Source organism: Notamacropus eugenii, chromosome 1 (genome assembly GCF_028372415.1).
Source record: "Notamacropus eugenii isolate mMacEug1 chromosome 1, mMacEug1.pri_v2, whole genome shotgun sequence".
Lineage (NCBI taxonomy): Eukaryota > Metazoa > Chordata > Mammalia > Diprotodontia > Macropodidae > Notamacropus > Notamacropus eugenii.
The window spans coordinates 757273959-757418137 of NC_092872.1; the positions used below are offsets into that span (position 1 = coordinate 757273959).

At 44.5% G+C, this 144179-nt stretch overlaps 2 protein-coding genes, 2 long non-coding RNA genes and 1 pseudogene across 6 annotated transcripts; 2 read left to right on the forward strand and 3 right to left on the reverse strand.

Annotated features, from left to right (window-relative positions):
• Positions 1-14362: 14362 nt before the first annotated feature.
• Positions 14363-22967, reverse strand: RDH14 (retinol dehydrogenase 14). The gene is made up of 2 exons (XM_072645030.1): positions 22545-22967; positions 14363-15332 (listed from the first exon to the last, which is right to left on the reverse strand). The coding sequence occupies exons 1-2, from the start codon at positions 22929-22931 to the stop codon at positions 14715-14717; spliced, it is 1005 nt and encodes a 334-aa protein (XP_072501131.1). The 5' UTR covers positions 22932-22967; the 3' UTR covers positions 14363-14714.
• Positions 22968-32914: 9947 nt separating this feature from the next.
• Positions 32915-77102, reverse strand: NT5C1B (5'-nucleotidase, cytosolic IB). 3 transcript variants are annotated; one of them, XM_072644847.1, is made up of 10 exons: positions 76898-77061; positions 62485-62580; positions 61995-62183; positions 61250-61360; positions 58893-59309; positions 58269-58436; positions 55237-55366; positions 47211-47243; positions 39206-39396; positions 32915-33285 (listed from the first exon to the last, which is right to left on the reverse strand). In XM_072644847.1, the coding sequence occupies exons 1-10, from the start codon at positions 76928-76930 to the stop codon at positions 32932-32934; spliced, it is 1722 nt and encodes a 573-aa protein (XP_072500948.1). In that variant the 5' UTR covers positions 76931-77061; the 3' UTR covers positions 32915-32931. The 3 variants fall into 3 exon arrangements, with proteins under 3 accessions (XP_072500948.1, XP_072500869.1, XP_072501021.1); XM_072644768.1 differs by having other exon boundaries at positions 47211-47333; positions 76898-77056; XM_072644920.1 differs by lacking the exon at positions 61995-62183 and having other exon boundaries at positions 47211-47333; positions 76898-77102.
• Positions 44071-47253, forward strand: LOC140527863 (protein YIPF5 pseudogene; annotated as a pseudogene).
• Positions 76230-86339, forward strand: LOC140527918 (uncharacterized). The gene is made up of 4 exons (XR_011974974.1): positions 76230-76335; positions 77328-77430; positions 84475-84572; positions 86027-86339. It is a non-coding gene; the product is annotated as an uncharacterized lncRNA (long non-coding RNA).
• Positions 78127-84480, reverse strand: LOC140527955 (uncharacterized). Its single transcript, XR_011975001.1, has 3 exons — positions 81157-84480; positions 79462-79571; positions 78127-78929 (listed from the first exon to the last, which is right to left on the reverse strand). It is a non-coding gene; the product is annotated as an uncharacterized lncRNA (long non-coding RNA).
• Positions 86340-144179: the final 57840 nt, after the last annotated feature.

Consider the following 144179-nt stretch of genomic DNA (forward strand, 5'->3'; position numbering starts at 1 on the left):
GGAGAGACCTGTCCAAGGTCCCAAAGCAAGGAAGGGACTGAAGGGACTAAAGGGACTGAACTGGGCCAAGGACCCAGGTCTCTGAATGTCCAATCCAGATTCTTTCCAGTTGGCCACGCTGCATAAAATCACAAATCCCATATATGTCAGACTTCAAAACAATTAGTTAAGTGGGGTGGGTGGTCCAGGACAGACTTATAATTTAATTGCCAATTGTTTTACTCCAGTAAAGATGCCCCTTCATTACAGATCTGCTACTTGTCTCTAACTCTGAGCCTAAGACCTCACAACCAGACTATTGCAATTCTCTGCCCCCACTCTTCTCTCTTCCTTCTCTGTTGGTCTCTGTCTCTCTCAGTCTGTCTCTTTCTCCTTCCACTCCATACACTCATACATATATATGTGTGTATATATATATATATATATATATATATATGCCTGGAACACTCTCTCCTCTAAGGCCTTCACTGACTAAAGTCACACCTTTCATTTTTTTCACCAGAAGCCCCTGACTCTCTCTCTCTCTCTCTCTCTCTCTCTCTCTCTCTGTCTCTCTGTCTCTCTCTCTCTCTCTCTCTCTCTGTGTTTCTGTCTCTCTCTTTCTGTCTCTCTGTCTCTGTCTCTCTGTCTCTCTCTGTCTCTCTGTCCCTTCATCCTCTCCAATGTGCCGTGTGGAGTTTGCTTCGTGCGTATCTGTTCACATTCTATCTCCCCCAGTAAGATGATAAGCTCCTTGAGGGCAGGCATAGTCTTTTGTCTCTGTTTGTATCCATTAGACTTAGCACAGTGCTTGGCACAGTAAGTGTTTAATAAGTGCTTGTTGATTATTGCGTCATACAAGCTTCATTATCCTTATTTTACAAATTAGGAAACTGAGACCAAAAGATGTTAAATGACTTCCCCAAGGTCATACAGTAATTTTGGGATCAGGATTTGAACTTGTCTTTTGACTCAGGATCATGTGCTTCCTTTCTGCTCCTATTACCCACCTTTTGTCTTCCTTCATTCACTTACTTGGCCAAATAAACAAAAGCATTTATGAAGTTCCTGCCCCATGCACAATCTGGGTCAAAGGAGCTGGGAAGATACAATATTTTCCTCTACTCCTACTGATCTACATCCTGACATAGAACACTAAGATAGATTCTACATGGCCAGTGCACTACAGAGGGCCCAGTCCTATCTCTATGAGGTCCTAGGGAGAAGGTTTGGGGGTTTCCAAGAAGCACTGGCCATGCCTCGTCTCTCAACCACAGACTCCAGCTCCACCACAAACACTTACCAGTTGGTGATGCTGGGTACTCTTTTCTTAGCCTCAGTTTCCCTCCCTGTCAAATGTGGACAATCACAGCCTATGTCACAGGGTTGCTGTGAAGAGTGGAGAAAGCAGGGAGAAAGTGCTCTGTGAACCCCTAAACACCAACAAGTGGCAGCTCACCTCATCGTGGGTAGTCCAGCACACTTCCTCATCTGTCAAATGGGGATAATGCTGTGCTAATGGCTGCACAGGATTTCTGTGGGGCTCAAACAACCTCCCATTGTTTGGGTTGTGATTGACTCCTGGAAGTCTCTCGGGCCATTTCCCCAGGAAGAGGAGAAAAGAGCTGCTGGTGTAGCAGCAACGGCCACCACACTCATGACTGCATTGGAAAAAAGACTGAAAATATATACAGTGCACCACCCTTGTGGACCTCTGCCTTCTGCCAAGTGTGTGGGAGGTTCTACCTGTATTTCCTCTTTGGAGAGAAGCTTCTTCTTGGCAATGGTGTAACATTCAATTTCTTAATTTCTGACCACCGCCTCCCTCCGTCTTCTGTCCCTTCTGTCAGTCCCCTTTTCCTTTATTTTCCCTTTTCCCTTACTACTTATTCCCTTCCTTTTCTTTGTGCTTCCCCCTCCTACTGCCAATAGAGCTAGTTAGACTTCTATACTTAGCTGAGTTTGTGTTCCCTCCTTGAACCAAATCAGATGAGAGTAAATCTCAAACAGTGCTCATTCCTCCCCGTCTTTCCCTCTCCTGTAATGTTTTTTGTGCCTCTTTCTGTGATATAATTTACCTTTTTCTGCCACCTCCTTTTCATATCTCCTGTTACAATCCCTTTGCACCCTTAAATCCCATTTTTATCATCACATCATTTAATTTATACCCACTCCCTCTATGTATATTCCTTTCAAATATCATAATAAATGCACAACTCTCAAGATTAATATGTATCATCTTCCCTTATAGGTATGTAAACAGTTTACCCATATTGAATAACAAGTTTTTTTTTCCTGTTTTCCTTTTTATGCCTCTCTTGAGACTTGGGTCTAAAGATCAAATTTTTTATTGAACTCTGGCCTTTTCATTAGGAAGGTCTGGAAATCCCTTATCGCATTGAATGTCCATCTCCTTGCCTGAAATATTATGCTCAGTTTTGCTGGGTAATTTAATCTGTGGGCTGATAGTCTCAGGACACGCTACCTGGGGTTCTGCACTTTTCTCTCACTCAGTTCCACTGTACTCCCGTCCTAGGCTGATACATATGAGAATCCACACTGCTGCTTCTGCTTCAGACTGCTCAGGGCTTCCTGCTCGACTATGTTATGGAGGGTCCACGCTGGTGCAGCCTGTGCTATAGCACTGATGCTTTACTGCTTTATGGTTGTTCTTTCCATTCACATTGTTGTAGTCATGGTGCACTTGTTTTCTTGACTCTGTTGACTTCACTCTGCATCCGCTCATATATTTCTTCTTTGGGCTTCTCTGCATTCATCACATTCTCCATTTCTTAGAGCATATTCATGGGTTACAGATTATTCAGTCATTCCCCAATCAACAGTCATCTATTTTGTTTCCAATTCTTTTCTACGACAAAAATTGCTGTTTTAAGTATTTTTGGCATATATGGTGACTTTCTTTTTATCAATGACCTCAACATGGTATAAACCTGGTATCAGAATCTCTGCCTTAAGGATATAGGCATTTTAGTCAATTTATTCACAGAGTTCCAAATTACTTTCCAAAATGGTCATGCTGAGTCACAGCTTCGATAATGTACCCATGTACCTCTTGCCAGAATCCTTCCAACATTGATTCACTTGTATTGTCATCTTTGCCAACTTACAGGGTGTGAGGTAAAACTCTAAGACTGTTGGTTTTAAAAATTCTCTTGTTATTAGACATTGGGGGAATTCTTTATTATATGGTTATTAATAGTCTGCAATTCTTTTAGGAACGATTTTTTCATACCTTTTAACTATAAATAGGTTTCTTTCAATCCTGTTTACAATATAGACAATATTACATTGCTTGATTAATCCTTCTGTGAAAGAGCACCCACAGTAAAATTTGGTCCAAATTAATACAAATCCCCAGTAAGCTAAGTCCAAACCAATATGGTTCTATTGAAGTTCCATTTAGAGAAAACTTGGGGGTTATAAAGACAATATACCTAATAAGGAAACATTTCTTTGTTATAGAAACAGAGTGCCAAAGGAAGACCTGGGTTCAAATTCTACTTCTGGTAATTATTGTATTAGGCTGGGAAAGTAACTGCCATCTCTGAGTGCTGGCAGCCTCTTCCATACAGTGGGGAAAACAGTCTCTATTGTCCTTTCCTCCTGGGCAGCCATGGGGCTCCAATGAGATCATGTAAGCGAAGTGTTTACACATTGTAAAGTCCTATCACACCACATCTTGATCTTCTTATATACACACCAACCCCTGAAGTACAGTACAGAAGGGTGGAGGGAGGGAAGAAAGACAATATCTATAGCACGGAAACATGATTCCATTAGCTATTTGTGTTAATAAAACCAATATGATAAGACTATGCATTTGAAAGCTGACTTCAGGTTTGATTTTTACTTTCTTAAAAAGAAAGAAACCCAGAAACTTTCTGTATTATCTCTCCCCCAACTGAAATTTTTTGAAAAGTGGAATAATATGAGCGATGTCAAGCTGTGTTATCAGTTGGGCACGTTACATAGCGGGAAAACTATTCTCGGTATTTGAAGTCTTTAATTAGTCTGTTTTCATAACAGGGCATTTCTAATCTCTTTGGACTCCCTGCAGATGTTGGAGAGTTAAAGTCTCTGGGTTTTGGGCGGAGGCGCGGGTTTGCCCGGGGTATCTGAGCCCTCAAACATATTTCTTTTGATCACTGCATTATGATATAACTCAGACATCTCCATTGTTTGGGCAATTTCTCCGATCTCAATGAAATATGATCTCTCTCACTCTGGCACGAAATCAGTGTGCTGCATTGGGAACGGGTTCCTTTAACCAGACTGGTAATTTACAGTTAGAGATATTAAGCAGAAGTCTTTTCTATTCAATTGTGTTGACAGAAAAAGTATATAGGGTGGCCTGGGGAAGCAATCATTTTCTTCCTTGCTTCCTTCCTTTTCTCCTTCCCTCTTTCTTCTTTCCTCCTTCCCTTTTCCTTCCTTCCTTCCTTCCTTCCTTCCTTCCTTCCTTCCTTCCTTCCTTCCTTCCTTCCTTCCTTCCTTCCTTCCTTCCTTCCTTCCTTCCTTCCTTCTCTCTCTCTCTCTCTCTCTCTCTCTCTCTCTCTCTCTCTCTCTCTCTCTCTCTCTCTCTCTTCTCTCTCTTTCCCTCTCTCTTTCCTTACCTATTTGAATGGTGCAATTTATTACAAAGAAAACCTGTTCCACAAAGGACACTTGTTAGAGAAGAGACATGATACATTGTTACATGGCAATCAAAACTGAAAGATTGATATGGAAGAAAGAATTTTGGATTTAGCTTTGAAATTAGAGGTCCTGGGTTCAAATCCAGACCACCTCTTATTAGTTATGTGACTTCCTCGAAATCACAGTGTCTAAATGTAGAGCTAGAAGAGTAGAAGACATGCAGAACAAACCTCAAAATGAGGATCAGACAACCAGGATTTGAATCCAAGTTCCCAACTCCAAGCCCACCAAGTTTTTTCCTTTGTTCTAGAGGGTGTCTCCTTTCCCTTCAGCTTCAATTTGATGGTCCTATGCAAACTCAAGGGTGCTGGTTCTAAGGTTCTCTACACTGTCCTGGGGTCACAGAACCTCCTTGTGAGAGGGTGTACCCCAGGGCCCACATTGTAGACCTGGAATAGGGCCTCTAGTCCAACCCGTTCACGGCCAAGATAATATTCCTGACAAGCTTGCTTGAAGACCTCCAAGAACTCAGAGCTCACTCCCTTTCAAAGGGGAGTCCATTTCCATTTAGGGCAGTCAGGTGGCACAGTGGACAGAGCTCCAGGCCTAGAGTCAGGAAGCTCTGGGTTCAACTCTGGCCATATACACTCACTGTGTGACCTTGGACAAGTCACTTCACCCTCACTGTCTCAGGTTCCTCATCTGTAAAATGAGCTGGAAAAGGAAATGGAATACCCTCCAGTGTCTTTGCCAAGAAAAGCCCAAATGGGATCACAAAGGACTGAACACGACTGAAATGACTCACAACAACAAAATCGCCCTCTTCAGGCACTTTGTCACAGTGGCCTGGCCTTTTCTCAAACCTCTTCCTTGAGCCATCTTCAGCTTTTTGATCTTCCCTCTATGTCTCTGTCCTAGTTTTCCTCCCACCAATCACAGAGAAATATGTTTCTCGGACAAGAGCCATGATGATTGATCTGTTCCTGGCCAGCATTGGGCCTTGAAGATGGTGCAAGAAGGATGGCCAATGAAACATTATTTAGCATATACCCAACTATCTGAGTATTCAACATATTGCTCAACAAATGTTAAATAATGACTATTAGTCATGGAGATTGGAATGTTGGTGTGGGCATCAGTAATCAGGGATCCGTGAGCACAGAAGAGGAGCAGGGAGGAATGATGGGGAGGTTCTGAGCCTGATCTCAGAAGGACTTGCCTTCCAATGGTGCTGCAGGCTCTTCCTCAGCTGTGTGAGCACAAATCACTTCTCTCTCTGACCCTCTGTTACCTTCTCTGCATGATGGGGCAATAATACATTACTTAGCATATTGGGATGTTGGGAAGAAAGAACTTAGCAAACTGTGCCAAAAGCTAAGAGAACAATGTGGTGATCTATGGGGCAGTCACTGAAATCATCTGCAGGGGACTCAGACTATCAGAATGTCAGAGATGAGAGCAAACTAGGAATCATCTGGCCCAACCAACACTCACTTAATAGACAAGGAAACACACTCAAAGAGGGAAGGTGACTTGTACAAAGGCACACAGGTGAAGTCAGTCAACCGGCACTGATGAAATACCTACTATGTGCCAGGCCCAGGGCTAAGTGCTGGGGATACAAAGAAAGTGCCTGTCCTTAGGTCGCCTCCCAGGGAGGGCAGATGACATGCAAACAACCATGTACAAACAAGGTATGAATCAGGTGGTTTGGAGATGAACACCAGGGCAAGGTTTCTGGCTTCCTATAGTCGACACTTGAAGGAAGCCAGCTGCAGAGACAAGGAGGGCGAGCGCCAGCCCTGGAAGAGGACCAGAGAGAATGCCCAGAGCTGAGAGATGGAGGGAGGCTGGTGGAGCTGGATCCAAGAGTCTCTGGGGAGGTAGGAGGGTTTAAGGCAGACCTGCACAACATGCCAGCATGGAGGAGCCAAAATTAAAATAGGCTAAAGGTCGCAGATAGGTTTTAGTGGCTCACTTTCCAAGTAAAGGCATAATTAGTGATTAAACTATTTTGCAAATAAATCATATTAAAAAAGAAAATTTCAATTAATATCAGTTAATTACATTTATTACTTAAGATTTTTAATTACCATGAAATCTCTCCTCTCAGACTAGAGACAGACTGATGACGTTATGCTGTGGGTCATGTGACAAACAGGAGGGAGTACCTAGTGGCAGCCCACCTGCCAAGTACCTGAAAGGCACAAGAGTGACAAGTGGGAGGTGGGAAAGTTTTCCTTACATCTTTCCCTTCTTTTATATCCTCTCCATTTTCCTCTGGCTGCCTGAAATCCCTTACATGGGCTGTATGTTGTGCAGGCCTCCTGTAAGCTGTGAAGAGACTTGACATGCACTGAGGAGCCTGGTCACTGAGGACTTTGAATGCCAGATCTCAACTAAGATACCACATTCAGTAAACTGGGTCCTCATTAACTTCCTGTGTGACTTGGCTACATGCTCTGGACATCTGCAGAATTTAGAGAGTTTATATTGTGGGGGAGGAGGAGAGGGGAGGAGACCATCCGTGCACACAGACATAAATACAAAATGCACGCAACTTCACTTCTGAGGGGACAGCCCGCCCCCCTTCCCCCCAGTCCTTAGCAATGGCAAGAGAACAGGGGCTTTCCAAGAGCCCAATGGAATGGTGAGGAAAAGGAGAGGAAGGAGCTGGGCAAGGTGGTCCAGGGAGGAGACCTTGGCTTTGGAGAGTCTCTGATCAGAGCCAAAGGGAAATGGATGGTTTCACCCTTCACTGCAGCAGTGGGAAAGGGTGCAAAGAAAGGTGGCTCATTGCCAGTGGCTCATTAAATGTTCGTTGGATGAATTCATGAGCATCAACTCTGATGGAAAGGGTTGCAAGCGAGAACTCAAATCAGATTCAGGAAGCAAACTGTGCCTCTCCTAGCCCTCTCTGTTGTCCTTCAATCAGTGTTCAGGTGTGTCCGATTCTTCGTTGCATTGGAGGTTTTCTTGGCAGAGATACTAGTGTGGCTTATCATTTCCTTCACCAGCTCTTTTGACATTTGGGGAAACTGAGGTAAACAGGGTGAAGCAACTTGTCCAGGGTCACACAGCTAGTGAGCATCAGAGGCCAAATCCAGACCAGCAGGTCTATGCACTATGCCTCCACCTAGCTGCCCTGACCCTCACTGACAAGGACAACACAGAAATGACTTAGAAACTTGTCTCCCACTTAGGAAACACGACCAACAGCCAGCCTTCAGGAAGCCTGTGAGCTTGCCCCTCCCAGAGTCTGACATCTGAGTCCTCAGCACAATGTCTGCACGCAGGAAGTGCTTAATAAATGCTTGCTTCCTGCCTTAGGGTCCAGGAGCTAGGGTAGAGTGGTCAGAATCCTGGGTCCAGAATCAAGAGGCTTGGGTTGGATTCCTGGCTCTGTTAGAAGCTGTGTGACCTGGGACAGCTCCCTTCACTGCTGCACCCTCTGCTTTCTACTCAGTAACAAGGGAACAGCAAAATCTCACAAGGGCAGAATTCTTGTCCTGCACACCAAGCTTCCCCTGGCACACATCTGCTTTCGGAAAGTCCACTCTTTTCACACTGGCAATCTTATCCTTCAGGTGTAGGAGTCAGGGATCAGGTAAGGCTTTCCGACCCCCTCCAACTCCTGTGCAAACCCCAGGTGGGGAGGCATCCCAGCGCAGTGGAGAGAGCCATGCCCCATTAGACATGAACTAGCCGTGTAACTACAGGCAGCCCTTATCCAGACCTCATGACATATGTGGCATGAGCTGGGTGGCCCACTGAACCCCCCATCTGTCTCAGTTTCTTCATCTGTAAAGTGAGGATAACAATAGCGCCCACCTCCAGCGTGGTTTTAAGGACCGGATGAGACAGTAATTATAAAGCGCTGGCCATCCTTCATGTTCTATAGGAAATGCCAGCTATTATTAGAATCCCGGGCAGGAGTCTCATTCCCTTCATCTGCAGAGTGGAGGTGATGACCCTTGAAGTGCCTGCTTCCCAGGGGCTCTTGGGAGAGGAGCTCTGGAAAGTCCTATGTAAGCCTGAGTGTGCTGGAGACTGAGGATTCTTTTGCATCCTTCTTCATCGAAGTTTGTGTGTGTCTTTAAGAAGTTCAGGTCACTCTCCTCAAGGATGTTCCCAGTGCATCTCTGTTCCTGCTCGCTGCCCCGTCTGGATGGACCCCAGGTGGCCCGGCACAGGCTGGTGAGGAAGGCATTGGAACATTCCGCCCTCCCTGCCCTTATCTCCTGCTGCTCTTTCCAAAGGCCCCCACGGCCCTTGTCAGCCAACCTTCTCCTCTTCTCCCTTCCCCCAGCCCATCATCTCCCTATCCTGTGGCTCTGATAGCCTTGTGGGAGCTCTTTCAAGTGCAGCCAAGACAGCTGCATGACCCACACCCAGGCGAGAGCTCCCCCACCCGGGGTTACACGGATTCAAGCCCACGCTCCATCACCAAGGCAGCCAGATGGCCCTGGAAGAAAGCTGGCGACCCTCTCACTTTCATTTCAACAGCAGCAAACAATGTTCAATGTTTAAAATAAACTCTTCCAGATGAGCTAAAGATAAACTCTGAGGTGGGCGGACTGGGGCTCTCCAGGGCTGCCTCCGACTCTGAAGTGTTTGATTACATTAACACAAAACCCCTGGGCAGAATCGGCTTCTGTCAACAGAATGCTGCAGCCCAACACCTCCGACATGAAGCCGCTTCCTGTACTTTCATGGATGGACCACAGAAAGGGGCTCTGCTTTTTCACAAAACACCGAGGCTGCCCATTTCCCAGGGCTTGCCGCTTTCCCAGTCCACCAACAACGTGTCAAGGCACACATTCCATCTAAAGTGACCATCATGTGTTTCCCTGTACAAATCACATATAAACACATACAGAGACACAAAGATAATTGTGCACCACTAACAGGGAATTCTGCTCCTCCGTTGACCCAATCCCTTTATTTGGGGGTGCATTGAAAAGAGCCATCATTTTCCATCATGTCTGTAGTAGCAAGCTGCTGAGCATACACAGAACTCCCTGGAGTCATGAAGGCTTGGGTACAAGCCTGGCCTAGAACCCTTAGGATTAGAGAAGTAAGCATTTAAATCTAGGAGGGACCTTGGGAGCCATTGAATTCAATCATCTCATTTTTACAAATGAGGAAACTGAGGCACAGAGAGTTGGCGTGACTTGTCCTAGGTGGAACTGCTAGGGCTTCCTGTCTTCCTGGCTCCCTGGAATGTCACTAGCTCTGCATGGCTGTAGGCAAGTCACAACTTCTAGCTTCTCATAAAATACCCCAGAGGGATGTCGTGGAAATCAAAGAAGAGGCACATCTTTTGTAAGACCCCATGAGAGACCCCGAAATGCAGCCCCTTCTGCAGTCAGGAAGGCCTGGGTACAAATCCCACCTAGGACTCACACTCCCTGGCTGCCACCTGGGGCAAGACGCTTTCCCTATTCGGGCCATAAGAAGGCAGAGTTCCTGACACGAGTGAAACCCCAAGTCTGGTCCAAACAATGCTACGTAAATACAAGCTGTTTTCACTGACAGTGCTCTAGGCATTACTGTTGGTGATGCCTTGGTCTCCAGATTAGTTGGGGAGCTCTGCTACCACCCAATGCAACAATCCAATGATCTGGGTTCGGGCTTCTGCTCTGCTCTTTGGCACTTCAGTGACCCTGGGTGATCATTAAATCCTGCTAGGCCCTCCCTGTAACAGTAATAGCAGCACCACTACCATTATATCCTACGCACTATGTGCCAGGCTCAGTGCCAGGCACTCTATAACTATCAGTTCTTTTACTCCTCACAACAATACTGTGAAGTAGCTACTGCTACAATTCCCATTTTATAGATGGGGAAACAGAGACAGGCAGAAATGAAGTCACCGGCCCTGGGCCACCACAGCTGGGGGTGTCTGAGGCTGAATCCGAACTCAAGTTTCCCTGACTCCAGGGTCAGACCAGCTGGCTGCGTATCTTAATTTCAAACTTAAGAGTTGGATGTAGCAGAGCTGGAGGCCTACAATGGAACAGAGTTTCATTCCATTCCATTTCATTCACATTCACGTTCAAGTCCAAGATGATAATTCAACCGCTATTTCAGAAGGCCTGCTTCTGGCAGAGGTGGGAGTGGGGGCAGTCCAGGGATAGTTTGGGTATGAGAAGAGAATAGCTCTGGTAAAGGAGGTGATATTAGGTATCATATCGGGGAGAAGGGGGCAAAGGACTTGGAGTCAGTGATGACTTTAAGGGGGACAGACATCGTTAGGGAAGGAAGCTTTGTTTTCTGGGTAACAGGAGATAGATGACTTTTTCCCAGCCCAGAAATGTTAAGTCTCTGTGCAGCAGAACGGTCCATAGGTCCCAAGCAAGCTCACTTTGCCCTGCCAGTAAGCTTCCACTAGGTCTACTGGGACCTCTATCCTCGAGCCTGAGCACACTACAAGGCAGCAGAGCATCCCTGAATGAGATGGGGCTGCAGGGTCCTCCCTAGTTTCTCAGAAGAGGAATTTAGGGGCAAGGGGAGGTGAAGGACCATGCCTCAGCCACATGGGAAGGGTGGGACAGAGACAAGATGCAAACTCGCTAGGTCTCTTGGTTATATGGAGATTTGGGTCATGGGCATCGTATCTGCCCCAACAGTGGCAGAGCAGCCTTGGGAGAGTGAGTTAAACTTGGTTAAAAAGGCTCGAGTTCAAAGCCTGTCTCTGGATGCTGACTAGGGAACGAACATGGGCCTCTCAAGAGCTCAGGCTTCCTGGGCTCCACATCGTCCAGGGCTATGATGGGTGCTGCTGAAGGACCTCTGAGGAGGCAAACACAGGTCCTCAGCGTCCTGACCTTTCTGTTAAGTGAAGGCTATTACTACTGAGAACACATGTGACTGAAAGCCCTTTCAGTCACATGGAAATCGGTTCAGTCTTTCTTCCTGCTAAGATTAAACTCCCTTTCATGTTACCTACAACTAACAGGACCCCCCCTCCCTGTTGTAACTTCTGAGGCTGTCTGGGGGGCAGCATCCTAATGGGTGGTTACGAACACACTCCAAATTGAGTGTTCCTGAGGACATTTGGAATCAATTAAATATTCAAATGCAGGTTTTCAGATCTCTAGCCAGGCACAGCAGGTTGGTGGGACAAGGGGCTTGGGGAAGATAGCTGCTGTTTCTCACACCAAAACTCTAGTTGGAGGCAGATTAAAAACAAAAACCAAACAAACCAAACCAAACCATGCTGTCCAGGCTTCCTGGATCATCCCGCAAAAAGCTTCCTCGATATTAGAAATGGTACAGAAAGAAGAAACAGGAGCTGAGATGCCTGGCTTACAGGAGAACCACTCTAGCATGAACCCACTGGTGCCTTTTTAAAAAGACGTCGCTGTCCCCAGGACTGAGGCTGTTAATCACATATTCCTTTGCCTTTACACAGGCTATGCCTACAGATGAATCCACTTAGGGCTTGGAGCACTGAGAAAGCGTGGCACTCCCCGAGCACTCAGAAATGAAGATGATTCCACTCCTGATTCCCAGGCCCCCACAACTGCATGGTCTGTACTATTGTGCAACATACAGTGAGTGAGCAGCACTTTAATTACTGACATCATAGAGGAATGAAGATTCTCCCATCAGTGAATTTTCCAGATACCTGAGGATTTGTATCAAAACCTCAGATCCACCATTTTTGTTGGATGTTCTAAACTCCCCTACCTCCAATGTAAGAGCCACTAAACTTACCAAGCCTCACCCTGACACCTTGGGTGGGGTCATCATTATGATTACAAAGCAGCTAAGATGGTAAAGTGGTGAGAGCTCTAGACAGAGTCAGAAAGACCTGAGTTCAAGTCCAAGTTCAGACACTTACTAGTTGTGTTACCCCGGGCAAGTCATTTGATCTGTTTACCTCAGTTTCAACTGTAAATCAGGGATAATAACAGTGCCTATATCCCAGGGATGTATTGAATAAGAAAAATATTTGCAAACATGAAGGCACTACATAAATGCCAGTTATTATTATAATGATTTTTATTATATTACACTGTCCTGTAATATTCTCAGGGTAGATTGTATCCTTTATGGCTGCTTGGCCCTCCTGGCAGTTAGCTACTATTTCTCATTACGGTCAGTAGCCCCAGTGGCCAGTCTAAGGGCATTAGAAATTTAGTCTAACCTCATTTCAGAAAGAAGTAAAGAGGTTTGTACAAGATCCCCCAGCTGGCTTGTGGTACTCTAAGTTTTCTACCAGGTCCTGTGCTCTTTGTTCTACTGGTTTTGGATTCGAAGCAAGCAAACTGGCTGGTGGGTCATGATTCTAAACCAAGGTCTGATGGTGGCCTCATCCTAAAGGTGCATGGGGTTTGTGAGCTCTTTGCCTAACAAAGTGTTTTCACTTACTTCTGCATTTCGAACTGTTCTGCGTGGCTTCATAGTACCATATGCCACCTGAACCAATGCTAGACACAACCTGATTGTCACACAAATGACATCCAGTTCTTTTATTACATTAGTCTGTCTCAGACATTGTCAATTAATTCGATCACCCGGTAAAAGCTCGCTTTAAAGAAAAGTGAGACCCAGAAGAAAGTGTAACTGCCCACCTTGGATGGTTAAGAAAACAGCTCTCTTTACCACTCCAACCACCTTTAAGTACGGCTGATTGCAAAAAGTAAGAACCATCACATTAATAATTTTCATCCCTTCCGTAAATAGTCTAGAGCCAAGCAATGGCAAGGAGAAAGAAGGGAGAGAATTCACAACTCTGACTGGCCAGGCAAGCTGCTCATCCCACACATTGCAGGCCACTGCAATGCCTCGTTTCCTCCAACACCAGGGTGGGAAGGATGTCTTCCAAATGGCAGCTCAGCTGACCTTAGTGTTTCCCAGATGAGTGCTTCATTTTTCATCATTACTAAATTAATAGCCCCCATTTTGTAACACTGCCACAAAGCGGTTTTCCCCACTCTGGGGGGAAAAGATCTGAATCCACTGAAAGGCATCGTGTATCCAAATGCAGAAAAGATGGCATTCCTTGAAATAAAGAGCCCCTTTTAATGAAGTCGAGGTGTAGGACAGATTTATTAGCTCCGATTTTCCCATGTTCCATTCGAACTGATTTCCTGTCCATATTGCTAAGCTCTGCAGACCCCTTTGTAGGATTAACATTTTTTCTGAAGAAGTCGGGGAGCACAGGATGCAGCCATACTGACCACACCTGGGATGCTACAAATGTTACCAGTCCTGGATTACAAAGCCCCATGTCCAGCCTGGACAGAAAGCAGCTGTGATTTATGATCTGTTAGGATCCCCCCATGCTCAGAGAGTCGATGCTGAGAAAGACCTAAAAATGGACTTCAAAGCAGCAGCTGCTCTCACCCTCGACCAGCATAACAACGAGAGTGGGTGCATTGCAAGCTGTACATCGAGTTCTTTGCATTTTTATGAGATGGCAGAACACTTAAAAAAAAAAAAAAAAACCAAAACTAGTCACTTAAAAAATGAAGAAGGGGGCTTTGATGCTGCTGGTCCTGTGAAATTACCTGGGATCTAAAGTGAGAGTGAAGCAGCAGTGTGAGGAAGTAGGTAAAGCCCCAAGGATGGGGCCAAAGATGCTCCAAGTCTCAGTTTCTTTCTCCAGGAGCATGGGGATCAATGCTACTTGTCACCTACCAGGGTGGCCATTTAGAAGCTGGAAACCCAACATTGGGGAGGGACGTTTATCATCCAGAAAGCACACAATGCCAAGTTTGGTCAACAGTGTTTATTCTAACAATTCTGGGTCCCACCCCAGGTGTGCTCTTTAGCACCAGTGACCCCTGGCAGTGCCATGACTACCCAATTCTTAGTTCAAGTATATGCTCGGCTAAAAGTTAAACAGCTGCTAGTCTAAGAGCACTCAGACCACTGGTTTTTGGTAGCCCCAAGGATCTGGCTGGGACCACCTGCAGTGGAGCCTTTTAAGGTTCCAATTTTTTTTCACATCAAGAGGACCATGCAACATATTTAGTGTCTAAGCGTCTCAGTCCCAACAGGGATGTCCCTGAGAGAAGGCCTGGCCTGCACTACCTCACTGACTCTCCTCCTCGGAATCCCCAGAGCTACTTCAAAAGGCCCACCATCACTTCACTGATATCCCAGAGTTTTTTTGCTACAGAGTCATCCATGGCTTTGGGCAGGAGGCTCTCCTCTTTGCAATCTCCAAAGTACTTTCCTGATACACCCTCTACTTCTGCTGATGAGGCCAGGTAGATTGAGGTCTGGGCTCCTTCTACAGGGGTTTTGAAAAAAGCCCATGACACTAGATTGAAAAGTGGCTTGATCAGCACGGGAATGTTTATATGCCTCCCCAGGTTGGTTCGGACAATCCCGGGATGAAGCACATTTACAGTAACATTTGTGCCTGCTAGGCGGTGGGCTAGTTCTCTGGCAAAGAGAATATTTGCCAACTTGCTCTGACTATAACAGAAACTTTTATTATAGTTTAGCTCACTATTCAAATCTTCAAAATTGATTTCTCCATATTTGTAAAGTTTGGAAGAAACCACCACAATTCTGCTGGGGGCCGAGTCTTTGAGGCGGTCAAGAAGCAGGTTAGTAAGCAAGAAGTGGCCCAGGTGATTCACTCCAAACTGCATTTCGAAGCCATCTTCTGTCTTCATGTACGGGCACTGGAAGACCCCTGCATTATTGATCAACACATCTAGCCGGGGCTCCTCCTGGAAATGCAAAGAAAAGAGGTCAGATGAGGACTTTATCCCAACTGATCGCTGACCCAAAAGATGTCAAAGTAGTGCCTATTAGAGTTTCAAACCCAAGGTCTCCCTTTTCACTCAGAAAGACTGGCTACAATCTTCAGAACTTTCTGCCCAATGGAGTCATTCTGCCAACAGGAAGTCCAGAGAAACATGGCAGACACCCAGGTGATCAGCTAGCACAGACATGTGACTTTGGGACTTGTCTCCATCCATCTCACACCAACAGGCCCAGCTTCTACAACATCTTGGAACAAACCCTCTCATTACTGAAGTGTTCCTATGGTGACCCAGCAATGCTCAAGAACCTGGGTCCTCCCTCCACCTAGGTGGCTCAGGACGCCTGCCTTGTAAATGGCTGGGGCTCCTCCTAACTGAGGTGACCTCTCTTGTCACCCTGGATTTTTGCCTCCTACCAAGTGTCTGCTCCTCTTCAGATACTGAGCTTGGGTCCCCATCCATTCTTCCCCTCAGGGTGGCTGGGGACAGGGGCAGGGCTCTGTCCCTCCCCCAATCTCTTCTACTTCCACAGGTTTGATGAAAATCTCTGGCTCGGGCAGCTCTCTGCTTGTCACAGGACAGCCCAAGGAGTTTCAAATGCAGCATCCCAATGTAACTTGTGATATTTCTTGCCAAGCCTTATAGCCTTACAGCCGAACCTGCTCTGTCTTCTCAGAGGGTTCTCCTCACCTTGTCCCACTCCCTCTAAGCTCACAGGTTTGTTGATTCTACCCCGTAACATTTCTCACTTATTACAGTTCAGCCCTCACTGCCTCTGACCTCACTTCTAATTAAGCTCCCCAACTTAGGTCTGTTCTGCACCCCGATGTTACTCTGCTCCCCAAAAGTCTTCAGTAGCTCCCTATTGTCCAGAATCATACAAAATCCACCCATTGGTCAGGGAGCATTTATAAAGCCCTGCAATTAGAGCTGGGAATACAAAAAACACCAGCAAAGCAGCTTTGGCCTGCCCTCAAGGAGTTGATGTTCCAGATGGTGTTTCCCACATGGACATGTGCCCATAGAAGCATATGTAAAAAGCAGGAAGAAATACAAGTTAATTTTGGGAGGTGGGGCAGGAGCAGCTACTAGTATGTAGGGGTTGGGGGTCAAGGATGGGGAGAGGAACAGTAAAAACCTCTTATAAGAGGCAATGACTGAACTCAAGTTGAAGAAAGTTGGGACTTCTAAGGAGTCAGCCATTCTCCATTCCAGTTAGACTATTAGTTGTTCCCTCTCCTACCTCCAGGTCTTTGCACAGGTGGTCTCAAGGCCCTAACTGCACTTCTGTCTGAAATCTCCAGCCTCTGAAGCAGGGTCTGTCCCTGCAAGTGCCTAATAAATCTGGCTGATTGATAGAAGAAAGCCTGATGAACTCCTACAATCGACTATAGCTCACTAACACTCCTTTCAGGACTTGTTGTAACCCCAACAAATTAAGATGCTTAGATTCTGGGCACGGAAAAGGGGAGTCTTTAAAAATGGTCAGTTTGTTGTTGGGTGAGGCTAGGAAGCCAATCCTGCAATTTTATTGGTCTAGGGAGCTCCCAGTAAGGAAACTCCTTCTCCCAATATCCCTTAAGCTGCCTGGGGCACTGAGAGGTCAGGAAATCTGCCCAGAGTCACACAGCCTACATGACAGAGGCAGGACAAATTCTGGTCTTGCTGCTTTGAAGGACATTCCTTTATCCACTACACAGGGTGGTCCTAGGGACCTTTGCAGGGGGTCTGTAAGGTCAAAATTATTTTAATAATTACACTAGGATATTTTAATTTATAATATGGCAATTATCAATAGACACAACCAATATAAGGGGGCAGCTAGGTACAATGGATAGAGCACCAGGCATCAGGAAAATTCATTTGCCTGAGTTCAAATCTGGCCTCAGACACTTACTGTGTGACCCTGTCACTTAGCCCTGTTTACCTCAATTTTTCCATCTGTAAAATGAGCTGGAGAAGGAAATGGCAAACCACTCCATGATCTTTGCCAAGAAAAGCCCAAATGCAGTCACAAAAAAATTAGACACAAGTGAAAAAAAATGACTGGAAAACCAGACCAATATAAACCAAAGCTCTTGAGGGGAGGGCTCCTCAATGATTCTGAGGACTGCTACACTGTTACACTGCAGGCTGCTGCCTCTCAGTGAGGGACAGGGAAAAGTGCCCAGGGCTACAAGTGTCACCCTGGAGAGAAAGTGCAAAGGAGATCTCTACACTGGCTAATTTGCACATTCAGGAGGTGCCAGTCAGAATCATTTGGCTCCTCCTGGATATTCCCTCCAAAGGGCATGAGCTTCAGTTGTGGGTAGAGGGCTGTGATCAGGGAGATCTTGATGCTTCCAGGAGTTCCCTTACTCAGAATTCTCTATACGATGACCTCTCAGGTCACGTGGTCATTCCCTTCCCATGTGCTAGAGTACCTGGCTTGACATCAGGTCACCTTTGGTGGTGAAGGGGGAGGGGGAAGAGAAGATCTGGGTGTCTTAGTGAACTGCAAGCTTGGTATCAATATGGTGTGGTCCAGCAAGGTTCATTCTGAACCTAAACTGTGCTGAAAGGCCCAAACCCCAGGGCAGAAGACAGCCAGGTCTCCCTGCACTGCTCTGAACACATCTGGAGGGCAGGTTCAATTTTGGGAACTTCATAATAAGCAGGTTATTAAGATGCTAGTGAAAGTCCGTGACTGGTCAATCAGTATGATGAAAGGACCAGGGGTACTGTGAAGAAAGACCCCCTAGGAGACCTTCCAGGATGGGGAGGCTTCCAGTGAAGGCATCAGAGAGTGAGGTCAGACTTGTTCTGAGATGGTTCCAAACAAGCAATAGGTTGCACATAAGGAAGGCCTCAGGAATGAGCTCTCTCAAAGTAGGCAGCAGCCTCTGGTCAGACTCCAGCTCCCCCTCACTGGGGATCAGTGGTCTTCTTCCACCACTGGGCCATGCTGCCTCTCTCTTCTCTGAGAATAGAAGGAAAGTGTGACACATGCCACGCCTACTTGTCACTGTTAATAGGGGGCAATGTCAGCCATTCCCTGGAATCCCTGAGTTTTGTTTTTCTTGCAATATTCACAAAGACATTGGAATTTGGAGTAGGAAAGGAGTGCTTTTTTTTCTCACCCTTTGGAAGGTTTCCCAAAAGCATCATTTTTTAATTGAAAATTCTTCAGTTGACAAAAATCTAGTTTTTCTTTGCTTTCCTCTCCATGGTGGGGCAGGGAGAGGAGGAAGAAACATGTTCCTTGTAACAAATGTGCAGCCTGTGGGTGCTCCGCACTGTGTATCACTGCACTGATCCTCGGTCTTTCCAGGGTCACTGTTCTGCTTCCGTTCACCAAGTCTTCCCAGGTTTCTCTGGAGCTGTCCCTGTATCACCACTTAAGGCCTGTAGTGCTGCATTGTTATCCAAATGCCTTCCAATAGGTGAGCACTCCCTTTGTCCACTGCACAAAGGCTGCTCTAAACACGGGGTTTCCCTTTCCCTGTCTCTTTGGATATAGGCCTTGCAGCAGCAGTGCAGTGGGTGGTGAACAGCTTAAGGCTCTTAACTTGGAGTCAGGAAAACCAGAGTACAAATCTCACCTCAAACACTCATTAGCTCTGTGACCATGAGTGAGTCACCTCTCTCCTTCCTCGCCTCAGTTTCCTCAAGTGTAAAATGGGAATAATAACCAGACCTGTCCCCAGTTTGTCTGTTATGGGGATCAAACGTGTACAAAGTGCATAGGAAACTCCAACAAGACACAGAAGTTAATGATTACTATTACTATTAGACACCACTGTGTCAAAGGGGATGAATAGCTCTGGAAATTTATGGGCTCTTTTCCAAAATATTATCCAGGAGAGCTTGGCCCCTCCCACAGTCCCACCATCAGTATAAGGCAATGTTCCTGTTTTCCCACAACACCTTCATCATTGGTCATTTTCTATTTTGTCAAGTTATTGTCTGAGGGTTAGAGTTGCTTTAATTTGCATTTCCCTAGCTATTATTGATTTGGAGCATTTTTTTTTCTCCAAATGGCTATCAGTAGTTTAGACATGTTCCTTATAAACAAAACTTCCTGTGCTTACCCTTTGACTATTTATCAGTTGTGGAATGGCTCTTATTTTATCTGTCTTGGAAAAGAGAACTTTATCACAGAAAATTGTTGCAAGTACTTTTCCCTGGTTACCTAATCTCCTCCTCAGTTAGGTGCATTGGCTTTGTTTATGTACAAACTTTTATATTTTGTGTCATCAAAACTGTATGTTTTATCTTCTGTGATCCTGTCACATAATAGGCACTTCATAAATGCTTGTTTACTTGAATCTCCATCCCTTGGTTGGTCATGAACTCTTCTCCTATAGAAAGATCTAAAAGGAAATGTCTTCCTTGTTCCTCTGACATGTTCATGAAGCCCCTCTTGCCCCTCTAGGCCACACAATCACAAAGATCTTGTCTTGGTCTCTACCTGAATTCTACCAGGCAGCTCTCCCAGGTGTCCCTCTGGGTTTGCCCAGCAGTAGTTCTTGACTCAGCAGTCGGGATCTCTGGTCTTAGCCAACACTGGGCTTCTGTTACGTTTGTTGGCTCCTGCAGGTTGTATGCCTTCCTTATTTCTTACCCAGGAGCAAATTGTTCTGAGGATCACGGCCTGGGTGTCTATTATCATAGACTTAGAAATGGCACTGCTAAGCCTTCTTCCTCATGATTTCCCTTGAGATTCTTGACCTTTTCTTTTTCCAGACAAACCTATTTCTTATTTTGTTGAGATCCAGAAAGTAACCCCTCCATAGTCTGACTAGTGTGGCACAGAATATGTGTATCCATTTAGGTATACAGTTAGGGCAATTTGACACTTTACTAGTTTAAAGACTTAAAGACTGGGCCCAGGCACGAGCCATGGCTAGTTTTCCAGTTGTTTGGGACTCTATCTGTGTAGCCGGATTCTAGCACTCTGGTGGGCAGAGTGCCGTCAATGATGCCTTCTGTAGTCATTTTCGACAATGCTCCTCTTTCTACCTCTTTCTGCTGGGTGCTGTCGGTCACAGAGAGAAGTGCCCATCATTTGTGTGGGTGTATTTCTGTCTTGCAAGTCAGCTCATTATTCATCACTTCACCCTCACTGGAGATCAGCCCCCTAGTGTCCTCCAAGCCAACCATCTCATCATACACAAAGAAGGGGTGACTTGTTTCCTTTCTGGCTGTAATTACTCCCTTCCTCTCCTCGTCTCACTGCCTCCCCAAATATTTCCAGTACAATACGAAGCGGTGATGGTGATGACAGACATTTGTGCTGAGTCCTGTAGGAAGCACTATGCACTATGGGCCTAAGTCACAGGCACAGCCTATGATCTGTGCACTTTTAAATTTATTTTTTGTAATTTTTTAAAACACTTTAAATTTAAATACAAAACAAGAAAAGAAAAGAAGACCACTACAGCCGTGTACACGGCAGAACGAAAGGAAGGATCAGATATGCAGCAACAGAATCCCATTTCAAGAAAGTCTATAGAATAACGACTCCAGCTTTTCTGTGCTTCCTTGTGTGTTTTCTTTTGACTTACTTTTCTCCTCCCTCCCTCTCCCTTATCCTAAAAAGAAAGCTAAAATTAAACATATGCATATGGAGTGTTTGTTGTGTATACACACACATACATATCTATAAATGCACACACATATATACACATACATGCGTTTACACACATAGGACCATACTATTCAAATTTCCACTTGTGATCTCTCTTCCTTCATAGGTTCAAGTTTTCCATGTTTTTCCTTTTCTTGAGGAATTTTTTTTAATTTTAAATTTAAATACAAAATGAGAGAAAAAAACAAAACAACCACCGCCATGTATACAGCGGACCATGAGAGAGGATCCAATATAAAACAGTAAATTTCCATTTCAAGAAAACCTCAATAATAAATGTTACACAGGGTTTTCAAAGCTGCCGCCTTTTCTTTGTTTCCCTGTTGGTTTTCTTTTCTCTGAAGTGCATTTCTTACTTTAATTTTTCCCTCCCTTTCCCTCACCCTAAAGAAACCTACAATTCGGTGTGGGTGTGTGTGGGTGTGTGTGTGTGTGTGTGTGTGTGTACACATAGAGATCCACAAACATACACACACACACACATATGTGTAAGACCTTCCTATGCCCATTTCCCCTTCTCCTCGGCTCCTCTGACGGTGGACAGCTCCAAATGTTTTTCTAAATCAGCGGGCTCATCCTTTCCCACACCACAGCAACATTCCAACCCGATCGCATTCTGGCTCAGAGATCGTCTATGACGGCTTTTCACGTCCCCTCCACTTTCTGCATTCCTCCTGTTCTCGGCCATACAGCTTAATTTACACAAGAACATTTTAACTAAAAAAACCCCAAAGCATTCTTTTCACACTTCAGCCACGCTCTCCCCTCACAGTCAGTTTAAGGTCCAATACCGCAGCGTCTGCTTCCTTCACATCTTTGTTCCCCTCGTTTCTGTTATGAAAAATGAACTGCTTTCACTTTCTTCTCCCTCAGTAACGTAACCGGGTGGCCAGCGTGCAAGCATATCAGGCAGGTCAGACTGTCCTCTGTGTTACATTGTCCCACCCCCAAACAGTAACAATGTATCATCCCGCTCTGCCCTGGTTCGTGCACAGAGGCTGGCCGATCCCCCTCCGGCCTCGGGGTCTCAGGCGCCTCTCGCACCGTCTGCTTGCGTGAACCTGACCAACACACACGCGGGACAGTCTCACGGAGAATGCCCCTGCTTTCTATCTGCTCCTGCCCTTCCTTTGATCTCCGCGTCTCCCTGCCTCAGTCTCCCCCCTCTCGGCAGCCCGAGCTCACGCGAAGCTCCAGGGGCTCCGTCCGACTGCGAAGGAGAGACAGGCACCTCCTTCCGGCCCTTCATCTCCTGCCTCCGCGCCTTTGCACTCCCCGGCTCCCAACCCCGGGTGGACTCCCAGGCTCTGGTTCAGACTCCACCTTCCCCGCTCCCGCCCCGGCTTGGGCACTTCCCCCAAAGCAGAAGGACCGCCCCCAGGTGTCGGCAATCCCGGCCCCGGCCATAGGGAGGGGACGAAGATCTCACCTGCAGGTTCCACCCACCCCTCCGTGGGAGGCTGCCGCCCCGCTCACCTGCACGCCTCGGCCCCCTTGGCGCATGCTCCTCCCACCAGCAGCCTCCCCCCTCCCCCGGCCCCACTCACCTGCAGCACCTCTTGACAGAAGGCGCGCACGGAGCGCAGCGACGCCAGGTCCAGCTCCTTGACGATCAGCTCCCCGGCGGGTGCGCCCTCGGCGGCGGGCGGCAGCTGGGCCCGGGCCCGCTCCAGCGCCTGCTCCCGGCGGAGCTCCGCCGCGGCCTCCTCGGCGCGCCCGCGGTCGCGGCAGGCGAGAATGACGCGGGCGCCGCGGCGCAGCAGCTCGGCCGCGGTGGCCCGGCCCAGGCCGCTGTTGGCGCCCGTCACGATGACCGTCTTGCCGCGCATGAGGCCGGCCGCGGCCCGACCCGCGGGCCTCAGGTAGCGGCGCGCCACCAACCACAGCCCCCCGCCCAGGGCCGCAGCCAGCAGAGCCGAGCTCAGCGCCACCATGGCTCGGGCGCCGCTGGCGCATGCGCGGCCCTCCGGCGCGGTGGCCTCTGGGACTCGTAGTTTGCGGAGCACGTGGGGGGCGGAGCCTGCTTGGGGTTGTCAATATCAGCCCCATCACAGGTGTCCCGAGGCTGGTGCGCTCCGCCGTCACCGAGCTGCAGCCGAAGTCCCCCAAGACACCCGGATTCCGCCCGGCCTCCTTCCCCCATCAGTGTGTTGTTTGTCTTTGACTTTCCTTGTTTTTGTTTGGGAGTTTGATTCCAGCGCAGACCTTTGCATGTGTCTCCGCTGACCCGTTGGTCCTCCCCGTTGAGCTTTGCTTCCTTTGGGATGGGATCCTGCCTTCCCATGACCTAGCCAGTCCTCCAAACCTGATCCAGCCTCCTGCTGTAATCCTGAAATGAGGAACAACACAGCCCTGGGATACCCATGACCCGTCAGCCTTCCGAGAGCCGTTCTCCCTGTGCCCTTCCTTCCCTCCTCCTCTCAGTCCTTCTGGGGCTGTCACCCCTGCGCTGGCCTCACTTTCTTCTTTTCTCTAGCTTTATAGTTGTCTGGGTGGCAGCTTAAGGTGCCTAGACAAGGAGTCTGGAGGACTTGAGTTCAAATCTAGCGAAGATACTAGCTGTGTGACTCAGGGCAAGTCACTGCATCTGTGTCTGCCTCAGTTTCCTCAGCTGTGAAATGTGAATAAGAATACCTTAGGTGGTTGTGAGGATCAATCAAATCTGCAAAGTGCTTAGCACAATACCGGGGACCTAGTAGGTGCTTGATAAATGTCCTTCCTTCCTTCCTTCCTTCCTTCCTTCCTTCCTTCCTTCCTTCCTTCCTCCTTCCTCCTTCCTTCCTCCTTCCTTCCTTCCTTCCTTCTTCCTTCCTTCCTTCCTTCCTTCCTTCCTTCCTTCCTTCCTTCCTTCCTTCCTTCCTTCCTTCTTTCCTTCCTCCCCATTCCTTCCCGTCTCCCTCCCCACATCTCTGCAGTAGCCTCTTTTTGTATGATCCTTGAACTAAAAATGGTTTTTACATTTTTAAAAGAATAAAAATTCATTTAAAGATGCAGAAAAGATTTTCTTAACTCATAGGTACCTGATAATCTGCCATAATTTGCAGATCCTTATTCCAGTACCATCAGGCAACTAGGTGGCCCAGTGCATAGAGTGCTGGGCGTAGAGTCAGGAAGACCTAAGTTCAGATATGGCCTCAGACACTCAGCCGTATGACTTTAGGCAAGTCACCTAACCTTGTTTGCCTCAGTTTCCTCATCTGGCAAATGAATTGGAGAAGGAAACAGCAAATCACATTAGTATTTTTGCCAAGAAAAGTCTAGAGGGGATTGTGAAGAGTCAGACATGACTGAAAACTGAACAACCACAACTGTATACTGCTTCATTTAGTATTCTCATTAGCTCTCATACGTTCAGTGATCATGTCTACACAGATGATTCCCAGATCTATCTGTCTAACCCTAGGCCTTACCTGAGGCACTGCCACTCATTGCCAGATTGCTCACATGTCCAGAGCCTGAGGAAGTCTTGTCAGGCCTCACCTGTTTCCTTTATGTTCCCCTCTCTCTGTTTTGTAAACCTAGGTCAGGTTTGCCACGTTGCCTGGAATACTACAGAAGCCTTCCAGCTCTCTTCCTTGCCAAAAGTCTCTCCTCACTCCATCCTTCACTCCAATGCCAAAGTGATTCTATTGAAGTCTAGGCCTGACCCTGAGCCCTACCTGCTCAGTGAGCCCCACCTGCTCAGTGAACCCCAGTGACCCAGCCTTTATTCTCGGCATTTTCCCAACCTCACCCCTTCCCTAGTCTTCATAAACTTCAGCCCCTTCCATGTACTTGGGCACTGTGGCCTCCTGCTAGGTCTTTGAACACAACACTCAATCTCCCCACTCTGGGCTTTTGCATTGGCTGTCCCATGTCAAAAACAATCTGCCCTTGCCTTCCCCCTCTTGTCTTCTTTGGCCGCCTGCCTAACAGTGCACACCCCACCTTTTCCAGGAGGCCTTTTCCCATCTCTCCCAGATTACCTTCCACTTACTCTGTGGATACCTCACATGTATCATTTACATGTTGTTCCCTCCACTTAGTGAGCTTCTTAAAGGCAAGGACTTGACAGATGTTTGTATTAGTACATCTACCTGAAAGGTACTGGAGATAGCTTATTAAATGAACAAATGTTTATCAAGCCTCTCCCATATCCATAGCACACTGTGCTAGGTACTGTGGAGAAGAGAATGCTAAATATACTTCATAAAACGATATCCTTTTGTATGTATGTGTATTATGCATATCCTTTCCAGGCTGAATTAGAGATTTCTGAAGTTGCAACATTTGAGTCTTTTGTGGAAATCCTTGAAGTTTTAAGTCCTCTGTTTATACTAAGAACAGATGTAGCCTCAGTAGTATCAGGCCAAACATTCTTATGTTAGATATTTGTGGTGAAGTTTCTGAATCCTTCTGGAAATTGGATATATACAGGGAGGAACGTGAGGTTATTCGCATGATCCAATAGCCTCTCAGAGATCAGAATGGGAGTGCTAAGTGTGACTCTCCTTTGTGATGTTCCTTACTTCCTGGCACGCTGAAGGATGGAACATTTCTTGACTCACTCATCTTCAGGTGGAGAGAGCAAGTGTCATCTGGCTGAATAAACCAAAACCTATAGATCATTCATTAATGAGAAGAAAATAAGACCATTTTAAAGTACTAACTGGCAGAATATAAAAATTCAAAAGGCAATTCTACAAAACACACCTCGCAACAACCTCAATGACAAATATAACCAAAAAAGAATAAAGAGGCCAATCCTACAATCAGGAAGTTTCTTATACTGTGCATCCAGAACCTGTTCTGCCCAATAAATCAATGGATGTTCCTGATTTATAGAGCCTTGTAGAAGAGAAATAATCTTTACCTACAACCCAGATTGGAAGCAAAAGAGAGAGAAGCTTGTTTATATGTCCTAAAAGGCAATTAGTGATAAAAATGGAATTACCTTAGTGGCTAAAATTGGCTAAATGCCTCACAGGCTGTTAAAGGATGGCTAAAAGCCCTACATCCAGCATGGATGGAGACTTGAGATGCCTTCACCCTGGGACAGTTCTGCTCACTCTTTCTGGCTGTCCCAGAGGCAAAGGAGATGTTTTCTTGAAGCAACTGGCTAGTGGATGGCTACTTGTAACTGGACATCTGCCCATCAGCTGTATTCTTCTGTGAATGATTTGTCAATTATTTGTTACTACCACCTCAACAAGTGTAGACACTGATGCTTACTTCAAGAAGAGGTGGAGGAAATCTAGGGCACCAAGAAGGAGATTGTCTCCACAACAGAAAGAGAAAAGCAGTATTGTGGAGCGGAGGAAGACTCATCAAAAGACTGGACTCTGTTCCTGCCAGATGTGGATGCACGTAGATTAAGTGTGGAAGAAGCGCCCTTTCTTGCTAAGGATAACTTTCCTTGGCACCCTGGACTATTGCAGCACTCACCTTATAATTGGTCTCCCTAACTCAGTTCTCTCCTCAGACCTGTGCTTTGTCCATTCAGCTGTCACACTGATCTGAAGCAGCCCAATGTGATCTTACTACTTTCCCTATTCAGAAAACTCCAGAGGCTCCCTGTTATCTCCAGGATCAAATGTAAAACCCTTCCCAGCCAAGGCTTCATTGACTTTCTGGCCTTCTTACCTTACCGAGCCGCGTGTCTTCGGGATCTGGTGACGCTGGCCTCTTTGCTGCTCTTGGCACACCGCCCTCAGTCTCCCTGCTTAGGGCAGTCTCCTGCCTCTTGTGCTCATCTCTGCTTCGTGCTTCCCTGGCTTTCTTCTCTTCCTAGCTAAAGCACCACCTTTTGCCTATTCCTCTGAGCTTATCAGCTTATCTTCATATATTCCATTCCTACATCATTGTTTTCATGTTGTCTCCCATTGGACTGTGAACTTTTTGAGAGGGGAATATAAAAGAAGGGGTGGGGAAAGCATTTGACGGGTCCTTAAGGAACGCTTGTTGAATGACTGACTGACCCTGGAACCCATCTCCTCTCATCTGCTCCAGGATCTTTCCCACTCCTTAGATCATCTCTCCTCTCTCAATCTATCTTTATCCAGCAGTTCCTTTCCTGTGGACTCTGAACAGATCTCTCCTACCTTAATAAGTCAACTGGCAAGTATTTGTTAAGGGGCTGTTGTGTACCGAGCACCATGTTCAGCTCCTGGAGACAAAGACCAAAATGGGATGGCCAGTCACTACTCTCATTCTATCAAGGATGACAGTGTGTACATACATACATGCAAAATAAGTAAAAGGTAAATGGGGGAGGGGGAGGAAGGGTTCAGGAAAGACTTCGGGAGGAGATGTCACCTCAGAAGAGTTCTCAGAGAAACAAGCAGTACTGAGAGGTAGAAGGGGGCTGGGCTTGTATACGCTGCTCATCCATCCTCTCTTTTTCTGTTTGTTCTTGTTTGTTTGTAGGGTTGTAACTTTTCCCATGAGGACTACGTTAGCTGGCTCCCAAAATTTCGGTATGTCGTTTCATCGTTGTCCTTTTCCTTCACGATTATTAATTATTCCTATGACTTATTCTTTTAACCACTCATTGCTTAGGAATTCACTGTTGTCTCTGTTTAGGTCTCTGCCTTTTAATTGCCTTTCAGTTTTAATTACGATTCTCATTGCATTATGGTCTGTGGAGCACGCGTTTAGTATGCTTGCATTTTTATATTGGTTTGTGGTTTCTCCTTACCTTAGTACAAAGAGAGTTTTACAATAGTTTTGTGCCATGCTAAGAAATATGTGTATTTAAATGTACATTTAGGAGATGCCATAATTCTTTTAGTATAGTTTCTGTAGCAATTTTTTTCAATTCTGTGTTTTCTTTTTTGCTTTCCTTTCTGTTGGACTTGCCCAAAGCTGAGAGATGGACACTGAAATCTGCCATCATGGCACTGCAGTCAGTGTCTTCACCTAATTCAGGTAGTTTATGAGTTCCTAAGACCTTTGGTACAACTGAGCTTGATATAGAGAGTAGTCTGTTGTCGGGGTTCCTTTCAGTATAATGTAGTTTCCTTGTTTATCCTTTTTACGTTTGGAATGTTTGTTTTCTTACTTTTTCTAATGCCATCCCAGGATTGCATCTCCTACTGTTGGGGATTTCCTTTTTCCTGCCCTTCCCTCACTTTTATTTTGTTCATGCCTGCTTTTTTTTTAATGTCTTTCTTATAAGGAACAGATCATGAGCTTTTGTTTTCTTATTCCATCTACCACTCTTTTTCATTTCTTTGGATTGCTTAATTGCACTTTTAAAATCATAAGAGTTTTCTATTTTCTTCCTTTTGTCTTTTGTATTTTTTCTTTCCAACTTAGGATTTATTCTCCTTTTCCTCTGTAAATACAGCATTGAATTTTTATTTTTGCTTCATCTTTTTAAGGTTGTCCCTGTCCTCACAGGGACATTGCCTTTCAGACCCTGCTTCCTTCTCAGTTTTTATCTTTTTCCATAGTTTTGGAGTTTTGTTCTTTTTTCTCTCTTGCTTTTATCTAATTATTTAATTCTTCTCTCTTTTTTTCCTTTTAGGTAAGCAGCCAACTTTCCTTTCTGACCTCTCACTTGTTTTTGGTTGTTAGTTTTAACAATTTCATTTTATGGGCTTATTTCTAAAATAGCTTATTCCCCTCATTTTCATCATTTTTCATTCTTCCTTTCTATTCTAGACTTTCATTCGTGGCCCTTCCAACTCTTTAGGCCCTTTTTAGTTCCTGTATTTTCAGCTGTTATCCTCTCCCTCTCCTTCCCCCACCTTTGTTGTAGCTTTCTCTAAGAAACACAGAGTCCTGCAGGTCACAGAAAGCATGTTAACCCCTGAGAGGGATTTTCCTATATCCTTCGTGCTGAAGTTCTTTATTGACCTTCACTCCCTCCATGGCCATGGTTCTTTCTTTCGGGTCATGTTTATCTCAAAATCTCCCTCATCCTTCCAGGAGCTTGGATGATTTCCTCCTCTCTTGAGCCAGAGTGAGCGCTCTGTCTGTCTGAGCACTGAATCCCTGAGGATCACCCCATGGCAAGGTCCTCACCTTCCCCAGAGCAGCTTGCCCTTGGTTCTGTCTCTCACCATCCCAACAAGACTCTCCCCTTTGCCTTCACCTGCCTCTCCTTGCTCAGGGAACTTCTGCAAGGGGTCATCCTTGTCTGTGGCAGATGCCCCTGCAGGACAAGGGTCAAGTCCCTGATCTTCCAGCATTGCTTCTCCTGCTCCTTGGGGTGGCCTGTTCCTGGCCCTTCATGGTAGTCCTGCTGAACTTTGGTTGTTTGGTGGTTGGATGGACGAGTCTCCCTTTGGGTCAAGCTTTCCATGTGTCTGTATTCATCACACACATCGTTTCTTACAGCACCATCATATTCCCTCACATTGATGGACTACACTTGGTTTAGCCAGGCCTCTGTTTGGCATTGAAAGATGTCTTCCCAGAATTTCCTATTCTGCTTCTTCATGCTCTCAACATTCTAGGCATACTGCAGTGATTTGCCATTTCCTTAATTTTACAGATAAGGAAACTGAGGCAAATAGGGTGAAGTGACTTGCCCAGGGTCACTCAGCTAGTAAGTAGAATCTGAGACCAGATTTGAGCTCAAGAAGAGGAATCTTTCTGACTCCAGGTCTGTCATCCTACCCCTATACTCCTTAGTTGCCCCTTGAATCTCCAACTCTCTGCTCAGTAAATCCACTTGAGTGACAAATAGCCATCTTTTTACATGCCTTCTGAGCCCAGTCCTTGCCAAAACTTCTCTACGTGTGCTGAGTAGTTGTTCATTCATTCAGTAAACAAACATGTATTAACCATTTATATGTTGAAAGCCAGTGCTAAGAGTTGGGGAAGGTCACAAGAGTCTCTACTCTCAAGGAGCTCTCATTCTAATGGGGCAGGCCTGCAAGATATAAGCAGGGTAAATGAGGCAGTCTCACAAGAAAGGTACCTGTGGAGGGGGAGGGCGACCAGAAAGGCCCCTTCCACATGATTATGGGCCTTCAAGTATCCACTCGAATCCCGCCTTGTGCCAAGGGAGCTGGACTCCCCCTCCAGGTTCCTTGGCCTTGATGGCTGAGATCTTGCCTTATCTTGCTGGGACTCAGGTCCATGTGCCCCTTCCCTGGCTGCTGTGTCTCCTCCTCCCTGCCCTTTGCATATGACTCCCTAAGGGCAGGGGATGCCTTGGTTGCTTGTGGTTGTATCCCCAGGGATATACATTGTGTGTCTGCAGGTCTTTCTGTGTCTCTAGCCAGGTCCAGGATAGATGCCATTCTCTTTACCCCAAACCTCCTCCTTCCCATGAATTCCCTCTTCTTGCCTCAGGTACCACTGTCCCCGTCACTTTCGCCTCCGAAGATTCCTTGCCCTGGCCTCATTGAGCTCAGTCTTCTTTCCCCCTGATACTGCCTCTCCCAGGCTCCCTTTTCTAGTTCAGGTCATGGTCACCTTTCACCTGGACATCTGCTGTGGGCTCCACTATCATCCGTCCCAGTCTGCTGAGCCCATCCGTCCCCTGGTCCCTGTCCACTGCATCTTCTTTCTTTTTGCAGGTTGAATGAGTCAGTCAGTACACATTTATTAAGTACCTACTGTGTACCCAGCCCTGAGCTGAGCTGGAGATGCAAAGAAAAGTAAAAGGTAGTCCCTGCTCTTGAGAAGCTTACAGGTTAAAGGGAGACTCAGGCTGCCCCTTTACAGCAGGGAGCTAGAGTTTGATGCAGGGGTGAGGCAATGGCCTTAGCTCCATTCAGTCCCCTCTTCCACTCCTTTGTGAAGTTTATATCAGACACGCAGTTGAGAAGTACAGTCAGCTCTCGGTCAGAGTCTTCACATGGAAAAGTTCTCACATTCAGGCCAAGGTTTGGCCCTCTGTCTTCATTTAAATGTGTAGTAGTAGTAGTGGAGGTAGTGGTGGTGGTGGTAGAAATGGTAGTAGTAGTAGCAGTAGTAGTAGTAGTAGTAGAAATGGTAGTTGTAGTAGAGGTTTAACAAGCAGAGGGGACTTCATTGATTGTGACAGTCATGTTGAAAGCTGACTGAGACTCAGGAGAGTGTCCAGGGGTCACTGTGTGCATGTGCCTTCATGCACTATGTGTGCTGTGTTTGTGTGGGGTCTTGGCCTGGTACCTTCCCATTGTCTGGGGATCCATTTTTCATGGCTGGATGAGCTTGTGATGACCAGGCCTTCCTGGCTCAGGCTGAGGCTACATCTCTGATCCAGCAGCTGCTGGAGACTTGGGGTTGAATGGAGTGTCCAGTGATAACAACAAGGTGGCAAGCCCCTTCATGCTACTGTACTTTCTTGGTTCCTTTCCCCTCCTCTATTTTCTCCATCCCTGGGTCCTAAGGGTTTTCTTGTACAGAGCCCGGGATCCTCTGATTTCTTTGACATCTGCCTTTCTGTGCTCCAGGGTCCACAATCAGCTGTGTATTTGAACAGGCCACAGGGTCTCCAGGGGCCCCAATCCTGCTTCAAAGACAGGGTCTTCTTAGGCCCAGAATCTGGTTCAGGTTTGTAGCCAGTTACTCTCATCAGTACCATTTCTATTTAGAAAGGGATTTATGAGGAGGTAAATGCAGAGACAGATCATAGCCTGTCTCTGCCTTTTCCCAGGCTTTCTCCCATCCCTAGAATGCTCCCCTGCCTCACTTCCTTCTTCCAGAATCTTCAGCTTCCTTCACTCTCAGCTCAATAGCCACGTACCTACTTATGGCTGTATGTTGGACTATACCCCTCCTCAGATTATTAGACTGTGAATTCCTTTGGTGCAGCAATACCACTGCTAGGCCTGTACCCAACGAGATCAAAGGTAAAGAAGACCCGTCTATGCAAAAGTATCTATAGCGGCTTTACCTGTAGAAATTGTTATTTGTCCTTCTTTTTTGAAGAGGATCAGTGTTGTCATGGGATGCTAACTTGCTTGGGCATTGAATTGAAGGGAGGCAGGTGTATTCAAAGGGCCAGCCTCACTCTCTTCCAGAGTCAGGACAAAAGTCAGGATGATGACTGGCAGTGGCCTGGGATGCAGTGGATGACCTTGGTGTTTTCTATGTCTGACCAAGCTCCAAGCGAGTCATTGTGCCTGCTTCAGCATCTTCACGGCCACTCTGCCCATTCTCCTGGGGGAAGTTTTCACTCCTGGGTATGAAGGGTCATCTGAGCCTGTCATTCACGTTCCTGTCTGATCTCTTCGAAACCTGCCTAATGGTAGACATGCTGTTTATAACATTATCATAGATTTTCATTGGTTACGAAAGTGTTATGTGGGTAAGTAGATTCTATTTAACAGCAGCATAGGAAGCTATTCAAACAGAGCTAAATAGTCCAACCAAAGATATGATGCATGAGTATGTGATCCAAATGGAAGCATCATGATGACTTTTCTAAAAGACTGGGTCCTCGTATTCTTTACCCAAGAGGTAAAATACCATGTACTACATTCACCACATTCTCTCTCTCTCTCTCTCTCTCTCTCTCTCTCTCTCTCTCTCTCTCTCTCTCTCCTTTCTTTCTGTCTTTGTCTCTCTACCTCTCTTCCGTTCTTCTGTCTCTGTCTCTCTCTTCCTCTTCTCTATCCTCACTCTGTCTGTCTGTCTCTCTCCCTCTCCTCTCTCTACCCCCTTTCTCTCTCTTTCTTCCTTTCTCTCTATCTCTGCCTCTGTCTCCCTTTCCTCTGTCTCTGTCTCTCTGTTTATCTCTGTCTCTCCCTGTCCTCTCTCTCTTTCTGTATGCGTCTCTCTTCCTCTCCTCCCTCTCTTTCTCTGCCTCTCCCTCTCTGTCTCTCTCTCTTCTATCCTCTTTCTTTCTCTCTCTCTTCCCCCTATCTCTATTACTTTCTCCCTTCCCCCCACTCCTTTCTCCCCTCCCTCCTCTCTCTTCTATCCTCACCCTCTCTTCCCACTTTCTTCCCTCTGACAGTGACTGAACTCATCAAGAACAAGTGAGGAGGCAGTGTGAGTACCATTCCGTTTTTATTTGTTCTCCACCTCCTGACTTAGGCTGCCTCTGCGAGGGCTGGAGAAGGGCACGCTGGCTACAATGGTGTCAAACTTCTGTAGTTCCTTGATGTGGAACATGTCGTCATCAAAGAAGATGTGGGGCCGTATTTTGACCAAGATGGGCCCTTTGGGGGCGCCAGCCAGGAAGAGTGCTTCATCAATCTCTAGGCCCCAGGCGCGGAGCGTCTTGAGCACGCGGGCTCCAGAGCTGGCGGCGCTCCTGGCTGTGATGAGGTAGGTCCTGATGGGGCAGAGCAGCCGCTCATCTTTGGCATAGAATTTCTTTTGCAGCCTACCTAAGTCTTCTAGGAATTGCTTCAAGGGACCCTGAGAATGGAACAGACAGCAATGATGAAAGAAATAGAAGTCCTAGGCACCATACACAGATGTCAAACCAGGTTTTTGTTCATGGCTTACATACACAGGGCTCACAGTGCTGTGTGGAGTGGCCTGCTGAATCTCTCTCTGCCTCAGTTTCTCCATATCTCCTCCCTCGAATGGTAATGAGAAAAAGGATAAATCAGGGACTCAGAACCACTAGGCCTTGTGGACATTGGGCTCCAGGTCCCATAGTTCCCTTTGTGATTCCTTCCCTCCCACTGGTGATGTATAGACCCCAGAGCCTGGCTTTCCACACCCTCTCCCTTCTGGCTCTAATCTTGCCTCCTCTTCACAGAATCTGAGTTCTAGGTACATGAACTCCTCTCTATCTCTCCATCCTTTCCTTTTCTCTCCTTTCTCTGGGATTGTGCTCATCCTGAGCCTTCATTTCTGAAATAAACCTCCCCTCGAGGGCTTTTGTGCCAAAAACCTCAAGCAACATCCAGCCTGGCCTAGTGAGTGAGGCCCCATCCAGGGGCCTGTAATACAGAAGACAAAAGCCCTTGGATGAGCACATCCAGTTGGATGATCAGACCACCCAGGGAATAAGAAATGCTCTCTTGGTGCTGGATTCTCTGAGTGATTTGTAATGCACAGGATCCCTTGAATAAGAAGAGTCAGAAGGCAGAAATGACTCTTGGTAGCTGGCAGCTCGCTGCTGAGGGTTGACTACACAACTCTTGGTCACCTTCCTGAGTGCAGCAGAGACATGTTGTCACCTGCGGTGAGTGTGCAGACCTCCAGACTTGTCTGGCCAGGTGACTTCATGAACTGATTCTTGGAGGCACAGATCCTACTGGGAGTACACATTGTGTAGGAAGTAGTGCCAAAGATGATAATGTGTTGGGGAGGAATGAAGACTTTCAGAGGCGTATGCTCTTGATTCAAGGCAATGGCAAATATCAGAAGATAGCGTCTGAGAATGAATCTGGGTTTTTGTGCCTGGTCTCAAACCCAAGGATGAAGACTGACTGGAGCACAAAAGCATACCCAACCAAGTCTGACAGAAATGCTTTCACAGAGAGCAGAGAGGAGGGTGGAATTTGCCTGTGTACTGTTGTGAAGTGAGAAGCCCTAGTGAGGGGCTGCCATGGAGAAAGAAAAATAATAAGAGGGTTCCTCAAATGCAGAGCAGAGAAGAAAGTAGAAAAGAGCCAGGCCTTCCCTTGTCTGAAAAGTGTTTCTACAAATGTCAACATCCTGACCCAAGGGACAAGTTGGATTGTCAAAATAGACAGCAATTTGTCTAAAAAGGATATTGGGATGTTAGGACATAGCCAGCAAGCATCCTCCTACATGTCCCTAACACTTGGCCAGAGAAAGCTTGTTGCTGAACTTGGTGATGATGGTCCACACCTCTTTTTAGAAGGAGCATGTCAAGTAAATGGATGGTGATGGTGGGAGGGGAGGGCACAGGGTACCATTCCACTTTTCAGTAGAGGTCTTTGTGTGAGGGCATACAGGAAAGAGTGGAAAATCTGGGTAAATATCAACAAGGGCAGAAAAAAAATGATAATGCTATTGGAATATGAGAGAGAGCAGTGGATCAAAAAGAAGAAATAGATGTGTCGTTCAGATAATATCACAAGCACAGTGTGGAGGTGACTGAGGGTTTCAGCTCCTCATCTGTTGGAGACACAAAGGTTGGAGAAACAGTCAGCTAATTCATTGAATGAGAGACGTAGAATAAAAAAAACTTGATAAGACAGAATATTGGGTCAAATAGAAGGTAATAGAAGATAAGGGCAAATATAAAATCTTGTCATTACTTGGAAAAAATTTGGGAGCCAGTAGCTTGCAAACCAAATATGGGTCACCAGTTCAATATGGAGGCCTAGAAAGCTCTTGTAATGACAGGATGTACAAATCTGCCCACTGAGTCCAAGATGAGAAATATATCCTGGTCAGAGCATACAAGGAGGACTGTTAAACACTGTGCATTGACTTTTTGGAAGGACAGTGACAAGATGGATTGAGTGTAGAGGAGCATGACTGGATTGGTGAATATGCCAAGGGGAGAAGATTTGTTGAAAGAAATTGGAAGGTTCCTAGAGAAGACTTAAGTTGGATAAGAGAGTTGCTGCATGAAGCCCAGAAGACATGAAAAGTAGGGCTTGAGAACTGTCTTCAAGCCTTTGAAATTCTGTCATGTGGAATAGAAACTCAGCTTGTTCTATGTTATTGGAGGGTGAGCTGAGAGAAAAGTGAAAGTCACAAAATTCTGATGTTAACATGTTTCTTCCTTTTTCTTCTTTTTAAAATTTATTTTGTTACTAACCTATACTTTTATTGTGCAGAGAGCTCCCAGTGAGGAAACTCCCTTCACAATGATTCTGAACCCCTCACTAACTGTCCAAGCCCTGTCTCCTTCTGCCTGCTCTGTTCTGGGCTCTCTTCTACTTTTCGATGGCTCCATTTGGTGGTTTGGTCAGCTCCCATAGATTCAGTGATCATCTCTGCAGATAATTCTCAAATCCATTTATCCAGGCTTAATCTTTCTCCTGACTTCTCATCTTCCATCTCCAATGGCCTGCTGGATATCTTGAGTTGGATGTCTGTTTGAGAAAGCTTGGCATAATTCCTCTTCTTCTGTTCTGATCCATCAGAACACATCTGGAGTATTATGTTCTGTTCATTTCAAAAACAAAAACAAAAGCACATCTTTGATAATCTGGAGAGTCCAGAGGAGGGTCTCCAGTACGTGTCATATGAGGACCAGTGGACATAACTGGGGGAATTTATCCTGGAGAAGAAAATTCAAGGGGGTTGGGTAGGAAGTGGGGAGATGTCTGCCATGGACAGGACCAGGAACAATAGATGGGCCTGGAAAGAGACCAGGGGATGTTTGTTGTCACAAGACAGCAAGAAAGGCTGCCAGCACAGTGAATGGACCCCCTGTGGAGTGCTCATAGGAGGATCTATAGGCAAAGTCACATGGGATGAACTGGCAGAGAGGGGGCATGACAGGGGAAGGCTTCCTAGCTATTAGAGGTGGCCAGCAGTAGAGTGGGCTGCCAACGGTGGGGAGGTTCTCCACATTGTGGATCATCAGTCAAACAGATTAAGGAGAACCACTTGTCAATTAGGTAAGAGTACAGATCCCTTTCAAGAGTGGTTTGGACAAGATGGCAGTTGTGGTCCCTTCTGACTTTAATATTCTTTCATTTTATGATTCTATGTAAGAAGGTAGAAGCAGGAAGGCCACCTCTGTTGGGATACCATAGATAAGAGTGCCTGTGAGCCTGCCATAGCACAGGAAAGTTGGGACAGATTGGTTTAGGTGGAAAGATGATACACTGCATTTGATGTTGAGTTTCAGGTGGTGGTAAGACATATTGGTATAGCAAGCTGGAAATATGGGACTGGAGTTCTTGTGAAGAGTAAGAACAGGATGGATGAATTTGGGAGGTGGTAATTAAAACCATGAAGTTGATGAGATAACAAAGACGTGGAGGGGAGAAGGAGAAAAGAGCCTAGAACAATGTTGGGGGAAGATGCCCACATTTAATGGGAAGTGGGAACTGGATGATGTTTCAGTAAAGGAGAATGAGGAGAAGTAAGTGTCATAGGTGTCAAAAGGAGTGAGAATGTCTGGGTAGAGGGGGTGATCAACAGTATGAGAAGTTATTGAAGTTAATGGGAATTGCTATTGAAACAAGACTATCCATTTTGGAATTATTATTAACCTTTGAGAGAATCAGTAACCAGATGGCAAAGGAGGGAATGGGCTGAGAAGTGAGTGGCTACTGAGGAAGTCATGACAAGAGGAGATCATCTTTTCAGGAGTTTGGCAATGAAACAAGAAGCTTGAGAGGAAGGCAGGGTCCAGTGAGAGCGTAGCCATAGTCAGTGGAGAAGGCGTCAGCAGACCAGAAGAAATGAAAGCTCAACAAAGGGCACTGGATATTCATCGAGATGCTTTCCTGGAGGTGGGGTGGGTTTGGATGGGGAGCCCAAGAAAAGGTATTATACTTGACCAGGAGAAGGACTCCCTTATCCCGAGTGTGTAGATCAGTATAGAGGATGACAGGATTTAGGTAGAGGAAGGAAAGCAAGAACTCCTGAGAAATGGACTCTGATGCCTTAGTCAGAACCTTATGAATGGGCAGGATTGAGGCTGGTGGCAGGAATGCCCGGGCCTCAGCGGTGCCTGAAGTGTTGAGCCAAAAGCCTGCCTGAGCTTGTCCTCGGTGGGTTCAGCCTCTGAGAATCTAAGGTTAACTTTTCCATCAAGATGAGGTTTTGGAACAGGCTCCTTAGACAGAAAGTGAACCTTGGTCTTTGAGAAATTCACAGTTACTTTGAAGAGGTGACCTCATGACATCACAAGACAGCAAGAAAGACTGCCAATGCAGTGGGTGGAGCCCCTGTGGAGTGCTCACAGGAGGGTCTACAGGCAAAGTCACATGGGATGAACTGGCAGAGATGGGTCAGCATCTACATCAATTGAGGGGATGTCTAATTGATAAGATCCCAGATGCAGCCAAGCAGGAGGAGTCCCATAGGAGAGCCTAAGAGTATGGGATTTAGGGGGCAGCAGCATGAACTGAAGGGAGGTAAAAAATTTATATTTTTATCTGTATTTGTATTATTTTCAACAAAATATTGACTTTCCAATATATGCCTACTTTTTCCCTTCCCAGAATGTCAGTAGAAAGGAAGGAAGGGAGAGAGAGAGAGAAAGAAAGAATGAAACTTAGCTTAGCAAAAGTGAACAAGTCATCAAGCAGTCTGACAGTATCCACATACACAGATGCTCAGACAGAGGAGGGGGCTTTGGGCTGTCTTTCCAGCTGTCCTTCCAGAAGGTCCAGCTTTGGGTTTTAGGATGACGTGCTGTTGATTTCTGTTTTGTGGCGCTGTCCTTGTTGCTGCTGCCGTGGCTGCAGGCATCGTGTATGTCGTTTTCTTGGTTCCATTTCCTTCACTTTTTGCGCATTCATGGAAGACTCCCAATGCTTCTGTGTTCTCCCCAGCCATCCTCCATTTGCACCCCATGCGCTTTATCCATTCTCTGGCAGATGGCCAGCCATTTTTCCCAGTTGTTTGCTGCTACCTTAAATATTTTGCTCTATATGGAATCTTTATTTCTATCTCTCCCTTCTTGCGGTATACATACCTAGCACTGGGATTGCTGAGTCAGAGAGGCTGGATATTTTACTCACTTTCTTTTGCTATGTCTTATTATAATTGATCATTGAAAAAATGAAAAAGGGACTGGTAAAAATAAAGTTTAAAATAAAACCGGTAATAAGTGAAATTAAGATATGGTAAAGTTAGAAATACTTTTTACAGATGATCAAAATAAATAAGCTAGGAGAAAAGTTTGGAAGCCCTTCTCTTCATGCCATGTGCAGATCCGTTGAAGGAGCTTGGTGTATTGAACCTGGAAAAGGACATCATGGGAAGGACCTGCCAAGTCTCTTCATGGGTTAAAGGCTCTCACCTGGAAGGCGGATCAGAATTGTTCTGTGTCTCTAGAGGCACCAGGAGCAAAGAGGGGGTGTTGCAAGGGGAACAATGGAGGCTAGACGTCGGATTAAACTTCCTAATATGGGCTTACCCAAGAGTCCATGGGGGCCTTTAAACAAAGGCTGACTTCTCTAGGATGTTACAGAGAGGACTCTTCAGGGTGTGTGTTGGCCTTGAAGGCCACGGAGGTTCCTTTGAAAATGCTGAAATTGTATGATTTTATCAGCATTGAAAAGGAGATTTCAGTGAGGAGCTCCAGCATGAATCATAAACGTGAACACTTGAATTAAGTCACTTTCCCTACCAGTAAAACAAAGGATTTGGCTTAGGTGATACATGGGGTCTCTTCTACCGCTAACATTCTGTGTCCCTAGGAAAGAATTGTTCACCATACCTGGGCAAGAGGCTTGTCCTTACTAAATGGTTCTTGTGGAGCAGCTTTTGGTTTTTCTTTTTCTTTCACTTTAACATGTAGGTCAAAGTCATCAGAAAAAAGGAGAGCATCCCCATCAAAGGCCACTCGGAGTTGTGTTTCTGAGAATGGCAAGTCTTTATTCCCCAAGTACATGGTGGCTGCAGCAATCCCTGGAAACACATGGCACAGCTCCGTTAGCACCATCTCGGGGACCCCATGACCTCTGCCCCTCTCCTTTGTTAAACTTTTTTTTTATTATGCAATTCATATACATAAACAATTATGGACATCCTCATATATAAAGATAACTGAAAAAGATTATACATGGAAGTATGAATTTCTATTAAAGTACCACCCATCACTTAAAAATATTTGTCAAATTCAACATGACAACAGTTTTCCTGTGCTGCCCGGAACCCTCTGCTGAATGTGTGTGGAAGTGTTTCTTTTTCAGGCTTTTCTTCTCCTTTTGCATCTTGCACAGTACATTCCCAGCTCCCCAGTGGAATAAGCATTTCATAGGAGGTTGCTATTCCTAGAAGTCTGGGCAGTTACTCACAGGAGGTGGACTTTGAGCTGAGTCTGGAAAGAAGCAGGAGAAGTAGAGAGAGACATGAAAGGAAAGACCATTCCAGGCTTGGGAGAGGGTTCTGTGTGGAAAACAGCCCATAAGCTAGTGCTGACAGAGAGGGCCAAGTGAATGGAGGGGAGTCAGGTGAAAGAAGCCAGGAAACATAGAAAGAGGACAAACTATAAAGGACTTTAAAGGACAAAGGATTTTCTGCTTTATCCTGGAGGAATTAGGGATGGGTTAAGCAGCTAGACTGGAACAAATATAGATGACAGGACCAGGTTTATATGGAGGGAGTCCTTGTTGGAGACTTTGTGACTGTAGCTATGTTGAATGATTGATGTACAAGTTATCTGGAGGAGTAAAAGATACCAAAGGCATGGAAATCCATCTCAGGGAATACTAATACAGAGAAAGTTGTCTGAGAGAATAGTAGTGACCACTGGTTTAGAAGCCCACTGCCCCATCCACACCAAATCATAATGTGTGTCATGTGTATGGAGACTGAGTTCATCACTAATGATTTCTTTCACATGCAATAATGAACACTGGCCCTAATCTTTGTGTGTCACAACAAAATAAAAGATGAAGATAGTTTAAGATTTCTTTGTGCTTATGGATTGTGAATTTTAAAAAAAAAAGGAATGAAAAGAGAAGAAGATTCATTGCTGCCTTACAGGGACTTCTCTCACTAAGTGGTCAAGATCATTCAAGATTCATTGGCAAGGGTCGTAGTAGAAGTTGCCCTGTTCAAAGGCCCTGTGATTATGAACATCAGGCAAGGCATGAGACAAAGCTGTGTACCACTGGGATAGAGTAATGATCAAGGTCAAGAGGTATTCCCTATCAGTAGTGAGTTCCTCCAGATACTCCTCTTGAGTCATGACATTTTGCTGGCAGCATTAAGCTCCAGGACATGGCACAGCCATGATGATGATCAGTGATCATTCAAACGAGTCGGTCCTGTCCATCCACACAGATAAGACCAAGTGGATGTAGACTGTTCATCACCTTGTTGTCAAGATGCATTTGGATAATCTTTCTCTATGGAGCTGGTCCTGTAATGTTTACCTGTGGGTCAGGTAAAAGATGCACAGAAAGAGGTGGAAAAGAGGAAGAGAGTGGGAGGTATCATTCCTTGGATTTAAAGACAGTTTTATTGACCTCCAAGATTCCTGTGAATATCAAAGCTCATCTTTTCAGGACCAATATTTTACTAGTGCACTGGTTTGGTAGTGTTAGCTAGAATGCTATGACCTAGAACACGAAGAACTAAAGGAGTGGTATTACACAAAGGGTGATAGAAGAGTTTAGAGTGATTCTTAGACAAGTCAATAAGCATCTATTAAGTATCATTTACTATGTGTTGGGTACTGTGTAAAACACTGAGGATACAAAGAAAGGCAAAAGCGCCCCCTGCTCTCAAGGATCTTACAATCTCATGAGGGAAACAACCTAAGAATAGCTGTGTACATACGACGTCTGTGCGGGATAAAGTTGAGATAATCCCAGAGGGAAAGCTCTAGTATTAATAGGACAAAGAAAGGCTTCTTTCAGAAGACAGGATTTTAGCTGGTATTTGAAGGAACCAGGGAAACCAGGTAGTGGGGACAAGGAAGGAGAACATTCCAAGCATGAGGGAGAGCCAGAGAAAATGCTGAGAGGTCAGAGATGGAATGTCATATGTGGAACAAGTAGTCAACAAGTCAGAGCCAACAAACATCTTTTTAGTGCTTAATACACACCAGGCATGATGCTGATCTCTGGGGGCAGAGAGAGTGCCCTTCCTGCCTTTCAGGAGCTTATATTCTAATGGAAGAAGGACAAGACTTAAAAGGAAGCTAAAAAAGTGGTAGGGGAGGAGAGAATGAAGGTAACTGGTGTGGGTGCATTAAAGAGCTCAGAGAGTTAGGAGTAAAGCCTAGAAAGGGATTAAGACATGGTTGTCCTAGGTGTCCTTAAATTGGAGGTTCTAAACCAACAAATCTGAGAGAGAGAGGCCACAGAGTGGAAAGTACTTCCATTGAGAAGTCCCGAGGTGAAGTGAAATTCCCAGGATGAAGAGCTGCTGTGAAATTGTAGAGAAAGTTTGGAATCAGGAGGGCAAACTGAAGAGGGATAAAGATTGGCTTGGGTATTCTCCTTAAAATGATTGCCTGGGGAGAATCAGCCAATCAAAGACAGAGGCCACAGCACACAATATCCTTCTCATGCGAGAAGCCCTGAGGTAGAGTAAAGAGGTTACTGTGGCCTGGTAGGGAAAGTCCAGAGCCTCAGGAGTCCTTTCAGCCTGAGAAAGAAAGGAGCAAGGAGTCTAGTTACTGAGTTTCAGAGAGTGGCAGAGGTTGTGTTTGTCCTTCAGAGAAATGATAACATGACTTGCACTTGACTTTGTTTTGAGGGGGTGGTACTGTACTGCGTAAGATGACTGGAAAAGCAGAAAGAGATCAAGCTGTGAAGGAGAGCCATGAGAGCTTATTGATTTGGGTGTGGGGAGTGCCATGACACAAACTACCCTTTAGAGAGGACAGGTCTTGGTAGCCGATTGGATAGAGGAAGTGAGAGAAGCAAAGTCAAGGATGACTCATCAGTTGCAATGCTGAATGACTGGGAAGACGGTGGTGCATTGGACAGTTAGGAACATTAAGAGGAGAAAGTTTTAGAGGAAAAATAATTAATTCCATTTTGGCCTTGCTGAATTTAAGATTTCTCAGGGACATCTAGTCTGAGATGCCCAGTAGGCAGTTGGAGATGCAATACTGGAGCTCAGAAGAGAGGTCAAAGCTAGATAAGCAGATATGAGAATCATCAGCATAGATATGAATAAATGGGAACTAATGAGTTTGCCAAGTAAAATGGTATAAAGAGAGACAAGGGCATAGAAAAGAACCTTAAGAAGGATTGCAACATATCTGTTTTTATTAGTTTATTTGTTTTCAGTTTTCAACATTCACTTCCATAAGTTTTAAATTTTCTCCCTCCCCCTTCCTCTCCAAGACAGCATGCCATCTGATATAGTTTCTACACATACAATTCCTATTAAGCACATTTTCACATTAGTCATGTTGCATAGAATTATAATGAATGGGAGAAACCATGAGAAAGAAAACAAAACAAAAAACAGAATAGTCTGCTTCCATCTGCATTCCAACTCTATCGTTCTTTCTCTGGATGTGGATGGCATTTTCCATCATGAGTCCTTTGGAATTGTTTTAAGTTCTTGGATTGCTGAGAAGGGCTAAGCCTATCAAAATTAGTTGTTGTACACTGTGACTGTTACCGTTCACTGCTTCTGTTCGCTATACTCAATATCAGTTCATATAAGTCTTTCTAGGTTTTTTTGAAATCCACCTGCTCATCATTTCTTATAGCACAATAATATTCTGTTACATTCATGTACCACAACCGGTTCAGCCATTCCCCAATTGATGAGAATCCCCTCAATTTTCAGTTCTTGGCCACCACAAAAAGATCTGCCATAAATATTTTTGTACATTTGGATCCTTTCTCCATTTTTATGATCTCTTTGGAGTACAGACCTAGAAGTGGTATTGCTGGGTCAAAGAGTATGCACATTTTTGTAGCCCTTTGGGCATAGTTCCAAATTGCTCTCCAGAATGGTTGGATTGGCTCACAGCTCTACCAATAATGAATTAATGTTCCATCTTTTCCACATCTCCAATATTTATCATTTTTCTGTTTTGTCATGTTCGATGTCTACAGTAACTTTAAATGGAGTTTCTATCTTTTGATGCTGGGCTTTGTTAGTAATACAGAGAAATGCTAATGGTTTATGTGGGATTATTTTATGTCCTGCAACTTAGTTAAAATTCTTTATTTTTTCAAGTAGTTTTTTTACTTGATTCTCTAGGATTCTCTTAAGTATATCATCCTATCATCTGCAAAGAGTGATAATTTAGTTTCTTCTTTGCCTATTCTAATTCCTTCAATTTTTTCTCCTCTATTGCTAAAGCTAACATTTCTAGCACTATAATGAATAACATGTGATGTTTCATCCCCAATCTTATGCATCTAGCTTTTTTTTTAGTCATCAACTTTTTTGTCTACACATCCATTCTTATTGAACACATTTTCACATTAATCATGTTGCATAGAATAATTGAAACAAATGGAAGAAACTATGAGAAAAACCAAAACAAAGCAAAATGTAACAAAAGAGAAAAGAGTCTGCTTCATTCTGCATTCTGATTACATGGTTCTTTCTCTAGATGTGGATGGCATTTTGCATCATCAGTTCTTTGGAAACATTTTTGATCCTTGCATTGTTGTGAACGACTAAGTTTACAGTCCTCATACACTGTGACCCTTAATATAATGTTCTCCTGGTTCTGCTCACTTCACTCAGCATCAGTTCATGTAAATCTTTCCAGGTTTTTTTCTGAAATACACCTGTTCATCATTTCTTGTAGCACAATAGTATTCCTTTACATTCATATACCACAGATTGTTCAATCATTCTGCAGTTGATGGGCATTGCCTTGATTTCCAGTTCTTGGCCATCACAAAAGGAGGTGCTATAAATATTTTTGTACATGTGGGTCTTTTCCACATTTTTATGATCTCTTTGGGATATAGCCCTAGAAGAGGTATTACTGGATCAAAGGATAAGTAGCACATGCCTAAAACCTTCAGCTAGGTTTTGTATCCTGTGCAATGGGGATAAGCTAGATGCATTATGCAAATGAAAATAACTAAAATCATTGGACTATCCAAATACTATGACTAAAAAAAGAGCCTATGCATCATATTTTCAGAAATCATAAAAGAAAATTACCCAGATATTTTAGAACCAAAGGACAAAGGTAACATTGGTTACCTTCTGAAAAAAATCTCCAAAGTAAAAACTCCTAGGGAAATCACAGCCAAAATCCAGAATTTCTATGTCAAAGAAAAATGCTGCAAGTAGCTGGAAAGACTTCAAGTACTAAGGAGCCATAGTTATGATCACACACTATTTAGCAGTTACAACTATACAGGAGTATCTTTGATGAAATAGAGGACTTCCAAGCATTCCTGATGAAAAGACCAGAGCTGTGTAGAAACTTTGAAGTTCCAACATAGGAGTTAAGAGAAATGTAAGATGAGCATGAATGAACAATGACATGGTACTAAACAAGAATAAACTGCTTACGGTCAAATACAGTGAGAAGATACATGGGTTCCTCTGGACCTTATTAGCCTCAGGGGTCATAGAGTTAGTCTAATTAGATAAGGCATGAGAGTGTTTCTCATTTGTTGATCTTGGGGATCCTAAGGCCATTGGAGCTGCAGTTGCACAGGATTATCTGCAGTGTCAGAGGCTGACAGCCTTAATACAGATTTCTACCAGACCACTTACAGCATTGATGACCAAACACAGCAGTCTTATGGTTATATTGGAGAGGAGAACAGTATGGCAAACAGTAGGTGTCTGCTTTCAACAAGGTAGACGTGTCCCTCCAGACAAGATGAAATTACAACATCCTTATACTGGATATGTTTTCCAGCCAACATGGGCATACACTCTGTCTATGGAAACAACTTTTTGAATGAGTCACCTTTATTAGAAGAATTAGGAACCAATTTTGGTCACTTCTGGCAGAAAACACTAACAGTATTGCACCCATGAAAAGGAGCAGGATGGCATCATCATGAGTGAAACTGATTTGGCAGGACCAATGGTTTTCTGTGTAGCCTTTGGAGCCACATGGTTACTGGCTAGTAAAAATTCAATCTGGATTGAATGGGATCAGTGCAATTGAATGTTGAGGAATGTTTTTCTGTTAAATTTGATGAGTATGACATGTCTCATTTGGTTGAATTGCTATTCTGCTTGAATATTGAGTGCTTCCAATGATCCTACCTTCCAGCATTGTAGAGAATGGTGGGAGCTTTTTTCACCTCTGGGATTTTTGGATGGTTTAGTTTCTCTGCTTCCAAAATGTCTATTCTGCATTAGCCATGGAAGCGCAGCACTTCTAGTAGCATGTTCTTGTGCTTTGTTATATGGAGTCCTTGCCCTTATTTCCATTTTTTGACTGAATATCTTGGATTTTGAACATCAGTGGGCCAAATACTAAAGCTCTAAAGAACATTGAACTCTTAAAATGATCAGCATACTGTGCTACACCATCATTATCATGCAGATTTAACTCTTGACCTTTGGAACAGTGGGAATAATCATGTATCTTGTTCATTTTTATAGAACTTTTGAAATAACTCATAGGTCCTTGTACTTGTCTTTTACATTGCACAGTCTCACCAAGTTGGCTAGTTGGACCATTGTACTCGATGGATCAGAGGTCATTGCATTACTTCTCTAATACACATAAAATGAATGGGCTGAATCTCATGATCCCTGAGGTCTCTTCCAGCTCTAAGTCCTAAGATCCAACTGTCAGCAAGAGGGATTAAAGATCAATAAGCTGAAGTGAACAGGGAGCACTTAAAGAAGGAAGAGACCTTTAGCCTCATTATGGTTATGGGTAATGAACTTTTTGGTATTTGCTTCCCTCTCCACTTTTTCTTCCAAGCATCAAACTTCTTGAGGGTCAGGTCTCATCCCAGTATAGGGTCTTGTATGTACTGGGCACTCTTTATAAAGCTTGAAAAATTGAGATGAATGGAAGTAGGATTGAAAAAGACTGGGAAAGAGATGTGGAGAAAGGCAAGAACAAGGAAGAAAGGCTAGAAAACCACAGACCCAGTGATGATGGATAGACCAGCCTGGATGAAGCAACACTTTCTTGTGAAGAACCTGATGTAGAACACTAGCCTGGAAATGGGGATTGGAGTCAGATTGCAGAGGACCTTGAATGGCGGCCTGAGGAGTTTGGACTTTATCTCAGGGATGACAGGGAGTCACCAAGGGTTGAGCTGCATCAATCATTTCTCTGAATTGTTTCTTCTTGGCATGAGTGTAGGGAAAACAGACAGTCTGATTTGCAAATGAGTGACCACATGTGAGGTAGATTGTGGGGAGTCACTTGGGGGTAGAGCTCATGGGGACAAGCTCTGACCCAGTGGACAGAACACTGAGTCCTGGGGCTCAGCTGGAATCTGTCAGGACTGCTTAGCCAAAAAAGGAAAATGACTCAAAGATGAGTGGTACCATTTGGTGTGGAGAAAAGAGAGGCTACCTTAAAGCCAGGAACACTCATGTTCTCTTGCCTCCAACATGTACCAGCTATCTAATCCTGCACAAGTCACAGCTTCTCAGCATTTTCTGAGACTGTTAGTTACAGAGAAATGTCAACCTGCATGGGGAGAAGGAGTTACTTTGCCTGGGATGTTTGCATTCCAGTGAAATTATAGGTCTAGTACCTTTCTCTACATTTGAGCATTTAATTAAATGCCTCAATTAATTGTTAAGAAGTAATTAAAGAAAAAAACAACCAAACAACAGATCCGTACCTTCTTCAATGGCTTCTTGTACTTTATCACAATCTGCAGAAAGATACAAGTTTGTAAGATATGACTTTAGATAGCCAATAGGGCTTTCTCCACCAGTCAGACAGAAGCGGTCAATTAATAAGCCTACAAACACACAAGAAAACCAGTTACAGAAGAGAAACATACACAAATCCAGCTAATACATTAGTAACATCACCTATTGGAAGTACTTCTTATACTTTGACTATGATTTAAAGATTCATTCTTCAGAGGATTCCTATAGATTTTTCATGATAAATAGTGCGACGGCTTCATAGATTCACAGTGTTTTAGATCTAGAAGCGAGGTCTGAGGTCATTTAGTCATAAAAGCCATGAGGATTTCTGTGGACCTGGTCTGCATTTAGTTCATTATCTCTGCGGCAGAGAGCTTTTTCGTTCTAAGTAAAGGTCCCTTCACACAATAGACATTAACTGATGCTGAATTGAATTGAATTTACAAACTTATGGGACAACAACAAACCCAGAACACTGTCAAGTGAGTGGTAGGACTGAATGAGTCAATTCTTTTCAGAGAGACTCCTTGGCAGACTGCTGAGTACATCATACCTGAAGTCAGGAGGGATTGAGGTTCAGATCCTGCTTGGGACAGTTACTTTTTTTGGTGACCATGGACATGTGACTATGTCCTCACCTCTCAAGTGGGAATAAGTTAGTACCCATCTTCCAACTCCAAGGATTTTCTCTGGCTCTTCCCATGCCTGGAGTGTCCACCCTCTTCATCTCTGTGTCCTGACTGCCTTGGATTCCTTTGGATCCAAGTTCAAATCTCACCTTCTGTAAGAAGTCATTTCCCAGTGTTCCTTAGGGCTAGTACCTTCTTTCCTTCTGTTAACTATCTCCAATTGATCCTGTCTATATGGTGTTTGTAGGTAGTTGTTTGTATGTGGTCTCCCCATTAAACTGGGAACTCCCTGGGAGCAGGGGTTATTTTTGCCCTTCTTTGTATCCTCAGGGCTTAGCTCAGGGGCTGGCACATAGTAGGTATTTATTCAATGTTTGTTGAGTAACTCTCTCAGTGAATAAAGTGCTGTATTTTCAAAATAAAAAAGTGGAATAGATTTCAGGGGGAAAAGAGTGAACTTCATTCTAGTTTTAGAATCAACCATGGTGGAAAATATTATCTTCCTACATGTGATGGAAACGAGAGCATGATGAGGTGCATGGATGGAGGCCTCTGTTGTGTTAGCCTGCTTAAGAAGCAGAATACTTCCACTGATTCTTTAGTGTTATAAATAGCACTATGCCATGTACTTGAAAGGGCAGCTAGGTGGTACAGTGGATAGATAGCTGTGTCTGCAGTCAGGAAGACTCCTCTTCCTGAATTCAAATCTGGCCTCAGACAATGACTAGCTGGGTGATCCTGGGCAAGTCATATAACCCAGTTTGCCTCAGTTCCTCATCTGCAAAATGAACTGGAGAAGGAAATGCAAAGCACTCTAGTGTCCTTGTCAAGAAAACTCCCAATGAAGTCACAAAGAGTCAGACATGACAGAGTAACAACAACATATACTTAAAAAATCTATTACCCAGCAGATGTTATTAATTTAATAAATCAGATTGTTAAAGCTGCCTTCGTGGCATCTGAGAATTAATGGACCCAAATTCATTCAACAATTGTTTTCCAGTCAATCAATAAGCATTGATAAGAATGATAGTAATCACTTACATCCAACCAACCAATCAACAAAGATTTGCTAAGTGCCTGCAGTATGCCAGGTACCATGTCAAGAGCTGGGATTCAAAGAATGACAAAAAGCAGTTTCCTTCAAAGAGCTCATAATCTGAAGGAGGAAACAACACGCCAACAGTTCTGTATAATCAAGCTATATAAAGAGTAAATTGAAAATAAATAACAAAGGGAGGACATTAGAACCAAGTTGGGTTGAGAAGGCTTTTTGTAGAAGATGGAATTTTATCTGGGTCTTGAAAGAGGCCAGAGAAGCCAGGAGGGGGAGAGGGAGGTGGAAGAGGGGTAGAGGAGGGAGGAGAAGGAGTGTTCCAGGGAAAGATAGTCTGAAAAATTCCCACAGTAAAGTGTAAGAACCTTGGCAAGGTGTGTGTGTGTGTGTGTGTGTGTGTGTGTGTGTGTGTGTGTGTGCATGTGTGTGTGTGTGTGGTGGAGCAGAAAAGACTCTGAGCACCAGAGGATTTTGTATTTCATCCTGAAGATGGTAGGGAGCCACAGGAGTTTGAGGGTGGCACTAAGGGGGAGGATGATATAGTTAGATTTGCACTTTAAGAAAATCACTTTGGTGGTTGAATGGAGGATAGACTGGAGTGGGGAAAGACAAGGCAGGTGTAGCCCAGGAGGATGGGCATGAGGGTCTGCAGCAGAGTTGAGTTAGGGTCAAAGAAGAGAAAGGGGTATATTAGGGAGATGTTGCAGAGGTGAAATCAATAGACAAAAGATTAAATATGGGGGATGGAGTGGGTGAGAGAAAGTGATGAAGCCAGTAGGACTCCTAGGTTGGTAGTCTGAGGGACTGGGAGGAAGGTGGTGCCTTCTACAGCAGCAGGGAAAGTAGGAGGGTGGGAGGATGAGTTTAAGGGGAAAGATTATGACCTCTCTTTTGGACATGTTGAGTCTATGGGATATTCAATGTGAGATGTTCCAATTAGCCTGGGGAAATTTAAGAATAGAGGTCACCAGAGAGAATAGGTTTGGATAAATAGGTTTAAGACTCATCAGCATGAATTGTTGCTCAGTTGTTTCAGTTGTGACTGACTCTTCATGACCCCATTTGGGTTGTTGGCAAAGATACTAGAATACTTTTCCCTTTCCTTCTTCAGTTGATTTTACAGATGAAGAAACTGGGGCAAACAGGGTGAAGTGATTTGCCCAGGGTCGCACAGCTAGTAAGTATCTAAGGCCACATTTGAACTCAGGTCTTCCTAACTCCAGTTCACTGTTCCACATAGTTGCCTCATTAACATAAAGATGGTTATTAAATCCATGAGAACTGATGAGATCACCAAGTGAAGTAGGGCAGAGGGAGAAGAAGGCCCAGGACAGAGCCTTGTGGATCATTCACTATATATTAGCTCATTTGACCTTAGACATGTTGGAATTTAAAATTGGAAGGTAAGTTAGAGGTCTCTCCCCTCTCCTTTTTTTGTTTTTTAAAACAAGGAAATAAACTGGCTCAGAAAGATCAAATGTTTTAGCTCCTTCACCTCCAATCTTCAACAACTCCCAATTGCCTCTAGTCAAATGCAAATCCTTCAGCCTAACCTTCAGAGCCCACAATTTGACTTCCCTCCTATTTTTCCAGGCTTATTTTATGTCACTCCTTTTCACAAACTCTCCATTCCAGTTAGACTAGCCAGCTAGTTGTGCCCCAATCACACCTTATTCCTTGCCTTTGCACAAGTGGTCTCTCCTATGTGTACAGTGCCTTCTTCCTTCTCAAAGAATACCATTTCCTTCAAACTAAAGCTCAGCTACCACCACTTACGTGAAATCTTTCCTGATTTCTTATCCTCTTCCCCCTCTCTCCTCCCTCCTTCCTTCACTCTCTCTCTCACTGCTCCTCCCTCTGTCTCTATCTCTCTCTGCCTCTGTCTCTCATTCTCTCTCCAAATTACTTGTATCTTATTTGTGTCTATGTTGTAATTTCCACTTTCCCACCCTGATAAAATAAAGTTCTTTGGGGACAGGGCCTCTTTTGTTCTCTCTCATCAGAACCCAGCATGGTGACATGCATACAACAAGTGCTTAATATTTGTTAAATTGGGTTAGGTTAACATTATGATTTAGAGAAGGTAGGTTCTATCATTCCATTTTCAAGTTGAAGATACCAAAGCTCAAAAAAGGGAAATGACTTATCCATGCTCAGCTTCAGGAGAGGAGTGGGGCTCCAATGATGATAAAAAGGTCCTTTATGGACTTGCCCAGCATCACAGAGCTACCAATGTCTATGGCCGCCTTTGAACAGAAGTCTTCATGTCTCAGGGACGTTTGTTCTGGCTACTTTGCCTGCACCTATTATTGTTTGACATCCTGCACCACTCCAGGCACTCAATGGGATCTAGAAAACATTCTAAATGTCTGTTTGATGGCCTGCTTTGAGAAATGCAGAACCAGGCAGCTTTAAAGCAGGAAGAACATTCTGATGCCTTCTCCTTTTCCCTCCATTTCACTCTTAGTGAAATGCATTTCTATTCACAGTTATTCTCAAGCCCAAGGAGATTGTGACTTGCCAAGATCAGACAGACAGGGAGTTGCAAATCCAGCTTTTGAAAGGAGATATTCTCATTCCTATTCAGTGTCTTTTGCACTACTCCTCTCTGTTCCAGCTTCCTCCCTTCTGTGTCCTGGCGGACGATGTAGACATTGGTCTCCTGGCTGCTCCCTGCTCACACTTGTGTCACTCACTGCCCCCGTGCCTCTTCTCCGACTGGGCTCTGGCCTGGGATGCTCTCCCTTCTCATCTCCACCTTTTGGCTTCTCTGACTTTCTCCAGGTCTCAGCCACAAGTCTTCCCCCATACCCCATGACCCTAAAGCCTTCCTTTGACATGTTTCTCAGTCTGGCCTGCCTCTAGCTTGCTTATACATCATGCTTGCATGTCAGCTCCCCCATTGGACTGTGAGCTCCTTGAGAACACAGATTTTTGTTTTGTTTTGTTTCGTAGCTTTTCTTTGTATTCCTAACACTTAGCAGAGTGCCTGGCTCGTAGTAGGTGCTCAATAAATACTAGTTGCCTATTTCAAATTAGCAAGACAAAACTGACTCCACAGAACTCTAGAATTTGATTGTTATGGAATTGAAGTCATTGTCTATTCCAACCTATGCTGGAAAGAAATGCCCTGCACAACAGACCAGTTGTTCAGACTCTCTTGAAGACCTCCAAAGAAAGGACCACCACCTCATCAGAGGCACGTTCCACTTCTGCACAGTTTTCATTGTTAAGAAACTCTTTCTCCCCAGAAGCATTTGACAGCACAGTGTTTAGAGCACTGGGCCTGGAATCAGGTGACCTGAGTTCAGATTTGGCCTCAAACATTTACGGGCTGTGTGACTCTGGGCAAGTCATTGAAACTGTGACTGTCTCATTTCCTCAGCTTTCAAATGGGAATAAAAATTACACCTCTCTCCCAAGGGTGTTGTGAGGATTAAATTAGAGAATATTTATAAAAAAGTCCTCTTAGTCAAGTGCCTGGCACATAATAGGTTCTTTTTCTCTTTCCTTCCTCTTTCCTGCCCCTTCCCATTGCGTGTTCCCAGTGTGTCTCTGCAACATTTATTGCACCTGCCTCACTGCCCAATAACTGAGCTCAGAAAGCTATGAAGCATCAAACTCTTTCTTCTTGAATCCTTTTGGTATGAAATTCATTACTGACCATTACAGTATTTCAGTCCATTAAAAGTGGTAACATAGACACACATACACTCAGAGGTTGTGTATATCCTTCATTCTCCAAGAGGACCATGACATCAAGATAATGACATGACTTACACTTGACTTTGATTGGAGAGAGGGCTGTTCTAGGTGACCAGCCTCATTTTCTTCTCCTGAGCCATCTGGATCCAGTGGTCTGATATTCATAAGGATGACTGGAGATGGCCCAGGATGCAGTGTGAGACCCTGGTCATTTTAGGCTAAGGTCTTATCAAATTCTCACTTTGAGTGAGATACACCCATTCAATGAACAGACCTCTTTAAATAGCTATTCATGGGATGGCCCCTTTTAATAAAGAAAAAAATAACAAAAAATCAAACTGGAGGGGAAGACCCTCAGGGTTCCTGGGTACAGGAACTACAGACACAGAGAGATGCACCTAGACACACATAGAAATAGATACAGAGACACAGACACACAGACACATACATACACAGACACATGTAGACACAAACACACAGATACACACAGCCATACATAGACATATATAGACACACAGATAAACAGATAAACATACACAAACACACAGACATAGATATCCAGACACAAATATAGATACACACACACACAGGCACACTCACATACAGACAGACAGACACAGACATGTACACAGACAATTATGGTCATTTCCCTTAGGTGACATTGTTTGATGGCCCATTTAAACTTCATGCATTGGTGAAATTCATTGTAGCAAGGACCTCCCCAAAAAAGTAAAGTTGGATTTATTTTTAAATCAGTGGGAAACCAACAAAAAATCTGTGTGACTCTCAATATCAATCTAAGCTATCCCATACAAAAAGATGCCCTGATGTGAAAAGAACACAGGCCCAAGAACTGCCTCTTCTACCCGTAAGCTGTGTGGCCTGGGGATGGCTGTTAAACCAATCTGACCCTTCTTCCCATGAAGAATAGGAGTAACTTCTGACTTGTGTTCCTTTAGTGGTTGTCATGAAGTCAAATTATTCAGTCTATGTGAAAGTGCTTTATAATCTGATAAAAGCATTTCCATATTTGTAGCCCCAAATGCCAGTGCTGTTCTGGGCTTCATAAATTGACTGAACATCTCATGTTCTTCACTCTTATCAACAGTCTGCGTTGTTCTCTCTCTTTTGCCTCCAAAGCACCTGGCAATAGTTCTTGCTCAAAGCAAATTTATTCGATGTTGTTTATTGAGTAACTGTCAAATTGATTCCTGCACTGGGATTGTGTCCCTGGTATGCCCTCAGAAGGGCACACAGAAGGGAATACTTGTGGCTGGCTGTCTGCCAGGGACAGACATTATGGAGCATGTGTGACTATTGTACATGCAGAGTTAGGGCATCTTACATCTCTGACCCTGCCAGCATGCTCAGATCATGCTTCTTGCTTGTGGGTATCACATCTCTGCTGAGGTAGGGCCCTAGCTGTGTGGGGCACCATTCAAGCAGCTTCTTGCTGCCATCTGATGGTCTTCAACCAAGTCAGGCTATCTGCTGCATTCTGCAGCCGCCTGCTGGTACACCTCTCCCACATCAGAAGGACAAAAGCTCTTTAGTCATTTTTCTTTCAACTACCCAGTGGGATACTGCAGAGGAGCTTTCTACTCAGGAGTGAGAGTCAGCAAATGGCCTTGGAGCTCCCTTCCCATACTACAATTCATAGGTCTGCACGAGTTACTTGCAGAAATGACAAGAGGTTTTCATTGTGGTGGTTTTCCTTTGTATCAAAGCAAGCAAATGGTAGAGTGACATGTACTCCAATTTGCCATTAGACTGAGTCAAAAAGATGATGTTGGCATCATTCTCTGGTCCTGCCTGAAACAGAAAGACTCAGGACCATTGCCCCGATTCTTCAAAACATTTTTTAAACTCAAAGATGGCACTTTTCAGCAGAATTTGATCAATAAAATGTCCCATCTAAAATGAGGGTATGGACGTGTGTGTGTGTGTGCGCGCCCACATGTATATATGTAGGGGGTGGGTGTAATAAGACAGGAGGAGACAGAGAGGAGGAGAAAGGAAGGACAGGTTCAGTAGTGTTTGTTTTTTTCCTAGCTGTCCCCTAGGGGAGATTGGATGACCATTGGCTAGTCATACTTTAGAAGACATGTGAGTTTTAGGTAGGAGTTGGAGCCATCTTTGAGGTCACTTCCAACTCTGAGAGTCTAAAATTCTAGGTGGTAAGAGTGAACAAAGGAGGTGAACCTAGTGAAAGATTTAACATATTTAGCATGTTTTACTGGTGAATAAATTGTTTGATCATGGAAAGAATGCCTCTTGATTGACAGTTCCTTGATGTCAAGTTCAGAAGTTTAAAACAAAACAAAGCAGAAAACAGAAATATATTGCAGGACCTGGGATTAAGACCTTGAAGTTCACACTTGACAGCTTAAGTCCAGAGCTTTGGACCGAGCCCTGTTGCTGCAGTTGGAAACGCACATGGCGGCTCTTGTTCTGACATTTGCAAATAAACACTTACTAGGCAGCCCACGTGTGTGCATCAAAGGGGCTGCATTCAGTCAGGTCATGGGAAGCAGAGTCCCCCAGCCCCCAGGCCTGGACCACAGACACATCCTCCACGTGGTGTTTATTTGACTTTCTTACCGTGGTGATTGATGCTGTTTATGAGCCTCACCCCAACTTGGGCATGGTTATTAGTCATCAGCACAATATCAAACAAGTCCTGTTCTTTGGGGTAAAGACTGCGCAGTCTGGCATTGACATTCTGCAGGGCCTGTAGGTTACAAACATCAAGGTGCATATGTCAGCCTGGTAGGCCCAGAGACCAGCCACTGACAAGGAAGGGGAACTGCAGGCCCATCCCTGGCCAGACCTGTTGCTTGGGTTCCTTGGTTACCTCTTGTAGCCAAAAAAAAAAAGCACAAACTGGTGGGTAACATTTGCTTCTGTGGGGGAGAAGGTGGCTGGGATTGGGCCTATGACTGCACTAGCATAAATAAGTTCCAGGTGAGGAAGCCTCTCCCTGCAATGATGTTGTCTGGAGGTACTGAGAGTTACTGAGTCAGAATAGGTCAGGGATGAGATGTCTTCTGGGGTAGGTAGCTGTAGTACAATGGAAAAAAATCCACTGAACTGAGAGGTAGATACTGGGCTCTGGTTCTAGCTTTACTATTAAAAACTATCCCAAGGAGCTTAGGCAAGGAACTTCCCAGAGTGAATGGGGGGTCACCCAGAGAGCCCCAGGTGTGAGGTCACAGTAGGCCTGAGCTGTAGTACTGACTCTAGCACAAATGCGTTACAGAATTAGACCTCAAAAGTGCTTTCTTCCAGCTGGCATGTGAACAACAGCCCCCTTCATGATCTACTTGACAAGGGCTCATCTCACACCTGCCTAAAGAATTCCTGGAGAGCAAAGCCTTCTGAGATAGACAATCCCTTTCACTTTGGGGCAGCTCTAACTGTAGGCTTGATGTAAAGCCTAAAAACCACAGTGACTCTCTGTTGCTAAGTTTTGCCTTCTAGGGCCAAGTGGAAGCAAATCTAAAATGTCTTTAGGCTTCCCAACATTTGGACACAGCTATTATGTCCTTCCTAAGTTTAACTTTGTCTAAGGGCTAAGGATCTTCAATTCATTCAGCATGTCCTAATATTGGACAATATTTAAAGCCTTTCTAGCTGCTAGGCAGTAAAGTGGATGAAAGGGCCAGACCTGGAGCCAGCAAGAAGAGTTCAGATCCTGACAACAGTTTGACCCTAGGCTAGTCACTTAATTTCACTGAACCTGTTTTCTCATATATAAAATGGGGATAGTAACACCACCTACTTCACGTGACTTTTGTGAGGATCAAATGAGATGTTACACACAAAACATTTTGCAAACCTTAAAGGCCCTGTATAGATACTAGCCATCATCTCCATCCTTATCACCATCACACCACCATTACCGTTATCATCACCATGACCACCATCATCATTCTCACCACTACCACCACCACCTAGTTGTGTTTCCTTAGATTCTCTCACATACTAATTTGTTCCTAAAATGTGGTCCCTGGAGCTGAGTACCATATTCTGGATGTGGTCTACATGGAGCAGGGGACAGCTGGCCTATGACCTTACCAATTTTGGACACAATTCTTCTCTTAATCTATCTAAGATGACATTAGCCTTTTGGGTTACCACATCACGTTGTTGATTCATATTGAAGGTGTAGCCCACTAAAACTCTTAAACTTCTTTTCTTAGTTTTCAGACAAGTCTCTGTCCAGCCTCCTCTGCCCACCTATATATTTGTGAAATATGTTGCTTCTGTCTCTGTTGAAGTGAATCTTAATCTGTTCAAGCCATTGCTCTCTTCTGTCAAGATCTTTATGGATCCAGCTCTATCATCTAATGAGCCAGTCACTCCTTCTTGCTTTGAGTCATCTGTCAATTAGATGAGCATGCCGTCTATCTCAAGGCAAAGATAAGAGTGTCAGACGTGCCAGGGGCCATTGCTACCCCCTGCCACATTCCAGTGGGGGACTCCTTTCACACTGCTATCCAACATTAATGCCTAGGTTGACCATCAGGCCATGTGTTTGACAATGAAGGGAAAGGGTCTGCTCACTCAGCTCTGAGTTCACCAGACTGTACCGTCAGCTCTGATCCAGACGAGCAGCATGAGAGACATTAGTTTTGCCCAAACCCAGGAAAACAATATTTCATTGTTCCTAATTGATTGATACAGTAGCTTTGTAATCCGGTGTGTCCTGCTCTTGATGGATCCGTGTGATCACTTATTCCTTTTTGAATCATCCAGTAACCATCCTTTTAATAATATTCTGTCATTTCCCCAGGAGTCTGAGCCACATTACTGGCTTACAATTTTCATGCTCCCTCTCAACTTAAAAAAAGTAATGACTTTTTTTACCTTTGTGCCTTTTTGTCCAGCAGTATTCTAAGTGTTCCTAGCACATCATTAGCAAAGTGCTTTATGCACATATTTTGTTATCTCTCCGGATCTCTAAAATCTTTCAAAAGCACATACTGGGATATCATTCTTTTTTCCTTTCTTAATCTAAATGGAATGGAGGACAGAGAAGACTGTGTATATGTCTCTAAATTTACATACTACAAGAAGTCTCTCTCTCACCCCACCAGTCAAAACCCTTTTGTATCATCCCTTATTTTCCTTTTCTTTAATGAAGGCATTCATCTTCAGCACTTCCAGGGGACGATGGACGATGCCCTTTCCTAGTAAAGTTAACCCTTCCGTTTGTGTTATTGACCCTAGTCGCTGCCCTTTTCTATTCCCCTTCTCCTTCATGTCTTCTCATGAGTGGCCCTTATGTCTGGAATGCACCCCCTCCTTGCCTCCTCTCACAAGACAATCCATAGTTTGCTTACAAGCACAGTCTAGGCCCCTACTTCTTAAGTGAGACCTTTCCCAATGTCCTTGGTCCTCTGCTCTTCCCTTGGGGATCATATCAGCTCCCTGGGCTTCAGTCATCTCTGTGCTGAAAACTTTCAAGTCTACTTGGTCTAGGCTGGGGGGAGTGGACAGGGGAGAGTGACATGGTCATAGATTGTCAGACTTGGAAGGGCCCCAACAGATCATCACGCCTAGAAGAGACAAGTTTGGGGAGGGCCAAGCATTGGGCTCAGACTTTCCTCTGCTTGTCCTTGGACTGGTACCTTGATGAAGCCAAAGGCAGGTCCTGGCCTCAGAATGACATTCTCGTTGGCAATCTGGTGTTCCACGTACTTCTCCAATCCTTCATTCTCAAAGATTTTATTGTCTTCCACCATATTGAAGAGTGCCCGGGAAGAGACAGCAATGGTGATCGCATTCTTAGGTTTGGGCTGCAAGAAGGGGTGCACAGAAAGATGTGTGGGTCAGAATTGCTAGAGGAAGAAAGGTGACATAGACAAAAGACACACCTGGAAGAGGAGAATAAGGGTGCGGAATGGCATAGGATGGGGGAGGGATAGCTGTTGATGGGTTGGTTGGATGGATGGATTATGGCTGATTGCAGATAAGGGAGGGAAAGATGAATGGACTGGGATGAGTGAATCAGTAGAGACAAGTGGAAAAATGGAGGAATAGACAGAAAGGGGGTGGATGAAGAGGGGAGCAATGAAGTGACAAGTAGAGAGGATGGACTAAGGGACACATGAAGGAGGGTGAAAGACAACAGGAGAAAGTCAGAATTCAGAGGAGGAAAAGAACCCATCAAGTCAGTCTGGCTGGCTACAGAGAGGCAGGGGAGGGTCAAGGCATACTGGGAGCTGGGGAGGGCCAAAGTGGATCATGCTTACTGGCCTGGGTCGCCCGGGAGTCCAATTGGAAACATCCTCATCCGTGTCTTCACTTGTGTCCTTGGGGCTTTGAGTGAGTGAGAACTTTGAGCTTTTCCATTCCTGGGATGACTTTGAACTGTTCCATTCCTGGGATGACTTTGAACTGTTCCATTCTTGGGATGACTTTGAGATCTTCCATTCCTGGGATGACTTTGAGCTCTTCCATTCCTGGGATGACCCAGACTTAGATGTCTCTGAGATTGTAGATGGAGTCGGAGGAGGGGCTGGGGGTGGAATTAGAGATGGAGTGGTGGGCTGTTCTGGCTCCCATAGAGGGGTGGGGGCCTTCTCAGGGGTCTGTGAAGGAGTAGAATGAGGCAGCTTCTCCCCAGACTCCACGATGGAGACTCGAGAGTTCATACTGCTGTTGGATTGCTGGAGACAGGAGCAATGGACTGAGTGAGTGGTTCATCCTGACCCCAGGCCCCTCTTCCTCCTCCCCCCAACACAAGGGTCCCCATGCACATCTAGGCCCCTGGCTCAGCACACACTCCCCTGAGCATAGAGCATGGTACCCTTACAGGCTCCCAGACACAACAGATTGCACATTCAATCTGCTGATGCCTCATTCACTCACAGAATGTTCACAGTCTTTATATGTGCTGCCCCCGAACCTGCACAATCCTCATTTATAACCTTCTTCTGAAGGAAGTAATGTTACTACAGAAGCACAATCCATGGATAAGACAACCCTATCTAGTGGGGTATGGGGGGGAGGGGGAGGAGGGCTTTGAAGTCCCTAAATCTTCGCTCTCAGAATGTGACCTTTAAGACCCTAAAGCCCTGGGCTTCCCCCACCCCAACGCTGGCACTGCTTGTATGACCCTGAGCGTATCACTTCATTTCTTTTATCTTATTTTCTCATTTGTAAAATGGGAGTAGTAAGAACCTGAGGATTTAACTTGCCAAGCTTGTGATTTCGTCCGTAACAGCGTAGGAGTAATAAGAATTGCTAACGTTTTGATGGTATTTTAAGACCTGCACGTTGCCTTCTCACTGTTATCTCTTTTGATCCTCACAAAACACCTGCTGTTATCACCAGTTTACAGATAAGAACGCTGAGGTAGACAGATGTCAAGTAATGTACCCACGTCTCGCAGCTAGTAAGTGCCTGAAGTTGGATTTGAACTCAGGTCTTCCTGACTCCAGGGCTGGGGCTCTAGACATGGACCTATACACATGGTATCTAGTGAAATTGTCATCTGTAAAGGGCCATGGGAATACCAGCTGTACCACTTGACCTTTTGGTCCTGCCCCACAGATGCCAAGTGTCCTCTCAGGGTCTTTTCCTTGTCCTTTTTCGCTAATGTGCTTGTAAGATCAGGAAATCAACTTCCTCCAAGATGACTTGCTCTTGACAAAACACCTGGTCACAGTTTCCCTTTCCCAGCATGTGTGACTCTATCTTCCAGGCCTAGATCTGGCAGGTCCCATTCTCTTGACTGCCTTTATACCCTACCCAGGCTGACCCAGCATGCCTCTCAGCAGCCAAGGACAGCATTCTTCTGAGCCTGGCCTCATTGGCTTGTCAGGGTCAGCAGGTGACCTCATATTGTCTATCACCTTCCTTAGCTTGAGGGTCAGCTGGCTGCAAGTCACCTTTGTCTTGTCCTCTCTGGGCCAGAGATTGGGCTCTTGGCAGCAAAGACAAGCCAAGTCAGCTTTGTCTTTTATTACTGATGCCCCCCCACCCCAAACGAAGACACTTTGATGTCTTTGAGGCTGCCTCTCACCACCAACAGCTGAAACAAACACTTAGAACAGAAAGACCCCAGCAAAGGGCCTAAAGAGAGGCCCCAGAGTGGTGTAGTGAGGCCACAAGTGGTAGGAAGGGGAAGGCAGAAGGGCTCTGACCTGAAAGGTACATAGACTGATGTGCTTTGGTGGAGCAGTTTGGGGTGTCAGGTTGCCACAGCCTGGGGCTTAGGAAGCCCTGATTTCAAATTCAGCCTGAGACACTTACTAGCTGAGTGACTCTGCTTGCCTCAGTTTCCTCATCCATAAAATGGGGATAATAGCACTCACCATTCAAGGCTATTGTGAGGACCAAATGAAATAATTTGTATAAAATGCTTAGCACAGTGCCTGGCACATGGGGGAGGGACTTCATGATGCTTGTTTCTTCCCTTTCTGTGGTGAATGACCCTCAGACCCCTTGTCCCAGGGTCCCTATGGGCTCCTCTGTCTTTTCTTCTGTTACCCTTGCCCAGGTGGTCTGGGTTCCCAGTCCCCACAGTCTAATACACATCCCTCAGTGTTTTCTTCACCTTATTCTCTCTCCCCCCATCCCTTTCTCCTCTTGTCCTCATTCATACCCTCGTGTTCCGGCCTTTGGTATCCTCTGTGACAGAAACCCGGGAATTTCGGCTTTGCCTGAGGCTTCTCTGAGAGTCGCTTTTCAGCATAAAATACTCCTTGGTTATACTCTGTGGAGAAGAGATGAGAAATAGAAACGTTTGTCTTCTACTCCACTCTCTACACACACACAGCCTGCTCAGTTGTAAACATGAGACAGCCTTGCTTGGACGATCGTACACCCTTGTACCCTTCCCTTCCTTGCTGACTATCTGCTCACTTCCATGCCCCCATCCCTACCTCTCCCACCGCTACCCTCAATTCCTGCTGGACCTAGGTTCACTGGCAGGGGTTAGGGGTTGGGGCACAAAATAGGATGTCCAGAACCAAGAGTCAAAGAAAGCTTTCTGTGATCTAGAGCCCCCTGGCAAACAGCCCCCCTGCACTCCCAAGCATGGGTTCTCTCTTCTCCTGTTCCAAAGATAGGCCTGGACTGGGTGCCAAGGTTCAAACAAATGCCCAACAGTGCCCTGTGAGAGGCACAGGACAGCTGATCCGCTCCATGGTCAGGAGGGTTCAGACCTAACCTTCAGCTTCTGAACTGAGGGGAAGAACAAGGGAAAGGGGCAGCCCCTCACCCTTGCAGCGGCCTGCTCTGTTCCACGTCCCCCTCGCTCTGCCAGCCTGCTCTGCTCTGCATCCCCCGCCTCCCCTCCACAATGCCTCTGGCTCCCGTGGGAATCGGGTCGTGGTCTCTCTGCTCACCCTGATTATGATGGCCTGCTGTCCCTGCTCCCACAACAGGCACACATACAAATAAATACTCAGGCTGCGGAAGGGGCCCAGAAGCAGGGCTCCCTCCACAGCACCCAGGCCAAGGCAGCGTCTATACGACGAAAAACACCACATCGAACAACGCCTGAGCGAGTGGATCGGGTTCACTGCACGCCTCATCTGAAAGATTGTGCAGAAATCGGTCATTGCTATGGCCAGACGCCCCCCGCTCCCGATCGCCCCAGAGGGGCCTCCTCCTCTAGGCTGAGAACGTCAGACCTGGAGTTGTCTCCAGTGGGCCCACCTGGGACCCCGGGACTGCGGACTGGAGGGGGAGCAGGGATGAGCTGCTCCTACTTCTCCTCTAAGAACCCTGGCCCAGCCCTGGCCCAGCCCTGGCCTCCTGTCCTGGCAGCCTCCCACCCCTGCCTCATGTCTTCACACCTGCCTTGCTGCAGACCCATGGGGTGGGGTGACCCACCTGGGCACTCTGGCGAGTGCTGCTTCTCTCCACGTCCCTCATGCTCTTCCTCTCAAACTCGCTGCTTTCCCTGGGAACTTTCATGGCCCCTTCAGTCTTAATGTGGAAAAAAAAAAAAAGACAGATGAAGTTCATCTGTCCGGGTTTGAAATAAAAGGACAAAACCACACACATCCTTCAGCAAATTAAACCACTCTGAGATATCAGCACAGGCTGGGGCTCCATTCTCAGGTCTAGCCGCTGCCTGTGTGATGTTGCTTTGTGGAGCTCCAACGACCTTGGGGACTCCTGGAACAGCCCCTTCACTTAACAGAGGAGGAAGATGGGACCAGAGAGCCCCAGCAGCACGAATCAGCATTTATACAGCACCTTGACATTTGCACAGCACTTCATCAATATCAACTCCTATGTCCTCATGACAACCCTGCTATTATCATCCCCATGTTACCAGGGGGAAACTGAGGCAGGTGGAGGTGAAATGAGGGGTCAAACAGCCTGCAAATATCAGAGCAAGTATTTCAAAGTAATAGCTAACATTTATAGCTCCTACTGTGTGTTGGCCACATACTGAGGGCTTTACAGTTATTTTCTTTTTTGATCTGGCTAGTGGGTGTTGACATTATCTCCATTTTTCAACTGAGAAAACTGAAGCAGACAGAGGGCAAGTCCCTTGCTCAGGGTCACAAAGCTAGGAAGTGTGTGAGGCCAGATTTAAACTCAGGTCTTCCTGACTGTGACCTCCCTGAGGCCTGGCAGCCACATGTAGCCCTCTGGATCCTCAAGAGTGGCCCTTTGACTGAATCCAAAGTTCATAGAACAAATCCCCTTGTTCTACAAAGTTTGGATTCAGTCAAAGGATCCCAGGTGAGGACCTAGAGGGCCACATGAGGCCTTGAGGTTGCAGCTTCCCTACCTCTGTTCTAGGTGGTCTTCACCCTCTAGTCTTCATTCCACCTCATTTTTTTCTTCTATCAACAGAATTATATTTTTACTGTATTCATTTTTCTCTTTCTTGAAAAAGAAGAGAGAAAAGGGGAAGAGGAAGAGAAAGCTAGAAGGAGGAGGACTGGTGGCAGTTGCTTCCCTGTTGCGCATTGGGAAGCATGACCTGTCTCCTGACTACATCAGTGGTGAGTCTACCAGATGACTCATCCATTAAAATAGAAGCTCCCTGGATCAGAGATGATGTTGCTTTTGTATGCACTTCCCCAGCTGCTCACACTGTCCCAGCATAAAGGAGGAGCTTCATGATTCCACCTCGATTACTTACACCCACTTTTGGTGATTCTCAAGTCACAAATCATACAGCTGGAAGGAACCAGAGGAGGCTTAACGAACATCACAATGGGTTAAAGACCATCGGACATAAGTTATGCTTCCATCACCATTACCACTGGAAGCAAAGGAAGAAGGAGAAGATGAAACGATCCACCCACAAGACCAAAAGCATGTAGATGAGCACATGCAGAATCATGATGAAGGGCACGATTCAAATAACACAAAGTGAGTCGGTACGAGATGCTTGAAGACGAAGAACCAAAACGAAACTGTTTTTTGGGGGGAGCATCAGGTACAAGGCAGTGCTTGAACTGAATCCTGTCAGTGGGTCAGGTGCCTGCTATGTTAGCCAACAAGCAGTTAGGAAATACTCAATATGAGCTAGACACTGGGCTAAGGTCTGCGGACAGAAAGAAAGGCAAAGGGCATTTCCTGTCCTGGAGAAGTTCATGTTTGGAGAGGCAGCTTTTTATTGGAAATAAAAAACAGAAGGAAGGCATCATTATTTAAATTATATTTATTTAATGTTTTATTTTTCCCAATTACATATAAAAACATTTTTAACATTAATTTTAAAAAAATGCAAGTAGATACCTCCCTCCTTTCCTCCCCTCACCACTTATTGAGAAAACAGTGTTATATAGGTTATGCATATATGGCTATGCAAAACATTTCCATATTAGTCATGTTAAAAAAGAAAATAGGCCCTCCCCCCAAGAAAAATAAAGCTAAGAAAGAGTCTGCTTTGACCCGCATTCAGACTCCATCAGTTATTTCTCTGGAGGTGGATAGCATTCTTCATCATAAGTCCTTAAGGATTATCTGGTTGTTGAATTGCTAAAAATAGCCAAGTCTTTCGCAACTGACCATTGTACAATGTTGCTCTTATAGTATACAATGTTTCCTTGGTTCTGCTCGTTTCACTTTGCATCAGCTCATGCAGGTCTTTCTAGGTTCTTCTGAGAGCATCCTGCTCATCATTTCTATAGCATCCCATCACAGTCATATATCACAACTTGTTCAGATATTCCCTAATGGATGAGCATTCCCTCAATTTTCAATTCTTTGGCATCATAAAAAGAGTGACTATAAAGATCTTTTACATATAGGTCCTTTCCCCTTTCCTTTGATCTCCTTGAGATACAGACCTAATAATGTTATTACTGGGTCAAAAGGTATGCAGTTTTATAGCCCTTTGGGTATAGTTCCAAATTATTCTACAGAATAGTTGTATGAGTTCATACCAACTGTGCTTTAGTGTCCTGATTTCCCCATATTCCCTTCATCATTTTTCATTTTCCTTTTCTGTCATCTTACCTATTCTGACAGGCTTGGAGTGGCACCATATTTTAATTTTCATTTTTCTAATTAATAGTGATTTACAGAATTTGTGTATGACAATAGATGGCTTTGATCACTTCGTCTGAAAACTGTTTTGGCCATTTATCACTTGAGCAATGACTTATTTTTATAAATTTTAATCAATTCTCTATATGTTTGAGAAATAAGGCCTCTTTCAGGAAAACTTACTGTAATTATTTTTTCACAGTTGTAATTACCATGTATTTCCCTCCATCCTATTTTTCCCTTGTTTATCTTAATCATTCTCTCTCTGCCTGTCTCTGTCTCTCTCTGTTTCTCCCTGTCTCTCTGTCTGTCTTTGTCTCTGTCTCTCTGTCTGTCTCTTTCTCTGTCTCTCTCCTCTCTCTCTCTTTCTCTCTGTCTCTCCTTCTCCATGTCTGTCTTCAAGTGTTATTCTGACTACTGCTTCCCCCCAGTCTGCCCTCCCTTCTATCACCCCCCCCTTCCCCTATCTTCTTCCCCTCATACTTAGGATAAGATAGATTTCTACACTCAACTGAGTGGGTATGTTACTTCTTCTTTGAGCCAATTCTTGTGAGTGGTTCAAGAACTTCCTTTCACCTCCTTCAGTATAACAGCTCTTCCTTGTATGCCCATTTTATGTTAATTAATTTGTCCTATTTAACATCTTCCTTTCCCTTTCTTCCAGTGCATTCCCTTTTTCTCACTCCTTAATTTTATCCCATCCTATTCAACTTAGACCTGTGCCCTATGTTTATGTGTAATTTTTCTAACTTCTCAATAATGATGAAATTCTTAGGAATTAAGAAATATCATCTTCACAGGTAGGAATATAATCAGTTTAATCTTATTGACTCCTTAATGATTTCTCTTGCATGTTTACCTTTGTATACTTCTCTTGAGTCTTGTATTTGAAAGTTAAAATTTTTATTCAGCTCTGGTCTTTTCAGAAGGACCACTTGAAAGTCTTTTATGTCATTAAATGCCCATTTTGTCCCCTGAAGGATAATACTCAGCTTTTTCTGGGTAGGTCATTCTTGGTTGTAATCCTAGGTCCTTTGCTCTCCAGAATATCACAGTCCATGTTCTCTCATCCTTTAATGTAGAAGCTACTAAATCTTGTGTTATCCTGACTAAGTCTCCATAATATTTGAATTAATTCTTTCTGGCTACTGACTTTCCCCTTGGCTTGGGAACTTGAGAATTTGACTATAATATTCCTGGAAGTTTTCAATGATCAGTGGGTTCTTTCAATTCCTACTTTACCCTATGGTTCTGCAATATCCATACAGTTTCCCTTGATAATTTCTTGAAAGATGATACCTAGGCCTTTTTTATCATAGCTTTCTGGTAGTTTAATAATTCTTAAATGTCTCTCCTTGATCAATTGTCTAAGTCAGTTGTTTTTCCTAGATACTTCACATTTTCTTCTATTTTTTTCATACTTTTTTATTTGCTTTTATTGTTTCTTGATGTCTCATAGAGTCATTAGCTTTCACTTGCCTAGTTCTAATTGTTGAGAAATTATTTTCTTCAGTGAGTTTTCGTACATATTTTTTCCACTTGGCCAACTCTACTTTTTAAAGAGTTTGTTTCTTCAGCAAATTTTTGTACAACAATTTCCATATGGCCAATTCTGCTTTTGAAGGAATTCTTCTCTTCGGTAGATTTTTGTTTCTCTTTTACCATTTGGTCTATTCTGTTTTTTAAGTGTTATTTTATTCAGTATTTTATGCCTCTTTTACCAAGTTGTTGACTCTTTTCTCATTATTTTCTTGCATCACTCATTTCTTTTACCCATTTTCCTCTACCTCTGTTATTTAATTTTATAAATTCTTTTTGAGTTTTTCCAGGCCTAATATCAATTCACATTTTTCAGTGAGGCTTTTGTTATGGCAGTTTTGATTTTGTGGTCTTCTGAGTTTATGTTCTAATTTTCTTTATCACTCTAGTAACGTTATACGCTGAGGTTCTTCTTCTTCCTCTTGTTTGCTCACTTTTCCACACTATTTCTTGACCTTTTTTTAAAGAATGTATTTATTAATTTTTAGTTTTCCACAAGGTTTTAAATTCCAATTTTTCTCCCCATTTCTCCCCTCCACGCATACCAAGACAACGTGCATTCTGATGACCACTTCCCCCAATCTGTCTTCCCTTCTATCACATCCCTCCCTTCTCTTACCCTCATCCCCTCTAGTTTCTTGTATAATAATCTGTATTGACTGTATATCTTATTTCCTAGTTGTATATAAAAACAATTTTCAACATTTGTTTTTAAAACTTTGAGTTTCAACTACTCTCTCTTCCTCCCTCCTGACCCATCCCTATTGAGAAGGCAAGCATTTCATTATATGTTATTCATGTGTAGTTATGCAAAATACTTCCATAACAGTCATATTGTAAAAGACCAAATATATTTCCCTCCATCCTATCCTCCCCCATTTATTCTATTTTGTCTTTTGACCCTATCCCTCCTCAGAAGTGTTTACTTTTAAATACCCTCTCGTCCCATTTGCCCACCCTTCTATCATGCTCCCACCCCCACTTACCCACTTATCCCCTACTTTCCTGTAGTGTAAGATAGATTTTCATACCATATTGAGGGTGTATATTATTCCCTTTTTAAGCTAAGTGCAATGAGAGTAAGGTTTGCCCTTTCCCTCTAAAGCTCTAACCCTAAATGCACTCTAAACCTCCTCCCTCTCCCCTCCATTGAACAAACTTTTTCTTGTCTCTTTTATGTGAGATAATTTGCCTCATTCTATTTTTCCATTTCTCCTACCAATATATTCCTCTCTCACCCCCTTAATTTTATTTTTTAGGTACCATCCCTACCTATTCAACTCACCCTGTGCCCTCTGTCTATATAATCCTTCCAACTACTCTAATACTGAAAAAAATCTCAAGAGATACAAATATGATCTTTCCATGTAGGAATGTAAACAGCTCAACTTTAATAACTCCCTTATGATTTCTCTTTTCTGTTTACCTTTTCATACTTCTCTTAATTCTGAAAGCATTCTTCTCCTCATTGGCTTTTTGAGCCTCTTTTGCCAATTGAGTTAGGCTAGTTTTCAAGGTGTTAATTTCTTCAACATTTTTTTGGGTCTCCTTTAGTAGGGAGCTGATCTGCTTTTCATGCTTTTCTTTCATCTCTCTCATTTCTCTTCCCAGTTTTTCCTCCACCTCTCTAACTTGATTTTCAAAATTCTTTTTGAGCTCTTCCATGGCCTGAGCCCATTGGGTGGGCTGGGACACAGAAGCCTTGATTTCTGTGTCTTTGCTGATGGTAAGCATTGTTCTTCCTCATCAGAAAGGAAGGGAGGAAATGCCTGTTCTCCCAGAAAGTAGCCTTCAATAGTCTTATTTCTTTTCCCTTTTCTGGGCATTTTCCCAGCCAGTGACTTGACCTCTGAATATTCTCCTCACACCCACCTGGCCTCCTGATCCTCCCAGCCAGCGTTTGGGGACTGAGATTCAAATGCTGCTTCCAGCCTTAGGGCTTTTGGTGGGGGCAGGGCGGCTATTCAGTATGAGATTATGTTCAGGTGGTCAGGTTGGGGCAGGGCCACCTCTCAGGCTCAGTTCCCTCAGGGGGTTTATGCACAGACCTTCCACAATGGATTCAGGCTCCCGCCCGCTTGGGGAGCCCCTGTCTGCAGCAGCCTCTCAGCTTCTACCTCCTGGGGGGGCCCGAATCATGGGGGCACCCCACTCCCCTCTTGACCTGCCAAAGAGACTCTCTCACCGACCCCCATCACCTGTGGGCAGAGGGACTTGTGCGGCCGCTGGCGATCCCGTCCCTGAAGCCTGCTCGGGTCTGTTTCTCTTGGTGCCGTGGCCGCAGCAGGTCTGGGCTGGGCTGGGCTCCGCGTCTGCAGCATGACAGACCTTTTGCGAGAGGTTTGCAGGTCCCTCTGTGGGTGGAGGGACCCGCATGGCTGCTGGAGATCCCGTCCCTGAAGCCCGCTCGGATCTTTTCCTCTCAGTGCCGTGGCCGCGGCAGGGCTGCACTCAGCTCCCAGTCCCGGCGCCCAGTCCGCAGCGTGAAGGACCCCCCACAAGAGGTTTGCAGGTCCCTCCGGAACAGAAATCTCCCTCGCTCCAATATTCCGTGGCCTCTGGGTGCAGAATTCACCATGAGTTACTCCCCTGTAGCCGTTCTATGGGTTGTGGGTTTGGAGCTATGTGTATGTGCATCTTTCTACTCTGCCATCTTGGCTCCACCCCCCCCATACTTCTCTTAATTCTTGTGTTTGAAAATGAAATTTTCTATTCAGTTCTAGTCTTTTCATCAAGAATACCTGAAAGTCCTTTATTTCATTGAATGACCATTTATTACCCTGAAGTATAATACTAATTTTTGTTGAGTAGGTGATTCTTGGTTTTAATCCTAGGTCCTTTGACCTTTGGAATATCATATTTCAAGCTCTGCATCCTTTAATGTAGAATCTGCTAGGTCTTGTGTTATCCTGATTGTATTTCTATAATACTCAAATTGTTTCTTTCTGGCTGTTTGTAATATTTTCTCCTTAACTTGAGAGCTCTGGAATTTGGCTGCAATATTCCTAGGAGTTTTCCTGTTGAGATCTCTTTCAGAAGGTATCGATGGACTTTTTCAATATCTATTTTACCCCCTGGTTCTAGAATATCAGGGCAGTTTTCCTTGATAATTCCATGAAAGATGATGTCTAGGCTCTTTTTTTGATCATGACTTTCATGTAATCCAATAATTTAATTGTTCTCTCCTGGATCTATTTTCCAGCTCAGTTGTTTTTCCAATGAGATATTTCACATTGTCTGCTATTATTTCATTCCTTTGGGTTTGTTTTATAATGTCTTGATTTTTCATAAAGTCATTAGCTTCCCTCTGCTCCATTATAATCTTTAAGGAATGATTTTCTTCAGTGAGCTTTTGGACCTCCTTTTCCATGTGGCCAGTTTTGCCTTTTAGGGCGTTCTTCTCTGCATTGGCTTTTGGGATTTCTTTTGCCATTTGGGTTAGTCTGTTTTTTAAAGTGTCATTTTCTCCAGCATTTTTGGGTCTTCTTTAGCAAGCAGTTGCTTCATTTTTCATGATTTTCTTGCATTGCTCTCATTTGTCTTCCCAATTTTTGCTCTACTTCCCTTACTTGCTTTTCAAAATCCTTTTTGAGCTCTTCCATGGCCTGAGAGCAGTTAATATTTTTCTTGGAGGCTTTGGGTGTAGGAGTTTTGACTTTATTGTCTTCTGTTTGGATACTTTGACCTTCCTTGTCACCAAAGTCTGATTCTATAGTCTGATTCTTTTTCCAGTTTTTGCTCATTTTCCAAGCTATTTACTTGATTTTTGAACTCTTTGTCAACGTAATTCTCTGCTTCCAGTGAGAGCTGGGCAGGTGTACTGTCAGCCATTTGATTCCCCCACAATCTGTGGATCTAGAGCTCCAGAAACAGTCACTACACTGCCACTGCAGCTGCCCCTGATACTGCTGCCACGTAGGCCGCACAGGAGGCAAAGATGAGGAGAAAGTGAATTCTAAGACTAGAGGACAAGCAGAGAAAATGCCCAGAGTCAAGAGGCCAGTTCAATTGATCATATATTACTTAAAGGAGTGTAAAGTGAAAGAAAAGTAGAAATTTTAGTTCCAGGATAAAGTGGAGTGCTTATAGTCATAAGGGAGAAGGGACTCTGAGGATTAAGAGTCCTGGTTAAGAACCAGGGTACAGACCAGGAAAGAGGTGATTACACTTTGTCTAAGATCACACCACCTTGGAAACAAGAAAAACCTCCAAACTCCCAGAATTAGCTCTGAAAAATATCAACATTATAAAGTCTGAGGCTTAGGCCGGTGCTGTACCCTTCCACCCTAGATGAACAGAGCCCAACTTTAACATAAAGGCTGAGTCAAGATACAGGCTGGAAAAATCATCAAATAACAACAGCAAAAAAGAACCTGATCATAAAAAGTTGTTAGGATTATGGGGAAGATCAAGACAAAACTCAGAAAAAAATATTACTGGAAAATAGCTATAAACAAGCCTCAAAGAAAATGGAAATTGTGCAAAAAGAAACCAATATGAATTTGTGGAAGAACCATAGAAAGAGCAGAAAAAAATAAAAAAAAATTAAATAAGAGTGATGGAGTAAAATGTGGAAAAAGAAATGAGAGTAAAGCAAAAAAATTATGAAATAACAATTAGTAACTTGGTAAAAGAGGCTAAGTGACACAGTGCATAGAGTGCCAGATGTGGAATCAGGAAGATTTATCTTTGTAAGTACAAATCCAGCCTCAGACACTTATTAGGCATGTGACCCTGGACAAATAACTTAGCCCCATTGTCTCAGTTTTTTCATGTGTAAGGGAGCAGGAGAAGGAAATCATAAACTGTCCCACTGTCTTTGCCAAGAAAATCCCAGATGCAGTCAGGAAGAGTTAGACATGACAACAACAACAAAAGAGGTGAAAACAATACTGAAAAAATAACACTTTAAAAACAGAATTGGCTAAAAAATAAATGAGGTATAGGATTTCACTGATGAAAATAACTCCTTTAAAAGTAGAATTGGCAAAAAGGATAAAGAGGTGCAAAAGCTTATTAATGGAAATAAGTCCTTAACAATAAGAATTGGGCAAGTGGAAACTGGTGATTGCATGTGCTATAGAGAAAAAAAATAAAATAAAGTTGTTGTTTTTTTTTAAATGAAGAAAACATGAAATTCTTCTCCAGAAAAACAATCAACCTGGAAAATAATTGAGGAGAAATAATTTAAGAATTTTGGACTACCTATGAAAAACTAGGAAATTATGAAGGAAAACTGTCCAAATATCTTAGAACCAGATGGTAAAATGGAAATTGAAAGAATTGATCCATCGTCTACTGAAAGATACTCTAAAATGAAAACATCAAACAACATTACAGCCAAATTCTAGAATATCCAGGTTAAAGAGAAAATATTTCACATAGCCAGAAAGAAACCATTCAAATACTACAAAGCTACAGTCAGGTTCACACAAGATTTAGTAGCTATTACGTTATCAGAGCAGAGAGCTTGGATTATGATACTCCAGGAGGCAAGGGAGCTAGTATTACAACCAAGAATAACTGACCTAACAAAACTGGACATAATGCTTCAAGGGGAAAAATGAATGCTCTGTGAAATAGCAGACTTTCAAACTTTCCTGTTGAAAAGACCAGAGCTGAACAGCAAATTTGACTATCAAATACAAGACTCAAAAGAAGCATTAAAAGGCAAACATGAAAAATGTGAAAAAGAAACCATAGGGGACTCAATAAAGTTAAACTGTTTACATTCCCAAATAAAAAGAAGAGACATGTAACCCCTCAGAACTTTATCAATTTTAGGGCAGTTTTAAGTAGTTTACAGATAGAGGGGATGCATATAAATTGATTATGTTGGGATGATATAGAATGTAGCAGTAAGCAGTAAGAAAGAGGAATGAACTGGAAGAAGGGGGAAGAGAGAGGAAGAATGGAGAACATTATCTCACATAGGCATATAAGAAAGACCTTTTACAATGGAAGGGGAAATAATGAGGTGATACTTGAACTTCACTTTCATCTGAACTGGTTTAAAGAGGGAAGATAACCAAGCTGTGGGAAAAGTCTTTCAATTTTATCTCTGCAACATCTCCCTAATCTGCCCCCTTCTCGCTTCTGACACTGGCTCCATGTTCTTGGTGCAGGACCTCATTCCCTCACACCTGGATAGCTTCTAGGGATCTTCCTGCCTTAGGTCTCTCCTCACTCTAATTCATCCTCCATGCTGTATGATCAAAGTAGAACTGAAGTAGCTCAAAAGAAATGAGAAATGCACAGATTTAGAGAATCCACCCCAAATGTTCAAGCGGACTATTTGTACATGACCTGCAGTAGAGCATTCTGAACTCATACTGGTCTGATCAGTCACAGTTGGACATGTTGTACCTTGATTCTAGCCTAGTGATGTCATTTTCACCAGAATGAAGAACAACACTCAACCAAGCAGCCATTCAGCCACAAAAGTGCAGATCTGATCATGTGACACACCTACTTTCTATCCCTGCTAGGATCAAGTACAAAATGCTTTGTTTAGCATTGAAAGTCCTTTATAACTCAGCATCCCCTCCATTTCGTCTTTTCAAACCTTACTTCCCTCTATGGACTCTTCAATCCAGTGTCACCAGCTTCCTGGCTGATCAATGAATAAAACATTTCATATCTCATCTCTGGGCATTTTCTCTGCTTGTCCACCAGGTCTGGAATATTCTTCCTCTTCTACTTCAACTACTGACCTCTCTGGCTTCCTTTAACTTCCACGTCAAATCTTACCTTCTACAGGAAGCCTTTCCCAACCCTCAACTCCAGTGCTTTACCTAATTATTTTTTACTGTTTCCTATATAAAGCTTGCTTTGTATAGATTTGTTTGCGGCTCACTTTCTCCCCTGTGAGATTGTGAGCTCCTTAAAGGAAGGGACTGTCTTTCACCTCAATTGTATCCCCAAAACTTAGCACAGTGGCTTTGCAGATGGAGGATGGAAGAGGCGTGGTTGGATATTGGTACATTTGGACAAGGTGATGTGGTGGTATACTTGATGGCCTGCTCTCTCCATATGAGTCTCTCAGGTAAAATGGCAGCCAAGAGAGTGAGTAGAATCTTGAGCTACTAGAAGAGAAGCATGCCATTCAGAAATAAGGAGGTGATTTTCCACCAGGCTCTGCCTCGATTTGATCCCATTGGGAGCATTGTGTTGAGTTCTGGGCCCTGTACAGTCCATTGATATCGCCTTGCTTGCTGCTTGTCATGTACAGCCCCTAGTCATCCATCTCCATCCTTTACTTTCACTCTTTCTTAGGTCTAGAACACTCTCTCTCCTTAGATCTGCCTCTTGGAGCCTCTAAAACTATCTCCTACACAAAACCTTTCCAAATCGGGGTCTCACTCCCAAATGACTCAGTTTTCCCTTTGTTATCAGTCCTCTCTATATTTCACACATCCATGATGTCTTCCATCAGGGTAGAAACTCCTAAATCCAGGGATTGGCTCCCTTTGGTCTTGAATCCCAATATTTGGTACAGGGCCTGGCACATGGCAATGTCTTCATAAGTGCTTATGGATTCACAAATCAACTTATCCAGAGGAGGCATTCATGGTAGGGATGGTCCTTGTGACCAGTGGAGATCATTAGTTGAAAGAAGAAAAAAAGTGTGTTCAAGCTGGGAAGAAGAGGCTTAGGGGTGGGGAAAAGTGTGTGTGTGTGTGTGTGTGTGTGTGTGTGTGTGTGTGTTTGTGTGTGTGTATGTGCAAGAGCTGCTTCTAAGTTTTTGAAAGATTATAAATGGAATACATGATTGGACTTGTTCTGTTTGGCCCCAGAGGCTAGAACCAGGAGCAAGGGATAAAAAAAAAGGCAAAAAGAAAGAATAGATGATGTCAGAAAAAAACCGAATAATTAGACCATGGCAAAGGGAAATGGGCTTTCTCCCAAGGCTGGAGTTTGCAGCTCATAGGCTGACTGACCACCTCTCACATGTATTGTCATCATGACTCTTCGGGGGTTGGGCTGTCCGAGACAACCATCAAGGTTTCCCCATGGATGGTGGGAGTCTCTCAATAACAGAGCAAATGGCATTTCTGCATGGCTTTAAGATTTGCCAAGAATTTGACGGGCACTAGTTCTCCCCTATCATGTAAAATATCAGGTTCATCTTCCTGCTTTCCATGTTTCTTTGGATGCATCATAGCAGAGAACAGATTCTGTTCTCTTCAACATGAATTATTTATTTAATAATGACTGTCTTCATCTTGATACATTCTAAGCAAAAGAAATGGAAATATCTTCCTTTAGGAGGACATCTTCTCATGAGTCACAGACACACGAGATGGAAAAGCCTTTCCAGTGATCATCAGTCACAGCTCTTTGACTTTAGATAAAAGGATTTCCCATCTTACAGGTGGGATAATTGAGACAAAGAGAGGGAAGGGGGCCTCCCTAAGATCCCACGGGAAAGTAGGGGGTGACTCTGACAGTAGGAACTCAGGTTTCCTGATCCCAAGTTTGTGCTCTTTGCCATGGAGTTTTCTCCAAGTCATAGGGGATCTTGTGAGGGTAGTCACCCCCACCCCACCTTGTGTGCATCCTGCTAAAGAGTCAGGCATGAGGACCCTTTGTGATGGCTCAATTATAGATGATGGTTTAGATCGGAGATGTCTTAAATGGTGACCAAACCAGATTGAGGAGTAATTGGGAAACATTGAACAAAATCAGTAAAACAGAGGACGTTAATATGTGGTTTTCTAAGTTAGCACACACAGGCAGGGATTATCCTGTATGGTTTGATGGACCTTGTTTCTTTTTTGAGTTTGACACCACTGACATCTGGCCCATCCTGATCAATCTTGGGATAAGCTCCCAGTGTGATTTCTTCTCCCCTTTAACTCCTAAATGATGTGTGATCCTCACACACCAGACTGCTTGGGGTGGGACATTGCATGAACAGTGGCCACTGAGCTCCAAGTCTGTGTCTGGTGATAGATTTTGCAAGGAAGGGAAGGAAAGGGAAGAGAAGGAGAGGTTGAGTGATCTGGATCATTGACTCAATCTGTTATTTACTTCTTCTATACAATTTAATTATCAAACTATTTATTGAGTTCCCATCCTTGTGCTAGGTACTGTTAGGAATACAAAAACGTAGGAGAGGGCTCTGTCTGAAAGGATTTCACAATCTGATTAAAATGAGATGAACCTGTGACAAGCAACTGGCAACACCGCATACTCCGATGTTTAAATATCCAGACCAAAAGCCCTTAAATTCAGTTTGGACTCTCATCCAGAGAGCCTCCTAGCATGGGATCTGTGGTGGAGGCTTGGACCCAGGTGCCATAGCTGCTCTCATTCCAGGGTTCCTTTCGCTCTGTCACTGTTCCCTACCTTGACCTTGACACAGATCAGCCTTTTCAGGCATCTCTGTCTCTAGAAATGTATAAATACTCTGGAGAACCACTTCTTCTTTAGGCCTCAATTTTTCTTTTTATCTATATGAGAAGATTACTAAAGACCCCTTGGGCCCTAACATTCCATGATTCTATGATTCAATAATTGGGGAAGATACAGTAACAGAGCTGGTAGACACCCATTTAAACTGGTAAGCCCAAGTCTCTTATTATCTGGGGGAAGCAAGCCAAGGTTTCTTCTTGGAGTTTACTTAAGGGCTTAGCACCTGCTTGAGAGAAGCTTCTGGAAGAATGGTTGAGTGAGCCAAGATGAGTAAGTAATCAGAGGAGGAATCTGTTAGCTTTTGGTCTCCAGTGCATTGGAGAAGGCCACCCCTTGGGATGACTATTCCTGGGCCTTCTTAGGAGAAAGCCTCAGTCTGCTTGGTGCTTGGCATGGGGGCTTGACCTGGTGTTGCCTGTATCATAGTGGGTGTTGCTCTCCTATTGGCGCCTCTCCCTATCCAAGGCTTACTTGGGTTCCTTGGTCCTTAGGCAAAGGACCCTAATTAAATTCACCTTCCCTGGGCCCCCAATGTCCAACCACCTTGGGCTCCTTTTCACAAGGAGACAAGAATCCATCCTAAGGTCAGGTTAGGCTGCTAGAGAATCCTTCCTCTCCAGAGATCCCATCACAGTCAGGTTCACTAAGATAAGTATGGAGAGGCCTGGCATGGCTGTGCAGCTGCCTCTGTCTTCACCCTGCCATCCCTCCTCTGCCATTTCCTTTTTTCTCCTCATCTCTCTTCCCTTCCATAAGTAGTCAAAGCTAAGGCCATAACTGGGCCTGGATAGCAGCTGCTCCCTGCCTTCAGAGGGACGCTTGGGATGCTTACCTTCTTCTTCTTGGAGACGCTATCTTGACTCATCTCCTAAAGGCTGAAGATGATTTGTTTACATAGATGTTTGCTCCTTCCCACACCCATTGCATATTTCTTCCCCAGCCTGCTGGTACTTGGAATGCTAAATTTGTGACATCATGCAGGGTTCCATGGCAACAGATTGCCTTTAGATGGGTGTGCTTTTAGAAGTGTCTGGGTTGGACTGTTTTGAAAAAAGATTTTTTCATCAAATTTAAAGTCATTGATATATGTCACAAGGATGACCATGGAAAGGCCAAGATCCTTTGGATTTGAAGGACTAAAGAGAGGGGATGCTCTCCCTCTATGCAACAAATCCGAGAATTCCTTGGCTACTCCGCTTATATGGAAATGATTCTGTTAAATTCAGCAGACTTTTTAATTATTATCCTTAAACACCATCTAGGTGGGAGATCCTGAGGATACAGCGAGAGAGCTATGACCCAAGTCCTGCCTTCCAGAATGCATTGAGAAAAGGGTACATCCACCCATAGCTACAGCACAAGAGAGTGAGTGAGATCAGTGCAAAGGGGAAGCCTAGGCAGAGAGAGATTGGAGAGATTAAATTTAAGACAAAGCCCCTTTCATCTTGGGTGATCAGGGGAGGCTTCTCAGAGGAACTGGCCTTTGACTCAGCCTTTGTAGAAGAGGGAGAAGATGGAGATGAGGTGGGAGCCTTTGCTAGCATGGGATGAGATCTGATCAGAAGCCCAGAGAGTTCAGGACAAGCCTGAGAGGTAGAGGGCAGAGACAAAGGAAAGGAGATAAGAGGGGAAGTAATGAGTTCCCCATCTCCAAGAGTGCCTGAGCAGAAGCTAGACAGTTTGTTGGCTTGGTTGAGAGGATTCTTAATGAAGTACAGGTAGAACTAGAAGTGTCCCTAGGATCCCTTCCACCTCTGAGCTGTCATGGTCTGGAAAGGTAGTTCAAAGTCAGCTGGCAAAGGGCTCTGAGGGCATCTGGGTGGCACAGTGGATAGAGTGTTGACCCTGGACCTGAGTTCAAATTCGGCCTCAAATACTTTCAAGCTGTGTGACCCTGGACAAGTCACTTCACCTTGTTTGCCTCAGTTTCTTTATCTGTAAAATGAGGTAGAAAAAACAAATCACAGTAATATCTCTGCCAACAAAATCCAAGATAGAGTCCTGGAGAGTCAGACCCTCCTGAAATAATGAACTCAGCAACAAGAAAGGCCTTTGGATTTCACAGTCAGAATCAGAGTCAGAAATTCGGAGTCAGAAAATATGTTTTGCAGGATGCCACAGAATGTTCTTGAGGAGTGGAATAACATAAGGGCTTCAAGAAGCCCTCCCCAATTTCCTTGATTCTAATTCCCACCATCCCCTCCCCCAAGTATTTTTATAAACATCTAGACTGACCTGTAGAAGGTTAACTCCTTGAGCTCAGGGATTATCTCCCTTTTGTCTCTGCATCCATTGTGCATGGCACACAGTAGGTGATTAATACATGCTTGATAATTGGTTTTTGGGTCTGACCAAGTTCCATCTGGAATCTTAGAATCACAGGTTGCAGGAAATTTTAGAGACTGGCTGTCAAAGTCCAGCCTGTCCCTGCACAAGCATCTCCATGATGTTCTAACTGACCAGCTCAGGTCCTAAAGTGACATGTTGCTCACTGGCCCCTTTTGGACAGCCTCTCCGTGTTGGGAATTTTCCTTAACAATCTGTCTCTTTGTGACTTCCACCCAAGACTCCTGGTTCTGTCATCTGGTGGGAAGCCAGAAAAGCTGGATTCCTCTTCCATGGGACAGAGTCCTTGAAATAGAAGTGGATTCTATTCCCTCACCCCAAGTCTTCACTTATCCTGGCTCAGTACCCTTTTCTTCCAGGCTTCTCTTCTGGATAAGTGGCCAGGACCTTTCCAATCTGATTTCTGTGAGGCACTGTGGTGTTCCAGTGGATGGAATACTATAAAAGTGTATGGTTCAAATCCAGGCTCTGCCATGATCCCAGAAAACTCATTGATCTTCAAGGTTCAGTTTCTTTATCTGTAAAATAGAGATGATAGGAAGGCATTTTGAGGCTCTATATGCTTTTGAAAGTGTTAAAGCCCGAAAGAAATGTATGAGTGCAGTGAAGTCAGATCACCTAGTTTCAGTCTTGGGTTTGGAGTCAAGGGACCACATTGTTAGGATGTATTAAATTTAACCTGATAAATATTTATTGAATTTTTACTACAAGTTGGTCATATGCTAGGTGTGATTAGGGGCAAGGGGCAGGAGAAACCTACAGTATGGTTTCTGCCCTGAAGTACCTTGCCTAGGTCTTTTGGAGGAGAGAAGATATCCAGAGAAGAAGTCATTTCACAGCAACAGCTATGGTGAGGGAGACTCCCTCTAGCAGGAGTTGGGAAGAGAAAGCTTGATCTTCATGGACTAGCCTGGTCAGCGGTTGAGTCCTATGGATTGTTGGATTGTCACACCTTGTAGACTAGAAATGACAGCAAACTTGGAAAACCTCTGGTCTAAACCCTTTGCTGTACAAAGAAGGAAACAAATCCAGTGAAGGAAAGGGACTTACCAAAGACCTCCAGATCCCAACATGCAGCAAAGAGCAGTTATCACAGCCTTTTATCTATTATTCATTGGTCAGTCAACATCATTCTGGCACATTTATGTGTGTAGTGGGCACTGAGGAGCGAGACAAGGAATATTTTAGACTTTTTTCAGGTTTTTTGATAAGTCCTACTTTAGTCTATGAAAAGGGAGGAAATAAAAATCAAGACCCTTGATTGCTCCCCTCATTATACCCTCCAAAACATATAAAAGATCCCTTTGTTTTTCTTTCTTGTCTCTGGGACATTCAGCTCTCAAAAGAAGCTAAGGCTCTGTGTTGCTATGACCCACCCATGAACAGGTCCAGGTTAATTTTGATAATGGAATTATCATTGTCAGTTATCATTTCCAATGAAATATGTAAAGCAGATATACCAAAAAATGCACATACTTCATTAGAATGATTCTCAGGTCATTTAAGGAAGCCAGTCAGTGGAAATTTCAGGTCATTCTTTTATTGTGTTTTTTGGCAAAGCTTGTCACTGTGAGAATCATCAGTGGGGTGTACCCATTGCTTGGATGTTGACATTCCATTTGGCAGGGAGCAGCCTGCCTTCTCTGGGGACCAGCTCTGTTTTTTGTCAGAGATAATTGCCACTTTGTGACTTTTTTTGGAACTACCTCAAAACTACTAAAAAAAACATTTGGGAGAGAAAGTCACTGGGCTCCTCTAGGGTCAGTATCATGCAAGAATCTAGGAGATGGACTGAACCTAAAACCCTAGTTCTCTGGAAATGCTCCAAGATCCCTCTCACCTCCAACCACTCCCTCCACCCCACCATCCTGGCCCCAGACCCAGGCGATGGGAAGATGTCTTTGACTTGTATACACTTATCCCTAAGTATGATTGAAGTAATGGCCTCAATCATTTCCAGTCCCATGGGAGAGGGATCCATGAGGAGCAATACTGACTGCAGTCCCAAGGGATTATTGCCCTTCCTGGGTAAGGACCAAGTGAACAATTGCACCTTACCCAGATCATACCACATTGGAAGCACCAACCACTTCTAAATCCCCTGAACTGTCACTGAAGAGAGAAGTGTGCAATCATCCTCTCCCCACAATGGGAAGAGCCCGACTTTAACATCAAATTCAAAATCAAGAAAGAGGAAAATGAGTAAATGACAACAATGACAACAAAAGACCTGACCATAAAAACCTATTATGATGACACAGAAGATGGAGATACAAACTCAAAAGAAGACAATGGAGTCAAACAACTACAAAGCCTCAAAGAATAATGTGAATTGGATACAAGTCCAACAAGAATTCTTGGAAGAGCTTAAACAATTGGTTTCCAAATCAAATAAAAGTGATAGAGGAAAAAACAGACAAAGAAATGAAAGCAAAGGAAGAAAATTATGAAAAGACAATTAACAGCTTGGTAAATTCAAATGTACTGAAAAAGGAACATCTTAAAAAAACAGGATTGGCCAAATGGAAAAAAAGAGGTACAAAAATTCACTGGCGAAAATAATTGCTTAAAAATTATAATTGAACAAGGAGGAGGGTGACAAGGGTCACCAGAGTGGATCTGGGAGTGAAGAAAGCAAGTGAGCTCAGAGGAAAGGTGAAGGAAACATGTGAAAAAGGTTGAGGAGAAAAAAGAGAAACAAGATTTTTGCCTTCCAATCCTCCAGTTCCCTGCTGCTCTACTTACCCTGTCAAGATATGGGCTCCTCTGGAAGTCTGTGTCCAGGACTCATTGAATTGACCTTTAAAAGCCAGCAGAAGGCATGGTCAGTGGCCTTCATCCTCTCCTGCTATTTCCTCCTTGATTCTCTCAGTGGATTATTTGATACATCCTGAAGGGAACCCTCAGAGCTTCATTTTCACAATTCATTTGACCCCTCGTTATACAGCTCCTGTATAACTTGGATCAGGTCTGTGAAAACTCACCCCCTCACACCTCAAACCTGTCCTCTTGGGTAGCAATGGTGTACTGCTCTTAGCTCTTGCCATGATCGCCTTTCTGTCTAAATTTCATCAGAAAAGAGGAGACAAAGGAGATGAAGAAAGTAATGATGGGTCATGTCCTAGGACCCTCACTCCAACCCTGTCTGATGGACAGTGCAAATGATGTTCTAATGTAGTTCAGCAAATGTGTGTTTGATGGTTACTCTGTGGAGACTCCAGGTCCTCAGCACTTAGGAGGACTAGGGTGTCAACCGACACATACATTTCATTTAAACACTTTCATCCTCCTATCTTTATTTTATTTGCCTAATGGATAAAAGTGCACTATGTCAATTGGCATATTCTAGTCCTTTGAGATATTTCTAAATTCTGGTCCTCCTTAATATTTTATAGACAAGGAAACTGAGGGGGAGAATGTCAGCGAATCCCCCAAGGTCACCCAGTGAGGAGCGAGGTAGCAAAAAGAGATACCTGAGACCCTAAGGATATGTTGTCCTTCACATGTACACATGTACATGCTCTTCACATGTACAATACAAAATGTGCACCAAGTAAGACACAGTTCTAACATGATAATAAGGTCAGGAGGGATAGTCTTCCAGGTAGAGGGGACAGACATTGCAAAAGTGTGGAGGCTGGAGATGAACCAGTTGGAGTTTGGCACAGCCAGTACTGATGGAGCTCCTTGTGGTTTTCCCTGGCTCTCAAGCCTCAAGCACCCCTGATCTTCAAAAAACCAGAATGGATTACTGCCTTGTCCTTTTGCGGGGTGGAACTTTTCCTAGTTTTCCTTAGGTCAAAATGTTTTTGTGTCTTGACAAAAGGCTGCCTTCATCCCTGAACTTCTAAAGGAAGGCCAGCACCAAGGCCAGCAGCCAGTCACATCTCTGCATTCATCCTTCTGAGAAAGGGATGAAGCTGGGATGAAGCACACTTTGGAGAGTTTGCTGCTGGACCATAGGCAATGTTTTTGGAGTCACCTGTGATTTTTCTTCAGTTCTCCCTCCTCTTCCAAATCCGGGGCTTTCCTCCATTCTCTTCAGCTTTCCATCTGAGTGTTTTTTCTAGGTTACCCTAGAGAAGAGGTTTTGGCTCCTAGAAAGGGAACTCCAGCCATGAACAAACCTTAGTTGGTGTTTGGGGCTACCCAGGCCAACTCTCTTAGAGACAGGTCCTTTCCTGGGCTGATGTTCTGCTCACAGGGACCCTTTGAATATTTAATTAGGACTCACGTTTTTCCTTGTCCAGAGCCACTGGAGAGTTTTGTCTGAGTCTCAAAGTGAAGGCTGTGTTGGGTTAGCCTAGGAAGCCTTCCTTATTAGCTCAGCTGGCAGAATCCAGAGCCTCCTGAAAATTCTTCCTGTCGCCATCTTTTCTCACCTGAAATCCATCAATCCACACCATGAGAAGAATAATCTTTTTTAGGGAAAGATTCACAAAATGTTAGCAAATGAAAGGAGACTCCTGGCCCTCTACTCCAATCTAGCCTGCATCTAAAGGAAAATCCCCTGTGGAACTTGGACGAGGTGGCATTGATAGCCTCTCACTGGCCTTGACTGGGCTGTTTGCCTATGCCCCAGAAAGTAGAAGCTGGCTGACAATGTCTGGATTTGGAGAAGGTTCTTTGGAAGAAGACCTGAATTCAAATCTTGCCTTGGACACTCAACAGGTGACTCTGGGTAAGTCACTTAAGCTCTTTCAAAACATCTGCAAAACAGAGACAATAACCGTCCCTAATTCAGAGTCCTTGTAAAGAATGAATAAGAAAACATAGGTAAGGCACTTAGGAAAATTTCATTGTCATCCTCCTCATCATTATCAGAGCATTAACCACCTTAATTCCTCAGATCTGCGTCTCATTAGACCTCAGGGCAAGGGCCATTTGCTGTCTAAGGGTGTTTACAAATCAGCCCAGGTAGAATTAGCTCTGAGTCCCCACTCACTGGCTACTCCTGCCTTCCTCTGTATCTCCTGTATTATCATCAGTGCCAGTTTGGAGAGCTTTGTGTCATGCAGTTATTTGCTCTCAGAAGCAGCTTCTGGGTCAAAATGCTTCAGAGTGAATCCATTCTAACATAGACATGATAGCCAGCAATCACACAGCACTGAAATGTTTGCAAAGCTCTAAGTATATATCATTTGTAAGCAGTATTTAGTAACCGTTGAATACAAGGCATAATAAAATATATTTTTTAATGGAATACCTGCAAGCTTGTCCCTTGCCTAAGCCTTGCTGCTTTCCCAAGTCAGAAATTACATAAAAATCCAAGAATTCTAAACTTTTCTTGTGTCATGGACCCCTCTGGCATTATGATGAAGCCTACGGACCCCTTCTCAAGGTGATGTTCAGGCGTTTTCAGTTGTGTCCAACTCTCCATGACCCCTTTTGGAGTTTTCTTGGCAGAGATACTGAAGTAGTTTGCCATTTCCTTCTCCAGATCGTTTTGCGGATGAAGAAACTGAAGCAAACAGGGTTAAGTGACTTACCCGGGGTCACACAGCTGTTAAGTATCTGAGACCAGAATTGAACTGGCAAAGAAGAGTTTTCTTGACTCTAGACCCAGTGCTTTATCCACTGCATCACCTAGCTGACTTCTCAGAATAATGCTTTTTAAATGCATAAAATAAAATACAGAGTATTACAAAGGAAACCAATAATATTTAAATTCAGTTATCAAAATATTAGTCTAAAAACACATCTATGGACTTCTGGCCCATGTAGAATGTGAGCCTTCCCTAGGGAAACCCAGGGTGAGGCCAACTCAGTTTCCACAGGACACTGAATCAGCTTCAGATCCAGAAGACGTGATATCAGGGTTCCTTGGTTCATTCATCTCACAGAGTAGGACATGGAGTGTCTAGTGAGAATTGGAGCTCAGGAGGGTTGGCACCACCCACCGTCCTGGGTGCGAGGTCACTGGTGGGGATCTGGGCCCTCCTCTGACTTGAGCTAGCCCCTCATGGAGCAGCTGTGCTTGCACCATCATTCTAGGTCCTTCCTGTCCCTCCCCCTTACTCTTACCTTCTCTGTCCTCTCATCTCTCTTGCTGCCCCAATCCAGTGGCTCTACTGAAAGGGTGGAGAAGAAGCTATGGAGTGAAGGGCTGCTGTGCAACACACCAGACAAGCAGTCATCCAGACTTTCACTGGAGATATTAAGTAAGGAAGAATCCACCAGTCAGTCAGCTAAGTAAACAAGCATTTGTTAAGTGTGCCAGGCACGATGCTAAACACTTGAAATATAAACACAAGCAAAAATAAAAGACACTTCCTGTGTTCCAGAAGTTTATATTTTAAAGAGAGGAAGACAGCCTGTCAAAGGAAGCTGAAAGGATGGAGGGAGAGTGGGGCTCAACTGGCACAGAATGAGACAGGGCTATCCTGGGCATCCTCCTTCACTGGAGAGGGGCTGCAACTATACATGAGAAGCTGGAGGGAACTCCCAGCACATAGGGATTTATGGGCCATTAGAGAGAAAGTCAGCAGTACAACCCAAGATGGTCTTCATTAAGAAGCTTGCACTTCTACCAAACCAGGAAGCCAGGATTCCAGAGAGCTCAGCACAATGGGGTAGTTTTAAAGTCAGAAGACCTGGTATGAACCTTGGCTTTTCTAGTATTGCTTGGGGGATCCTGGGCAAGTTTCTTCCCACCTAGAGGCCTCTACTTCCTCATCTGTATTAAGGCCAGCTTGGATTCAGTGCCTTCAGGGTCAATCCTGTGACTTGCCTTACACAGCTAGGCATGTGATGTGTGACCCACCCTTCATCTGCTTGCTCAGCCAGGGCTCTGCACCCACATGGAGGAATCATGGTGGTGGGGCAGTGGGGAAATCCCCAAACTGGTCCCAGGTGCCACTGAATGTGCGGCTCTTGAGCTATGGAAGCAAGTTCAGCTTCCATTATCTTTCTTGTCTCAGTTTGTCCAACTGCCCTTTGGGTTATTGGACTTCTTGGCTCATAGTGTCTGGTGAAAGACAGAGGACATGGTTCCTTCTTGCCTCTGAGTCTATGAATTTGGGGCAATGGTCTCTGTCCTTGGTAAAAGGAGGATATTCTAACCAAATTCCAGGAAAATGGACCACAGGAATGCAGGAGCAGGAGTTTAGGCTGGGTTGTACAACCAACCTACCTCAGTGCCCTAATGGGCATGGACCAAATGAGAAAAAAAGGAGTTTTCTGGCTGAGCCACAGCAGATGAAGTGAGGATTTAGGAGAGTCATAGAACTTGGTGGGACCAATACTGCAGGGACAAGACTGACTTTTGAGCCTCCTTCTCCCAGAAACTGAGTTGATGGGGAGGGGGGATGGGCAGAGTGTGCCACTAAGGGGCTGGGAGGGAATGTTTGTGCTTTGTTCTGGCCACGCCTCCCAAGTAAATATCTCCAAAAGTTAAGTAATGCTCAATTGTTAAATGGAACTGATCTTTAGTCACTACCAGTTAACAATGACAGTCCCCTGATGGCCCATCTCTGTCAAGTAAGAGGTTGGCCTTCACAGCCTCTAAGGTTTATTCCAGCATCTGTGAAGAGTCTGTATGGACATTACTGCATGACTCTACTTCATTTTCCCTTCCTCTCTGATTTCAGTCACCAATTCATTTTTCTGTCCCTAGACCATGGTTAGCCCCAGCAATGGCCTTCAGACATCAGGGAGTAGGTCGACCTTGCTCATGCCTTCCATCTTACCTTCCCTGAGGCCCATGGAGCAGTGAAAATGCCCTGGAGACAGATAGAGTGAGAGTGGCTAAGACAAGGACGCTGTCCAGGCATCCTGAGGGCCAAGGGGCTTGGGCTGCAGCCGCTTCTTTCCGAGTTTATTTGTGTTACCACGACAGCGACGATGTTGTGCAACATGGGCTTTGAAAAGGGCCCTGCTTGTTCCGTTTACATTCTACCGTTCGTTCATTAAACATTTCTAAATAGTCACAGGGCCAAATTCTTAAAAAAATAAATGGGATCAGCCCGGGGTTCTTGCCAAGTCAAATATCCATGGCTTCTAGCAATTAGGTAATTTCCAGCTTCGCTCTGGTGATTGGGGCTGGTAAGTCAATGGTCATGCAAAGAAAAGTTCCAGACCAGTCTGTATTAGCATGTCCTTCACCGATATATGCAAATCATTTTCCTTTTTCCTCAGTTATAATTGGAGTCTCTCCCCCTCCCCACTCCCCCCGTGGCTCCTCATCATAACAGTTTATATCTGGACAATGTCATGGTAAAATGTGAAAATGGTCCATGGAAACCCAGTGAAATCAGGCCCTTCTGGTGTTAATGAAAAGAGCTCTGCAGTTTTTGCCCAAGGTGTTAGGCTGCTCTCCCCTCTTCTCTAGCCTGGCACGAACCGTTTCCTCTTCCATGTCCAAGTGATCTGACCCAGACTAGAGCAGTACTGAGGAAGTCACCTCATGAGGCGAGAACTCAGTAATTGAGTACTAATTTTAAATCTTCCTTAAAGCTCGTGCTATACAGATGATTGGCAAGGAGGGGTTTTTAGGAGGAGAGACCCTGGGCTTGGAGAGGAAGTCTGAGTTAGCCCAAGGAGCCCTGCCCTTGCCGTTGGAGGTCCTGGGCTCACACCCATCTCTGGTACTGGTTGGTTGTGTGATTCAGGCAGAGCCTCAGTCCTCATCTGTTAAGTAGGGGTAATAACACTTGCCATGTCTAACTTAGGGTTTTTAAAAAAACGGTCACATGAGATAATGTGTGCACAGTGTTTTGTTGTTCAGTTGTTTCAGTCATATCTGACCCTCTGTGACCCCATTTGGGGTTTCCTTGACAAAGATACTAAAGTGGTTTGTTATTTCCTTCTCCTGCTTATTTTACAGTTGAGGAAACTGAGGTAAAAAGGGTGAAGTGACTTGCCCAGGATCACACTGTTACTAAGAATCCAAGGCTGGATTTGAACTCACAAACAGGAGTCTTCCTGACTTTGGGCCTCTATCCCCTGCACCACCTAACTGATTTATAGACCTCCTAAAAAAGGCTGAATAAGTAAAATGTGCCTGATATTTATATATTTTTATCAGGAACACTGGGCTAGTTTTTTGGGTGCTGCATTTCAGGGAAGACATTGACAGTCTGGCTCTTGCCTACAAGTGACCAGAATGATAAGCAAACGGGAATATTACCTCATGAATTCAGTCAACAAGAATGAAGTCCGAAGTTTGTGTGAGGGGCCAAAAGGCTTCCCATTGGAGATTCAGAGACAAAAGAAAAGAAAGCCTGCTGCCAGAAAGCTTCCACAGTTTTGAGGGTCAAGTGGGATGAGGAACAACGTGGTGGTCCAGAGGATTCAGTTGTAGACCCAGAATTTAGAAGCCCTGAGTTCAAATCCAGTTTCAGAAACTAACTGTGGGACCCTGGGCAAATCACTTAGACACTGCCTGCCTCAGTTTCCACATCTGTAAAACAGAGATCAAATGAGATAATATTAAAACAAATGGTAACCACCATCATCTTCATGACTGAGTCAATTCAAACATTCGCTGAGACCCAGTGGGATGAGGCAGTGGCTGCAGCAGAGTCGCTATGCTTGGGTACAGATATCCCAGTACCTGAGGGGAGAAACCAACACCCCAAAGGAGGTGGGGAGGGGCCGATGTGATGGCCATGCCAGGCTGCAGTACACACCACCTGGGCTGGAGGCAGGATGCCAGGGGAAGCAGGGGAGCTGATCCCAAGCCTGGGGTTCTGTGGCCTACAGAGACATCCGTGGCTGGCTTGCCTTTGGTGATTTCATCTTCCAAAAAGCAGGGAATGCAAAGGAAATTATGACTGCGGCTGCTCCTTTGGATCAAGGAGGAAGCGAAGGCCAAAGTAGAAACCACAGGGATGTTCAGGGGAGTGGCTGCGATGGAGAGGGTGGCCCCGGATCTGCTGGTGTCCGAGCTCCCATTTAGCTCTCAGATCCGCCACTCTGGCTGTTCATGCTGTAGGTCCTGTCGACTTCCTTCTCTCTGGATCCCTCCAGCCAGTTTCCAAATCTTGTGAGTTTTTTTCTGTTCTGGAAGTTCCTGGCATCCTTCCCATGCCCTCAGCTCCCATTACTATCTCCTACTTCAAGAGTTTTTTTTTTTTTTTCCTTTTTTGACCAGGCCTGTGGACTGCATCGACTGCCTTCTGACTGGCCTCACTGTGTCCCTCCTCACTGTTTTCAGGCAACTGTGAGTGTCTTTGGACACATCCATCTCCACTCAGAGTCAGTAGCTGCCTGTTCCTACCGAATAAAACACAAACCACTTGGGACGGGTTTGGGGGCCCTACAGCCTGGACCCTCTCACTCTCTTCAGCCAAACTGGGCCAGACCTTGTTCTTCCCTGGCCTCTTCCCTTCTCCACAGCTTTGCTGACTCTGTACCCCCTGTGGAGAAGGGAGTTCTAATGTGCCTCCTAAGCCTGGCCCTCCCCTGAAGACCCAGTTCAGTGGCTGCCTCCGGGAAACTTTCCTCCTATTTCTGCCTGTCTCCCACTGACAGGCATCCACACCTTGCATTTATGATCCTACTCAGTCTATACCTGCCCTTTCACTCATGCTGCACTACCTAGGGCCCAGCCAGATCAGTCAGTGGAGCCTGAGACTCTTAACTCAGGGTCATGGGTCACACATGGGTGGGTGCTGTGTTTTGGGGGATGTAGGGGTGTTCCAGGAGCACTAGCCCCTCTGGGGTGGGGGCTGTTCATCTGCCTCTGATGTCAACCTGGCACTCAGCTCTGTCTTGGGACTCCAAGAAGTCACACCCCACTCAGCTGTCTGCCAGAGCTAAACTAGGTGCTGAATTAGGGGGGTGTCTACACCAAACATGTGAAGACTTACCCCCAGGGAATGGACAGATGAGAACAATTTGTTCTAGTGGCCAGGAAAGCAGCTGAAGCAGGTGCTGTGGAGCACTTAGGGCTTGGTCATGGTCATCCACGGCATCCCGGGCCATCGCCGAATGTCCTGACTTTGCTCCTGCCACCGGACTTTGACTTTGGAGGCAAGAACAAGGCCCCTGGCTTCACACAGCTCTGCCTCATTTCAGTCCAAGTCTTCACCCCCGATGTCATTGATCGTCTTTGAAAATGAAAGGCAAACAGCAAAAACTAATTAACTACATTGGGTTGCCAGGTGATCTTGGTCAGGTGGTGAGAGAGGCGGGGCCTCCAGGAATGCCTCCGTCTTCTGCCCCATGCTCAGTCCTGGGCAGCAGGGCTTAGGGACCCAGACAAGCCAGAATGGTGACGGGCAACATGTCTGTGTCCTAAAGAAATAGTGATGCTGAGACTGGAGCAGAGAAGACTCAGCAAGGGCCAGGGGTGTGTGTGTGAGTGTGTGTATGCACGTGTACAAGTACATGCATGTGCATGTGTGTTTGTATGTACATGTGTATGTGTATATACATGCATATGTGAGTGTGAAGGCACAGGAAAGTCATCTCCAATACCTGAAGGGTCACCACCATGTGGAAGTTCTTCCTCTTTCCCTCTGCCCTCTAGCCTCCAGGGCATCCCTGCCACCCCACCAGAGCCTTCCTTCCCTCTAAGCTAACCTTCGCCTGCACTGGATATGTTTCATCTGTGCCTAGGGACCCTGTGTCGTCTTCCCCCTAGTGTATGAGCCTCTTGAGGGACGGTTTGGAACATTTTGTTTTTTCTTTCCTTACAAGCTCCTGGCGCCACCTGCGGAAGGACTCTCTTGGGTCTCATTGGAGAAGACACGCTCCTGGATCTGAGAGTGACACTAAGTAGGGTGGCCAGAGTTGGGCCAGATCCCTCAGCCGACTGCTGAGATGGAATCCAAAAAGGGAGTGGACAGAGTCGGACATGGGTACAAAAGACCAGCTTTTCAAGTATACAATGGTGTCAAGTATGTGGTTGAGTAGCAGCTTGTTCCAGTCACAGAGGGCAGTCAGGAACCTTGCTGTGATGCAGGGCTGCACTGGGGACTTAGGGGCCCTCTGTACTCTTCCTCATCAGGTGACAGTGGGAATATGGGGTTTGCCTCTGAGTACCCCACTTTGGGAAGAAGAACAGGCCATGGAGGACCATCCCCTGGAAGCCATACTGGTTAATGGCTCATTAAGGGAATTGGTGATGCTTGCAAGGAGGAGCCCAGTCCTCTCAGCATGCATGGTACACACACCCTCTGCCACTGTACACTGTGGGCTCCAGGGGCTCAGGCCCAGTGCACAGTAGCCACTTAAATGAACGTTGAGTGACTGACTCTTCTTTTCCAGCAGCTCCCACAGATTCCATTGAAGACAATTCTCAGACCTATTTATCTAGCCTTAATCTCCCAAGTTTCAGTTCCAAATCACCAACTGCCTTTTAGGTATCTCAAACCAGATTTCCTTTTGACGTCTTAAGTTCAACATGCCCCCATCCAAATCTCTGCTGGACATTTCTGCCACTGATTCAGATCCTGCCTGTGGCACTCAGTGGTCCTGACTTTGTCACTTTATTTGAACCTCAGTTTCTTCCTCTGTAAAATGATGGCCCTGCCCAAACCAGCTGCTTCACAGGCTTGTTGTCAGGTTCAAGGATGTTTGCGTACATCAAAGCACCTTGCAAACTTGAAAGCATTACCACCATAGCCACCATTGCTACTATTATTTTGGGAAGTTGTTTCCTTATATGGAAAATAAAGCAGTTGGATGACCATCTCTTAGACCCTTCTTAGCTCTAGATAAATGGCTGGATCAATGAGTAGGGGGTGGGCAGGAGGACTGCAAGATGTTGGAATCCTGGAAAGGTATACATGTGGGGGGGGGGGATGAAGGGCTTCGAACAACAGGTAGGAGCTTAACACATCACTGTTGGTTAGAGGGGATGACCAGGATGAAGAATCAGAAAAGGAGAGTGATAAAAGTCAGTCAGACCCAGGAGAAGCAGGAGCAAGTAATGTTGTGAATATATATATATATATATACACAGAGAGAGAGAGAGAGAGAGAGAGAGAGAGAGAGAGAGAGAGAGAGAGAGAGAGAGAGAGAGAGAGAGAGAACAGGATGATGGAGAATCAAAGGCCACTGAGAAGAAAAAGGGACGAGAACTTGGAAAAGTCCATGAGATATGATGATTAAGAGATGTCTGGTGACTTTGGAGAGAGCATTTTCAGTTTATTGATGAGCCCAGAAGGAGAGGGAAAGAAGTGGAAGTGCCTGGTGTAGATAGCCTTCTCGAGGAGCTTAGCCAGGAGAGACAGAAGACCTCAGCTGCTGGACATGGGAGGGTCAAGTGTAGGGTGTTTACAGTTTATCATTCATGAAAAGGCCTTAAGTAGAGAGGGAGAGCTTTAAGAACACAAGGAGTAGGTTGAGATGATTGAGGAGACGCTGGCCAGAGAGGATGGGAGGGAATGGGATCAGATGCGAATGCTGAGGGATTTGATTGGTCTTTGCAAGAAGAAAGGCCCTCTCTTCATGTGAGACAAGGCTGGAGGAGGAAAATGGGGAAAGAGGGCTGAGTAATGGGAGATGGTGCAGGGAGAAGAGGGAACTCTCATAGGAGAAATAGGAGAAGGCCTCTTCTGAGGTGGGTGGGCAGGGTCCATCAATTGATTAAGGGTTAATGTTTTCTGTCCATCTTCAGTCACAGCTCAAAGGGCCCCCCAGTGATGTCCCCTCTTCCCTTGTGTGACAATGACAACCCACTCAGACTTCTCTCTGTTCTACATTGTTCTTGGCTAATCTACAACTTATTGATATTTTGGGTGTCTCCTGTGTACTCAGCACTGTCCTGGGCCCAGAGGGGGATACACCATTCAAGTAAGAAGTATTTCTTGCCCTCCCTCATAAAACTCCCAGTCCAGCTTGAAGATTATACATATCCCCAGATAATGATAGTACACAGCATGATACAATAAATTGTCTTGGGGAGGCACAAAACCAAGTGCCCTTTGCCCAGCAGGGGACAGAGACCATTACCAACCAGTGAACCAGGGAGGGCCATGCCAAGAATGTGGTAGGTTCTGATTACCTACCATGCAAATCAATGCGACCAATGTTGATGAAGCATGCAAGGACAACTAAAGGATAAAAAGGAAATGGTGCTGGCCTCCAGGATCTTACCTTTGGGGGATGAAGCAGGGGAGTAAGTGAAAGGCAGACCCAAGCGTCCATAAGTGACATAGACAGCTGGGGCCCAGGAAGGGGTGCCACCTGAGCAGAGCCCTGCTCTTGGGGGAGATGTGGGAGACATGTCTCTCAATTGCATTTCCATCTGGTTTTGACAGAACTGGGAGCATTGGGCCTGGCCCCTCTGCCTTCATTGCTTGTTGACTTAACTTTGCCCACCTTCTCCTGTCTTTGGGTCTTCTCTCCCTTCCTGGGCAGCCTCTCATCCTCTTCCCACCCCACCCCGGCTCAGCTCTGTCAGGAGAGCATGCACTGCACACATCAGGGTGATGGAGAAGAGATTTGGGGGTACTTGGGCACTGTGTTAAAGATCTTGAAGAGCTGTCATGGGGAAGGAGGATTAGACTTTTTGTTTGGACACAGCAGAATTACAATTCCTGAATGGATTTGCAGTTGGGTAGTTTTCAGCCCTATGTAAGTAAAAACATCTCAGCAATTAGAGCTGCCCTATATGGGATATGACATGTCCATGGGGAGTGAGCTCCCTGTGCTTGAGTATCTATGACGTAAATCTAAAGGACCAGCAAATCGGAGCCTCTGTTATCCCAGGGAAGCCCCTACATAGAAATTCCCTCCAGCACCACTGGTCACAAGCCGTCAGCTGGCTGCAGTCTTGGAGAGAACTTAGTGACACCCAGTGCCCGAGACATGATGACAGCCTACATGTTCCTGATGCCAACCTCAGCCTTCCCTCAGTCTGCCAGGCTCTGATGCCACGTGTGGACATGAGTGTGTGTATATGTATACACATATGTGATGCATTTATATATTCACAAAGGGATTGGTCATTAATATTATCACCTCATTCTCAACTCTTGGTGAAACTGGCTCTTTTCTGTGGGGACCATATCAGGCACCATGTTCTGAGGGCACCTCCCAGCCGACTATCACTTCCTTCTGTAGCCCCACCCTTAGCATGCTACCTGCTCCATGGTATGTTCTTAATAAATGCTTGTTGATAGATTAACCATTATTGCTGTCATCGTCACAATCACTGTTATCCCTGTCTTCCCTTCTCCGTGCACACAAATGAAGAGGAAGTTCTGGTCATGTCAGACATCCTGCCCCAGCCACCTAGTATAGGCCTAGAAGGCTCCTGTGGGCTCAGTCTCATGGTCTGGCATGAGTCCCCACCTTCAGGTGTGACCTCTCACATCCCCCCCATTCAGCAGTCTGCTTCCTGGCTCTCACTAGCTTCCACCTTCCAGCCTCCTTTCCTAGAACCTGGAGCCTCACAGAAACCGAGATCTGGAGAGGGCCCCAGTGTCCATCTTGTCCAGGGATTCTTAAATTGATGGTGGCCTGGACGTCTTGGGTGGGCTGGGAAAGTTTCCGGGTTCCATATCACTTTAAATCATAAGAGAAAATGCACAGGACCACAAAAGAAAGCAATTATACAGAAATAAAAATATACATATGTGTACATGCACACAGGTACACAGTATACATATATGTGTACATGCATGCATACATACATGTACATATGTATGCCTCTGACTCTCTTTTTCTCTCTCTTTACACACACACACACACACACACACACACACACACACACACACACTTACCATCCAAGTTTATGGCCCCCCTGAAATATGCACCTAAACTCTTTGAGGATCTGTATGTCCCAGGTGAAGACTGCTGAGCTAGACCAATCCATACCTAAGGCTTCAAGCAAAGGATGGATAACCCATTGTCTGGATGTGAAGCTTTGAGGAATCAGGCCACAGCCTCCTTCCCTTTTGGTCTGTGTGGCCTCTAGGAGGAGAGGCAGGGCATTGACCAAGCTTCATTCCTATGCAGAGCCAGGTCCTCTGAGGCTGAGGACACAGCCCAGAGAATCAGCCTCAGACTAAAAGCTGCTCCAGACCTGACCTTGCATCCTCCCATCCTCTAGATCCCAACGCAGTGAAGGTGGCACCTGCTGGGGGAAAATGCATTGAATTGAATTGAATCCATGTGTCTCCATGGAAGTCATTTTCAAATTCCCACTTGGCTCCCTGCAATAACAGCTCATTCATCACTCAAGAAGACCCTCCCATGCACACACATTGGTATTTCGTTGAAATATTTCATTCCATTTTTCCTGTTCAAATAAGATTCAAAGTAGCAGGTGATGTAAAGGGCAGTGGGGACACATGGTGGGCTCGAGCAAACGGCTTTTCCATGAAGACTTGTGTGCATGACGGAGTGGAAGGAGAAGCATAATCTGAAAAGTAGCAGCCTGGCCTGGCCTGGCCATGAGAATTCGGGGTGTTAGAGGGAGGAAAGCATGGCACCTCCTCACAATGCACACAGTGGGGGCGGGAGGGAAGAAGGCTTGTCTCCTGCACAAGCTCTATGGGAGGACACATGGTGCTGAGGAGGTGACGATGGGCTGGGGTCTATGGGAATTTTTACAAGGTGACAAATTCTTTGAAGGAACATGAGATAATAACTTGAGTTTTCTCTCAGAAGTTGGTGTGTGTGTGTGTGTGTGTGTGTGTGCATGCATGTGGATGTGTATGTGGGTGTGTATGTGTGTGTGGTAGACTCTGCACCTACAGTTCATGGATAAAGGGAGTTCCCAGGTAGCAAGTTCCCTTTACCTCCCTCCAGAATGACCCTTTCTCTGCACCTGAGTCTGACACAGTTTCCTGAGGGTCGTGAACAGCCAAGGTGGCTATAATTATGACCAGTCAGAAGTGTGATTCAACTCGAGCTTCTGTCTCCGAGGTCAGCTCTCTATCCACCACAAGACCAATTTGCCCAAGACCCAGAGCAGGATTTGCCCTACTTTCATCTCTGCTTTCTTCACCTCCAGAAATTAGAGCAGGCAGCCTTGAAGAATGGATCAGAAGCAGGTCTTACCATGGAGAAAACCAACCAATTGTAGAGGAGACATCCCCAGTTTGTCTCATGTCCTGGTTCGGTACAAAGGGCCCACATATCCACTCATCTGCTAGTGCACACAAACACAGTTCTCAGTCCCCTTGTCTGAAACCTTGCTGTGCTCAGTTGGCCGCTGGGCACCGGCCAGGCTCATTCCCATGTCCCCTTTCCTCCCCTATCCCCTGGACTCATGTCATCTTTCAGAAATTCAGGGAAGTGTATACACATTCTCTTCAGCTGGGACAAGGTGACTCATGCTGCCTTGACCACTGGTAAGACCCAAACCAAAACACTGAGCTTGTTGTCCAGCATAAACACTGCTTGCTCTTCTTTTTGTGAAACAAGGGTTAGGTCAGACATTTCCCTTCCTCCAGCCATGTCTGTGTTTGAAGGGCATGTGATGCTCATCAGAGGAAAGCATAACGTAAACTTAGAAACATAAAGGAGTCCAGCAAAGATGGGAAAAAGCCAACATTGGCAAGGAGCAGTCAGCAACAGGTAGGGAGAGGGGCAAAGGAAAGGCTTGTCCCACAGCCTGAAAGAGACATTTTGGGAAGTCTGATCCACTCATCTCATTGCGCAGAACCGAAAAACTGTCAGAGCTGGGGGAGACCTTGGGAAAGGGGATCCAGAACAGCAGAGCTCGAAAGAAGCTGCAGAATTGCAGGCAGCTCAGTGTAGTGGATGGAGGGCAGTGCACAGTCAGGAGTGTTTGAGTTAAATGCTGCCTCAGACGTTTACAAGTCACTTATAACCTCTGCCTGCCTCAGTTTCTCAACTGTCAATGGGAATAATAATGGCTCCTACCTCCTAGAGCTACTGTGAGGATCACATGAGCTTTCCAAGCCTTAAAGAGCTATATAAATGCCGGCCACCGTGATTATCCTGATTATTATAGGACTGGAAGGGACACAGCAGCCTCCAGCCAGCCTGCTAAAGACCAGAATGGCCTGATACTGGAGATGGGAGCAGAGGGAACCCAATGCTTTAGGCTTCTTGGATATTTAGTTAGGTGGGAAGGAGGAAGGGCAGAGACGGGACAGGACTGAAAATTGACAACCCAGGGAGACAGCCTCTTATTTTTTTGTTCTCTTTTTTCTGGGACTAGTAGGTTGAAGTCCCCAGAACAAAGCTATTACTACCCAGAGGGTTCCAGACGAGACCCTGAAGGTTGGTGAGGGCCTCATGCTCATCTGATGTGTTCCCCCACTACTGACTGCCAGTTAATACTTCCCACCATCAACTGACAGTGGCATTGATGAGCTTTTAGAAAGAAATATTCATGGGGAAGATACAGCAAGAACCACAGCTTAGCACTATGCCCTCGGGCCTTCCGATATGACTATGGAACATTCCTTCCCCCCACCCTTTGGTTTGCCCATGTTACTTGAAGCACCTGGTGGCCCTACTGAGTTAGGTCATTCAGACAGCTCCTTAGAAATGGCACCTCACTGGAAGCAGATGTCGTTGGGGCTGGCTCCATTGAGTGAAGTGATGCTCTTGCAACATTCTGAACTTCACAAGGTCATGACTTAGTCTGTATTCCTGATTGACCTGAGCTCCTGAATGAGTACACACAACAGAGACAGAAAATTGGTGCCACCATATGGTGTGGTCACATGATGACCTTGCTGGGAGGGAGATGGCAGCCCCAATGGCACCTGCCCATGCTACAGTATCCCAGGGCTATCGCTTCTGTTCTATTTTAAATTTTACTTCCGGCTATTTGCATTTTAAAAATTATTTTTCATTAAAGATACAATCAGCCAACAAACTTGCATCAGATGTCTGCTATGTGTCAGGCACTGGGATACAAAGGAAGGTAAAAGACAATGCCTGCCCTCAGGGAATTCACAGTCTAATGGAGGAAGAGATGACCTGCAGCCCACCAATGGTCTATCCTATCCCAATTACTTGCTTGTCTCCTGTGGCTGAAAATTTCTTCCTTATGTCTGTGCTCTCCCACTCCTCCTGGTGCCAGATGCCCCCAGGAGTTCCCACTCCCACCCAAGGTAGAGTAGACTTTTTATTTTATGCTCTAAATCCCCCAGACAACACTCAGCACGAGGACCCCATGTTCCTTCACTGACCATCTCTCTTTATGCATGGAAACATTCATCAATGGAACCTCCCCCCTACCCCTGCCACTATGAAAGCAAAGCCTCCCTCTTTCCCCTTCTCCATTCAATGGGGAATGTGCCACTGGGATTTTCAGTTTCTTTTCCAAGACATTATTGGAGCCTCATGGTGGCATTGTTTGTGCCCGTGTGAATCACCAGGAGTGGGCTATGGGCACTGGTTTGGATGAGTCTTACCAGGTTCTCTGTTCTTGAGTACACATCCAGGGAAAGCCTGGCAAGATTGGCGCCCCTCCTGGGCAGAGACTGGCTTTTGCTTCTTTCTGTATCCTCAACTGTTAGCACAATGTCTCACACACACTGGATGCCAACTAAATGCTTAATGACTGACTGACACCAGACCTCTCTATTTCTGTTCTATGGCTGACAAGCAACCACTTCAGTCCATTGTTGAGTACAGATTCAAGATTTTTCCATCTATATAAGACCTTCCAGAATTTGTCCTTAGCTGTCACGAGAGCCCAAAGATCACCTCCATACTTGGGGGAAGCTGGTGATGGCTATCTGGAGATTGGCAGGGGATATAGGACATCCAAGCTCTGCTCTGGGACACAAGGAGCATCATGAAGCAACTGCCTCATTGTCCTGGGAAGCTCTTCTGAACAATGTCCCTGTGACCACTGAGTGGTTGCCTCCGACTCAGGGAGGAAGCACGTGCAGAGGCATCTCTTAACCTGAGGTGATGGAGAGCGAGCCTCCTCTCAGTGAGGATTCACCCCCTGAGGACTTGAAGGATTGCTCAGAATGGCTCCTCTGTTCGTATCAGGCTTGGTATTTCAGAAAACAGGGCTTGGAGCCATCTCAGAGAATGCTTTGGGTAAGTTTGTGTAGCTCATCCAGATGGTTCAAGGCTCCAGGTCCTCCCTGGCAGGATTCCTCAACCTCTCACCTTCTGCCTGGCTGTGCCCTGTGCCTGTGTACCCTCCCTCCTCATCTTTGTCTCCTGCCCACCCTGGCTTCCTTCAGGTCCCAGCCCAAATCCCACCTTCTATAAGAAGCCTTTGCGGACCACCTTCAATGACACTGCCTTCCTTCCCCCAGTCATTACCTTGACTTCATCCTGAACATTGTTGTTTGTATGAACTTGTTTGCATATTGGCTCCTGCTACACAACGAGCAAGGATTTCCTTTTGCTTTTCTGTGCAACCCAGTGCCTAGCGTATGGTCGGTCACATAAGAGGTGATTAATAAATGCTTATTGACTAATATCTGTGAGAATCTGTGGAATTCTCAAGGTATCGCATCCAAATATCTCAGCTGTAAGAACAGCTAGCATTTTACTGTTTTAGTGTTTGCAAAGGGATGGACATATGTTAACTTATTTGATCCTCATGGAAGTCCTGGGATCCCCCATTTTGCAGATGAGGAAAGTGAGACTCAGAGAGGTAGAGTGACTTGACCAGGGTCCCACAGCTAATCAGTGTCTGAGACTTGAACTTTTTTGTACTCAAGGTCCCTTGTTCTACCCACTACGCAGTTGGTGGTCATCCACAGTACACAGATGGGAGGCTTGGCTTAGGCTCCAGCTTGGAGACTCCCTGGCCTCTCCAGCCATGTGACACTTCTTGCACTGCCCATTTAGCCAGATCTCTGTTTCACAGGATGCCAGAACTGGCAGAGACCTAGAGAGCCCCCAACCCATCAACAAGGGGCAGCGCTACTTCCGCTGAGGAAGACCGCCCCCTCCAGCCCATCCCCCAGAGCGTCTGTTCCACTCAGACACGGATCCAAGTTTTAGGAACTTTGCAGTTCGTTTGTTTTTAAACGCACTGAGCTAAGATCTGTCTCTCGTCAGCGCCTGCCCCATACTCTGCCCTGAAGGTGAGCCAGACAGGTCCAGCCTCTCTTCCTGGAACAGCCCTAGAAAGATGGAGACACAGATTTCATCTGCAAGTTCTCTTTCCCAGTCCAGACCTGAATGGACTCACCCATAAGTGGTCCAGTCTCTAGACCCTTCCACACCTCAGTCCCTTTTGCCTGGAAGATCACCAGGAACTTCCCCAAAAAGTTTCTCCTTTAAAAAGAAATCAAGATTTTGCCATAGTAGACAACCCCAAAGCCACAGATGCAGGCCCACAAGGTCCGTTCCTCCTAAATAGTCCCATGAAGCCTCATGGGAATGTGAGCATGTCCCTGCCTGCCTGTGCCTGGGATCAGTCTTCTCTCTCACCTTGGTCAAAGGTTTCAAATGCAAAGTCACTGAAAGGTTCATTAATTTATCCCAGTTCATGAATGTTTGCTACCATTCCCCATTAGGTTTCTTATCTCCTTGTCAACTTTGTGTGACCCAAAATGAAAACATCCTCATATCACAGCTGAGAGTGCATTGACTACATGAAGCTGGAATTTTAAAAGATACAGCATTCAAACGTCCAAAGAGCTCTCCACGCTGGCTGCCCACCAGCGCCATGCCTGCTTACTCCCTCCCAGCTTTGTCTTTCCTGGGAGTCAGTGTTCCCAGAGGCCAGGGGTACATGAGCCTCCCCTCCCCATCACCCTGCAGCAGCCAGGCTCTGCAAACTCGAAGCTCAAGATGACTGTGCTGTTCTGGGAAGGGTTTGCACCCTCAGCTCCTCCTGCATCTTTTCTCCTGGAGAGAAGAGAAAATGTCTTTTCTCTTTTTGTTAATAAAATTTCTTCAAACACTGTCACAGCAACTTTTACCAACTACTAACTAACTACCATCGTCATCACTAACATTTACATAGTACCTACTGTGTGCCAGTCTTTGTGCTGAGCACATTAAAATATTTACCTCTTTTGATCCTCATAACAACCCTGGGAAGCAGGAGCTGTTATGAGCCCCCCTTTTACAGATGAGGAAACTGAGGAAAGCAGGGGCTGTAGATCCCCCTCACTGGAGGAACTCAAAGACCGAGTGGCTATTTATCACTTCTCTTGCCATGGGGAGTTCTTCTGGGATGAGATAGAAACTGGCCTCACTGGTCCCCCATCTCCTTCCCAGCCCAAAAGGGCCTTGATTCAGGGAAGGCAAATGCAGCTTGAAAGAACCTGGGTGATAGATCCTTGAGAACTCACCAGAACATGGAGCCACCTCTGTACCACAGAGAGGCTTCTGGGTAAGATTTTGTTGGAATTGACTGCAGGATCCCTAGAGTTATCTCTGAAGTCTTAGACCAGCTGAGCATTCCTGCAAAGAGAAAGGAAGAGAGTTAAATCCTCACCTGGTCCAGACCACTTAACCTCAATCCATCAGTGAATCAGTGAGCATTAATTAACCACCTATGTTTTGCCAGGGTCTACACTGGACACTGGAGATACAATCACAAAAGAGAAACAGTCCCTGTGGACTTTACCTGGTGCGACCACCAGCAGTTCTGTCCATGGAAGAGGAGAGGTAGTGCCTGGAGGGAGGTGAGCCCAGGTCCAAATGGTTTCTTCCCTAGTCCAGCCCTTTGCTCTCCATGGCTCCCTGAAGGTTAGAGCAAATCCCACTTCCTGACCTCAAAGGTGGAAGAAACAATGAATTTATTCTGTTTGCTAGCAAGTAAATTTCATGAGGGTAGGGATCCTGTCTAATATTAAATTATTAATCCTGGCCCTGCCCTCCACATCCACCCAGCGACCTTCTGATTTCTGGGTTTCTACGATGGGAGAGACTGGGTCAGCCCTCTAACCCTGGAAGCAGGAAAAGACTTGGCATTCTCTGACTAGAAGAGCCAAGCAGGCCTAGGTGAGTGTTTTCCAGGGAAGGATTTGGGTCTGGGGAATTCTCCTCATTTAGTGTGGAGCCTGCCTGGTTCTTTCCCTAGGAATTTTTGGTGCTCCACACTTCCCTCAAAGGATCCTGGGCCCAGGCCATAGGGCCTGATGGAGCAGTCCTGGCTCCCTCCCAGCATCCTTCTTGGAGCCAATCCAAACCTTATCAGTTTGTTTTCTTTTCCAAACCTCGATGCCATCTCAGAGCCAGAGCTCCAAGTGTCCATTTCCACAAATGCCTGTTTTTGGTGGGGATGAGGAGTGGGATGGTCAATGTATTGATTAGGCGTTCCCTCTGTGCCAAGTGTTGGGATACAAAGTAAGTCAAAAGTACATTCCTACTCTCAGGTTGCTCACATTCTAAGAGGGAGAGAGATGCACAAGCCACGTACAAGAGACTCTTAGAAGAACCTAGAATTGGTGTGGCCTGCCTCCTCATGGGAGGGCATCCCCCTTAGGCTGGAGGATCATGTAACAGCGAGGGATTCTCTTTTCTGTACAAATGGAGACCAAGGCCTCTTCTAACTCTGAGTGTGGTCACTCTGTGACATCTTCGAGGATGTCAGGGGGAGGAGGAGCCAAGGAAGACTCTGAGGTGCTGAATGTGGGTGACCAGAAAGGGCCAACGCTCCTGAAAGAACCAAGGAGATTAGGAAGAGGAGAGAGCAACCTTGTGGGGAAGAGAACAGAGCTGCTATCAGACACTACACGGAGCATGAGATGCCCCCAGGACATCCTGGGAGGGGGCTCCGGAGGAAGCTAGGGAGAGAAGTGAACAAAGGCTGGAGGTCAGACTTAGATTTAGGGTTCTTTCTGTTCATGTCGTTTCATTCACTCTGGTTTTCCTCTTCTATCAGAGGGGCGTCATCCACCTCCCTCCCAGAGTTGTTGTGAGAGTCAACTCAGATTATGCGTGTAGGATGACTCAACAAACCCTGACATGCTCTGTAGATGCGTGCTATTGTTGTTATGAATGGAAGAGATCTGAACAGCAGGGAAGGATCCATCGGATAAGCAGAGACAGGAGAGACTTAGAGGGACAGAGACGGAGAAGGGAGGAGAGGACTGGAAAAGATAACATCTGGATAGGGAGGGAGGAGCCTTGGCTTACCCCCCATTCCACTCAGGAGAGGGGCTACCTCTTTGTCAGAGAATGGACCCAAAGAGAGGAGAATGGAGAGGAAGCTTTGATGCCCAGTAGGAGAGGAAGGAACTCATGGCCTCCATTTCCATGGAGACACGGGGCCAGCCCCTTTGAGGGGAAGCAGCGGAGATGGGGGGCATAGGAGGCTTCCAGAAAGAAAAGGTTTGGAACTCCTGCTAGGGGGCAGTTAAGGATGAACCATGGTGCTGGTGTGCAACAGTGAGCACTGGGGGGACCTGAGAGCTCTGAACTGGAGGTGAAACTTAACATTGACAGTCAACGTAGACAACTGACCTTTGTTACCATCTACTGAAAGTGTGAGGAGACTATGCAGTTTGGATAACTAGTTCCACTGCCTAGTTTATGGCACAGACAGGTTCTTTACTCCTGAAGTCCACCTCTGTTCTCTTCTCCCCAGCCTTCTACACAGTGCTGGACACATGGTAGAAGTGCAATGAAGGTTTATTGACTGACTGGTTGATTCTCTTTCCCTCCTCCTGTAGGTAGTGAGTGCTCCATTTCTTCATTCTTCTGATAGCCATGGGGATTTCCTGTGCATTCTTGTCCAAAGGTCATCCCAGACTTGGCAGTCTTCAAGGCATTAGAATATCCGCTCCCTTAATGCATCATTAATTAGCTAATTAGTGCAACTATCCCCCTCTGGTTGAGCATTTGCCTTCCTGCCAGTTTTGTGGTGGGAACTGTTTATAACTGAATGACACTGAGTGGGCAATATCCAGCATAAGGGTTCAGGGTGCCAGCATCCACCACTGAGTTCTGGGTTTGGGATGAGGAAAAAAACAGATGGAAATTGGACTTTTCCCATATGTGTGACCCTGGGCAAGTCACTTAAGCTCTAGGTGCCATGAACTACTGCCTGCCACACATGCATCAAGTCTCAGGGCTGCTCTGTGTTATGTGACCTGCCCTGATGGAGAGAGCTCCCACACAAGGAGGTCTCAGTGCTGATGGAACTGCAGCCTTTTCCTGCAGTGGTGCCTCTGCTGGCACGGAGATCTTTGACCAGGCTGTTCTCTTTCCATCTTTTTGATCTGATGACACTTAGACGGCATGCTCCTAACAATGGACTTCTGGGGCCAAAAGGTATGATTGTTTCTGACTTTTGCTGTCACTGCCAGACTCAGGCCAACCTTAGGGCATGGACTGTTCACACTTGCCCACCTGGGAGGAAAACTAGAATCCCAGAAGGGCCCACAAGAATGGCTGTCTCTACTCTGATGCCCATTGCCCTGCTCAGGCATACCTGGGCTACTGCTGCTCATGTCAGATATGGCACTTCCATGTTTCATCCCTGCATCAGAGGTCTCTGAATGAGTCCCCCAGACCCTGCGTGGGGGCACCAGGGCTGGAGAGCTTAGAGAGGACCAGACTGCATCCTGCAGTAGATGTCAGAAGAGCAGGACAGGGCTGGGTTCAGCTAAGGTTTGGAGGCTTTGGTCTGGGGTACCAGAGTCACAAGCTTCCTTGGTCACCTCATCCTCATCTCCTGGTTGTTAACATGTGATCTTTTCTCATGGGACCTGGTGCTGTAGGCAGTTCAAAGATCATTAGCCCCATTTTACAGAGCATGTGTCTGTGTCTTTGTGTGCTGGAGTCTGCATGTATGAACCCTGTGTGCCAATGTGTGCTGTGGTGCACTGGGTATGTGGGGAAGGGGGGCCTCTCCAAGCTGCCCCAGCCACAGTCCTAACAGGCAAAGACACAGTGGCAGTGGTCAAGGAAGCCCTGGGGCATCCTAGCACCCTGGACTTTAGGAAGGTCTGAGTTCAAATATGGCCTCAGGTATTGCCTGGATATGTATCCCTCTTCATGCCTCAGTTTCCTCATCTGTAAAATGGGGATGATCACAGCCTGTGCTGGCAGGCTGTGGTGAGGCCCCATCAGTGCCACGGTGGGCTGCTGGTTGTCCTCTGCTCCTATGATCTGAATCCCATGGGCTGCATTTCTTTGCTACTCCTTTTCAGGGTGAGATCCACAACTCCCTTGCCCCTGTGAGGCATGGTGGTGGTTCTATGATCTGTCTCCCCATTCGCCCACCAGAGGGACCATGGAGTACCCAATGGATAGTGTCCCAGGGTGGTGCTCAGTGTCAGCCCAGGTCCTAGGAGAGGCTGGACACTGGAGGAGAATGATCTCTCAGGTGGGTCCCTGAGGAAGATGTGTCTGCCAGGCAGACTTCGGACCCTGAAGCCTTTTGTGGAGGGCTGGGCAATAACCCAGCCCTGGCTTTGGGGACTCTCCAGGCTGGTGGGAGAGATACTAGGCCAGGTAGATACACATAGATACAGAGGAGATATAGACCACCTGAAAAGGAAAGGGAGACAAGGAGAGACTGACCAAAGAAGGTGGGAGTGGAGCCAAGCCCCAGAAGACAGTGGAGATGCTAAGAGATGGAGGGGGGGCATAGTCTGTACAAAGACAGAGGTATGGGACAGAGAAAGTGAGATGAATCCTAACCCTAACCCTAAATGTGCACTGAATCCCAGAGGGCTTGGAAGGTCTAAGGTGCAGGACATCTAGAAGAAAGAGGTGGCAGGGTCCTTGAGCTACCAAAGACTTTGTATTCTGGACAAAAGTGCTTCTTGGTGATCTGGAGGTGAGGCCAATGAAGGAGGACCTTGGCCACCATTGGAGTTTGGATTGGAGTGGAGGCAGGGAGATCCCCTGGAAGACATGGGAGCAGACCAGTCCTCTAGAAAGCCCTTGGATTGTGCCACAGAGGGATGGAATGTGGTTGGAAATGTCTGTCAGTGCCCACCATCCTGGGTTGGGCTAGTTCTTTTTATGAAAGAATACTGACATTCTCCTTGAGCTTTGATTGGCTCTGGAGAGTGAGGCTCAGCCCATTGACATGGTTTCTGGTTGTCTGAATACAAAATGTCATGAGGAGCTCCAGGTGACCCTGAGCTTTGGACCCCGAAATGTGAGCCACAGCCAGAACCAACGCTCAGCTGAGTTCCATCTGGCCCTGCTGAATAGCTTGGTTTAATACCCTTCCATACCTAAGGATATCCTCTTTTCTTAACTACTACCTCTTTTGTTTCAATCTCATGCCTAAGGTTTCTGGGGCTGGCCTGAATCAGACTCTTCCTACAATCCCTACCACATTCCTCTCCATTGCCTTGGGCTGACCCCCACATACCTCAATCATCATCGATGTCCTTTTCAGTGTCCCCCCCCTCATCTTCTTTGCTGCAACAAGGAAAGGAACTCTGCATGCCTACGCTGGAGACAATTAGCCTCTATTTGTGAAGGGCAGTTTCCAATAGCTTGAGCCGTTTGCTAAAATGGCACCTCTGAGAAATTCCTGGCCATCTCCTGTCCCATCAAGGCTGTAGAGATGTGGGTCAGCAGAGTCTGTGTGGCATCCCAGGATATAATGGCCCTCATAGTGCTCCCTGGAGGGGAATCCCTACAAATACCTGGACGGCCTCAGAGCGGGGTTCTTGGCACAAGCTGATGTGTCAAGGAGCAGTGGGACATGAAAGAGCTTTTGACAGGATGACAATTCACTGCTGACTCAGGTTTGAAACCAAATGGACAGAGGGTGACTCGCCGTTCATTTCTAACAATGCACTCCACTTTAGGGATGTTCCCATCAGCTTTCCTGGACAGTGCTTGGAGCAGGCATTCACTGGGAGGCCGTCCAGTGGCTCTGTTGGAACAGCCCTTTCTCTGGTTCTGATCCAAGGAAGACCTGCCAGCCAAAGATTTCCAGAGAGAGTTATGGTTCCCTCTTTTCAGAGGTCCTTGTATGTCGGACCATCGAGGTCAGCACTGATTTCTAGGTCTTGATGGGCCACAGTGGAGGAGAATGTGACCCACTTCCATAAGCCATTCATGTTCAAGAATCCAAGGTGCTGCCTAGGATGGTGGGAGCCATCGACACAATCCATACATTTCACATTGCAATATCACTGTGATTGATTCAGAGCACAGCAGACCCAGGGTGAGGCACAGAGTAGACACTTAGTCACAGCTCTGAGATGGAAGCTAGTGGAGGGCAGGGGATAGAGGCAGCCTCCCCTCCCCCCTCCCCCCCCCCCCACCTCATGACCTGCCCTAAATTATTCAGTCCATTCACTGGATGTTACTAACCATAGTTAATCCTCTTTGGTATCACTTGGTTTATAGAGGTGAAAGTTAAAAGTGGTGATGTGACCAAAGCCTCAAGGAGCTTAAGGGCCAGACCAGGGCAAGGGATAGTAGCTGGCACCCATACCACTACGTACCAGGCCAGGGGTAAGGGATTTACAAATACATCACCTGATGCTCACAACATCCCTGGCCCCATTTTACTGATGAGGAAATTGAGGCAAACGGAGGTGAAGTGGCTCGTCTGAGGCTGAATTTGAGCTCAGGTTTTCCTAGGCCCAGTGCCCAGCCGTCCAGATCTGGTTTCTAGCCAGATTCTATGGCCCTGCACGTGTGAAGGCCAAGCCCCTGCTTTGTGGGCACCAGCTGGAGCAGAAGCCTTGCTTCCACAGCTGATCTTCTCCCCAAAATCCCCAGACAAGACCCTCTTTTCTGTTCCCCTTGAGGTTTGTCAGCTCTCAGGGCATGGGACCCACTCTAACCCTGCAATAGGTGCTCTCTCCTCTTAGACTTACAGGTGTACCAACAGTCTGTGTGACCAGAAATAAGTCCATGCCCCCCTCCTCCACTCTTCAGGATCCCCATCTATTGGGGGGGGGTTGCCCAGATGCCTCTAAGTTCCTTTCAATATTTTATTCTTTTGTTCTAATTTCTGTCTTCATGGACTTATCCTCCAGTGGCTGGACTGATGTAATTCTATGGATTGGTGGAGTGACTGGGCTAAAAGCAACCTCCAAAGTAACCCAGTCTGAACCCATCTCTTGTGTGGTCAGCCTCTGCAGCCTACAGGTCACAGGGCTTAGCCACAACGTAGCCAGAGGCGGGGGCAGAGCCAGGGTCCCCCGACCTCTCCTAATTCCTCTCACAGACACCCCTGGAAAGCTAAAATGCTTTTAACTGGTGTTATTCAAATATAGTTTGGAATGTCAGGCAACCTAAGTCATTCTTCCTTATAACTGATCCAAGCTCAGCCTCAGGGTAAGTCTTTAATCTTCCGAAAGAGGTAAAACGTCCAACGTTTTGGTAAACAAACAGCCTGTAGGAATGCTGCGTTTATTTTAAGTTTTAGAAATCTATGTGGAGGAAGCCCTACTCTATACTCATTAAATCAAACAACTATATTAAGAACCCTTAACAAAATCCAGGTATTTACAGTAAAGTTTGCCTTGGAATGCTGACTGATGTGCGGACAGCTGGGAAGTTGCTGCACATCCCGCTGAGCTGGCTTCGTGGGAGCTGCCGCCTTCCAGGGGGATGCCAGGAACGTACAGTAAGTGGTGTGAGCACTCAGCACACATGAACACATGCCTCGTATTTTCTGGTGATAAAAGGTGGGAGCCAGAGACCATAGTCAATGCAGTAGACAAGGAATGTCTGACTGTTAAACGTTCTCAGCGTGGAAGATCCGAGTGCCCCAGGAGCCCTTCACTGGTGCATTAGAAGATCAGACACATGATACCATTGGAAAGGCATTCTTGGTACCTAGAAATGCCTTCCCCCTGCCTGCCGCACTGAAGTCCGGGATGAAACAGAAATACCCTGTCCCATTCACCAGCCAGGACTTGGCTCCCCAGGCACTCTCTCTGGCTGTCCCCTGTGCCTGGAACTCTCTTTCCTCTGCTCAGGCTCTTGGCTCCCTGGCTTCCTTCAAGCCCCAGTTCAAATCCCACCTCCAGTAAGCCTTCCTTTCCTCTGTGCATTATTTCCTATTTATTCTGTAGGCAGCATGTTGGGACAGATTTGTTTGCACGTGGTTTCCTTCATTAGATTGTGAGCGCATGTTTTCCTGGGGGACAGGGACTGTCTTTTGCATTTTTCATATCCCCAGTGCTCAACATACATGGTGCTGCGCACATAGTAAGTGTTTAATAAATGTTTACTGATTAATTGGTTAGATCTTACCTTAGATGCAGGAGGCAATTAAAGAAACAGATGGTCATCACCATAGACCATAAATTAAGTGAGCCCTCGAATTTAATAAGGAATTATTAAACCGTACCATGCACTATGTTCACCCCTGGGGATTCAAAGGCAAAACTGAAAGAGTCATTGTCTTCAAGGAGATTATATTGAGTGGAGGAAAATGTTGTATTCGTCCTTCGTGGCTGAAGAAGACCATGCCATCAGAGAAATGATGACATGACTTGCACTTGACCTTGTAAGTGAGGCAGGGCTGTGCAAGGTCACCAATGTCATTTCTCCTCTGGAGTCATCTGGATCCAGTGACCAGATATTCATCAGAAAGACTGGAGAAGGCTCAGTATATTGACTGGAGGAAAATACTGTGTGCACGGATGAGTGTCTATGAAATATTTATGGCCTCAATATGGTGTGACCTGATGTCAGAAGCGCTAACAACTGGAAAGTTCCTGGGAGCTGAGGATGGAAGGCAGTGCGGGTGTGACAGAAGGAAGCTCTAGGAGACAATGGCCAACGGGGAGAACATCCCCACACTGGGAAGAGCCTGGGCAAACACTTGAGTGAGGTATGAGAGCAGTAAATATGACAGCCCAGCTAGTGTGATCCTGGCCAGCATGAAGCAGAGTGAGGTCTGGTGTTAGAAGGAAGCTTTTCATGTGCCTTCGGATCCCTTTGGTGTGTCTTCTCAGACTCCTTCACTGTGTTTAAATGCATAAAATAAATTGAATTACAAAGGAAACCAAATCTACCCCTGAGCTCTGTGACCCCTTGGCTAAGGCTCTCAAGTGTTGGACGACAAACATTTGTGTTTTATGCTAGATTGAAGAAGGATGCACTGAGGTTTAAAGAATGCCCTGGTCAGCCTGGTACAGGAAGGAAAACATTGTAGGACTGTATGAAATCAGGCATGGAGGTAGAGATGGAATAGCGTAAGGAGACTAGAAAATATACTGTTTTCACTGTAGCATCAAGTATAAGAGAGAGAATTATAGGACATAAACCTGAGAAGTTCACCTCGAGTCAGACTTCAAAGGGCTTTAAATGTCAAACACAGCAGTTTGTATTAGATCCCAGGGGCAGTAGGGAGCCACATTCTGCCCTATGCTTCTGGCAGTGACAGCACTGTAGCTTTAGGAGGGTGTCTACTACATGGACCTTACACACACACACACACACACACACACACACACACACACACATACACACACACACACACACACACACAATCCTACAGGTGAGTGGCCCCAACCTTGACCAAATGGCATTCTTGAAGTCAAGGTGGTAAAGATTTATTGTTACGCTTTTTAGCAGGCAAGAGTTCTTAGGCAACCTGTGATGTGAAAGGGGTACAGGTAAAGTCTACAGAGAATATTCATTCTATGGTAAAACATGTGCCAAATGTTCTAATTAGGTGATTCAGGGCAGGATTAGGGAATGGTTAGTTATTAAAGGAACATGCACTTTGGGTATCTAATGCATGGATATTTTACCCAGAGTTCATGGGGAAATAACCCAAGCGGGGCTACATGGAGGTGTGATTTTAGGCCATAAACATCACTAAGTCAACTAATGGTCAGAGTAGACTGAGAAATCCCCAGGCTGCTCTCATCAATGTCTTGTTGGCCAAGATAAATGTAAGGGAGTATACATATGTCTAAGTCTTGGACACACATGATTAGTCAGTGCGTAGTAGATGGTGTATGACCCAGTACACAGCTGGTTCAAACTAATAAATTCTATATATGCTGCTGGCTACCACAGCAGGAAGAGAGTTCTAGAGCAGGCTGACTTGGGCTGAGGAGAAACTGCCTGGGATAGTGTTTTGAGGCTAGGGAGAAGTGTGGTTTTTAGAAAGAAATGTGATTTTTAGGATTAGGGTCCAAACACAGGCACCCAAGCATCTCATCAAGAGGAACTTGCTTTTTTCCGAGGCACTCTCTTCTACGTGTAGGTTATGCTCATCCCTGGGAAGTTCTTCCTTCTGTCTAGCCTCAGTCTGCCTCTTTCCCACTTCGAATTGAGCCTGGTTGTGCTCTCTTGGGTCAAGCACAACAAGGCTGATCCCTCCTTCTCAGGGCAGTCTTTTCAAAATGTTCATTTGGCTCCTTGGGACTCCTCTTCTCCCATATAAACTTCCCCCATTCCTTAAAATGGGACTCGTATTCCTTCATGACACCCTTCCTGGTGTGTTTACACCCAGGGCCCAAGCCTCTCTTTCAATCTGGACATTCAAATAACCAAGGAAATCAAACTTCAGAATCCCCAGAATCTCTTTGGGTCACCACATCAAAGAAGATGGGCAGAAATCCCCACTCTCTCTGTTTACAGTACAGCTTTAAACCTGCTGCTGGCTGAAGGAGGTTGTCTCTTAGCTTGTTATCTGCGCCCTAAGACCAGAGCTGGAGCACTAGCATAGCCCTTTGGGTTGAGAGCGGGGCATTCCTTAGATACCTGGGCTTCTGCCAACTAAGGTAGCACCCTCCTAGATGAAGATGTCTGAATCATCCCTCACAAGCAAGGACATGAGGGTATTTTCCTTGTTATCTTTTTTTTCCACTGACTTTGTTCAAGAAACATAATTTTCCTATCGACTCTGGGGCTCTGCTTGGGAATGGGCAGAAGAGGGGATGGGGGATTGCTGGCATGAGAAATACACCAAGTCTAGTGTTATTTAATGTAAATATTCTCCTTCCTAGAAATTGTGCTTCTGCATTCGTATGGAGATTCCCAGAGGACAGATAGTGAGACTTTTTAAGACTTCACAGACTGGCAGAGAGGGGGACAGTCTTGGAAACACAGGCCAGGGGGCAGAACTGAGAGAGGCCTGAAAGAACACATGGTATCAAAGGCAAGATCCCCCAAAAGGTGGGGGCAAGAAGTGAGGGTTCCAGGAGAGACCAAGTCAGTCACCACCAGAGCCAGGTCAGTCCAAGGGTAAGGTCAAAGTTTCAGTGAGGATTTGGTAGTAATGGTGGGGGGTTAGAGAGGTACCAGAGCAGCTTGTATCCCCTTGGGAGAGATGGTTGTTCAATTTGCAGTGTGAACACTTATAACACACTGCAAATCATGACTTGATTCAAGTCTTAGCTGATCGTCCAGTGTTGAGCATTTAATAATGCAGATTAAACTTAGTGGTGTCCCATATATACTCCCCCTCGGATCCAGTTATTAAACATTTACCAGCACAGTCCTGGGCAGAGGCAGCCTGATGTGTGATCGGTGGTCGAGAAGTGAGAAGAGGATTCAGATCTGGGAAGACCCTTGGAATACAAAATGGAATATAGAAGGCATTTCACACTAGCATGTGAATGAGTCTCATTTCTGGTCAGTTCGCTAGGAAGTCTCGGGGATCCAGGACATGAAACAGGTGATGAACCCCTTGGGGGTAAGCTGAGAACCAGACAATGTGTCTGCTCCAGTTGGGAAGGGGTCTTACCAGTCATGTGGCCCAGCCTTTTAGGTGGAACAATACTCTCTCACCACCATCATGGAGGTGTGTAGCTGGGTCACAAATCTAGCTTCTGTTTGGGCATCTGGAGGGGCAGAGGGCTCACTGCCTACCCAGGCATCCATTCCATAGGTGACCCACCCATCTTGTTAGGAGACAGTGTTGTGCTCATCCCTAGGAGAGGGGTAGACAGACACACCTTCTTATCCCTGTTGGACAGATGAGGAAACTGATAATGTGGCATATTGAGTGGAAGGATGTTGAAAGGGTGGAACCTGTTGGGCTGTAGGAGGGAGACCAAGAGCTGGAGATGGGACCTGGGCTCCTGCTGGGCCCTGCCTCTGATGACCCGTGTGGCATGAAGAAACCACAGATGGAACCTTCTCCAGCGCTAAACCTGCACTGCTCAGGCTGATGATAACCAGTACTATGAAGTTAAAAAAAAAGTGTTGGTTCATTATTTATGGATGGAAAGACATCCAGGAAGATTTCTGCCCTCATTTCCCAGCCTTCCGAAAAGCTTCATAATGACTACGCCCCCAGGGGTCCAAGAAGGCTTGGCTTTCTTCCTCTCAGGCCAGTGTGTTGAGGCAGTCTAAGGTTTGGTTCACTCCCTCACCCCTGGACCTTCCCTGTAACTGAGCCACTCTGCCCTGAAAGGGGGAGCTCAGGAACTTGGCCTCCCTAGACTGTCAGGCACCAAGCTGCTCTTGGGGAAAGATTTCCCAACTCTGGGTGGGAAGAGGCTCTGGAGTTTGGGGCACTCCTAATTCTGTGGAGGATCATTTTCTTAGCAACGAACATATTTATGCCTCTCTGTCTCCTAAGGGAGAGAGGCTCTTACAGCTGGAGAGAATGAGCCACAGAGCAGACCCCACTCTGCATCACCAGAGCCAAGGAAAGCATCCTTCTCAGTAAGGGGTGGGGTGGAGGGTTTTCATACTGCCTCCAGAGGCTCAGCCCAGGCCGAGACCCAGGTCCAGAGTCATTCAGACCTAGAGTCCTTAATGGGCAGGGCTGGGCCCCCTCCTGGTCAGGAGCCCCTGGGCGGCATCACTTGCATCTGTCATGTCCTGCCTTTGGCCAGGGACAAGACTGAGCCCCAGGAACTCGGGTTACTTCTGCCCCAACCACAATGAGTGCTGCCTCCACTAGAACCCTAGACTTGAAAGCTGTGAGGGTTTAGGGGAGGTTCTTCTGGGAGGTTGGAGGCCACTGAGGTCCTTTCCAGATCTGAGTCTGTGAGATGGAAGGCACCTAAGCTCAGCTTGTAGGAGTGATAGTGGTAGTCGTAGCAATAGTGGTAGTAATGGCAATGGTGGTAGTGGTGGTGGTGGTAGTAGTAATAGTGGTAGTGATAGTAATGGTAGTGGTGGTGGTGGTGGTAGGAGTAGGAGTAGTAGTGGTAGTAATGGCAGTGGTGGTAGTGGTGGTGGTGGTAGTAGTAATAGTGGTAGTGATAGTAATGGTAGTGGTGGTGGTGGTGGTAGGAGTAGGAGTAGTAGTGCTAGGAGTAGTGGTAGTGGTGGTAGTAGTAGTGGTGGTGGTAGTAGTGGTGGTGGTAGTAGTGATGGTAGTGGTGGTAGTAGTAATAGTGGTAGTGATGGTAGTGGGAATAATGGGAGTAGGAGTAGTAGTGGTAGTAGTAGTAACGGCAGTAGCCATCATCACCATCATCATTGCTAACATTTCTATCATGCTCTAAGGCTTGTAACACACTTGGCACAAGTTAACTCATTTGATCTCACAATAACACTGTGAGGTAGGAGCTGTCACTCGTTTTACAGATGAGGAAACTGAGCATAGAAAAGATAAAGTCACATAGCTGGTGAATATCTGAAGCAGTATCTGAACTCAGGTTTTCCTGCTTCTAGATCTGGCACATGCCCCATGCACAGTGTGAGGCTTTAAAGTACCTGACACCCTTCACCTGCATGGCCTCATGGGAACCACATGACTACCCACTGAAGTTGGTTCTATGGCAAATAGATGAAGAAGATGAATCTTGTAGGGGTTTAGTGATTTGACCAAGGTCATACATCCAGGAAGGAACCGTAGAGCCTATGGAGCTGGGCATAGACTCAGGTCCTTCCCCATGCTGGCTGCCCTCCTCTGGGGACTCTCGACTCCAGGACCAGTACTCCATCCGCCCCACCATATTATTTTTCAAGAGAAGGTATGGCAGAGAGACAGTAGCCAGAGCTCCCAGGTTCAGATCCCTTCTCTGACTCTTCTAGGTCATGGACACATTCCTTTGCCTCCTCCTGGGCTCATCAGTGAGATGAGAAGACTCATCCAGACAGTATCTGTCTGCATTCTACAAATTGGTAACTGAGGTTTAGGCTAAGGAAGCGAAACATATCTTCAAGTCTGTTCTGTCTAGGGGTGTTTCAGTTGCCTCTTTATCATCGAGCATCCGCCTTTCTACATTTATGGTTTGTTGTTGTTGAGTCATGTCTGATTTTTGTGACCCCATTTTGGGCTTTCTTGGCAAAGATAATGGAGTGGTTTGCCATTTCTTTCTTGAGTTCGTTTTATAGACAAGGAAACTGAGGCAGACATGGTTAAGGGACTTGCCCAGGATCACGTAGCTAGTAAGTGTCTGAACCAGATTTGAACTCAGGGAGATGAGTTTTCCTGACTGCAAACCTGGCACTCTGTGCACTATGGCACCCCCAGCTGCCACAAATGAAAGAGGGGCTACTAAAGCACACATAAGGATTCCTGCCTGCCTGCTACATACACAGAAAACAACAAATCAATACCATCTATGTTCTACTGTATTTTTATTTGTTACATATTTCCCAATTACACGGTAATCTGGTTTGGGTCTCACTCAGGAGTGGCGCTACCTGGCATATTGGACACTTCCTCTAGATTGTCCTTTACTTCTCTGTAACGCATTCCCAGTCACATGACCTCTTTCATTCCTTTGGTGAGACTTGGGCACAGTGAATTACAGTTTTCCTGTCCTGCCAATAATTTCTGCTCATACAATTCTTATCTTTTGTTTAAATCACTCAGGGACTGTTTTCTGTGTTCCATGTTCCCTAAGGAACCGCAGGGTCCTCTGCTCTGACAGGGGTTGATTCACTTTCCTTTGTCTTACAATATTTATCTGCAGCTACCTGAAGCCATATTCCCTCCTGCTCTTTATACTTCCCTGGCCAATTATCTGCTTATGCTCAAGGTCTTTAGCTGAGATTCCTTCCTCTTGTGATCTCTGGTAATTTCAGGGTTTTTTTCTCACTTTCTTCTATTGCTCACTTTCTGACCCCCTACCCTTTGATGGCAGTTTCCCTGGGGACTGAATCTCAATGTATCTTAGCTTATTCCCACACTGGTTGATTCCCATTTCACCAGCCTGGTAACAGCTGTAGGAGGGAGAGGACAAAATTGGCCCCAGCAGGATGCTGGTCTCTTTCCTTCAGGCTTAGTTCAGTAACACAGAGCTCTCGTGATACAGATCTTGCCCTGCTTTCTATGCTCCTCCATTTTCTGGCTAAAGTTTATTACAGGTCAGAGTCCTGCTACCCCTGAACCCTAATCAAGTTCCTGATATTGGGGCTTTGTGCTCCTGGGGGCAGAGGTGGTGGTCAGGGGAGGGCAGAGAAGGATCGGGTTTTGCCCTCTGCTGGTGGATTGCCTTATGATAGCTGGCCATCCAGATGGTTGTGGGTAGTTGAGGACTGATGTGGAAGGAGCAGTTTAAAGAGTAGAGAGTGAAGCTTTTTCTTTGTTTGGATTCCTGGCATCCCAGACCTTGGAGGCAGCTGAAGTCGCTTTATCTTTGGTGCGTCATTTCTGTACTGGAGAGTCTAAGAGACTGGGTGATCAGAGAGAGTGTCTAGTTGTCTATCTTATGGGACACTTGGCCCCCAAATCTGGATATGTGTAAGTTAAGACCTTGAAGATTCTCTTTATCCTACATAATTGGGAAGGACCTATGAAGTATCTAGCTTAACTCACACATGAACAAGACCCTTCTAGAACATTATTTCCCAAACTTTGGGTGCAAACAACCAGTGATAGAAAACCTTCTTACTGTATAGATACTACACTAAAAACAGCTAAACTTCTCACACAACTTAGCATGTCATCTGGTCATGGGATCATGTGCTCTGTCCACTGACTAAGAAGAAATACGCCAAATATCTCTAGCTTTGTAGGGTTTACAAACCACTCTTCTCTCAACAACAACCTTGTCAGCTGGTTGGTGTGAGGATTATTATACCTAGTCTAGGTAGGAAGAAACTTTCTGAAGACCACACAAACAGTATGTACAGGATCCAAACTCAGGTCAGTCAGGTAGCTGGGATTGAGTGCCTACCAAGTGCTAGACAGTGTGCTCAGCATGGTGTAGGTGAGTGTGTATCACTCTGTGAGGGTGTGCAGCTGTGTGTAAGTGTTTGCATGTGCATTATTATGTGTGTACAGGTGCTTGTGTGCATATGTGAGAGTACGTTTGAGTGTCTGTAGTTGTGTATAGGTGTGTGCAGGGATTTGTCTGGGTGGGTGTTTGTGAGTAGAAGTGTATTTGTGCAGATGTTTGTGTGCATGAGGGTAGGTGTTGTGTGCTGAGGTGAGTGTGTATATGTGCATGTGTATATATACATGTGAATGTATGCAAATGTGTGTATGTAGTTGTATGTGTGCATGCATGTGTTTGTATGCATGTGGGTATTTGTATATATGAGTGGATGTACACACATTGGGGATTAAAAGCAAAAGCACATTTGTATAGCCACAGGATTTTCATAAAATTGGGTTTTTATTTTTCCTACACAAAGTTCACTTTGGGTATCTCTCCTTATTTGGAGCTATCTCTGGACTCTTGGAGGCCAGGTCAGTGGAGGACACTCTGTGGCCACTCTTTCTGGGCTGTAAAAACTCCAGATATTGGAGGCAGAGTCAATATAGTAGAGGAGAGAAAGCTTTCCAGCCAAACCCTACCAATGTTCCCTCTAAACAACTTTAAAATAATGGGTCAAACTGAACTCTGAAGCAGCATGATCAGACATTTTTCCAGCCCAGGACCATTGAGGAGGACCACATGGAAAGAGAGGTTTGTGATACTGGAGTAGAGCCCTGACTGAGAGCCCAGCATAGCCCAGCATAGTGGAGGCAGCAGCAGAAATACCAGGAGTTGTCACTACCTGGAGACAGTAAGGAGATGAGACATCTGGAGAGAAAGAGATGACAGGATTCTTTGGGATACTGGACAAAAAACAGGAGCCATAAGGCATAGCCATTGCCCATACTCAGTTCCAGGGCAAACAGGAGTGCTTATAGTCAGTTACAATGGAGCAGGGGTTGTTTCCTGGGAAAGACAAGGGCATAGACCTGGACAGCAGTGACCACACCTCTCCTAGGATCACACTACCTTAAAAGCACCAAAAACTTACAGGCCCCCAGAACTAGTTCTGAAAACAGCAAAGAAAAAGTTTGTACAGTCCTCACCAACCCACCCCCCATTTCCAGAGTGAGCAGAGTCTAACTTTAACATGGAGTTCAAAGTCAAGAAATAGGTGGGAGAAATGATCAAGCAACAAAAAAAGAACCTGACCATAAAAACCTTACTTTGGTGACAAAGATCAATAAACTAGAAGAAGACATTGACATGAAAATAATTATAAGCAAAGCCTCAAAGAAAAATGCAAACGGCATATATGCCCCCCCCAAATTCTAGAACAGCTAAAAACATGATTTTAAAAATAGAATAAGACTAGGGGAAAAATTAGAAAAAGAAATGAAAGAAATATCAGAAAATTATGAGAAGAGAATGGACAGCTTGGTAAAAGAGGCACAAAAAATACTGAGGAAAATAATACCCAAAACAGTGAATTAGTCAAATGTGAAAAGACGTTTAAAAATCTCTGTAAAGAAAATAATTCATGGAACTTAAACTGGTTTATTATAGACTAATGGTTCCATGAAAGATCAAGAAACAATATTACACAGTTAAAATAATGAAAAATAAATAAAATGTGAAATATCTCATCAGGAAAACAACTAATCTTGAAAATAGATTGAGGAGAGACAATTTAAGAATCATTGGACTACCTGAAAGTCATGATAAAAAAAAAAAGACATGACATCACATTTTCTTAAAGTATAAAGAAAACTGCCCCAATAACATAGAGATCTCAAAATGAAAATTTCTAGTAATAGAGTCAAATTCCAGAGCTCATGGGTCAAGCAGAAAATCCAGCAAACAGCCAAAAAGAAACTATCTTGAAGCCACAGTCAGGATCATGCAGCATTTAGCTGCTACCCTTATAAAGGAGCAGAGCACTTGGAATATGATATTCCAGAAGGCAAGGGACCTAGGATTATGACCAAAAATAATGTACCCAGAAAAACTGATTATAATTCTATGGGGGAAATGGATATTTATTCAAGTAGAGGACTTTCAAGCATCCTAATGAAAAGACCAGGGTTGAGTAGAAAATTTGAAATTCAAACTAAGACTCAAGAGAGTCATAACAAAAAGTAAATGGGAGGGAGAAATCATGAAGAGCTTATTAAGGTTAAATTGTTTACCTTCCCAAAGGAAGGGGATATATGTAACTCTCAGGAACTTTATCCTCATTAGGGAAGTTAGAAGGAACCTACTTGGAGAACATAAGTATAAGTCTATTATACTGGGATGATCTCAATATCAAATCTCGAAACAAAAATGGGAGGATGAGAAAAAGGAATGTACTGGGAGAGGGGGGAAAGGAGAGGGAGAATGTAGAAAATGATCTCCCATAGAGAAGCAAGTATGTTGGGGAGGGGAGAGAGGGAAAATGAGCAATACTTGAACCTCCCTCTTCTGAACTTGATCAAAAGGGGAAGAATACACAGACATATTTATACAAACATATATGTGCTTTATGTACATATATGTACACAAGTACACACACGTATTTATATACTGGTATGTATGTATGTGCATACATGTGTGTGCATATATACATGCATGTATATACACATGTATACATACATACCCTCATTTGAGCATAGAAACCCATTTTACCCAACCAGGAAGTACGAAGAGAAGGCTAAGAGAAAGGGTGGGGGGAGAATAAGGGAGGCAGTAGTCAGAAGCAAAACAGAATGTTTAAGGAGAAACAATGTTAAAAAGGAAAGAAAAGAAAATAGAATGGATGAAAATACACAATTATCAGTCCTCACTGTGACTATGAATGGGATGAACTTCTCCATAAAATGGACAGATAGAAGTATGACGATGAAACCTGAATCCAACAATCTACTGTTTATAAGAAATACACTTGAAACAGAAACTCACACAAATACAGTTAAGATGGAGCTGGAGCAGAATCTTTTAGGTTTCACCTGAAGCACAAAAAGACAGGGGGACTAATGATCTCAGACAAAACAAAAATGAAAGCAGATCTAATAAGATAATAGGGGAAAATGCATTATATTCAAAGGTATCAGAAAATAGGAAGCTGGGCAGTGCAGTGAATAGAGCACTAGACCTGAGGTCAGGGAGATATTTCCCTGAGTTCAAATCTGACCTCTGACACTTACTAGCTGTGTGATCCTGAGCAAGTCACTTAACCTTGTTTGCCTCAGTTTCCTCATCATTAAAATGAGCTGGAGAGGAAAAGGTACACCATTTCAGTACCTTTGCAAGACAACCCAAATGGGGTCACAAAGGCGAGTGTGGTGGACATGACTATACAAGAACAGTCATAGATAATGAAGTAACATTAATATTAACCATACATGCACCAAATGGTCCAAATTCTTAAACTGATTGAAAATCAGATGAATTACAGAAAGAAAGAGACAGTAAAACTACAATAGTTGGGGACCATAATTTGCCCCTCCCAGCCCTTGATGAATCTAACCAGTTTAAAATAAGAAAAAAAAGTTAGAGATTAATAAAATTTTTGAAAAGTTAAACATAGTTGAGAAAGCTAAATTATAACAGAAAGGAATATACCTTTTTCTCAACGGTAGATGGGACCAAAAAATTAACCATGTATTAGAGCATAAAAATATCACAAACAAATGAAAAAAAGGAGAAATATCAAATATACCCTTTGTAGACCATAAGGCAATAAAAATTGTATTCAATAAAATACGTTGGAAGCATATATTAAAAATAAATTTAAAACTAAATAAACCTTTCCTAAAGAATAAGTGGGTCAAAGAATAAATTAAAAAATAAATTTCATTAACGAGAATAACAATGAGATTACATACAGCAGATCAATGAATTGGCCATACATCTAAAATATAGTAAAAGGACAAATTAAAACCAATTAAAAACCAAAATAGAAATCCTGAATATCAAAAGAGATTAATAAAATTAAAATGAAAAAGGAACTACTAAATAAAACTAGAAGCCATTTTAATTGAAAAAAATAAAATAGATAAGGTTAATTCAATTTTAAAAAGAAGAAAAAAGACTCCAGGTATGAATGCAGGTGACCAACTAAGGATCTGAGAACCACCCTGGTTAAGTCCAAAGGCTTACTATTAGCAAGGTGACCACCAGTCCTGAACTGTTGATCACAGTCACCCCTGAAGAATGTGACAATAGATGCAGAGAGTGGAAGAAATGAAGGGGAGGGAAGGAAGGATGGAGGGGAATGGAAGAAGGAAGGAAAAAAATGTTTATTAAGCTCCCACTATGTGCCAAACACTGTGATAAGCACTTGATAAATATTTCATTTGAACATCACAACAGGAATGCAATGTAGGTGCTGTTATCCCCATTTTGCAGTTGTGGAAACTGAGGCAAACAGATGGTAAGGGCCACAGTCAATAAGTGTCTGAGGCTGTTTATGAACTCTAGTCTTCTTGACTCCAGACCCTAGACTTTATCTACTGCTCCATCAGCTGCCCAAGATTAAGTACCATTAAGTAAGTGAAGGGAATATTCCCTTACCCCACCCCACCCTGCCCTACCTCCATGATGCCCAGATCTGGACAGTAGCCACAGATCTTGCTCTCCATCAAATGAGGTCAATAAAGTATCCTGTACCTGGAGTCAGAGGACCAATCTGCTCCTTGCCTCGTCTGCAGTCTTGCACAAATCCTGTTCCCCTCTGTGTCTCTGTTTGCTCTGATGTACAAAGAGTGGCTTGGGTGAGTTGATCTTTCAAGGCTGTTCTTGCTCTCTGAGATCTGGGACCTGTGGGGTCCTGAAAGGCTTGTGTGTCCTTGTCCCCAGCTTTGATATTGTGAGTTTGGGCTCACACACTAGGATGTGGCACAATGTGTGCTTTGGGTCAGACTTTTTCTTTGAGATGGAAAATGACTTTAGAGGACTCTGATCTCCTAGGTCACATGACTGGACAAAGCATGCTAAAAAGAAAAGGAAGGAAAGGGAGGGAGGGAGGGAGGAAGGAAGGGAGAAGGGGAAGGAGGGAGAGAGAGAGAGAGGGAGAGAGAGACAGAGACAGAGAGACAGAGACAGACAGAGAGAGAAATGGGGGGGGGGAGATGGAGTTGGGGAGGATGGCATCTGCGGGAGCTGCTACACTCGGCTTTCTGGTGACTTCTGGGGCACCATGAGGTTTTCCACCACCTGCTACTCAGCAGGCTTTGCCCTGACCCCTTTCTCCTTTCCTGGTTATTATAAACAAGGGGCTCTTTAAAGGGGAACTGTTTACAGGAACAGGGTCCTAAGTGTTCCTTCCCGGAACCCAGATGCTCGGGCTGACGGGCGGTCTGTTTGATCTTCGTTTTATGAGGGTCTGATAAATGGTCCTGGCACCTGGCGACTGAAAAGTCCCTATTGGGAAACTGACCCTCGTGTCAGACACTGGCCTCCCTCCCTGGCTTGTGTCTCTCCTGTCTCCTCTCTATCTCATTGGAAGCTGTCAACAGTGAAGGCTGATGCTATTGATTAGAACAGAGAAGCAGGAAAAGCTTTAAGATTTCCAAAGCACTTTGTGGAGATTATCTGGGGCAGCTACGTGGTGCACTGGATAGAGCACCAGTGCAGGAGTCAGGAGGACCTGAGTTCAAAATCTCACCTCAGACACTTGACACTCACTAGCTGTGTGACCTTGGGCAAGTCACTTAACCCCAATTGCCTTATTCTGGGTCATCTCCAGTCATCCTGATGAATATCTGGTCACTAGATTCAGATGGCTCTGGAGGAGAAGTGAGGCTGGTGACCTGCACAGCCCTCCCTCACTCAAAACAAAGTCAAGTGCAAGTCATGTCGTTATTTCTCTGATGGCATGGTCTTCTTTGGCAACGAAGGACAAACACATCGTCATGTAGATTATCTCATTAGAGTCTCACAGCAATGTTGTTAGGCAAGTGCCATTATTATCCCCTCAAAAAGGAAATGGTGAAGCACTCCAGTTAGTATCTTTGCCATGCAAACCCCAAATGGGCTCATGAAGTCGGACACCACTAAAACAACTGAGCAGCAAAAGTCATTATCCCCAATTTACAGATGCAGAAACTGAGGCTGAGGTTCAGGGTCATGCAGGGTCCCAGAGTTGGAATTGGAACCCTCCACCTTCCTGCCCCTGTCTGGGCCTCTTCCCACAACACTGGAGGGAGCCCCAAAGTTGGTGACAGACCCTGGTTCTAATCTCAGGTCTACTACTGCCAGAGATGCAGCCTTGGACAAGTGACTAACCACATCCGAAACAATTTCTTCTTCTGTACAACAAGGATGACAATAGTGTGAGGCTGTATATGTGTGTATTCACATGTGTGTCTGTGTATGTGTATGCATGTATGTGTGTGCATGGGTCACATTAAAACAGCTGTTCTGTAAAGCCTCATGTCAATGGGAGCCCTCGCTATTACTCCTGATGTGAGGATGGGCAGGTCCTGTAGCTTTCCTGACTCTCAGTTTCTACCTCAGTAAAGTAGACTTGTTCTAGATGGTCTCTTCTGACTCCAAAGCATTGACTCTGGGCCTGATACCTACTAAGCCAATTGACATTAGGCCTTATGAGAAGCTGATTGAAGGATGCCAGACCCTGTACTACCACAGCACCATAGACTGTCAGTGCTGGAATGGAGTTCAGAGTTCTTCAAGCCCTGGCCAAGGAACATCCCTCTAGCAATCATAGTTTAGGTTTACGTACTGCTTGTAAAATACTGTCTTCTCACAATCCTGTGATGTATATGGTGAAAAGGTAGATATGACCCCCCTTCTCTAGATGAGAAAATTGAGGTACAGAGAGAGACAGAGACTTTCCCAGTGTCATATGGCCAAGAAGTACCCAAGTCAGAAATTGTTTCTACCCTGTCTCTGGGATAACCTTAAAAAGTGGTCCTCCAGCCTGTACTTGAGAACATTAAGTTGATGGGGAGCTCACCCTCTTCCAAGATAAGTCATTCTTCTTTAGGACAACTCTCACTATTAAGAAGTTTTCCCTGATATTAAGCCCAAACTGGTTGGTTGAGGAATGAGGCATCCTATACATAGTATTCTATGACTTCTTTTAGTGTGAATCTCAATGGAAAATTCTATATAAATGATCCAGAATACAAGGAAAACATTAAGGACTAATTATAAGAAACTCATTAAGGTCAAACTGTTTACTTACTTTACACACACACACACACACACACACACACACACACACACATGCACACACACGTATATGAAAATGTTATGAGCATCCTTAAAATTGTCATCAATACTAAGGTAGTTTGAAAGAAAATTTGGGGCTGAGATGGATATGATGGGGCAATTCTAAAAAGCAAAATCGAGTAGGATAAAGATAAAAGGGAGTCATTATATTATTAAAATGAAGCATGAAAGGAATAACTAATACAGAAGAAACAGGTCGGGGTGGAGGACTTTTAATGTTGGACCTTGCTCTCATCTAGACTGAACAGGAAACAACATATACATTTGGAAGGACGTAGAAGCCTTCTGAACATATAGGGAGGTGAGAAAACTAGGGAACAGGGTGGGTGAGGGACTTTTAGATGGGCATGTGGATTGGGATTTGGAAGGGTGGAGGGATGGGAAGTGGGAGAATGGGGGAGAAGATAAGGTAACAGAGATAGGGTAAAAAGAGAGGCTGAGAAAGAACATAGTAGGTAAAATTAAGATGGAGGAAAATTCATAGATAGAAATTATAATTTTGGATGTGAATGGGATCTTTATAGCAGCTCTCTTTGTGGTGGCAAAGAAATGGAAATTTCAGGGATCCCCATCAACTGGGAATTGGCTGAACAAGTTGTGGTGTATGGCTGTGATTAATACTATTGTGCTGTGAGAAATGATGAGCTAAATTATCTTAGAAAGACATGGAAAAACTCACGTGAAATGGTGAAGAGTGCAGTGAGCAGAACCAGGAGAACACTGTATACAGTAAGAAAGATACTGTATTAAGAACGTCTTTGAGTGACTAAGTCATTTTGACTATTATAAACACAAAAATTAAAAATAAAAGACATAGGAAGATAGATACTATCTGCATCCAGAGAAAGAACTAATGAAGAAAATTAGGGATAGAATAATTTTACGCACACATATACACACACAAACATATACGTATATACACATATACATGTATATATACACACATCTATTTGTGTCTAATGCTATCTATCTCTAGGGTGGAGCAGGGGAGGGAGAAAAAACAAAAAAGAGAAATTTACGTGTTAACTTTATTATGTATTTAGAAAGAATAGCAAATTGTTCACGATGGATTTGGGGTTTCATAAGCAAAATCATCTTTTCATTCAAAACCATCATGGAAATGCTTGTTAGATTCTATAGGTTAAAAATTAAAATTTAAGAAATATAAAAGTGAGACTTGGGACCAAAAAGATTGTCCTTGATGTTGAGATTCCCTGCCCCCATGCAGATCAGGAACTTAGACTTGTAATTATGAGTCCAGAGAGTTTGCTGAGCTCACTCAGAGTTCAAGTGACTTTCCCAGAGTTGTACAGCCCAAATGTGTCACAGATGGGACCTGAAGCTGGTTTTTGCCTAGGCCTCTCTTCAGTATGCCCCTCTCCCCATCAATTTCCTCTTTAAAATGTGGCACTCAAAACTGAACTTACTGCTCTAGGTATGGACCAGTATTTCTCTAGCCCTGGGCATTGTCCTTTTTTTTAAAAAAACAGCCCAAGATAAAATTATCTTTTGTGGCTCATACTGAGCTGTTACAAGCTATTAAAGACCCTCAAGCTTTTCCAGACAAACTGCTATCTAGCTTTGCCTTCCCCCCACCCCCCACTTTGGATTTATCAAGTTGTTTTTATAAATCTTTACATTCATTCCTTTTAAATTTCATCTTATAGGACAGAACACAATGTCAAGGTCTCATTAGATGCTGACTTTGTTAGGCCAAATGCCAGATGCCCCTGACAGCTTGGTCTCATCTACACACTCAATCCCTCTAATCCGTTAGAAATAAAAATTATATGAAAGAAAATTATAATGATGAAACAACATGCCAAAATTTCTGGGATACAGCCAAAGTCATCCTCAGGGGAAAAGCCATACCTGTACAAACAAATATTAGCAAAATAGAAAAGGAGATTAATGAACTGAAAAAGTATTTTTAAAAAAACCTAGAAAGCAAACAAACATGAAAGAGGAAATTTTTTTTAAAAATAGAGGAAAAATAGATAGCTGGAAACAAAAAAAAACAGAAATCAAAAACTAAAAGCTGTTTTTTTTTAAAACAAAAGGACTAATAAAAATTGATAAATCTTTAACAAATTTGACTAAAATGATGGAAAATTAAATTGAAATGACAACTGAGCAAGATGAAATCACAATAGAATCTGAAAAATAAAAATATTCAGAACCTATAATGAAACCTTTTTTGTTAACTAAACTGATTATGTGGACAAAAAGAAGAATACTTTGAAAATATAATGTGCCATATTAATGGAAGATCAAGTAAAAATTTTATCTCACCCAATCTCAGAAAGAGAAATAGAATTAGTTTAAACTGTAAATTCCTTGAAGGGAAAGACAATCTTTCTTTTCTTTTTTGTTAATTATATTTCTAGCTTAACGCAGTGACTGGCATCTAGTAGGTACTTAACAAATGCTTATTATATTGGATTGGATGTATTCTGGGCCACACGAGATACTGGCAAAACGGAAGATAAAGTAGATGACTTTGATTACTTGAAACTGAGAAGTTTCTGCAGGGACAAAATTAGTGTACCTAGGATAAGAAAGGGGGTGTTCAAATGGGAAAAATCTTTGTATCAAATTTTGGTAATAAGGATTGGATATCCAATATGTAGCGACGATTAACATATATATATGTATGTGAGTATATATATGTGTGTGTGTGTGTGTGTGTATAACATGCATATTTATGTTTCAATAGAAATGAATAGCCATTATGTATACTATATATTACATTTAACAGCATGTGTGTATATATACACATACATACATAGTTATAGTTATTATAGTTACAGTTATAGTTATAAATATAGCTACCTTGTCATGGAGAGGCTTGTGTAGGTAAATGAAACTATGAAATATGCCGTGTAGGATTATCCAAGATAGGCAGGTTATAGTGGCAAGTTCTGACAAAAGGTAATCTACTAGAGAAGGAAATTGCAAACCACTCCAGTATCTTTGCCAAGAAAACCCCATGAACAGTATTAAATGATAGCAGAGATGACATTGGAAGATGAACAGCTTAGGTCAGAAACTGTCCAATATGTTGCTGGGCAAGAAAAGAAGACAATAAGTAACTCTAGTACTAATGAAACATCTGGACCAAAGCCAGAATCTGACTAAGTTGTGGATAGTTCTGGTGACAAAAGGGAAGTCCAATGCTGCAAAGATTAATATATCATAGGCCCCTGGAATGTAAGAGCTGTGAACCAAGGTAAGCTGCATGTGGTCAAGCAGGAGATGGAAATATTAAACATCAACGTCTTGGCTCAGTGAATGAGTAGGAACGGATGAATTTAATTCAGATGATCACTGCATATGCTGTTGTGGACAAAACGTTCCTTAGTAGAAGTAGAGTAGCCCTCGGAGTCAATTAAAGTTTGAGAAAAGTAGTAGTGGAGTATAATCTCAAAAATGACAAAAAGACATGTTTGAATATGAGACGAACTATTCAGTATCTCAGTAATACAAGTCTATGCTTCAACCACTGAGGCAAAAGAGGCCAAAGTTTATTGGTTCTATGAAGACTTATGACATCTTCTAGAAATAATACTAAAAAAAAAATGGTATCAAATTCACCATAGGGGACTGAAATGCTAAAAGAGGAAATCAAAAGATAATTGAAATAATAGGGAAGTTTGTCCTTGGAGAGCAAAATGAAATAGGGCAGAGATTATGAACAGAATTTTGTCAAGACGACTCATTGGTCATAGCCCAAAAAGTAACTCTACAGAAAATCAGACTGAATATTTCACGACCAAAGGTGGAGAAGTTTTATAAAGTCAATTAAAACAAGACCTAGAACTGACTATGGCTCAGATCATGAGCTTCTTATCACAAAATTCAGATTTAAATTGAAGAAAGCAGGGAAAGGTATCAGACCATATAGACATGACCTAAATAACACTCCTTACAAATATGAAGTAAAGTGATGATTAGACTTAAGGGGTTGGATCTGGTAGAGTGTTTGAAGAGCTATGGACAGAGTTTTGTAATATTATGCAGGCAACAGCAACAAAATGGCTTCCATAGCAAAATGGCTGTCTCAGAGGCTTTATAAATAACTAAGCAGTGAATGAAAGAGAAAGGAGAAAGTTAAAGATATACTCAACTGGATGCAGAATTCCAGAGGATACAAAGCAGATAGATAGAAGGAGGTTCTCTTACAGAAACAATGCAAAGAAGTAGAAGAAAACAATAAGATAGAAAAGATGAGATCTCTTCAAGAAAATTAGAGATAGCAAAGGAAGATTTCACCAGAAATGAGCCTGACAAAAGATAAAAATAGTAGGAACTTAAGAGAAATAAATTAAGTTAAGAAGAAATGGCAAGGATATACAGAAGAACTACATACAAGAAAGATCTTAACTTTCATCACCACGATAGAGTGGTTAAGGATCCAGGGTGAGACCTCATAGAGAATGAATTTGAATGGAACTTAGGAAGCATTGCTAACAACATATCTAATATGTCATGGAATTCCAGCTGAAGTATTTCAAGTCCTAAAAAAATGAGGTTGTTAAAGTGTTGTACTCAATACACCAGCAAATTTGGAAAATGCAACAGAGGCTACTGTATTGGAAAAGATCAGATTGTGTCCCAGTCCTAAAGAAAGGCAATGCCAAGGAATATTAAAATTACCAAACAGTTGGGTTTATTTCACATATCAGCCTAGGTTATGCTTAAAATTCTATAAGCTAAGCTTCAGCAATATGTGATCTGAGAATCACCAGAAGAGCAAGCTGGTTTTTGAAGAAGGAGAGGAACTAGAAACCAAATTGCCAACATTTGCTGGATTATAGAGAAAGCAAGGGAGTTCTGGAAAACAAAACAAAACAAAAAATCTACTTCTACTTCACTGACTACACTAAAGTCTTTGTGTGGGTCACAAAAATGTGGTACATCCTCAAAGAGATGGAAGTATCAGATTATCTTACTTGTCTCCTGAGGAACCTCTATGAGGGCCAAGAAGCAGTAGTTGAAACCAAACATGAAACAACTGGTTTAAGATTGGAAAAGGAGTATGACAAGCCTGTATAATGGTCACCTTATTTAACTTATATGCACACCACATCATGTTAAATGACAGAATAGAAGAATCAAAAACATGCTAGGAGAAATATCAACAATCTCAAATATGTAGATGATACCAACCTGATGACAGAAAGTGAAGAAGTAAGAATCCTCTTGATGAGTATGAAAGAGAAGAGTGTAAAAGCTAGCTTGAAGATGAACATAAAAAAAAACCTGAGATCTTGGGTATTTGTTCCATCACTTCCTGGCAATAGCAGGAGAAGAAATAGAAGCAGTGTCAGATTTTATATTCTTGGGCTGAAGGATCATTGCAGACTATGACTGCAGCCATGAAATTAAAAGAGGTTTGCTCCTTAGAAGGAAAGTTATGGCAAATCTGGACAGCATACTAAAAAGCAGAGCCATCACCTTGCTGACAAAGGTCCATATAATCAAAACCAAGTTTGTTTGTTTGCTTGTTTGGCTATAAGAGTTGGACTATAAGGATAGATGAACACTGAAGAATGTTGCTTTCAAATTATGGTGCTCGAAAAGACTTTTGAGAGTCCCTTGGACAGCAAGGAGATCAAATTGGTCAATACTTAACGAAACTAATTCAGACTATTCAGTAGAAGGTCAAATACTTAAGCTGAAACTTAAATACTTTGACCAGCAATGAGAATATGGGACTCACTGGAAAAGCCCCTATGTTGGGAAAGATTGAAGGAAAAAGAGAAGGCAGAGACTGAGATGGATGGATGGTGTTATGGACCAGAGAACAGAAATTTGGACACACTTCAGGAAATAGTGGAGGATAGAGGGGTCCAGCATGCTGTGGTCCATGGGGTCATGAAGTCAGATAGGACTGAACAACTGAGTAACAGCAGTAGCCATTTCTCAGTTCAAAGCCAAGAAATAGGTGGGAGGAAAATAAACAAACAGCAACAAAAATCCTGACCATGCAAATCTTTTATAGTGACAAGGAATCTAAAGATATAAAGATATAAGACATCTATATGAAAATAGATACAAGTAAAACCCCAAAGAAAAATGCTAATTGGATACAAGTTCAACAAAAATTCCTGGCCTGGAATAGCTAAAGGAAGGTTAGTGTTATAGAGGAGTAATTAGGTGGGGGGTAGGAGATGCAACATAATTGTGAAAAGATAATTAACAGCTTAGTAAAAGAAACACAAAAATACTTAAGGAAATGATATTTCAAAAACAAATTGGTCAAAAAGAATGAAGTATGATGGAAAGTAGAATGGATCAAATTGAAAAGGAAGTACAAAATCTCACTGAAGAAAATGTCTCAAAAGTTAGAATTGGACACATGGAAGCTAATGACTCCATGAGACATCAAGAAACAGTAAAACAAAGTCAAAAGAATGAAAAAAAAAGATGTGAAATATTTCATCAATAAAACAACTAACCTGGAAAATAGATTGAGGAGAGATAATTTTAAAATTATTGAACTACTTGAAATGTGTGATTTAAAAAAAGCTGATATTATATGTCAAGAAATTATCAAGGAAAATTGCCCTGATATCTTGTAACCAGAGAGCAAAATAGAAACAATTCACTAATCAGCACCTGAAAGAGATCTGCAAACAGTCAAATTCCAGAGCTCCTCAGTCAAGGAGAAAAACTGCAAGCAGTCAGAAATAAACTATTCAGATAACCTAAAGGTACAGCCAGGATCATGCACATGTAGCAGCTGCCATTATAAAAGACCAGAGGGTGAGAATGTGATATTCCAAGAAGCTAGGATTACAACCCAGAATAACCTGTACAGCAAAACCGAAAATAATCCTTCAGAGGAAAAATGTACATTTAATAACATAAAACCTTCAAAGATTCCTGATGGAAAGACCACAGCTAAGTAGAAAATTTGACATTCAAACACAAGATTCAAGAGAAGCATAGAAAGGTAAATATAAAAAAGAAACCTTAAAGGACTCAATAAGGGTAAACTGTTTATATTCCTATATGGGAGGATAATACATGTAACTACTAAGAACTTCATCATTATTAGACCAGTTAGAATGAGTCTACACAGAGGACATGGGTGTGAGTTGATTATCTTGAGATGATCTAAAAAATGAAGGAGTGAGAAAAGGGGATATACTGGGAGAAGGAGGAAGGGAGAAATAGAATAGGGAAAATATTCTCACATAAAAGAGGTGTACGAGGAAGAGCTTTTATAGTGGAGGGAAAAAGGGATGTGGCAGACATCAGAACTTCACTCTCTTTGAAATTAGTTCAAAGAGAGAAGAATACACACACACACACACACACACACACACACACATACACTCAGATGGGTATAGAAATATATCTTACCCAATATAAAAATAGGAAGGGAAGCAGATAAGAGAAAGAGGCAGAGATGATATAAAGGGAAGGCAGATAAAGGAAGGCAGTGGTCAAAAGTAAAAGGAGTTTTGAGGAGAAACAGGGTACAAAGAGAGAAATGATGAACAGCAGAAAATAGAAAGGAGAGAAATAAAAAGTTAGGTAGTACAGTAGATAAAGCACCAGATCTAGAGTCAAGAAGACCTGGATTCAGTTCCATTCTCAGGGACTTCCTAGCCATATGACCCTGGGCAAGTCACTTAACCCTGTTTGCCTCAGTTTCCTCATCTGTAAAATGAGTTGGAGAAGGACATGGCAAACCATTCCAGTATCTCTACTAAGAAAATCCCATACGGGGTCCTGAAGAGTCAGACGTGACTGAACAACAAGAATCATAACTATGAATGAGGATGAGATGAACTTACTCGTGAAACAGAAATGGGTGTCAGAATGGATTGGAACCCAGAATCCAATAACATGTTGTTTACAAGAAACACACTTGAAAGAGAAAGGTGCACACCATTAAAATATGGGACTGAAGTGGAATCCATTATGCTTTTGCTGAGATAAAAAAAGGCTGCGGTAACAATCATAATCTCAGACAAAGCAGGAGCAAAAATAGACCTAATTAAATGAAATAATCAGGAAAATTAATTTTAATAAAAGGTACCATCCACAATGAACTAATATAGGAAATTTTCAGAGCAAGTTTCTCTGTTAAAGACCTAATTTCTCAATGATTTAGGTAACTGAATCAAGTTCATAAAAAAGCAAGAGCCATTCTCCCAATTAATAAAATGGTGAAAGGAATATAAACAGGCAATTTACAGAAGAAGAAATCAAAGTTATCAATAATCACATGCATATGCTCTTAATTGCTATTGATTAGAGAAGTGCAGATTAAAAAATGACTCTGAGGTACCCACCTCACACCCATCCGATTGGCTAACATGACAGAAAAGGAAAATGACAAATGTTGGTGGGAATGTGGGGGAATAGGGGCATTAATGGGCTGCTGGTCAAGTTGTGAAGAACAATTTGGAACTGTGCCCAAAGGGATACCAAACTGTGCAAACCTGTTGGTCCAGTAATGCCACTACTAGATCTATATGCCAAAGAGATCAAAGGAAAAGGAAAAAAGCCTATCTGTACAAAAAATATTTATAGCAGCTCTTTTTGTGGTGGCAAAGAACTGGAAATTGAGGGGATGCCCATCAATTGGGAAAAGACTGAACAAGTTGTGGTATATGGTTGTGATGGAATACTATTGTGCTATAAGACATGTTGAGCAGGATGGTTTCAGGAAAACCTGGTAAGACTAATGTGAACTGATGCAAAGCAAAGTGGGCAGAACCAGGAGAACGTTGTACGCAGTGACAGCAACATTGTAACAATCATCAAGACTTAGCTACTCTAATGACTATAATGATCCAAGACAATTCTGAAGGACTCATGATGAAAAATGCTATCCATCTCCAGAGAGAGAACTGGGAAACTCAGAGGGCAAGTTGAAGTTTCATTTTCTCACTGTAGCTTTATTGTTGTTCTTTTCTGCTGACATGGCTAATATGTGAATGTTCTGCACGATTTCACATGTGTAATTGATACCTTATTCCTTGTCTTCTCGGTGGGTGGTGGAGAGGTTGTAGTAAGCGGGAAAATTGGAACTCAAATTTGGAACTCAAAATTTAAAAAAAAAATGTATTATTATTAAAAAATAAAAAGATATAGGAGAGTGAGACTCCTATTGGAGGCAATAGATTGGAGAAAAGGGGGTGGAATGGAAGTGCCATTTGGGGTTTTCTTGGCAAAGATACTGCACTCATTTTCCATTACCTTCTCCAGATCATTTTACAGATGAGGAAACTGAGGCAGAGTTAAATGACTTATCCAGAGTCACCCAGCTAGTGAATGTCTGAGGCTGGATTTGAACTCAGGAAGATGGTTTCCTGACTTTGTTCCTGGAGGTCTATCCACTGGGCCACCCAGCTGCACTAAAGAGTGAGATAAAGAAACATAATCCAGGGATAAAGGTCACCTAAGACCAGTTGACTCCAACCCTTGACTAGAGGACAGTCAACTAAGCTCCAGAGTGAAACCCATTTGAGACCCCAGAGCTCACAGTATTGGGGAGAAGGAAGAGGAGTGCAATCTATCTCTGGGCTGGAATCTGGGGCTCCCCCATTTTTCTATGACCCCCACTTCAAGCTGGAGGCAGAGGCTGACGGGGCTGATTCCATTGTTTGTCAATCCAGATATGATTCTGAATTCCTGCCAGCCCCAGGAAGCCTTTCTGTGGTGGCTGTTTGTGGAAACTGATGGGATGACTGGGGAATAACTCACCAAGTTGTGGCAAATGAATGTGGTGGAATACTATTGTGCTGTAAGAAATGATGAATGGGAGGGTTTCTGAAAAACCTGGAAAGACTCTGCCCTGTAGGCAGCCCCTCCCACTGGTGAGCATCTACCTCAAACATCCCTTTGAGGAAGTGCCCAGACCAGCCACAGCTCCCTTTTTTCTGTGAAAGTTTTCACCTTCCTTTCCTCTATGTGTTGGCTTCCCCAGTTAGAATACAAGTTCCTTGAGGACAGGTCTGTCTTTTTTGTGTCTGTATCCTCAGTGCTCAGCACGATGCCTCTCCAAACTGTTGAAATACTCTCTCATTACACTGTCAAATGTTTTACTTATCTGTCTGTACAGTATCTATCTATCTTTCTTTCTATCTATTATCTATCTATCTATCTATCTATCTATCTATCTATCTATCTATCTATCTATCTACCATCTGTCTATGTATTTATAGGATTCCCTTGCTCTGACAATGTGGTGACTTTGTCAAAAAAGGAAATGAAGTTGGTTTGGCACAACCTGTATTTTTTAAATAAAATTTTATACATATTCATATATTGCCAACTTTTCTCCCAATATCCTTCCCATACCTCCAGAGAGCTGTCCCACCTCTCTCTCCTTCTCTCTCTCTCTCACACACACACTCACACACATACATATGTACATCTCTGTAGTGTATAAAAAACAGAGAGAAGAGAAAAACTAGCAAAACTAATTAATGCATTCAAAAAACCTGAAAATGTGTGCTTCCCCTGTGACCCTCCCACCCTACCCAAAGCTTCTTCTCTGGTCTCTTCCTCAGAGAGAGGCTTCTTTATAATTTTGCCAATTCATTTTCATTTGTTTTGTGATTATTGTGTTTTCATGGAAATTGTTATGGTTATCGTGTTCCTTATTTTCTTGGCTCAGCTGACTTCCGTCTGCATCAGTTCCTGAAAGTCTTTATATGTTTCTCTGTTTTTATCACATTCATCATTTCCTACATAACAATAATATTCAATCATATGCCTGCACCACAGCTTTTGTAACTATTCCCCAATGGACGCATCTATTTTGATTTCACTTCTTTGCTACCATAAAAAGTGTTATTATAAACATTTGGGTATATACAAATGTTTTATCACCAATCTTGGGATGTACACCTAGTGGAGGAATGCTTGTTTTAAACAATATGGACATTTCCATTATTTCATTTGAGTGGTTCTTAATTGCTTTACCAAATCATTGTACTATTAATAATGTATTAGTATGCTTACCATTCTGCAAACCTTCCAACATTGTTGCCATCCTTTGGCATTTTTGCCAGTTTACAGGGTGTGACATAAGATCTCAGGGCTCTTATGATTTGAATTTTTATTACTATTAGTGATTTGGAGCATTTTTTCACGTGGTTGTGAATACTTTGTGGTTCTTTTTAGAAGTGTTCATAGCTTTTGAACACTGGTCTATTGGGTAATTACTCTTGGCAAAAACATATAAATGTTCATGCGTATATAATATATCATCACAAATGCGATAAGCACATATTTATAGAGATAAGCAATATTTATATTTATATTCCATTTATTTATGTATGTGTATGCCTGTTACTGTTCATTTTCAGAGTATCAATGAGGATGATGTCTTGAGTTACTCATGAATCGGATTTAGGTGAGGTAGAGTTGCACAAAGTCGTCAGTCTCAATCTCTCTTTCAGAGTCATTGAAGCTCAGTGGCAAGATAAAAGTCAGATGGCCTGGGATGTGGTGGATGACTTTGGTGTTGTCAGTGTCAGACCAAGCTCTAAGCATTCCACCCTGTCTGTGTCAGCTGCTTTCATAGCCTTGGAAGCAAATTGTTCTCATACCCCCATTCCACTAGAAAAAGTTTTTACATGCTTGGATAAGACACCCCCCCCCCAACTCACCAATGGGTTTAAGGCCTGTTGAGTACCCTCATATGCATATATGTATGTATCATATATGTAGATACATGTATGTGCACATATCCATATCTGTTAATTTCCCATGTATCTCAGAAACCAAGCACTTCTTAGAGAAATTTTACATTGATATAAAGATTTTCCACCCTATTCAAACACTTCCCTTTGGATGCATTAATTTTGCTTATACAGAAAACCTCAACAGTCTACCAGTACTATGCTACGAAAATTAATTGCTTCCATCTGAATTGTTTTAGGAAGATTCTGAAGATCACCTGGCAGGATAAGGTACCAGACACTGAAGTCCTTGCTCGAGTTGAACTGCCAAGCATTCAAACTCTGCTTCAGAGAGTGCAGTTCCAATGGGCTGGTCATGCTGTTCGAATGCAAAACGTCTACTTGCCAATAAGACTATTTTATGGAGAAATCACAAAGGGCAAGCATTTACATGGTGGTCAGAAGAAGCAATACAAGTATATTTTCAAGGTCTCTCTGAAGAACTTTGGAACTGATTTTGAGACATGGGAGACATGGGCGTAGGACTGTTCAGCATGGCATGCCCTTTTCAGAGAAGGTGCTGTGCTTTATGAGCAAAGCAGAATTGAAGTAGCTCAAAAGAAATGTGAGATGCACAAATTTAAAGAATTCACCCCAAATGTTCACATGGACTTCTTGTGCCTGACCTGTGATAGAGCCTTCTGAGCTCATATTGATCTGATCAACCACAGTCAGACACACTGTAGCTTGACTCTAGCATAGTGAGATCATTTTGGTCTTCTTTTAGAATGAAGGACAACAATCAACCAACCAACCAATCAATAGAAGTTTTTCAATTTCATATGAGGTCCAATTTATTCTTGATAGAACCAGATTTTCATGATCACTGTCTCTTAGAGCCTTACTCACTTGACACTGTTACTTTCTTTTTCTTTTCTTTTCTAATTTATTTATTTTTTCATTTTCAGTATTCACTTCCACAAGATTTTGACTTCCAAATTTTCTCCCCATCTCTCTCCTTCCCCCACCCCAAGACAGAGTGCATTCTGACTATGCCTTCCCCAATATACCCTCCCGTCTATCACACCTCCCTTCTCTTATCCCCTTCTCCTCTATTTTCTTGTAGGGTAAGATAGGTTTCTATACCCCATTGCCTGTATGTGTTATTTCCCAGTTGCATGTAAAAACAATTTCTAACTTTCATTTTTAAAACTTTGAGTTCCAACCTCTCTCCCTTTCTCCCTCCCCACCCACCCCCATTGAGAAGGCAAGAAATTTGATGTAGATTATACTAGTGTTTTCAGGCAAAATTTTTCTCATAACAGTCATGATGTGAAAGACTAACTATATTTTCCTCCATTCTATTGTGACCCTCATTTATTCTATTCTTTCTTTTGACCCTATCCCTCCTCTAATTACTCTTTTTTCCCATTTGGCCTTCCTTTTATCATCTTTCCCTTACCCCCTACTTTCCTGTAGGATAATATAGATTTTCATACTCAATTGTGTGTGCATGTTATTCCCTCCTTAAGACAAATCTGATGAGAGGAAAGTTCACTCTTTCCCCTCTTACCTCCTCTCTCTTTCCCTCCATTATAAGAGCTTTCTCTTGCCTCTTTTATGTGAGAGATAATTTGCCCCATTCTATTTCTCCGTTTCTCCTCCCAATATATTTCTCTCTCACCCCTTAATTTTATTTTATTTTTGATATATCATCACTTCATAGTCAACTTACCCTGTGCCTTATGTCTATACGACAATGTTACTTTCTATTTACTTTGGATCTATCATGTACATAGATACTCATGTACCATTTATTTCTCCCATTAGGATGTAAGCTCCTTGATGACAGGGGCTGTTTCTTCTTCCTTATATTCTTAGTACTTAGTGCAGAGTCTGGCACATAGTATGTCCCTAGTAAATACCCTTTGATTGGCTGATTCTATGTGTTCACTAAACATTCCTGTAACTATGAATTCTAGCTTTTTCCTAGAAATCAGTCAGGCTCACTGGTCTATACTTTGTAGATTTGTTTCCTTTTTCCTGTTTTATACTTCTGATGTGTGTTTCCAGTTCTTCTCAGTCTTCCAGAGGTCACTCAGAAAGCACAACTGTCATGCATGCATCCATCCATTCATTCAATAAGCATATCTCCAAAGATAGCTGTGAAATAGTGATTTATCAGTTAATGTTACAAGCTCTGCTCTTATGGCAACAGCAACCCATAGCCACCTGTAACACAACTAAGTGACTGCGAAGTCTTTCAGGGAGCTCACAAATCTCCAGATAGCGGCTTCATGGACCAGGCCTTCTCACTATTGTTGCAAGAAGAGACATGGCTCTAGACTAGAAGCCATGGGTCCTGAACCCTGGTACTGGCCCAGTCTCTTAGCAGATTTGTGACAGAGGGTGAAGTGATCCCTTGTTTTGGGACTTCATTTCATTCATCCCTATCAAAAGTCTCTTAGCAACTGTGTCCCTGGGGTGAGATCCACATCTCTGGATCTCTCTTCTACCCTAGAATAAGCATCAGAAAAGTCACCACCCCTTCCTGGCTAGGGTGGGTAAGCAGAGCTCCCCAGAGCTGAGGAAATGAGATGTGGCCCCAGCTCAGCTCAGGCACTCTCAGAGGTGATTGCTCTCCTGTCCCAAATTTAGTGTGTGCATGCAGTAGTGTGCGTGCACGTGTGTGTGTGTGTGTGTGTGTGTGTGTGTGTGTGTGCTTTGTTTTTCCTGGGGGAACAGAAGATCCTTGCTGGCCAGTTCCTACTTCAGTGGCTACCCTCAGGTCCTCACAAAGTGCCTGGCACACCGTAGATGGTTGATTGATGCTTGCTGGACTGAGTTATGCTTCTAAATCTTTTTTTTTTTTTTTTGTATTTTGAATTACAAATTCTCTCCCTCCATGCCCTCCCCCACCCATCGAGAAGACAATTAGTATGTTACTCATTATATGTGTGAAGCCACTTAAAACATTTACATAGTAGGCATGTTGCAAACAAAGTAAGAAAATTAAAGAAAGTGAAAAAAATATGCCAACGACAACACAATTCTAATTCTTTTTCTATTTGAAAATGAGTGCTGAGCTCCTTCCTAGGGTGAGAAGGCAGGTGTATCTTATTAGCTTCTCTCTCTTTGGCTGTTGGTGAGCACACAGGTATAGCCTGTGTTCACAAGTACAGTACAAGAAGTGGGGGGAGAGGACGGAGCTTCAGAATCTCAAAATAAGAGAACTTGCGAGGGTTTTGCCTCGTTCCATTCCAACAGGTTTGTTCAAACCTTGGTTTGAGAATTTCATTGCTATTCACTAGCGTGGGGAGGGATGGGGGTCTTTGAGAATTGTGGGCCCTCGGAATGTCCACAAGCAAATGGTGACACCATTTGTCAGGGCACACATAATAATTCTGTGGAATTTACATAATACAGATGAAACCCTGTGACAAATAGACGAAGGTGTCATTCAACATAAACAAGCGATAAGTCTGACACAAATATTTGGCTCGGAGAGTTCCCATCTATAGGCAGGCTAATAGACCCTCAGGACTGCTGGGGTGCGGTTTGGAGAGATAAGGGGCTCCATCCATCAGGCGGGTAGGGACGTTGGGAGGGAGCAAGAGGGCTACAGGGAACAGCTGTACACTACGGGCTAGTGGTGAAAATCATGGAGATCACACCACCAATGCACAGCACTGGGTGATTACAAGGTTGGGGGGCTGGAGGCAGGGGGGTTCAAGGCATAAAAATGTCGTTCCCTGGATGGCTTCCTTTATCTTGACTTGTGGTATGAGGCCCCATAATTTAAGCTGTCAGGATAGAGCTGTCTTCCATTGTGTAATGTGGACATGGTCCATGTGCTCTGGCCTCAGTCTCTTCCTTTGCTCTTCCTTGTACTTCAGTCCCAGTTCTGCTTTCTGTGCCTCAGTTTCCCCTTCTGTAAATTAGGGACAATGATGCCTGCATACCCACTCACTCACTGGGTGGCTGCAAGGGAAGTGTTTGGCAGACTATAACTGACTAGAGAAGGTATTTCTTCTTCCTTTCATAAGAAAGGGGGATGCTCCCCATAGGGAAGCCCTGAAGAAATGTTTCATGAGTGAGTGCTTGAATGATGGAGTAGATGGATGGATGGGTGAAGGAATGAATGAATGATGAAGGTGTACCCTAGCAGGAAGAATTTCAAAAAAAAACCAGTGTTCTTGGTCCAGCTCTGCTAGACAAGCTGTGTGAACTCTGGCAAGTCACTTTATGTGAGGTGCCTCAGTTTCTTCACCTCCAAAATGAAGGAATAAAAGGGAAGGAGGATAAATGACTAAGTGATCCGCCTCTAAAATCCAATAAATTTGTGTAGTCCATAAATGCTCATGATATATTTTAATTAGAGAGTGTTCCAGGTAATTCCTTGGCCCCTAGCACTGAGAGAGATCAGCCTAGAGCTCCCCATCTCCCTACAGTACCAAGATCAAAAGACTTGGCCACGCCCCTCCAGTGATGTCCTTATTACTCTTTAGGCAGCTCTAATCCTTCAGTCCTGAATTTACCTCTTTGCACCTTCTTCCCCAAGTTCCTGGTTCTGTCTTCTGGAGCCAAACACTGACATCCCTCTTCCCTGAGACAGTCCTCCAAGTAACGAGATAGCACTTGGGACTGTCCCCCTCATGTCCTCTTTTTCTAGGATGTATCTTTCTGAGGATTTCTTTTGGCTGTGGAATGCATGAAATGATCACTGAGGACCCCCTTAATTTTCATGTTCTGGATTATTCAACGGTTCCTATTTTCCTTAATTTTCACACAGCTTTTCTCAAGCCTAGGGAACTTCCTTTTGACTGTATTGTTGGATGGCCCTTCTCAAACTGGGTGTCTGAAAGGAGGCATGGGTGATCTGAACAAGACAGAGGATTTCTGGGATGCAGCTTCCCTTGCTCTGGACCCGGGATGCCCGTTAACGTATCCTGAAGTCATGGCTTCTGTGTCTACCCATTCATTCATGTCACTGCCTCCTGTGGATCTCATAGCCCTGAACTGATAAATGAACTTGACTTAATTATGTAAATGACTTTTGCAAGTCACCTTTCCTCTTCCTGAGCTAGGGTAGTTCATTCTTTGACTCCAAGTGCAGGACCTTACTCATTCCTGACTTCCATACTGCCCCTCATCTAGCCTGCCAAAATGTTTGTGAATTCTGTTGTCCAATGTGTTTGCCATTCTACACAAACAAGTTCTTCCACAAATCTGACAAGGTTGTTATGAAATGCCATAATCCTTGTGTAAACTGAGTTATAAATAAAGAATGTTACCACCAACTAATGAGGTTTGATTTTTTAACCATCAGGTGAGATTTGATCCCGTGACTCAGAGTCCAACTAGTCCAACTTGGGCAGGAAGTCCCCTGATAGCACATCCCCTAGTGGTTGGCCATGTGATGTGGTGAGCCAGAAAAATGGTGGAGTGAGATCTTAGGCTACATAAAGAGGGAAGTGGGAGTGCCTATCTTCTGGCAGAATCAGTCCACACCTGGAACTCTGTGTTCTACTCTGGAGGCCATAGTTTGAGAAGGGCATTAACAAGTGGAACAGCATCCAGAGAAAGACCCCAATACTGAGGAAGGGTTGTGGGTCTGTGACAAAAGGGGGCTTTGAAGGGCTCTTGGAAAGGGAGGAACAGGAGCTGTCTCTGAGCCTACTGGAGGAGACTTTACATTTCTAGTTCATCCCAGAGAGTGGAGCTGGAAGCAGTGGGTCAAACTTGGACTGGATTTCAGGAGGAAAAGCAGCTTTCTAACAATGAGAGCTTTCCCAGAGTGGAGGGGAATGGGTTTTCCCAGGAGGAAGCAGGCTTCCTCTCCCTTGAGAGCTTCAAACACAGATGGGAAAACTGCTGCCCCACGGGTTATGGGACAAATTCTTATGCTAGTATGGGTTGAACCAGATGCTGTCTGAAGCCCCTGACAACTCTGCAAATTCCCTGGGTTTGGGGATAGGTGATGTCAGAAGGACCTAGTTTCTCCTTAGGGATATTATTACAATTCACACAGGATTGCTACACTTGGAAAACTGGACCACCATCCTCATTTTGTAGGACATGAAACAGAAGATCATAATTTGTGGGCCCCGGGCCTGGTCACACAGACTGCGAGATCTTGGTTTTGTCTTCTCTAAAATGACAGGCCTGGACAACATGACCTCTGAGGTTTTCTCCAGCTCTAAATCCTATCATCTCGTGTTGCTGGGAGAGAGTCAGAGGACCCAGGCTCAAGCATCAGCTCTGAGACACCACCTATGTGACCTTGGGCAGGTTGCCTTATCCTGCTGGGTCTCGCTTTTCCCAGTTATAAAATGAGGGCCTGGGACTTTAAAAAATACATATGCTTTTCAGTGAGTAGGCACATTATACATAGATATGCCTACATATATATTATCCATATATGGATGTGAAGTTTCACTTGATCTTCACAACACTCTTGTGAGGTTCATGCTATTATTATCTTCTCCATTTTACAGATGTGGAAACTGATCCTGGGAGAGGTTGGGTGGCTCATGTTCTCATGTTTTCACAAAGCCTGAGGAGAATGATCAAATGAGATCCCTGCCAAGGTCATACGATGCCCACATGGCAGAACCAGGACTGACTCTCTGCTCTTCTCTCTCCCTTATGGTCCAGTCCTCTCTCCACAGAATGTGACAACAAAAATCACCAGTCGTAAGAGTGGTCAAAGCCAAGAGGAGCCCTTTTCCGATGTCTAACTTCTGTGCTTTCCCCATGGCCTGGAGACCTTCTATCTTGTCCCTATCCTTGCACCTCAGCCCCTTCCTGCAGTGATGGTAGCCAGTCCTCAGGCAGGGCTGCATGGTGCCAAGTTCAAGCAGAGTGCAGGGCGTTTGGAGTCCAGCTCAGCATGTCCCATCGGCCCAGCTGTGATGTATGATAAGAGGCGAGCTCACAGCCAGGCCTGGCTGTGTTCAAAGAGAGGTGCTGGTGACAGGACGGGATGGAAAAACCCAGGCTAATGGATTAATGGCCTGTGATAAATGTCTTCTCAGGAAAGCTGGGGAGTGATTAGATAATTCTGGCTTCCAAGAGCAGGATTTAAATATTTCTGCCTGGCCTGTGACCAAGGTAAATGAATCACTTAAGTATCTAGTTTAGAGGCAAATCTTTATGTACTTAAAACAAGGGTGTGGGCCAGGATGCCATTTTTCTCCAAGTGTAATCAAGCTCCGGTTTCCCCTGCTCACTGTTGGAGAATCGGTAAGGCTATTGCACCAACGAACTTGTCCAAGCTGGCCAAACCTGGGGCGGGGGAGCCGCTCTGGGTTCCTTGAGACTGAGCAGAGCAAAAGGCCAGTGTGGGGAAGGAATGTTTCTGGGCAGCTGGGGCTGTCAGGACAAGCTAAACATTGGAGGAAAGGATTCTGCTCTGCTCTGTCAAAATCTCCCAAAGCATCCTGGGCCAAAATCTCCCCTCATTTACACCCACGCGATTCCCACCAAGTTTAGCACGTGCCTCCACTGGGATGGGGCAGGATCTGCCTTCTCCCCCTCACCTCCAGCTCATTTTTAGTCCTAGACTGCTGAGGTCAAAGGACCTTAGCAGAACTTAGGGATCTGGTTGGGGTCACTGGATATCTCAGAGAACAAGAGGATCGGGGATTGTCCACAGGAGAACAAATTCACTTAAAATGTGCAACACTAGGAAGTGGTCATGGGGTCATTTCAGGATCATGGACTTGGTTGCCTGGATTTTTAGTTTTAAGTCTTGTGAATCATAATAGATGGAGAAAGAAGTATTGAGTTCAAATCCTGCCTTTCATGCATACTATTTCTGTGGCCCAGGACAAAGCCACTAAAACTCTCTACACCCTCTCCTTATATAAAATCACGGTTATAGTACCTACACAGCCTGTGTGAGAATCACCAAATCATTTAACCTCTCATCGACCCAAGCCAACTCCTGAGATTGGAATGCAGCCCAGTCCCAAAGTCCATGGGCATGGGCCTCCCTCTTTGGTGTTGGAGATGCCAAGAGGGCAAGGAGAAGTGGGCAAGTGTGAGTTCTTCACGCTGAGTTTCTCAATCTTTTGATGTTCTCAGATTCCAGGGAGAAGATGGAAGATGCCAACACCACTTCATGGAGATGTGACATGAGAGGAGCTGGCAGTCTCCATGTCCTTGTCCCCAGCTTGCTATCCTACAGCCTTTGAGGAACTGCCCCTTGGGGTAGCTCCTTCACTTGGCGTTGTGTGGTACATATCCCTCATGGGTGCATTTTCTGAATTCTGGTTCACTGCTAAACTGGGTAAATAGACTTCTTTGATAATTGTTATGTGTGTTCACTGTGGAACTGGTATTGATAAAGGAGTCAAGCCTTGAAAGCTTGGGGCTCCTCTACTAATGAAGCCACCACCCAAAGTTAGGCTGAACCTGGAACGGTATTTAAAGGTGCAGACATAGGTAATTCTAAACTGGTGTCCCCTCTCTCTGAGAGAACCAGACGGGCCTCTGGCCTCAGCTTCCTTCTTCCTTCCCTGGAAGATGCTTGATACCACTTCCGTCTGCCTTTGAGGCACACAATGAAGTGACCACACCATCTCTGGGAATTCCCCTGAGCCCTACTGGTGCCCTCAAGGCATTAACCTTGCACTTGGAGGGTAATTATTTATTTAATCAAGTAGATACAAGAGTGAGAAAAGAAGAATCGGGTGGGAAGACAGATAAGAGAAGAAAAAAGGGCGGTGGAGAGGGAGAAAAGGAGAGAGACAGGGAAGGAGAGAGACAGACAGAGATAAAGTGGTGGAGGGAAGAGACAGAGACAGAGACACAGAGGGAGAGACCAGCAGAACCCCTGAGTCCTCCAATTTGGGAAAATTAGAAAATGCTTCATTGAGGAAATAATATCTCCAGGAATTATGAAGGAGGATAAGGTCCCCTTGTTTACCACACCCTCTCTTGATCTCTGGTTTCCCCCAGTGAGGACAGAATCTCCTTAAGGACAAAGATGGTTATTTAAGCCACGTTTGATGTGTGTTGAGGAGTTGTTCTTCTTTCTCCAAGAGATCAGACCAAT

Excerpts from the sequence above, each read along its gene's own strand:
- RDH14 (XM_072645030.1), bottom strand. The coding sequence starts at position 22,931 with ATGGTGGCGCTGAGCTCGGCTCTGCTGGCTGCGGCCCTGGGCGGGGGG. Across the intron at positions 15,333-22,544 it reads TCTGTCAAGAGGTGCTGCAG|GAGGAGCCCCGGCTAGATGT; the intron begins GTGAGTGGGGCC and ends TTGCATTTCCAG.
- NT5C1B (XM_072644768.1), bottom strand. The coding sequence starts at position 76,930 with ATGAGTCAAGATAGCGTCTCCAAGAAGAAGAAG. Across the intron at positions 58,437-58,892 it reads CTCCCGGGCGACCCAGGCCA|CCCAAACCTAAGAATGCGAT; the intron begins GTAAGCATGATC and ends CCCTTCTTGCAG. Across the intron at positions 39,397-47,210 it reads ACAAGAAGCCATTGAAGAAG|GGATTGCTGCAGCCACCATG; the intron begins GTACGGATCTGT and ends ATGTGTTTCCAG.